The 144,179-nt window shown below is 43.9% G+C and overlaps 2 protein-coding genes across 5 annotated transcripts in view; one reads left to right on the top strand and one right to left on the bottom strand.

The window, feature by feature from the left end:
• RUFY1 (RUN and FYVE domain containing 1) overlaps positions 1 to 13,453 on the top strand; it is a 229,922-nt gene extending 216,469 nt beyond the window's left edge. For both annotated transcript variants that reach the window (XM_040344683.1, XM_040344684.1), the window contains exons 18-19: positions 10,051 to 10,128; positions 12,926 to 13,453. In XM_040344683.1, coding sequence (XP_040200617.1) covers positions 10,051 to 10,128; positions 12,926 to 13,069 — 222 coding nt within the window. In that variant the 3' untranslated portion in view covers positions 13,070 to 13,453. The remainder of the gene's footprint in view (positions 1 to 10,050; positions 10,129 to 12,925) is intronic.
• Positions 13,454 to 41,570: 28,117 nt separating this feature from the next.
• SPDL1 (spindle apparatus coiled-coil protein 1) lies at positions 41,571 to 139,076 on the bottom strand. 3 transcript variants are annotated; one of them, XM_040344681.1, is made up of 12 exons: positions 138,962 to 139,040; positions 110,434 to 110,607; positions 107,698 to 107,874; positions 104,091 to 104,285; positions 93,456 to 93,605; positions 90,349 to 90,447; positions 85,059 to 85,169; positions 74,229 to 74,369; positions 67,812 to 67,912; positions 66,452 to 66,639; positions 58,990 to 59,323; positions 41,571 to 42,231 (listed from the first exon to the last, which is right to left on the bottom strand). In XM_040344681.1, exons 2-12 carry the CDS (start codon positions 110,593 to 110,595, stop codon positions 42,084 to 42,086), a joined length of 1,806 nt encoding a protein of 601 aa, XP_040200615.1. In that variant the 5' UTR covers positions 110,596 to 110,607; positions 138,962 to 139,040; the 3' UTR covers positions 41,571 to 42,083. The 3 variants fall into 3 exon arrangements, with proteins under 3 accessions (XP_040200615.1, XP_040200614.1, XP_040200616.1); XM_040344680.1 differs by having other exon boundaries at positions 41,572 to 42,231; positions 138,985 to 139,076; XM_040344682.1 differs by having other exon boundaries at positions 41,572 to 42,231; positions 67,812 to 67,909; positions 138,985 to 139,076.
• Between the last annotated feature and the right edge of the window lie 5,103 nt (positions 139,077 to 144,179).

Here is a 144,179-nt window from a genome sequence, read left to right as displayed (position 1 = left end):
ATAGAGCCCATATTGAATATTTTGATCCAAAACGTTTGAGCTATTCGACATTCCCACCAGATGTGTAAGTGAGTACCTGGAGATGTGCAGCCACGAAAACAAGTATCTGGATAAGTAGGGAGAAATTTTGCTATTTTTGCTGGAACCATATACCAGCGTGTTAAGACTTTGAAGTTCGTTTCCAGTGCATAGCAATTTGGGGATGAGTGCAAAGTGGTCAACCAAATATTATCCCAGTCCTCTTTGCAGAATATTTTATCCAAGTCCTGTGACCATTTATTAGTATATAAGGGTAAAGTATCTGTGAGAGGGGAATTAAGATGTTTATAAAGAAGTGAGATCAGACCTCTAGTATGAGGGTCGCTTTTGCAGATCCGTTCGAACTGTGATAATTGGTTGAGTATTGAAACCGTCTCAATGATTGGCGTATAGAAATTTTTAATCTGTAGATACCGAAAAAGTTCATTACTGGGTAAACCATGAATATCACACAGAGCAGGGAATGTAAGGATGTTATTAGTAGAAGCTATATCATACTGTATAGGCAAACTAATTTCTTAGTGGTCCAGGCTGCAAAGGATCGTGGAAACTTCCATGCAGGATAAAAAGCTGGGTGTCTAATAAATGATAGTAAGGGGTTATGTGAGGATTGTAATTTATGGGAATTCCTAAACTTGTCCCAGATGTTCATGGAATGCTTCGTAATAGGATTAGATATATGAGCTCTGTCGCGTGGGGATAACCATAGCAAATTGGCCACTGATATTGGATCTATGTCTATGGATTCTATTGTTGCATGGTACTTGGACAATTGTGCTATTTGCGCTGCATGATAATATGAAGTAAAGTTAGGAAGGCCTAGTCCACCTTTAGATTTATCGAGAAAAAGTGAAGCTTTGGAAATACGTGGTTTTGTATTACCCCATATAAAGGACATAACTCTTTGTTGAAGAAAATTCAAAAAATAAGATGGAATTTGGATGGGAAGTACCCTAAAAAGATAAAGGAATTTCGATAAAATAGACACTTTCACAGCATTAATTCTACCAAACCAAGATAGAGCAAGTGAAGACCAATTTTTCATTTAAACTTGTGACTTGTTTCAATAATTAACAGGTCTAAGATTGAGGGTGTGAGTTGGATACCCAAATATGGGATGTAGTGTGTGACCCAGTTGAATGGTAAGGATACTTGAGCTCTATGTAGTTCGGTTTGCGATAAGGATATGTTAAGTGCATTGGATTTAGAGTGGTTGATATATAGCCCTGAAATATGAGAGAATTTTCCTAAAATATCTAGTAGGTTTGGGGCTGAGACGTGGGGATGAGTTAGAAAATAAGTATATCGTCCGCAAAGAGACAGATTTTATGGTGATGACCACCTAATTCTAAACCTTTAATATTAGGGTTAGTCCTAATCAGTATTGCCAATGGTTCTATGAGAAGAGCGAAAATCAAAGGGGATAAGGGGCAACCCTGTCTTGTACCTTTTTTTATATCAATTGTAGATGATCTGTAGCCCATATACTTAATATACGCTTTCGGATTGTTGTATAAAGCAGAAATCCATAATAGAAAGTTATTTCCAAAACCCCATTGATACAGAGTCGAAAGCTTTACGCATATCTATAGATAAAAAACAAGTAGGAATATTTCTAGTTTTGGCTGCATGTGTTAGTAAAAGCGCTCTTCTGATATTGTCACCCGCCTGACGCTTGGGCATAAAACCCGTTTGGTCAGGGTGTATTAGTTTACCGATAATGATATTCAGTCTATTTGCCAAAATTTTAGCTAACAATTTGATATCCGGTTCAAAAGGAGTTGGTCCAAGAGGTGAGGTCAGAATGGGGTTTAGGAAGCATAGCCATGATGGATGTCAAAGATTGATTTCTAAATGAATATCCAGCTAGTAAAGAATTGAAGGCTCTGGTAAGAATAGGTGCTAACGTTTGTTGAAACTGTTTGAAATATAAAGCTAAAAAACAATCAGGGCCTGGTCTTTTGCGAGGCTTCAATGCTTTAATAGCAGTTTGAACCTCAAAGTAATAGGTTTCTCAAGGGAGTCAAGTTGATCCGGGAATACGAAAGGACGTAACGCACGTCGCCGTTCAAAAAACACGTCGGGGCGCCGTAATTTCGCGCAAAGCACGGCAGGAAATTTTCTAACGGAGCATGTGCAGAACGTTCGGCACGGGAACGCGCCTAATTTAAATGGTACACGCCCCATTTAAATTAGGCGGGCTTGCGCCGAACGCATTTACGTTACACCGCCGCAAGTTTACAGGCAAGTGCTTTGTGAATCAAGCACTTGCGCTGAAAACTTGCAGCGGTGTAACGTAAACGAGATACTTTACGCCGCAGCGCAGGTACCTGAATCTGGCCCAATGTGTGCAATTCCTACTAGTTGTGTTAACCTCCGCCATGTGTCAACCAATTTGTGTGTGGACAGTACATTTTGTAGAGATTGCCTATGGGTATTAGAGATGGGTGTGGACGGGGATTTGTCTAAGAAAGGAAAAACTGTTGTATTAGAGTCTCCGCACAGCACAACGATTCCAGCTTTATGTGTTTCCACCACCTGAAAGAGGTGTGATAGGAAGGCTACCGGGTATTTATTAGGGGCATAGTACAACACCAATGTGATTACAGTATCTGCAAGAAGACCAATAAGTAAAATATATCTGCCCTCGGGATCATTAATTTGCGAAGTAAGGGTAAATGGCATAGAACGGTGGAATCCAATAAGGGTTCCGCGTTGCTTGGTTGTGGCTGAAGCTACGTAAAATTGAGGATAGGAGGAAGATAAGAACTTTCATGAAGACAAATAATATGTGCCTTCTTAGCCGCGAAAGATCGCATTGCTTTGGTTTGTTTCTGGGGGATGTTAAAGCCTTGTACATTTAAGGATAAGATATTTATGGGGGCCATAACACGTCAGGAACAGTGTTCATAGACAAAGGGACAAAACCCAAGACTAAGGCCGGTGCCACCCCCAGGAGAGATAAAATATAGAGAGAGAAGAAGAAAGAAAAGGGGGAATTAAAATAAATAAATGGAAAACCCTTATATATTTATAAACAATTGCTACATAATAATATGCAAAAAGGGTGTAGGAACATCTCAGGAGAACAACAATTGTACCCCAAGAGGTTCCAACATCACCATCTGACTCCCGTCTAGTAATAGCAGGGGTCAGAGGGTGAGAGGAGGGCAACATGAGGTTCCTAGGGGCCAGTCAGCACCGGAGAACCTACAAACAGTACAATTAAACTTTAGGTAACAGCAACTATAAATATAGTAAAAACAGAGAGAAAAAAAAAATGGCTTAAAAAAGTAAAAATATGCTTTCACCAGCAACAGTTTAGTTATATAGTATGAGGGGAAGGAAAAATAAATAAATTAAATAAATAAAAAACAAAAAAACAAAGAAAAAAATAACTTATGAGTATAACTACTCCAAGAATGATGATAATATTAATAACGGTATTCATATCATGGCCTAAGTTATAAAAATACCTCATGAGTATAACTACTCCAAAAATGAGAATATTATTAACAGTATTCATATCATGGCCTGGGTTATTAAAAAAAACACACGCGCTCACACACATATATACGTGTGTGTGTATATGTGTGTGTGTGTATATATATATATATAATATATATACACACACACACATATACACACACACACACACACACACACACACACACACACACACACACACACACACACACATATATGTGTAAAAATAAATATATACAAATGTTTTAAACCAAGGGGAAGAACAAATGTCTCAGGTTATTAATCTTACAGATTGACATATAACCTTAAAGAAAAAAAAAAGGGAAAATTGATATTTAACCACTTGCTTACTGGGCACATAAACCCCCTTTGTTCCCAGGCGAAATTTCGGCTTCCGGCACTGCGTCGCTTTAACTGACATTTGCGCGGTCGTGCGACGTGGCTCCCAAACAAAATTGACGTCCTTTTTTCCCCACAAATAGAGCTTTATTTTGGTGGTATTTGATCACCTCTGCGGTTTTTATTTTTTGCGCTATAAACAAAAAAAGAGCGACAATTAAAAAAATAATATATTTTTTTTTTACTTGTTGCTATAATAAATATCCCAATTTTTTTTTTAAAAACTATTTTTTTTCTCAGTTAAGGCCGATACGTATTTTTCGACGTATTTTTGTAAAAAAAAAAAATCCCAATAAGCGACTGGTTTGCGCAAAAGTTATAGCGCCTACAAAATGGGGAACAGAATTATGATTTTTTTTATTATAATTTTTTTTACTAGTAATGGCGGCGATCTGCGATTTTTATTGGGACTGCGATATTGCGGCGGACGTATCGCACACTTTCGACACAAATTTGGGACCATTCACATTTATACAGCGATCATTGCTATAAAAATGCACTAATTACTGTATAAATGTGACTGGCAGGGAAGGGGTTAACACTAGGGGGTGAGGAAGGGGTTAAATGTGTAGCCTGGGTGTGTTCTAACTGTGTGGGGGGAGGGGGGTAACTGATGCTGTGTCTCTATGTACAAGAGACACAGATCGGTCTCCTCTCCTCTAACAGCACGTGGAGCTCTGTGTTTACACACAGAGCTCCACGTCCCTGCTGTTACCGGCTGTGTCACCGACGATCACGTGTACCCGGCGGACATCGCGGCTGCCAGGTACACGCATCGGCTCCCCAGCGATGCGGCGGCACAGTGTTTACCCGCTGCGTGCCCCCCAGAGGCGCGTGCGGGTAATGCTTTTAAAAAGACGTCCAAAGACGTCCAGTTGGCACCTGAGAGCCGCGCTGTTGACGTCTTTTGTCAATAGCGCGGGTCTCAAGTGGTTGAGTATACCAAATAACTGGAACAGTGTGTAAATATGATCTAGCTCATCTAGCTAGATAATTGTAGGGATTAACAAACCAGACAATGAAGTAAAGTCAGTCCATGGAGTCGACATTGGGTGGTGACAGGGTTTCAAAGCGTCCGCGTTTATGCAGATTCTGGCGTGCAGAGGCAGAGGACTTGATGGATCTTGTTGTAAAGGATGAACATAAGGCTGAATGCCTGTGAGGGTGATCTTTAGTTTCGAGTTGATCCAGAAGTCCCAAATCTATCAGAACTGTTTGCAATTCTTCTGAGGTACGACAAACATATTTTGTTTCTAGATGGGTGAAGCTTAGCGAAAACGGAAAAACCCCAATGATACATGATCTGATGACGCTGCAAATTTTCCAGGAAGGGTTTGAGTGACCGTCTTTTGGTTACTGTAAGTTGGGAGAGATCAGAAAATAGCTGATATGCATTGCCTTGGAAGGTTAAGGCAGAATTTCCTCTGGCTGCTGCAAGTAACTGTTCCTTTGTTCGATAATAATGAAACCTAACAATTATGTCCCTGGCGGGACCGTTGGGTCTACGTGGGGCTAAAGCCCTGTGTACCCTGTCCATTTCCAGCCTTTCAACTGGGGTGCCAGGCAGGAGTTCTTGAAAAGGTGCAAGCATAGTAGCCTGTAGGTCCAGTACATGTTCAGGTATTCCTCTAATTCTTAAAGTGGAACATCTGTCCATATTCTCCTGGTTCTCTAATCTGTTTTGCAAGATAAGCTTTTCCTCTTTTATATATTCCAATTCCTCCATATGCTGCTGAGTGTAAGTTTCCAGTTCATCTACCCTCACCTCTAATTCAGCGGTTCTCTGCCCAATCTCCCTAATCTCTTTAGTGAGTTTGTCAGTTATGTCATCTGAAGTCTGTTTCAATGCCTTCTGTAGCATCTTTTCAAACTGCTTAAAGCAGTTGTAAACCCGCATATACATTTTTTTTTAACCCTGCAAGGCAAAAGCCATAATGAGCTAGTATGCACCGCATATTAGCTCATTATGAAATACTTACCTCGTAACGAGGTAGGGAACTTACCTGGTCCACGCCGAGCCGAGTGTGTCTTCCGGGTATTGTCGCTCCAGCGCTGTGATTGGCTGGAGCAGCGATGACGTCACTCCCGCGCATGCGCGTGGGAGATTTCAATCCGGCATGGGTCGGCGGGGCCGGCCCTTCAGCCGAGAATCCCCCCTGCGCATGCGCCGCTGCAATCAGTGGCGCATTGCGAGGGGAATATTTCCTAAACCGTACAGGTTTAGGAGATATTCTTTATACCTACAGGTAAGCCTTATTATAGGCTTACCTGTAGGAAAAAGTAAAAAATGTGGGTTTACAACCACTTTAAGTATGCCATATTAAATGGTAGCTTGTGAATGTTCCTCCTCAGAGTCGGTCTCACCTCCACAGTGCTGTTCCTTTAAACTGTGTGGCAGAGAGGTGGTAGTGTGCTGGATCGTGAGGTGTTTGGCGGCCCCATTTTGGAAGAAAATGGCCTGGCCGGCATCTCCTTATGATTCCCAGCTTTTATTTTTAGTTTGGGGCCCCGCAGGACCATATTACCGGCTCAGATGTGTTCCTGGACGTAAGCAGCAGTATCGGGAATAGTTTCAGAAGCCGCTGTAGCTTTCAGTCCTCCGGTGTGACTAGCTAAGGAGCGGAGCTCTAAGAAAGCACGACTGCTCCCTCAGGCATCCGCACATGCGCCTCCCCCCAAGCACCTATTTTGTGCTACCTGGGTTTTTAATGTTAACAATTTCTAGATCATTATTTTATATTTTTTTATTGTAAGGGTATCCATTGTAAAGGATCATCTAAAAAATTGCTGGGGAAAGCAAGGACCGATAATGTAATACAGGTAGTGCAGAATTATTAGGCAAGTTGTATTTTTGAGGATTCATTTTATTATTGAACAACAACCATGTTCTCAATGAACCCAAAAAACTCATTAATATCAAAGCTGAATATTTTTGGAAGTAGTTTTTAGTTTGTTTTTAGAGTTGGCTATTTTAGGGGGATATCTGTGTGTGCAGGTGACTACTATTACTGTGCAGAATTATTAGGCAACTTAACAAAAAAAAAATATATACCCATTTCAATTATTTATTTTTAACAGTGAAACCAATATAACATCTCAACATTCACAAATATACATTTCTGACATTCAAAAACAAAACAAAAACAAATCAGTGACCAATATAGCTACCTTTCTTTGCAAGGACACTCAAAAGCCTGCCATCCATGGATTCTGTCAGTGTTTTGATCTGTTCACCATCAACATTGCGTGCAGCAGCAACCACAGCCTCCCAGACACTGTTCAGAGAGGTGTACTGTTTTCCCTCCTTGTAAATCTCACATTTGATGATGGACCACAGGTTCTCAATGGGGTTCAGATCAGGTGAACAAGGAGGCCATGTCATTAGTTTTTCTTCTTTTATACCCTTTCTTGCCAGCCACGCTGTGGAGTACTTGGACGCGTGTGATGGAGCATTGTCCTGCATGAAAATCATGTTTTTCTTGAAGGATGCAGACTTCTTCCTGTACCACTGCTTGAAGAAGGTGTCTTCCAGAAACTGGCAGTAGGACTGGGAGTTGAGCTTGACTCCATCCTCAACCCAAAAAGGCCCCACAAGCTCATCTTTGATGATACCAGCCCAAACCAGTACTCCACCTCCACCTTGCTGGCGTCTGAGTCGGACTGGAGCTCTCTGCCCTTTACCAATCCAGCCACGGGCCCATCAAGACTCACTCTCATTTCAGCAGTCCATAAAACCTTAGAAAAATCATTCTTGAGATATTTCTTTGCCCAGTCTTGACGTTTCAGCTTGTGTGTCTTGTTCAGTGGTCGTCGTCTTTCAGCCTTTCTTACCTTGGCCATGTCTCTGAGTATTGCACACCTTGTGCTTTTGGGCACTCCAGTGATGTTGCAGCTCTGAAATATGGCCAAACTGGTGGCAAGTGGCATCTTGGCAGCTGCACGCTTGACTTTTCTCAGTTCATGGGCAGTTATTTTGCGCCTTGGTTTTTCCACACGCTTCTTGCGACCCTGTTGACTATTTTGAATGAAACGCTTGATTGTTCGATGATCACGCTTCAGAAGTTTTGCAATTTTAAGAGTGCTGCATCCCTCTGCAAGATATCTCACTATTTTTGACTTTTCTGAGCCTGTCAAGTCCTTCTTTTGACCCATTTTGCCAAAGGAAAGGAAGTTGACTAATAATTATGCACACCTGATATAGGGTGTTGATGTCATTAGACCACACACCTTCTCAGGGATGTACATCACCTAATATGCTTAATTGGTAGTAGGCTTTCAAGCCTATACAGCTTGGAGTAAGACAACATGCATAAAGAGGATGATGTGGTCAAAATACTCATTTGCGTAATAATTCTGCACTCCCTGTAGTACCTTTGCAAGAATCACTTAGGGCTCATGTACACAGGGCAGTTGAAAACCTTTTCTGAACGCTGGAAACCGACCGTGAAAAACCTAAATTTTCCACATTTTACATACTGAGTTTATGCAAGTTTAGCAGCAGTTATGAGCGTTTGAGGTTAGAAGTTTTTTTTTTTTTTTTAGTTTTTTTTTTTTAAGGTAACCTCAGAAGACCCTCCCAAATGCCCACAATGCAAGTAGATTATGAACTATTTCAGCCATTCTGTGAAGACATAGAAAATTGTGTAAGAGGACCAGATTTCGTCGCTAGTGAACTGATCCATTGATGCAGGCAACAGCATGTAATGAAATTAGTTTTTTCTAAATTTTTATACAGTAAAACCTTGGTTTGAGAGCATAATTCGTTCCAGAAACATGCTTGTAATCCAAAGCACTTGTATATCATAGCATTTTTTTACAGGGTATAAAAGAGAAGAGAGGCGCCTCTAAGTGTAGCAATAAGTTGCTAAATGTTGTACCTTCATTAAATGTAACCATATTGCTACATTTAGAGGCTCCTCTCTTCTTTTTTATACTCAGTTGTGACATGACGCTACTTATATCAAGACATCGCTTGTATATCAAGGCAAATTTTATTAAAATATTTTGCTCGTCTTGCAAAACGCTCTCAAACCAAGTTACTCTCAAACCAAGGTTTTACTGTATGTTCAAAAATGATCAGAATGTTTTCCCCTTTAAAAACTCTTATAAACACAAACGCGCATAAACACAATTTACCGGGGTAACAAGAATTCGCCAATTGAAATGCCTGTGAACTATGGTCCTAAACTAGATTTTTATGCGTTCAAATAAATGCCTGTACACTCAACTGCCTCTAAATTGCTATAAATGACTGAGTGTACATGTACAAATAAGATAACATAGAGGAGATATGTTTTTCTGGAAATTTTTGTTATTCTGTCTCTCACTGTTAAAATAAACCTGCCATTAAAATTATAGACTGATCATTTCTTTGTCAGTGAGCAAATGTACAAAATCAGCAGGGGATCAAATAATTTTTTCCTCACTGTAAGGGATACTTACCATATACAGTAGACATGAACTCTCAAACTATAACGTAATGCTCAGTTATTATTAAAGGATCCCACTGGCCTTAGGCTTTCAAGAAGAATGTTTCCACTATGTGTGGCAAGATTTGCAGCAGCAGTTGAATGTTTTTGCTTTGACTTCTTTTGGACCAAAACTTAAGTTTGTGAAGGGTTAAACTTCTGTATATTGTAAAAAAAACAATGTCCAAATCATTTTTTTAGAGAGATATTTTCTAAATCCAGTCAACCAACCTTAAGTTGGTTGACTGGATTTAGAAAATATCTCTCTCTAAAAAAATGATTTGGACATTGGTCCATACACACATATATTTCTCTATCCACATACAGGTAAACCGGACAAATGGAGGAATCTCCCCTTCTGTCTGTTATATTCTCACACCTACCAGCTGACAATTTTCCACCCAGCTCCTTTGACAAAAGTTGACCTTTGTTGAGCCAGATGGTGCTGACAGGAATTGCCTGAAATGTGATCATCTATAGCAGACTTCAGCCTATCAATCAGAATCTACACTGCCCATCATAATAATAATAATAATAATAATAATAATAAAAAAAAAAAAAGGATAATATAATGATACCATAATTGAAGATAAACGTATTTGTTTACTAATTTGACAGTATTTGGCCATATCTGATTTGCAATCTTTTTATTTTTTAGGGTCATACATGGCTGAAGGATGATGAAGCATCAGGTTGTAAGCAATGTAAAAAAGAATTTTCCATTTCAAGACGAAAGGTGAATATTCAAAGCAAACGTAAAAACTGGTTTTGAATATTGTTCATAAAGATAAATGGCAATTTTATTCTCATCCTTTGAGGGACACAGGTCGTCTAAATAAAACTTTTGGAATCTTACTGCCTCCTACAGGAGGATGGAACCCTGGCAAACAAAAACTGGAAAAAATGGGGATTCACAATAGATACCCAGCCCCTCATTCTCGCTTTGCACAGCTACATGTCAAAGTTGTTCCTCAGTCTTGTCTTTTGTTCTTAACGTTACTGAATCAAACATTGCAGTGTGCACCAGGAAGGGATCCTTGTGCGTTTTTTTACTGGTTCTGGCTTCTTCATCAGTTTAGGCCAATATATATTCTTCTACATATTTTTGGTAACGAAAATCGCAATAAGTGTTTATTTCCAAACTAAAAAGATGTGTGGCATTTTTTTTTTTTTTTTTTTTACTAGTAATGGCGGTGAGCTGCCATTTATTTAGCGGTACTGTGACATTGCGGACACTTTTGACACATTTTTGGGACCATTGACATTTATAAGCGATCAGTGCTATAAAATTGCTCTGTTTACTTGTAAATGTCACTGGTAGGGAAAGGGTTAAAACTAGGTGATCAAGGGGTTAATTGTGTTCCCTCGTGAGTGTTTCTGTGGGGGGATGGGACTGACTGGGGGAGGAGACATACCGCTGTTCCTACTTACTAGGAACAAACGATCTGTCTCCTCTCCCCTGACTGAACAGGGATTTGTGTGTTTACACACACAAATTCATGTTCTGTCTCTCGTGCCCGCGGCTCTTAAAGGGGGACCCATAAGTCGTTTTTCCAAGGTATATCGGCGTAAGCTGGTTGGCAAGTGGTTAAGGACACTGGCGTTAACACAAGTTTCCAGTACTAAAATACTGCATCACTTTATAAAATAGCAAATGCGCTATTTTAGTTGTGTTTCTTAGTGAATTAAAAAAAAAAAAAAAAAAAGCTGTGTGGTATCCCGCATAATCGGATGCGATGAGATACTGCTTGGTGAATGGAGCCAAGTGTTCCCAGTCATAAAGTTGCCTGCTGTTCTGAGGTTTGAAAGTGAACCACTTCTAGGGAGCAGTTGACCTCTTCCTTTTTAAAGTATTTTCTTTTAATAACATTATTATTATTATACAGGATTTATATAGCGCCAACAGTTTGCGCAGCACTATACAACATGAGAGCAGACCGTACCAGTTACAATACAATTCAGTACAGGAGGCATCAGAGAGCCCTGCTCGTTAGAGCATGGCAACAATTAGTTCAAATGATTATCGTGGGTCACGTAATACACTAACAGCATGCAGCGAGCTACAGGAAGATGGTGGCATGCCTCGTGGCTTCCCAGTTTGGGGTTTTAAGGAGCAACACCACAGCTGTGCCATACTTATACAAGAAACAGGGAGGGGGAGGCGCCACTCTAAGTGTAGTATTAAAATAGAAACATTTAAGGCACAATAGTAAAAGCACTTACAGGATATAAGTGGAAGTCATGCTCATCAAGAGGTATACAGTCCTGGCAGCTCTATTGCGTCCCACTGGCTCCACACATGTTCCGGAATGTGGGTGGAAAGAGGCTGGATGGATGGCTGTGCTTCAGAAGAATCAGGAATCAGGAAGCTCTACGCTAACCAGCTTGAACCATGGAAGCAGAAATGATGTCACCAGCATGGGGTGGGAGGAAGGGATCAGGACTGTCTGTATAAGAAATAGGCTACGCGCTTGGAGCTCACCGCTCCTTCTACTTCCTGTAAGTGTTTTTAATCTTGTGCATTAAATGTTTCTACTTTAATACTACACTCAGAGTGGCGCCTCCCCCTCACTGTTTCATGTTTACAGAGTTTCTGAAAGACACTGTGAGGATGACTGCCTCTTTTTAAACCAACCTTTTGGTCCATTTTGTGATCATTTTAATGACTTTCCAAATAAATGTACATAAATGTACATTTCAAGGGCATTACCTCCTGGAGCGCTAGATCCCTAAATAACCATTTCTCTTACATGCCATACTTATACAGCCATCATTGATGAGTCATGTACTGTAATGTTGCCATTATATCGTAGCCTATATAGTGTGGACTCGATTGCAATGTTATATAATATCCAGACATCTGCAAAATAATTTTTGTTTGTTTGTGAAGCCCATTAGGGAACATCCTACAAGACTTGTCAAAAACCTCTGTTACTCTGGTACAGTTGATAATGTTATTACTATCCCATGTTTTGTGTTTTCGAAACCCTTAAAGAGGAAGTAAACCCTGGTGGGTTTTTCTTCTTCCCTGCAAAGTTAAAGGCATAATGTGCTAGTATACATCGCATACTAGCACATTATGTGACACTTACCTGCAAACGACGCCCTCTTCGTCCCCGCTGCAGGCCGCATCCATCTTCGCCTGTCTTCTTTCTGGGGCCGCGGACTCTGGCTGTGTGATTGGCCAGAGCGTTATGCGCCCGGGAGCTGTCGGTCACGGCCCCCGCTTCTGAAGAAATGGCACGGGCAGCCGTCCCTTCAGAGAGCATGCGCAGATGACATCATCAGCGCAGTATACAGTAAATATCTTCTAAACTACACACATTTAGGAGATAGTTACAGTACCTATAGGTAAGCCTTATTCTAGGCCTACCTATAGATACAACTTAAACAGGAAGGTTTAAAACCTCTTTAATAAATAAAAGCCACATGTCTAATTACACGAACACCTCAATACTTCATCCATTCTAAATTAGCCATTTAAGGATTGGGCGTATATTTGATTCATAAACATAGCTTTCTTTGTTTTGCAGCATCATTGTCGAAACTGTGGAGATATCTTTTGCAATACATGCTCAAGTAATGAACTTTCACTGCCATCATACCCGAAGCCTGTACGTGTGTGTGACATCTGCCATAACTTACTGCTGCAGAGATGTTCCTCAAATTGTTCTTGATCTCAAATTCTTTTTTTATGAAACTACAGAAGAAAAGGAAGTCTGTTTTCTACAAGTTCTTCTATTTACTTGTTAGAAATATTATCTAAATGTATATTTTTCTGGTACTGCCTTCATAAGAAAAATCAAATGCCATACTAGCAAGCAATCAATGACAAAGCCATTACAGCCTATTTTGTGTATGTCAATAATATAACTCTAATATCTCACATTTTCTGTACCTTGCGTTGCACAGTTTTGCAATGAGATTGAAACTAAACCTACATTTGTAACACGTGTCAAGAAATGTGCCTTTGTGGATTTTCAGCTTTTTAAAAATATGCAGATCATATTTGATATAATTCATCCTTTGATACCAGAAATAAAACAATATATATAAATTTCTTTTGTTGATGAGCCATCTTTTATTTACGTACTCCCCATTAACTTTTAAATGTAATCTCCTGTTTTCCTTTAAATGTGTAATACTGAAAAGTACACTTGCATGAGTTAAAGCAGAGTTCTACCCAAAAGTGGAACGTCCAATTTAAGGACTCCTGACCCCCTGACATTTGGCATGTAATTTTTTTTTTTTGGTGGGGGGGTACCTAGTTTTGAGACTCAGGGTGCCGAATGGAAGTTCTCTTCTCCCCTCCCTCCCTGCGATCTTCTGAGAGACGTCACAGGTCCCAGAAGATTGCCCGGACATTCAGAACATGCAGCATGACTCGTGCATGCTCAGTGCGCACCTGGCTCTGAAGCCTCAATCTGTCACAGCCGGGTGCCCACACTTGCAATGCCGGCGCCGTGGAGATGAAAGAAGCTAGGCTTCGGGCGGCCGCATCGCTGGGCCGTGGGACAGGCGCGTATCTGTTTATTAAATGTCAGCAGCTACACTTTTTGTAGCTGCTGACTTTTGATAAACACAAAAATGGGTGGAACTCCGCTCTAAAGATTCTTCAATAGGTAGAAAATGCACATTATTACGTTGTTATTGGTTGTATGTCAGCCAATCAAACAAAACTATTAGATTTACTTCTGTCTGAGGGAAAAGCTGAGATGAGAAGATCTTTTTTTCACCCTCAGCCTCCCTGTAGAGTTACAAGGCTTCCATCCTTAAAGGTAGTTCTAAAGGCATAATAGGATTTTTATAACAGCTTACCTGTAAAATTATTTTCTTGGAAGTACATCACAGGAAACAGAGCACTATAGTAATTGCTATATGGGTTATACTACGCCCACCTTCAGGTGATGGACACTGGCATAATCAAGACAGAATGTCCCCCCCTATATAACCCCTCCCATACAGGGAGTACCTCAGTTTTTGTAGCAAAGCAATATATATAAATATCCCAATAAGAGGGGCGGGACCTCTGTGTCCCTGTGATGTACTTCCAAGAAAAGCATTTTACAGGTAAGCCATTATTAAAATCCTATTTTCTTTATCGTACATCACAGGACATAGAGCACCATAGTAATTACTATATGGAATGTCCCAAAGCAATGCCATTCAAGGGGAGGGAAACACAAAAAAAATAAACCAGACCGCCGTTGGACGTGAGGACCTATCCTGCCCCCTGCAGAACACTATGCCCAAAGGCACCGTCCTCTTGCTGACCTACACCCACCTGGTAGAATTTTGTGAATGTATGCACTGATGACCATGTTGCAGGCCTGCAAACCTGAGCCATGGAGACTTGGTGTTGCACTGCCCAGGAAGCACTAACTGCTCTGGTAGAGTGCGCTCTAGGACAAAAAGGCGGAATCTTCCCCCTTAAATCATAAGCCTGACAAATCCATCTAGAAATGGTCGATTTTGATGCTGCCTGCCCTCTTCTGGGGCCTTCTGGCAACACAAAGTGTCAGTTTTCTGTATCTGGGCAGTTGCTTCCATATAGAAACTAACTGCCCTTACTACATCAAGGGAATGCAATAATTCTTCTGCAGAACACGGTTCTGGAAAAAATCAAGGTAGGGAACTATCTTGGTTCATATGAAAACTGGATACTACCTTAGGCAAAAAGGACAGGTGAGGACGCAACACCACCTTGTCCTTATGAACCACTAAGAATGGCTTTTTACAAGAAAAAGCTGCCAACTCAGAGACTTTTCTTGCGGAGGTTACCGCAACCAAAAAGGCCAATTTCTTTGTCACAAGGACCAATGGAGCATCACACATTGGCTCAAAAGGAGACTCCTGGAGGACCGACAAAACTAGATTCAAATCTCATGGACACAAAGATGATTTAATCTGCAGATTTATACACGTTACTCCTTGTATAAAAGCCCGAACCAATGAATGTGAAGCAAGAGGCCTTTGAAAAAGAACTGACACGGCCGAGACTTGACCCTTGATAGTACTCAAGGGTAGTTCTATTTCTTCTCCTAACTGTAGGAAAGCAAGAATTCTACTTATGACATATTTGCGAGGATGCCAACCCTTGTTTTCACACTAGGAAACATAGGCCTTCCAGACCCTATAGTAAATAGCCCTAGAGGCTGGCTTCCTTGCATTAATTAGGGTAGTTACCACTGAGCCTGAAAGTCCCTGTTTTTTAGAAACGAGGGCCTCAACAGCCAAGCCGTCAAATTTAGCGTTTGTAGGGCAGGATGGAACACTGGCCCTTGTGAAAGCAGATCCGGGCGGGACTGAAGAGTCCAAGGATCCCCTACTGCCATCCTCACGATCTCTGGATACCAGTATCTCCTGGGCCATGCCGGAGCAACTAGGATTAACAGCTTCTGTTCTCCTTTGATCCTGTGTAGAAGACGCAGAAGCAACTGGACTGGAGGGAACACATAAATCAGTGAAAACTGATCCCAAAGAGTTACTAAGAAATTTGTCCCGCAAACGAGCGGATCCTTTGTTCTTGACACAAAGCTGTACAACATTTTGCTGAACCTGGATGCCAACAGGTCCATGTCCGGGGTACCCCACTTCTGACACATGGCCAGAAAGACGTCGGGATGCAGAGACCACTCACCTGGGAGAAATTGCTGGCAACTTAGGAAATCCACCTGCCAATTTTTCACTCCCGGAATGAACACCACAGACAGGCAAGGCACATGCCCTTCTGCCCAAGCCAGAATATGATTTACCTCTTTCTGGGCAATGTGACTTTTGGTGCCGCCTTGATGATTGATATAGACTACTACCGTGGCATTGTCGGATTGATTCCTGACAGGCCGACCAAGCCTTTAGTGCCAGACGTGCTGCCCGAATTTTTAGAATATTGATGGGCAAGGTCTTCTTGGATTTCCCTGGGTAGTGTTTACTTCCAGGACTGCCCCCAGCCCAAGAGGCTGGCATTGGTCGTCACTACCCTCCAGGTAACTGGTATGAAAGGTTTCCCCTTCTGCAAATTCTTGAGACTTTGGCACACGCTTGGAGACAAGCACATTGGACAATCCAAATCCTGTCTTTTCCTGCTCCAAGCAGATAGGATGCTTTCTTGCAACAGCCTTGAATGGATATAGGGATCGAACGAGGCTACCATCTTCCCTAACAACCTCATGCAAAGGCGGAGGGACTCTTCTTTGTCCTGATCGCGTGAACCAGTTCTCTTATAGCGCAGACTTTTGCCTGGGGTAAGAACACCTTCTTGCGGGTTGTGTCTATAACCAGACCCAAATGCTCCAGCCTCTTTACTGGCCGTAAGGGCAACTTTTCTAGGTTGAGAATCCAACCCAGATGTTCCAGATACTTGACCGTGCTGATGATACTCTGGTTTAGCCCTGCTATGGACTGATGCATCAGCAGAAGGTCGTCCAGGTATGCCACTTCCGCTATACCCTGGGCCCTTAACCTTGCCAAAAGTGGAGCCAGGACCTTTGTAGCAGAACTTTTAAATGAAGGGCGCCTACTCCTTTTCTTCACTGGAAGACGGGCACTTTTTCCACCTGAGATTTTCTGGATGTACTTAGCTAGGTCATCCCCAAATAACCATTCCCAATGAAAGGGAAACCCAGTCAGCAGCTTCTTACAACTCTGCTGACCAATGCTAAGGCCATAGCACCCTCTGTGTACTAACATGAGGGCAAGGCGAGACGTCTGATGAATAGAATCTTTAATAGCATCAACCACAAAACAAAGGGCCCCAGGCAGCTCTGCTAGGTTCGGGACCTCTTCCCCCTTTGACGACCTGCTTCACCTTGTCTTTAAGGGATTGACAGACGCCAATTGCTGCGACCGCAGGCTGAGCAACAGCACAAGCCATAGAAAATGAGGCTTTAAGCAACGACTCCAGCCTCTTATCCACAGGATCCTTTTATTCAGGCAAGAGACAACAGCACCTACTGCTGGTACCTTCCATTTCTTGGTGAATTTCTCCTCCATAGGATAAAGTTGCGAAAACCTTTTAGGAGGAATATATAGCCGGATTCAGAAAGCACTTACACCGACGTATCTTCTGATACACCGCGTAAGTGCACGGATGCACCGTCGTATCTATGCGCCTAATTCTTAATAGAAGATACGCCTGAATTTTGGCCTCATCCGACCGACGTAAGTCTCCTACGCCGTCGTATCTTGGGCGCATATTTATGCTGGCAGCAAGGGGCGCTTCCATTGATTTACGCGTCGAATATGCAAATGACCGAGATACACCGATTCACAAACGTACTTGCGCCCGTCGCTGTAATCTACGCCGTTTACGTAAGGCATACGTCCGGCATATAGTTATTCCACCTAAAGCAGGTGTAAGTCATGTTAGGGTATGGACGACGGAACAGCCGTCGTATTTTACGTCGTTTTACGTAAGTCGTACGTGAATGGGGCTGGGCGTAGGTTACGTTCACGTCGTAGGCATTGAGCCGGCGTATCTTGGGGAGTAAATTCAACGTCATTCTGAGCATGTGCGCGCATGTGCCGTTCGTTCGGCCCTTCATTTACATGGGGTCACGCTTCATTTTAATAGATCACGCCCACTACCTCCCTACTTTGAATTAGGCGGGCTTACGCCGGCCAATTTATGTTACGCTGGCGCAACGTAGAGGGCGAGTGCTTTATGAATACTGTTCTTGCCTCTCAAAGTTACGTCGGCGTAGCGCATATGAGATGCGCTACACCGGCACAAAGATGCGCCGCTCTACCTGAATCCGGCTACTAATGCCTGTCTGGATGATCCCAGTCAGCATAAATAAGCTGCTCCAGCAACGGGTGCATAGGGAAAGCGTGTAAACCCTAAGGAGGCTTTAGAGAACCCAAGGAGGAAAAGGGAACTTCAGCCGTCTCTGCTAGGGGTAGTTTATATCCAAAACGCACCATCTCAGTAAATGATTAAATTAACAATCTTTGAGACTGCGAAGCTAAGAAAGGGCTCCTCTGGGATTGAGTCCTCAAATGAGGAACCATCCTCTTGCCCTTCTAACGAGTCCCCTAAGGGCACATCCGAATCCCCTGCCCACTCTTGATCTGCAGATGACAGACCCGATACAGGGGAAGGGGACCTGTATTGTTTCTTCCCAGCCTGGGAGGAGGACACGAACAGGCTAGCCATCTTCCCCTCTAAACCAGCCAAAGCCATAGCCAAGTCATCTTTAGTGCAGAAGGGCGGAAGCCGCCTGGAAAAGAAGCCCTGCAGAGGATAACCTCATCATCTACAAGGCAATAACAACACGATATCATAAAGAAATCTTCAAAGCCAAGAAACATCATTTTTCTATGGCGATTAACAGCGCCCTAAAAAGCCCCCGCGAACTCTTCAAGATGGTCACCCAGACCATGAATCCAGGATGTCCCCAACTCAGACACACAAGAGTTCTGTAATGAACTATCGGATTTCTTCATCAACAAAATTGAAAGAATCCGGGAAAGCATCTTGCAAAACAATACCCCCCCTCAACCCCACCGTCAATCAACCACAAAACACCCACAGAAACGCTCTACAATCAACAAAGTTCACTCTGGAACCGATCTCCATCGATACCACAAAAAATATCATTGGTGCTTTGCGCAACAGCACATCGCCCAATGATATCATCCCCACCAAACTGCTGAAGAAATGTGCCGACATCCTGGCACCACCCATCACACAGCTTATAAACCAGTCATTTAAGGAAGGCACAGTGCCATCCCTGTTGAAAGAGGGCACAATCCAGCCCATCTTGAAAAAACCTAACCTGGATCCCAAGGACCCAACTCACCGCCGTCCTATAACAGGCCTAAATGTTCTCTCCAAGATAATGGAGAAAGTAGTGGTACAACAGCTGCAACAGCATTTAGATACCCACAATCTACTGGATCCATTACAATCAGGCTTCCGTCCCGGACACGGGACAGAAACGGCCTTACTCAAAATATGGGACGATGCCCTCGAGGCCGCAGACGAAGGAGAATCTTGTCTCCTGGTTCTGCTGGACCTAAGAGCAGCCATTGACACGGTAGACCACAAACTGTTACTGATGCGACTAGCCAAGGTAGCAGAAGTCGCAGAAGGTGATTTACCACCTTTCTTGAAAACCGATCACAAACAGTTAAATTGGGTTCTTTCACGTCGGAAAAGCGCACGGTGTCATGTGGAGTCCCCCAAGGATCCCCCCTGTCACCGGTGCTTTTCAACATCTATCTTCGCCCTCTCTTTGATATTATCAGTAGCCAAGAACTACTCTGATGCCGCGTACACACCATCACTTTATGTGATGAAAAAAAATGACGTTTTTAAAAACGTCACTTTAATTGACTGTGGGGGAAAACGTCGTTTTATGTCTTGTAAAAAACGACCAAAAAAAATTGAAGCATGCTTCAATTTTATGTGTCGTTTTTCAAAAGTGCACTTTTTACTTCACAGAAATTGACCGTGTGTAGCAAAAAACGTCGTTTTCTAAGACGTTTTTTCATCCACGCATGCCCAGAAGCTACTTATGAAGCAAGCTTCAATGGAAAAACGTGGTGAACGTAACCTTACTTTGCAAGAACATTGTGAGAAAAACGATGGTGTGTAGGCAACTTCGTCTTTGAAAATTGAAGTTTCAAAAACGTCATTTTTTACTTCACAGAAAGTGTCGTTTTTTTTCATCACATAAAGTGATGGTGTGTATGCGGCATATCACTCTTATGCAGACGATACGCAACTGTATTTTCGCATCTGCAACAAAAAGGATCATCATCCCAGTTTAGAGAAATGTCTCTCTTTGATAGAAAACTGGATGACAAAGAGTTATCTTAAACTCAACAGTTCAAAAACAGAACTCCTTATGTTTCACGCCAGCCGAAAGAGTCAACTGGCAACAACCTGGACACCCCCGCCCATTCTGGGCCAAATCATCACCCCTAGCTCCAAAGTCAAAAGTCTCGGGGTCATCTTCGACACCTTCATGACAATGGACGCACAAATATGGTCAGTAGTCAGCGGAGCGCACCATCTGTTGCGCCTACTACGCAGACTTATTCCATTTATCCCCAAAGAAGACGTAGCAGTCCTGGTGGGAACAATCGTGAATTCCAGACTGGACTATGCTAACGCCCTGTACCTCCGACTCCCAAAGTACCAAATCTCCCGTCTGCAAGTCGTTCAGAATACGGCCGCCAGACTGGTGACTGGGAAAAAAAAATGGGAATCAATCTCACCTTCGTTGAGAACCCTTCACTGTCTGCCAGTAAAAGACAGAATTGCATTTAAAGCACTCTGCCTGACACATAAGTGCATCCATGGGAAGGCTCCGCAATATCTTTGCGACAAGATAGAACCTCACAATTCGAATCGCGTTCTGCGATCCACCGACCAAAATCTGGTCAGGGTACCAAAAAACAAATACAAGTCCAAAGGAGAAAGAAGGTTTGCTTTTCAGGGTCCTAGACTATGGAACGCTTTACCAACCAGCATTCGGTTGGAGGAAAACCACCTGACTTTCAGAAGACAGATCAAAACTCTGCTCTTTTGATGTCATGCGACACGAACAACTAGCGCCCAGAAGCGATTCAGTTTGCATGCGCCACGCTTTATAAGTTTTTCATTCATTCATTCATTCATTTAGTGACATATGCAGAGGCTGGAATGTTGGAGGTAGCAACAATGCCTGACAAGTCTGAGGGCTCAGCTTGGTCAGCCGTTTCAGGTCTTTCAGGGGAGGCTGATACTGTGAAGGCGCGACTAGGATTCCCAGGTCCTGACCGTGGTGCCTTTGCGCCCCTTCTCCCTGTTTTTGTTCCTCTCTTACGGGAATACATATTCATAAGCACAAAGCAGAGGTGCTGTCACCATGCATCGATTGCTGAGCTCAGTCTTGGCAATGGTTAATATGCCGCCATCAATGCTACAGCAGATGCTGAGTAGATGGGTCTTGAGTATGCCTGTACCCACACTCAGCGCTTATATGCCCTTGGATCAGTGTCTGTGTCCCAACCGTCAGCCACCATCTACATATACAGGCTGAGCTTTTTTTTAAATAAGGAAGCTGCAGGTCCGTGCCTGCGCCGTGAGGACACGTGCACGCCGGCAGCGCTGAGACCTGCCCCCCCCCCCAGTGATGTCCCCTCTGTTCAAGTGCATGAAAGGAGGGAGCTCTTGCGCGATCCACAACGGGAGACTCGGGGGGAAAAGGGAAAGCGGCAGAAGGGTCCCCAACTTTTGCGTGCCGTGGGCGGGATGGGCGCTGTCCGCCTCGCCGTGGGGGCTCGAGGGGCGGACCCAGGGCCCTGACAGGTGGAGTGCCCAAATCGCCCCCCCCAACAGGTGGCTGACTATACAGGAGAGAGAAAGGCTGGTATTCCTCCACAAGCGCTGCTGACACATTCCAAACAGGTAAGCATAAGATGTTAACATCAGTTATGTTTACTTACACCCTCTGGTGGTAAAAAAACAGGCAGGACACCATCTACTCAAAAAGAAGTGCATAGGAAGAAACCCAGGATCTTCTTAACTTACCCTTTTTGCCACAGGATACTGCTGGAGTATCACAGCGACCCAATCTTCACCCATCACAGTGGGTTGGTGTCATGCCAGACCGTCAAGGACGGGGTCCCCTCTGTATGTAGGGTCCACTGCCTTGGACCTGTATAGTGCCCTGCCAGAGCAAACCTGTGGTATAGCAATGTTACCAAGGCGCCGGATCCCAGGGCCCAGCTCTCCTAAGAGAAACGTTACAGGCAAAACCTCGTTCTTCCGTACAGAGGCTTAAGTACCATCCACTTTTGCCTTTGTTTTTTAGGCTTTTTGAATGGATCCAATAACGTAGCCCCCTGACCCATCCAGGCCATCTATGGAACATAACACTCTAAATGTGACCAACACCTTTAGACACCGGCGAAAAAAACTGAGGTACTCCCTGTATGGAAGGGGTTATATAGGGGGGAACTTCATGTCTTGATTATGCCAGTGTCCATCACCTGAAGATGGTCGTAAAGCCCATATAGTAATTACTATAGTGCTCTGTGTGTCCCGTGATGTACAATAAAGATTTTTTTTTTTTTTTACCCGAATGCATTCTTTGCATTAAGGTAAAAAAAAAACTCCATGATCGACTCCCCCCAGCCCTCCCTTAAATACTTACCTAGCTCCTCTTTCGATCAAGCCATTGGCTCCTGCTGCTATCAATCAAATCCTGTGAGGAGGGGGCTGGGACACACCACTGTGAGTGTGTGTGTGTCTATAGACGCACGCAGCCCGCCTTGGAAGTGCAATCCTTTACTTAAAGTGCCGGCGAATGCGCGCATTGGTCCTGCACACGTACATAAACAGTGATTGCACCACACGTGAGGTATCGTGGGAACATCAGCTTCAAATCAATAATTCTAGCACAAGCCCTCCTCTGGAACTCTAAACTGGTAACCTGTAAAGACATTTATAGGTACCATAGTTTGGTACCATTCCACAGGCTTCTGCAATTTTAAAGAATGACATGTTAGGTATCGATTGGTATGGGTATTATATTGTGTTTGCATGCATTTAAAACTTATTAAAGTGTATTTTTTCCTAAATATTTGTGTTTAAAAAACTGGTGCGTAAATATTGTGTATATTCTCTTGGACCTCTCCTTAAAAAACAATGTTTTGGGATTCCAAGTAATTTTCTAGCAATAACATTTTTACATGTAGGAGAGAAGTGTCGAAATAGGCTTGGGAAGCAAGTGGTTAAACTAGATGAAATAGTGTATTTTTTTTTTCAACCTATGTTACAGGACCTACTTAAAACAGAGGGGTAGGTATCTATAGGACAAGTGAGGTAATGCCCCTTTACATTTTTGCACATCAGAAAAGCGCTTACTGATGCAGAAAAGATGTCAAAATTGCCTCGAAACTCACCAAAAGGAATGCAAAAAAAAAGCTTTTTAATGCTGGAACCAATTTGACATTGCAATCCATGGTAAAATGTCTCCAAAAAGGGAAAAAAAATTTGGGTAGATGTGCCCCTTTAACCACTTCAATACAGGGCATTTTCACCCCCTTCCTGCCCAGACCAGTTTTCAGCGCCGTTGCACTTTGAATGACAATTGTGCGGTCATACAACACTGTACCCAAATGAAATCTATGTTTTCTCCCCCCACAATTAAAAAAAAAATAATAATTTTCCTCAGTTTAGACCGATACGTATTCATCTACATATTTTTGGTAAAAAAAAAAAAACGCAATAAGCGTATATTGATTGGTTTGCGCAAAAGTTATAGCGTCTACAAAATAGGGGATAGATTTATGGCATTTTTATTTATTATTATTTTTTTTTTTTACTAGTAATGGCGGCAATCTGCGATTTTTATTGTGACCGTGATATTGCGGCGGACACATCGCACACTTTTGACACGTCTTTGGGACCATTCACACTTATACAGCGATTAGTGCTATAAAACTGCACTGATTACTGTGTAAATGTGACTGGCAGGGAAGGGGTTAACACCAGGGGGCGCTGAAGGGGTTAATATGTTACCTAAGGTGTGTTCTAACTGTAGGGGGAGGGGGACTCACAAGGGGAGGAGACCGATCTGTGTTCCTCTGTACTGGGAACACACATCGGTCTCCTCACCTCTGACAGGAGGTGGATCTGTGTGTTTACACACACAGATCCACACTCCTGCCGTGATTGCTGGCAATCGCGGGTGCCCGGCGGACGCGCCCCTGGTCGTGCGGCGGCGCACCCCCTAGCAGCCGTGTTGCAAAGGACGTCATGACGTCCACTCTGATAGAGACAGTTCCTGCCGACGTCATATTACTATGGCTCGGTAGATAACTGTTTACATTTTTGCAAGACGTCCAATGTGCTTAACCACTCGCCGAATGCTGCGCGCAGATATACGCCGGCAGAATGGCAGCGGTTTGCAAATGGGCGTACCTGTACATCCCCCTTTAAGAAGCCGTGCGGCAGTTGCCGCACTCTCCATGACTGTGCCCGCGGGCCCGGCAAATGCGATGTTTGCCGGCGGCCCATGATCGTGTCACAGAGAGGCAGAACGGGGAACTGCAAACAAGGCATTTCCCTGTTCTGCCTAGTGACAGGACAGTGATCTACTGCTCCCTTTCATCGGAAGCAGTGATCACTGTCGTGTCAATTGTAGCCCAGCCCCCCACAGTTAGAATCACTCCCTAGGTCACACTAAACCCCTTCCTCGCTCCCTAGTGGTTAATCCCTTCCCTGCCAGTGTCATTTACACAGTAATCGGTGCATTTTTATAGCACTTATCGCTGTATGGCCATCTTTATACAAATACATAGAAAGGACTGGACAGAAACACTCAGCTGTTAAGCCCTGTTCAAATCTCTGCATAGCGGAAACTTGCATTCCCTCATGCATTTTTTAGCGAGGGGGAGGCGTTTTGGAGCATTTTCATCACACATAGGGCAGCCCATCCACCTGAATGGTCTGCCCTACACAAAGCAATCACCCCAAAGAAGCTTCAGAGCTTTTTTTTTTAGAGCGGAGCTTACTACATTTTTTACTGCAGTTTTTGGTGCAACGCATTTTTTAAATGCAAGGAAACGCACAGATGTGAATGAAGCCTCATTATTCTAGTGTTATGGCTCTAATTTCACTTTCAGGCCCCATTCACATCTTGCATAGTGGGATCGCACATTTTGTGGCTCATTTTCCTGTGATTTCAATGGGCTGTGCTATATGTGGTTTATGGGACATTTTGGCGTTTTGTGGGTTACGTGTTTTTTACTGTGCGTTTTGCAGCATTTGCCCCTCTTTTTTTCACATAGCAAAATGTGTATTTGCTTCTGTGTTTGGTGTGTGGTTATCAATTAATAGCACTGAAAGCACAACTAGTCATTTGGTATAAAGATGGCCATACCCTATACAATCTGATTGTACAATCTCCTTTAGATTTATCAAAATGTTATAAAATGAGGGAACGCCTATCTAGCCAATCACTCTATATTCAATCAGGCAGGCCCTTGCGCTACATAATTGATGGCAGATCTAAAGGAGATTGTACAATCAGATTATATAGTGTATGGCCACCTTTAAACACCTAAAATTACTAGTTGCGCTTTCAGTGCTATTGTTAAGGCACACAAAACACAGAAGCAAACACACATTTTGCCATGTGAAAAAAACAAACAAGTGGAAAATGCTGCAAATTACACAATAAAAAACACACAACCCACAAAGCTCCAAAATGTCCCATTAACCACATATAGTGCTGCCAATTGGAATCAACAGGCTGCCCTATGCGTGTCACAGGAAAAGCGAGCCACAAAATGTGCGATCCCACTATGCTAGATGTGAAAGAGGCCTGAAAGTGAAATTGGTGCGTTAACACAAGAATAATGAGGCTCCATTCACATGTGCCTTTCCTTGCATTTCAGAAATGCGCTACACCAAAAATTGCAGTAAAAAATGAAGCTCCGCTCTAAAAAAGTTCTGAAGCTTCTTTGGGGGCGATTGCTGTGTGAAGGGTGAAGAACAAAAGGGTGCGCCTACTAAGTGCAGTATGTTAATAATAACAACGATTTATTGATATAATCAGCCGAATGGCTACTCACTACTGTCATGAGAGTAGCCATTCGGCTGATTATATTAATAAATCGTTATTATTAACATACTGCACTTAGTAGGCGCACCTCTTTGTTCTTTATCCTGTTTCCTAAAGTCTGCGTCACTCTCAAGGGAGCTGCCAACAGTGCTTTTTTTTTATTTCTTCTATTTTTATATGGATTTGATGTTGTATACCGAGACACTTTACTACACTATACCTTGTGTATATTATCATTACTTTTAAACAAATTTTTAATTATCTTCTGTATATCTTGATGTTTTACCATGTTTGTACCCACCTTTGCGCCATCTCCCTCTTTTTGCTGTGTGTAGGTTGGCCCATTTAAGTGGATGGGCTGCCCTATGTGTGATGAGTAAAAATTCTCCAAAACACCTCCCCCTCCTCGCTAAAAAAAAAATGCATGTGGGAATGCAAGTTCCTGTTATGCAGAGATGTAAATGGAGCTTGACAGCTGAGTGTTTGTGTCCATTCCTTCCTATGTACTTGTGTAAAGATGGCCATACACTATGTAATCTGATTGTATATTTAGTGTGAAGGGTGATCACTAATTGATTGCATTTCATTTAAAAAACGTGCAGCTGGGAATGGGAGGGTGGATGATGCAGGATGTGTGCTAATGAGATCAGCTGGTCAACTCCTTCCTGTGTCATGACCTAAAGTCTGTTCAGGAAGTAAGACAGAAGCAATAGATATGTTTGGAAACAGGGATAGAGGAAAGTAATGTGTCTGCAAATTTTATGGAAAGCTTTGATATTGTTGCAAAAAAAGTACATGAATGCTTTATTGGTACATAGGGGAGATAGATTTTATTAAAAAAAAAGAAAAAAAGGTGAACTGATCCTTTAAGTTCTTGCAATCAAATTTTATATCCATCATGCAATGGTGGACTTTGAAACAGTGTCCCTTGCAGGGTCCAGAGAACAGGACAAAGAAGGATTTTGTCTGTTTTATTGAAACAGTAGCCCTGAGAGATACCCCAATGGCTCTGACTATGTCCAGGCAATGTAGAAAGATAACCTTAAAGCGGTGGTTCACCCTAAAAAACAAGTTTCTACCATGAAATCCAGCATACTAGCGTGAGCTACAGTATGCCTTTATTTAATTTTTTTGCGCTGTACTCACAGTTTAATCCCGTAGTTAAGTTTCAGACTCCCCGCGGGGAATGGGCGTTCCTATGCAGAGGGGAACATGATTGACGGCCGGCTATGGCGCGTCACGCTTTCCGAAAATAGCTGGAGTAGGACTCGGCTCTTCACGGCGCTATATGGCGCCTGCGCACAGACTAGGAGCTGACTGCGCAGGCGCCGTGAAGAGCCAAGTCCTATTTCGGCTATTTTCGGGAAGCGTGACGCGCCATAGCCGGCCGTCAATCATGTTCCCCTCTGCATAGGAACGCCTACTCCTCGCGGGGAGTCTGAAACTTAACTACGGGATTAAACTGTGAGTATGGCGCAAAAAATAAAATAAAGGCATACTGTAGCTCGCGCTGGATGGCATGGTAGAATTTTTTTTTTTTAGGGTGAACCCCCGCTTTAAGATACTTAGAAAAAGGGCATAAAGTGAGGGTCAGCAACCTATCGATCGTGATCTACTCTTAGATCACGGGCAGCCAATGGGTAGAGTGCAAACACATCTCTGCTTTGCTGATCCTTCTCCTCTACCTCCACCACTCGCAGCTTCACTGCAGAGTGGAGAGTGAGAGGCAGCACATTATTGGACAGAGAGCATGAGTTGCCTCAGTTAACCAGCAGGTGATTGGTTGCTAGCACAGGTGGTCCTAGCAACAATTTAACAGCTTGTTAATCTGAAAAGTTAACTGTACTGCCTCCTGCTCGCCACTATGCAGTCCACCCTCTGTAAGGTAGGAGAATGCTACCTACACACTGTGGTGTATTTGTCAAGGGGGAAAATGACACTACTGTGGAGGGGGGGATGTGAGAGGGTGGATCACTATATTGTTTCCCTGTATGGAAATTTTGGACTATGATCCTTTTTATATTTGCTTTGATTACATATATTCATTTATGGACACAATTTAAAGTGTTACTAAACCCACAACAGTAAAATCTGTCTGTACATGCAGTAAAGCATGCTTGTATTTTAAATTCAATTTTAATATATATATTATCCACCTTTAGGTAATACTGAATTTTCTCTACAGTTGTCAATATTTGACAGCGTATAAATATATATATATATTTATATTATTTAAATATGATAAAGATCATCCCTATTTTGAACACTAGGGGGGGGGTCCTGATCATGGAAATATTGGTATCCCTCTAGATATTGTAATGAGGTAAAATTAGGTGTACATTGAGGTGATGCATGATCGTATCACTAGAGGTCACCCGATGATGCCATCTTTGTACTTTATTTTTGTGATTTAATATAATGTGTGTGTAAACATATATATATATATATATATATATATATACACACACACACACACACTTCAATTAGGATGTTGTGCATCCGTTTTATAAAAAATACTTTTAAATCTGATTATAACATTTGGCATTAGATCGCTCCATGGACCTTTTAACCATGCTGGTCGTTGTGATCGCCTGGCGAGCTTTATGGAGTGGATGGGGCCTTGTTCATCCTGTCTCTTTACCATTTTGGTATTCTGAGACAGTGAGATTTGTGGAGTCTATGGGAATTAGATCAGTTTACTCGTCGTTACTGTCGGTTTTTCCCTTAAAAATGGTGGACGCCGTTGTTACCATCCGTGGCTCAGACTGAGGCATGGTTTTGTTTATAAATTGCAGTCAGCACACCGCCCATGCCCCAGAACATCATATTGTGATGAAACGTGCCGACATCCACGCGTCATTTGTTACCCTGGAAAGACGGGCGTTTGCGTCAGCCGGCCAGACAAATCTGCTCTATATCATCCATTTTGATGCAAGTGCAATATGTTTTATTTGATAAACGATAAGTTTGGTTTACACTATGGAGAGTCTCTCTCCTTTTGGATTCCTAATCACGGTGCCCGAGTGATGAACCTCTACCCAGTGGAAAGTTTTGCTTATATGGTTTCCTCTGCACAGTGAAAGTCCATCCTGTCTGAGTAAAAAAAAAAAGTAAATACTGCGCTTCCCTAAAAGTATCTATAGTGGGCAGCCAACACAACAAAAGGATAATTGTAACAAACTGAATAAATAAAAGTGCAGCGCCAATCACAGGAACTCTTATGACCAGAGTTCTAAAATATAGCAAAAACCAATCCAAACGTCTGAGTGCCAACTCTCTGACATGTGAGGGAAAAGGCCCTGGCTGGGCATTAGCCACAAGCGATACAGCTTGGGTAGGCGTGACATTTATGTGGTGGTGGACACTCACTCGTTGTCAGTGTGATCCGATACATCACGAGAAGGATTTACACTCATTGACTATTTTGTACTTCCCAATCTTATGGTGAATAAGAGGAATACTGTCTTTCTGAATTTTTTTTCTCCATGGACTTATACAGTATAAGTGATTTATCATTATGTATAGCCTATTCATCATGGGTTCTATACAGTGGAAATAAAAAGTTTACACACCCCTGTTAAAATGTCAGGTTTCTGTGATGTAAAAAAATTAGACAAAGATAAATCATTTCAGAACGTTTTCCACCTTTAATGTGACCTATAAACCAGGGGTGTCCAAACTTTTTTCAAAGAGGGCAAGATTTGATGAAGTGAACATGCGTGAGGGCCGACTTTTTTGCCTGACATTCTTTGAACCATTAAAATTCGGTCCAAGTGTGTTCCTCTGAGCAACTAAAACACGGCCCAACAAGAATTCTCTTGCCTTTGTGGCTGTGTGTGGTGAAGAGATGAGCTCTGTGTGTTATTTGGATTCACTGTATATATTTCTTTTGTGGCCCCCAACGAATCCCAGAGCACTGCTCAGGACTAAGGATGAGCTTGGGCGTGTTATTTGGATATACCGTATTTATCGGCGTATAACACTCACAGGCTTACCATTACCATGAATGCAGCCTCACCATTGCAACCAATGCAGCCTTACCATTGCAACCAATGCAGCCTCACATGTGCAAAAATGCAGCCTTACCATTGCCATACGTGCAGCCTGATCGATGCCCATCAGCAGCCTCAGAGGGAGGGGGCGGGACGAGTGCCAACAGATTACAAACAGGAGATTCTCTTCATGTAATCTGACGGCGCTCATCCTGCCCCCTCCAAGGCAGCGCTGATAAATACGGTATATATATTTTGTGGCCCTGGGGGGCAACAAACAATAAATATATTCAAATCCCCAGGGGGGCCATATTAAATCAACAGGGGGGACGCATTTGGCCCGTGGGCCGGACTTTGGACATGCCTGCTATAAACTGTACAACTCAGTGGAACAACAAACTGAAATCTTTTAAGTGGAGGTATAAAAATAATAATGGTTGCATAAGTGTGCACACCCTTAAGGACTGCCTCCTGCACATATACGTCGGCAGAATGGCACGGCTGGGCACATGTACGTACAGGTACGTCCTGTACTAGTACCCAGTCACAGGCCGGCGCGCGCGCCCACGACCCGGTCCGAAGCTCCGTGACCGCAAGCCCCGCGATCGGTCCCCGGAGCAGAAGAACAGGGAGAGCCGTGTGTAAACACGGCTTCCCCGTTCTTCCCTGTGGCGGCAGCATCGATCGTGTCATCCCTTTTATAGGGGGACACAATCGATGACATCACACTTATAGCCACACCCCCCTACAGTTGTAAACACACTTCAGGGAACACATAAACCCGCCAGCGCCCCCTAGTGGTTAACTCCCAAACTGCAATTGTCATTTTCACAATAAACAATGCATTTAAAATGCATTTTTTACTGTGAAAATGACAATGGTCCCAAAAATGTGTCAAAATTGTCCGAAGTGTCCGCCATAATGTCGCAGTCACGAAAAAAATCGCTGATCACCGCCATTAGTAGTAAAAAAAATTATAAAAATGCAATAAAACTATCCCCTATTTTGTAAACGCTATAAATTTTGCGCAAACCAACCGATAAACCCTTATTGCGATTTTTTTACCAAAAATAGGTAGAAGAATACGTATCGGCCTAAACTGAGGAAAAAAAGGATTTTTGTACTCACCGTAAAATCCATTTCTCTGAGTTCATAGACGGACACAGCCTTCATTGACCTTAGGGTTATGCTTCTTCCTACCAGGAGATTTAGGCAGAATTCTACAGCACTTAAGGTGTTAAAAACTTTCCTTCATGCTGCTCCTCCCAGGGGGCGTGGCTCCCCCAGGCATAACCCACACCCTGCTTTAGCAGCCTCAGTTCGTAACAAGCAGTACAAACAAAGGAGGGGTGGGTGCTGTGTCCGTCTATGAACTCAGAGAAATGGATTTTACGGTGAGTACAAAAATCCTTTTTTCTCTTTCGTTCATAGACGGACACAGCCTTCATTGACCTTAGGGACGTCCCCAAGCAGTGTCAAAAAAATTCGAGGGGTGGGAAAAATAACACAGCAAAAACAGGTTACACCCCAAACAAAAACCGGAGTTACTCAACGGAGGAACTCCAACCTTAAACTGCCGCCTGTAACACCCTGCGGCCAATGGAGGGATCCGAAGATGCACTCACATCCACCATATAAAACTTTGAAAAAGCGTGGACCGACGACCAGGTCGCAGCCTTACACACCAGTAACACAGAGGCTTGGTGTCGGAAAGCCCAAGAGGCCCCGATCGCCCTGGTCGAATGCGCCATGACCCGAAAGGGGGGCGCCCGCCCTTCAGGGCATAGGCCTGAAGCACAATCCGTCGGATCCACCTGGAAATGGTGGCCGACGAAACTGCCAGGCCCTTACTGGGACCGGACACAGACACGAACAGCGAGTCCGACATCCGGAACGGAGCTGTCGCCGACAAGTAAACTCGAAGGGCCCGAACCACATCCAAAGAATGTAAAGTGGCCTCCTTCGGGTTCTTCGGCTGAGGACACAAGGATGGAAGAACAATGTCCACATCCAAGTGAAAAGCCGAAACGACCTTAGGGAGAAAAACGGCTGCGGCCGCAGCACCACCTCATCCTTACGGATGACCAAGCAGGGAGCCTTGCAAGACAAGGCCACCAGAACAGACAGACACCCGTCTGATCGAGGTAATTGCTACCAGAAATAAAATCACCTTTTGTGACAATAAAACAAAAAACCTCCCGAATGTCCTCAAAGGGAGCATCCCGAAGCACTGAAAGGACTAAATTCAAGTCCCATGGAGGTAATGGAGGGCGCACCGGAGGGGCCACCTGCCAGACCCCCTGACCCAACGCACGCACCCAGGAGTGCTATGCCAAGGGTCGCTGCAAGTAAAAAACAGCCAGAGCAGAAATCTGGCTCCTAACCGTACGTAAGGCGAGAGCCTGAACCACTCCCTGCTGCAAAGACAGCAGAATCCTGTACACAACGCATGTACGAGAGTGCCAGTTCATCTCCCCACACACAGAGAAGTAGGCCTTCCATGTATGAGGAAAAAAACCTACGTGAGGTAGACCTCTGTGCAGGCAGCACGGTAGAGACCACCGAGCCCAATAGGCCTCGGTCCTTAAGCCCCTGGCTCTCAACAGCCACGCCGCTAAGGCCGGTGGCTGTGAAACAGGGTGGAAGATTGGACCCTGTAACAGAAAATCAATTCCCAGGGGAAGACGCTAGGGGGCGTCTGCCAGCAGACGCACCTGGTCCACGTACCAGAAGCGACGCGGCCAATCTGGGGCAATCAGGACCGATAGAATCCCTACAGCTTCTACTCTGCGCAGCAGGCGAGGAAGAAGCTTCCGAGGAGGGAAGGTGTAAAGTAGGCGACAGCGACCCCAAGGAGCCACCAACGCGCCTGACGCGTCCGCCCACGGGTCCTTAAACCTGGCCACGAACCGTGGCACCTACCGATATAGAGACGGGACGCTAGAAGGTCCACGTCCGGAGTGCCCCACTTTCGGCACAGACCCCGAAACACCTGCGGGTGGAGAGACCACTCTCCTTGGCCCAGTGCAGTGCGACTTAGGTAGTCGGCTAGCCAATTCCGTATTCCCGGAATGTACCCGGCCGATAGAGCCGGAATGGACCCTTCGGCCCACCGAAAGGATGCGCGCGACCCCCGTCGCTGCAACAGAACTCCGTGTGCCTCCCTGATGATCAACCTACGCCACGGACGTGGTGTTATCGGACAGGATCCTGACCGGTCGGCCCTGTAGATCCAGGGACCACCTGGTAAGGCAAAGCTTGATTGCTCGGAGCTCCAGAACGTTGATCAGTAGGCAGGACTCCACCTGAGTCCAGTGCCCCTGGGCTGACTGGGTGCCCCAAGCGCCCCTCCCCAACCGGAGAGGCTGGCATCCGTCGTGACCACTGTCCAGTGGCCTGCAGAAAAATGACTTTCCGGCCCGAAGCACCGGAAACGCCAGCCACCATACCAGGGGAGACATGATCAGATGACTCAACTGAATCTGGTAATCCAGAGATGACGGAAGCTAGTCCCATCGTGACAGCAGTTCCCTCCGTAGTACCCTGGCGTGGAATTGGGCATACGGAACCGCCTCGAAAGAGGCTACCAACTGACCCAGAACCTTCCTGCAGAATCGCAGAGATGACCGCTTCTGGGTCGGCAACTGCTGCACAGCAGATAGCAGAGTCTGAAGTTTTTCCGCTAGGAGAAAAACACTCCCGCCCCGGAGGAAACCAGGACCAGTCTCAGGTATCCCTGAGACGGAATCAACCCTGATTTCAGGACAATCCAGAAACCAGCCGAACACTCGGAGAGCCTGACACGTGATAGACACGGCTCCACCAATGCAGAGCTCGAAGAAGCTCGTAGGAGAATGTCGTCCAGACATCCCATGATAACAAACCCCCGCTGTCACAGCCGGGCCAGTATCGGTACGAGCACCTTGGCGAAAACCCGCCGAATGGGAAGGACACCATTGAAAATGGTCCCCCCCGACCGCAAAGCACAGAATCTCTGGTGGTTTGAGGATATGCAGGTACACGTTCATGACATCCAAGGATGCCAGAAAAACCTGACAAAACAAAACGAGGGACTTGAGGCCCAGGATCGACCGGGCCCCATCCTCCATGGGGACACAAACGGAATGGAGTAAAACCCCGAGACCGTTCCAACGAGGGAACTGGCACAATCACTCCCCTGACCAGAAGATCCTGGACAGCCCCTGACGGAGTCAACCGGCGAACCGGAGGAGGCCAGAAGCCGGAGGGAAAAAACCTGTTTTGCAGACAAGAGAGAAACTCAATCTTGTACCCCAAGGAAAACACTTTGCAATGCGAAGCCAGTCTCCCACCCGAGACACGGGCGGGAGCAGACCTTCAGGCGGAAGCAGGTATGTCCGCAGACTTGTTAGGCATGCGGTATCCGGTGCGCTGCTACCCCGCAGCGGGGATTCAAGCACCATGTAGACCTACCCCCACCGCACAGGGCGAGCGAAAAAACGCTCGGAGGTAGGCAAGGAGGGTCCTTGCACAGGGCGAGGTCCCTAGCCCTTCCCAAACCGTGGGAACAGCATGCGCTTACCACCTGTGGCATCCTCAATGATGCCAGTCAGGGAAGACCCAAAAGGACCGTTCACCCTTAACGGTGATCACCAAGGCCACCTTAGAGGTCCTTCTTCCAGCTCCTGCAGCAGGAGCTTCGCCCTTTTAGTCGGGGCCTGCCAGGGCCCCGGCCAGAGCCGGCCTCACCGCCGAACCCACCACCGTGAATAGGGAGCGGGCCACGGCCTCCACTCTCCTATCAGCGGGATCCTGAAATGCAGGAGCCCCTTCCACAGGCAATGTGGTGGCCTTGCGCAGTCTGGACACAGGGGGTCCACTGGCGGAGGAGAGACCTACTTTATTTTTTTATTTTTTTATTTTTTTTTAAAGCCCCCCTCAAGGGGGTAACGGGTTGCAAAGTTTTTTTGACAAACTTTTTGCGGTGCATCCCATTCCTTGTATAACATATAGTCCAAATAAGGAACACAAGGAAACACTTCAGCGATGCGTGGTAGTCTGCTGGTACTGACACGGAGGTGTCTCCGCCACATCCTCAATTTTTAGAGCCTCACGCACCGCAGAAACAAGAGCTCCAACAAATTCTTGCCAGCAACTGACTGCAGCAGAGTCATCCTCACTATCCATAAGGGTTAAAACCCGCTGCCTCTGACATAACAGAACCAGAAAAAAACAGCGATTCTGTGTCATCCCCAGAAGCAGGCTTCAGGGAGGGGGCGCTTTTTTACCCCCCATCCGGGCACTAGCTGCTTCAAACCTGGCAAGAAACCCAGGACAGCCAACATAACAGATGTGGCAGGGGGAGGGGCGTTAAGGGTTAACTCAGGCATAGCTTGAGTTCCATAGTGTCAGCGCTGAGTCACCCACCCTGCAAGGCAGGACAAAAAAAACCCACTGGTCACCTCCTTGCTGCTATTGCAGAGCATGGGGGCCCCCGGTATTCACCACCCCACCCAGCTGCAGAGGGAGCTGAAAAACCTCAGGTGTGCTCTGATGTGCTGACTGTGATGTGTATTCACCTCATGGAAGATTCACAGCACTAAAACTGTAACAGCACTAAAACTGACCAGAGGCTGTGCCGAGTCATCTCAGGGAAGAATCACATCGTTACCAAGGAGATTTCCAAGACGGCCGCTGTCTGAGGTAAAAATTACCTCATAGAACACAGCAGCACTGACTGCTTTGTTACCTCAGAAAAGAATCACAGCGTTACCAAGGAGATTTCCAAGACGGCCGCTGTCTGAGGTAAAAATTACCTCATAGAACACAGCAGCACTGACTGCTTTGTCTGTTACCTCAGAAAAGAATCACAGCGTTACCAAGGAGATTTCCAAGACGGCCGCTGTCTGAGGTAAAAATTACCTCATAGAACACAGCAGCCCTGACTGCTTTGTCTGTTACCTCAGAAAAGAATCACAGCGTTACCAAGGAGATTTCCAAGACGGCCACTGTCTGAGGTAAAAATTACCTCATAGAACACAGCAGCACACAGCAGCACCCCCCAGAGTAACAACACAGTCCCCCTAACAACACACGGGCCCCGGTGGTAACAAAGAAAACCCAGGAGGCCCCCCTTCACAGCCACTACCCAGTCAGGGGAAGGAGGGAGAGGAAGGGGAGAGAGGAAAGCAGGGCGGACCCTCAGTCGACCTCCCCAGGGAAACCACCAGCCAGACCACTTACCTGAGTAAGGGGCCACTACTTACCTGTCCTGCGACTACCCGGCTGGAGGTATCCCAGACAGAACCAACGTCCGTAAACGGCATGGCTGTCGGCCAGACACACTGTGACAAAGCCATAGAGACCGGTCATATGTGTGCCCTAGAACCAAAGTTCCCCGGCCGCCCCTGGAGCAATGGGGCCTGTCGTGGACGTCCCAAAGCTGAGCTGAGGGCCGGCACATGCTCGAAGGCCGAACATGGGGGGACTACAAGGGTCGAGGACCCAGCCTGTCACCCAGTCGGCTGTTGATAGAAGAATCGCAGGATTCAAAAATGCAGGAACAAAATAATAAAAAAAGCGAGAAAAAAAATCGCCAGAAAAAAACTCCAGAGTCCAGGAACTCCAGAGATAGCCTTGACCTCCTGTCGTTAGGCAGAAAACAAACTGAGGCTGCTAAAGCAGGGTGTGGGTTATGCCTGGGGGAGCCACGCCCCCTGGGAGGAGCAGCATGAAGGAAAGTTTTTAACACCTTAAGTGCTGTAGAATTCTGCCTAAATCTCCTGGTAGGAAGAAGCATAACCCTAAGGTCAATGAAGGCTGTGTCCGTCTATGAACGAAAGAGAAAAAAATGTTTTTTTTATATATTTTTGGGGGATATTTATTATAGCAAAAAGTAAAAAATATTGCATTTTTTTCAAAATTGTCGCTCTATTTTTGTTTATAGCGCAAAAAATATAAACCGCAGAGGTGATCAAATACCACCAAAAGAAAGCTCTATTTGTGGGGAAAAAAAGGATGCCAATTTTGTTTGGGAGCCACGTCGCACGACCGCGCAATTGTCAGTTAAAGCGACACAGTGCCGAATCGCAAAAAGGGGCAAGGTCCTTTAGCTGCATTTTGGTGCGGGTCTTAGGTGGTTAAACTAATACTTTGTTGAAGCACCTTTTGATTTTATTACAGCACTCAGTCTTTTGGGGTATGAGTCTGCATGGCACATCTTGACTTGGCAATATTTGCCCAATGTTCTTTGCAAAAACACTCCAAATCTGTCAGATTGCAAGGGCATCTACTGTGCACAGCCCTCCTCAGAACACCCGACAGATTTTCAATCGGATTCAGGTCTGGGCTCTGGCTGGGCCATTCCAAAACTTTAATCATCTTCTGGCGAAGCCATTGGTTTGTTGATTTGGATGTATGCTTTGGGTTGTTGTCATGCTGAAAGATGAAGTTCCGCTTCATGTTCAGCTTTCTAGCAGAAGCCTGAAGGTTTTGTGCCAATATTGACTGGTATTTAGAACTGTTCAAAATTCCCTCTACCTTAACCAAGGCCGCTGTTCCAGCTGAAGCAAAAACAGCCCCAAAGCATGAGGCTGCCACCACCATGCTTCGCTGTGGGTATGGAGTCCTTTTGGTTATGTGCAGTGTTTTGCACCAAACAAATCTTTTGGAATTATGGCCAAAAAGTTCATGCGCAACCCGGTCCGATGCTCCATGATCGAGCCCGTGGACTCAATTGCCGCAGGTGTCCCGCAATCGTGTCACAGGAGCTGAAGAACGAGGAGAGGCGTGTGTAAACAAACCTTCCCGTTCTTCTCTGTGGCTTGTCACTGATCGTCTGTCCCGTTATAGGGAACGACGATCAGTGACATCACACATCCAGCCACGCCCCCCTACAGTAAGACTCACTCCCTTAGGGCACACTTAACCCCTTAGAGCCCCCTAGTGGTTAACCCCATCACTGCCATCGTAATTTTCACAGTAATCCGTGCATTTTTATAGCACTTTTCGCCATGACAATGGTGTCAAAAGTGTCCGATGTGTCCACCATAAAGTCGCTGATGGCCGCCATTACTAGTAAAAAAAAAAAAAATATTAATAAAAATGCCATAAAACTATCCCCTATTTTGTAAACGCTATAACTTTTGTGCAAACCAATCAAACGCTTATTGCGATTTTTGTTACCAAAAATATGTAGAAGAATACGTATCGGCCTAAACTGAGGAAAAAAATGTTTTTATATATTTTTGGGGGATATTTATTACAGCAAAAAGTTAAAAATATTGAATTTTTTTCAAAATGTACGCTCTATTTTTGTTTATAGCGCAAAAAATAAAAACCGCACAGGTGATCAAATACCACCAAAAGAAAGCTCTATAATAAAAGGACGCCAATTTTGTTTGGGAACCACGTCACACGACTGCGCAATTGTCAGTTAAAGCAACGCATTGCCGAATCGCAAAAAGGGGCCAGGTCCTTTACCTGGATAATGGTCCGGGTCTTAAGTGGTTAATTCTGAACAAAGCTACATCCCGTTATAAGAGGGTGTGCACACTTATGCAACCACATTATTTTAGGTTTTGTATTTTTACTTCTCTCTCTCTCTCTCCCCCCCCCCCGAAAGATAAGGCTTTGTTTTTCAACAAAGTTATACAGTTTATAGGTCACATTAAAAAGGTGGAAAAAGTTCTGAAATGATTCATCTTGTTCTTTTTTTTGTTTTACATCACAGAAACCTGGCATTTTACCAGGGGTGTGTAGACTTTTTATACCAACTGTATGTCATAAGGAATCGGTTTCCTACTTTTAGATATTAGAGCACAACTCTTTTAACCATTTCAATACCGCACATCGTCATATGACGTCCACAAAGGGGATCTCCCATCCCGGGTGGACGTCATATGACGTCCTGGACTTTGTGCGGTGATATCTGAATGATGCCTGCAGCTAGAGGCATCATTCAGATATCATTGTGTTCTGGCGCCGATCCTGCGCACCATAAGAACGATCATAGCAGCGGTTACACCGCTTGATCGTTCTTATAGGCAGCGGGAGGGGACATCCGGTGCTTCCCCCGGGCTCTCCCAGGCCATCGGGGGCCCGGAGAAAGGATCGCCCTGCGCCGGATAGGAAGCATAGAGATGACTGGTGACCAGATGGTCACCAGTCATCTCTATGACCGTCGGAGGCCCGGGCGCGATGTGATGACGTCACGCCCGGGTACCCGGAAGTAAACAAAGCCGCAATTGCGGCTAGTAAGCATGAGATCAGTGACATTTTTTTCACAATCTCATGCTTTCCAGCCTGGAGGAGAGATGTGGGGTCTTATTGACCCCGCATCTCTCCTTAAAGAGGACCTGTCACACACTATTCCTATTACAAGGGATGTTTACATTCCTTATAATAGGAATAAAAGTGATAAAAAAAAAATAAGCTTGCGCTCAGAAGCGAACGTACACGCAAGTCCCGCCCATGTATGTAAACGTCGTTCAAACCACATATGTGAGAGCGTGTGCAACAATTTTAGCACTAGACCTCCTCTAACTCTAAACTGGTAACCTGTAAAAAATTTCAAATCGTCGCCTATGGAGATTTTTCAGTAACAACGTTTGGCGCCATTCCATGAATGTGCGCAGTTTTAAAGCATGACATGTTAGGTATCTATTTACTTGCCGTAACATCATCTTTCATATTTTACCGAAAAATTTTGTTATTTTTTAATTCATGAAACCCATTTTCCCCCCAAAAAAGGCATTTCAAAAATTATTGCGCAAATACCGTGCAAGATAAAAAGTTGCAATGACCACCATTTTATTCCCTAGGGTGTCTGCTAAAAAAAATCATTTATATATATTATAATTATATATATATATATATATATATATATATATATATATATATATATATATATATATATAATTATGTTTGGGGGTTCTGAGTAATTTTCCAGCAAAAGAATGATGATTTGTACATGTAGGAGAGAAGTGCCAGAATAGGCCCGGTATGGAGGTGGGAATAAAAGCCCTGTATTGAAGGGGTTAAATATACAGTCTCTGAATATCCCACAGCAGAATCTGCAGCTATTTAGGTAATACTATTATACAGCGCAGTCCCCCCCCCCCCCATTTTATTACTACCCGATTCCCATGATTGTATTAACTTTCAGCAGGAAAAAATCCCTGATCAAAGTCCATAAGTAAATTTAGGGGAGCCGTCCACAGAGGACTAATACAGAGATTGGTAGTGAGAACCTTCATTTGCCTTAAAGGAGTTGTAAAGGAAACAATTTTTTTTGCTGAAATGACTGTTTACAGGGTATAGAGACATCATAGTTAACAGATTCCTTTTAAAAACGATTAAAAATAGATAAAAAAAAACAATCATATAATGTACCTGTAGTTTCAGTTTTGTTTTTGCATGTTATCCTGCCTCTGTGCTGTACAGAGCCATGGAGCAGTGATGGTTTGGAAAACAAAAAACTAGAATCTCCCAGTACTGTGGTCCTCAGGAAACAGACAACCAGGAAGTGTCCAGAACAGAGAGGAATTACAGCAACATCGGAGCAAAAACGAACAATGAGGACATGAAACCAGGACTGCAGTAAGGTAAAGGAAGCCATTTAGCTAAAAAAAAAAAAAAAAAAAATTCCTTTAGTGACCCTTTAAGAAACAGTAATGCGTTGGCCAGGAAATACAGTAATGTTACTGTTGCCTTGCACCATGCTTCTGAGCTGCAGTCACCTGCTGAGCCTGTGTGCTTTACTGTAACGGAATTGTGCAAAAGCCACTTATCTATGTAGGGTGGATTAGCAACAAATACTTAAATAATGACAAATCTGAATTTTAGGTTGCCAAGTTTAAAGATATGAAAGACCCGAATGAGTTTTAAAGAAAAAGTTTTGGATTTTAATCCTTCATTCACTAAATTCCTTCCTTCATCAGTTTGAATATAGGATTTAGTGCAGTTCAGATTTTATTGTAATTTGTTGATGCTTTCTAAGGGACATTTTACCACCAGATGCTGAAGAGTAGCACTGCAAAGTTTACACAGAATACTGTTAAAGATTTTATAAAGGAATTTTTTTTTTATCTCAATAGCTTCCTTTACCTTAATGCAGTGCTGTTTTCATGTCCTCATTGTTCGTTTTTGCTCTCAAGTTGCTGTAATTCTTCTCTGATCTCCACACTTCCTGGTTGTCTGTTTCCTGATGACCACTGTACTGGGAGCTTTCTCTCTGTGGTCACTAATCAAGGAGGTGTGATTACTGTGTGTCTAAAACCCCTCAGCACCAGTTTCATTTTCCAAACCATCACTGCCCTGTATTGGCTCTGTGGCTCTGTACATCACAGAAGCAGGAAACATGCAAAAACGAAACTAGAAAATGCAGGTACATTATACAATTGATTTTTATCTATTTTTAATCACTTTTAAAAGGAATCAGTTAACTATTATGTCTCTATACCCTGTAAACAGTCATTTCAGCAAAAAAAATGTTTCCTTTACAACTCCTTTAAGTTACAAGGCAAGCCAAAATAATAGACAGAAGCGCATCATCCAAATTGTATTTTATTAATCTATTATCTACATTATTTTAATATTTTTTTTTTTTTATAAAGAACAAAAAAAAAACTTTTTTTATCAAAAGATAAACCAATCCTTTACAAATTAAACCAAACTTATTCTTAAATACATGAAATTACTAAAAGTTCCAACAACGTAAATGTACAACACATAAGGGAAAAATTTGCTAAAGTTCACACATAAATATTTATACAAGTTGACACAAAACATTATCAGGATAAGAGAACTTATGGATAGAATATAATTTTTTTGTATTTAAAATTACCAAATGTGACATTTGGATGTATGTCGGAACATTTTCACAAAAATACTGTCTAGATGTGTTCCATACAAACTGAAGTTTGTCTGAATCTGATAAATACTTTTAAAATGACAATAGTCTTCCATGGAATTACTAAATAGTTAGCTAGTTGTCTGCTGAAAAAATATGCAGTTTAACCCTTGGAATAAAAAAACATTTAGTTAGCATTTCATTTTAAAGTGAATAAAACTTGGGTGGTTGTTTTCCTACAGAAACAATTGGCAATTGATATTTACAGACACAAAAGTTATACAATAACTGTACACACAATATTATATTATTGCTGAGGACACTGTGTTGCTGCACCAGGCTTTGAAGACACATGTAGAATAGGAGTCGCTGTATGTCTGGATTTTCTCTCACACTTTCTGAAGTCTTTCTCCTCAGCCTTTGTTGGTTCAAACCTTGATTCTTCAGAAGCTGACCTACAGGTAAACAGTCATGCTAATTTCAAAGTGGTTGTCGAATAAATGTGAATCTTAGGATAGCATTTGTTTCTAGAGTGCATAAAGTAACTACTATTTAAGCTTTTCTTAAGGGGTTAAAAACCTTTTTTTTTAGCTATAGAGAAGGGTTTTGTATTAACACATTGTAAATGCCATTTGTGTCCACTGTATTTCATGTTCCTATACAGATTCTCTTCCCTTCCCAGACAAAAGGTAATGGAAAATAGCTCACATGGGGAGATAGAAGAGGTGAATGCCCCCTCTTGGACTTCTTGCCAGTATTTACATCTGACAGGTTTGTGGCTCTGCTGGAGACACTTGGGAGTGAGAGAGGAGAGAGTAGCTAAACCCACCCCCTGCCTTCTGCTGCCCATTCACAACCTTTGTATTTTGTGAAGGAGTTCATACAATACAAAGGCTTCTGTGATTGGCAAATGAAACAGAAGCAGTAGTGCATAGCACCTACAGTGACTCTACTGTTGAAGATGCAGAGACCAGAAGGCTAGCGGCTTGCTCCGCGAACTACAGAAAAAGCGGTCTTCTGGGAGTGCAATAAACCAGTCAGGTGTAAATAGAGATAAGCTCAGGAGAAGTCTTGCACCTTGCTGGACTTAACACATAGGGCCAGATTCAGAGAGACAGGCGCATCTTTAGTTAGGCGTAGCGTATCTCATATGCGCTACGCCGACGTAACATTGAGAGGCAAGTACTGTATTCACAAAGCACTTGCTCCCATATGTGCGCCAGTGTAATGTAAATGGGCTGGCGTAAGCCCGCGTAATTCAAAGTAGGCAGGTAGTGGGCGTGTTGTATTAAAATGAATCGTGACCCCATGTAAATGCATGGCCGTACGAACGGCGAATGCGCCCGCATGCTCAGAAATCACGTCGCATATACTCCCCAACGACGGCGCAATGCGTACGAGGTGAACGTCACTTACGCCCAGCCCCATTCACGAACGACTTACGTAAATGAAGTAAAATCCGACGGCACTTTCGACGTCCATACCCTAAACGACTTACCCCTGCTTTTTGGTGGTTTAACTTTACGCCGGAAAAACGCCTTACGTAAATGACGTAGATTACAGCGGAGGGCGCAAGTACGTTTGTGAATCGGCGTATCTAGCTCATTTACATATTCAAGGCGTAAATCAACGGAAGCGCCCCTTGCGGCCAGCGTAAATATGCACCCAAGATACGACGGCGTAGGAGACTTACGTCGGTCGTATCTTGGCAAAATTCAGGCGTATCTAGTTACCTGAATACCGCGCATAGATACGACGGCGCACATTTGGACTTACAACGGCGTATCAGTAGATACGTCGGCGTAAGTCTCTCTGAATCTGGCCCATAGTGTGCTTTCACTTTTTACAAAAGGAGCTGAATTCCTGGAGTTAAGCTTTAAGGCTCGGTTCACACCTGCGAATTGGATGAGAGACTTATACCGCATCCAATTTGCAGAACATTTTAAAATCTATTTGTTTGAATGAATCTGGTTCACTCATGTGCGTTGCATTCGCAGTCCGCATTGTCCAAAAAAATTGTGCGTTTCTAGGCATTGCGGTGTGAATTGCAGGCACATAATCTGATTTGCAGATACGTTGCGTTCTGAACACAAATCCTCTTCCCCTCCTCACTACACCTTCCAACTCTCCCAGGTCAGCTGATCCACAGCTACAATGGAGAGGAACCACTGAACAGCTGCTTTTTCTCTTCGCAGAGAAACTGGAGCTGGAATTCGCACCGGACTAGTGTGAACCCAGCCTAAATCTTCCTTACTACACTAGAAAATGTGTTGTTTTTTAGCTCCCTTTGGGAGATTTCTCTTGACTTCTGGTTTTTGTTTAGAAAGAAAAGAAGAAATAATCAGCTTTGGAAACAAATAGCAATAAACAGCTGACAAAAAGTTCTAACCATTCATCCAAAATGAAAAAATGTTTTGGCAGTAGGGCTTTAAGCTTATCATTCAGGATATGGAGAGCCATGCTTTACCTTTTCACTATCAACAGCGGGAGGATGAAGGCACATTACCAGTGCAGTGTGTAAGTCACAGGTTGGTCTTAAAGTGGTTGTATACCCGCCAACACTTTTTTTTTTAAACACCTGTAAGTCAAAAGGCATAATGAGCTAGTATGCACCGCATACTAGCTCATTACGAAACACCTCAGAACGAGGCATCGGTATCTCACCTGGTCCACGCCGAGTGAGTTGACATGTTGCCTCTGCGTGTCTTCCGTGTATCGCGGCTCCAGCGCTGTGAGTGGCTGGAGCCGTGATGTCGTCACTCCTGTGCATGCGCGCGGGAGGTTTCTTTCCGGCAAGGTCCGCCGTCTGCCAGGCTTTCTGCCGAGAATCCCCTGTGCGCATGCGCCGCTGAAGTCAGCGGCTCATTGCAAGGGGAATATCTCCTAAACTGTACAGGTTTAGGAGTTTTTTTTTTACCTACAGGTAAGGTATATATAAAATCCTAAGGAATACATAAGTGTAGCGCTTGAAATGATATGGTGAGTATCAAAATACCATATGGTGTGTGATGAAATAAAACACATGAAACATTAATAAATGTGAAACACAAAACAAAATATATGCGAGTCCCTTAAAGTGAAGGAAACGGTGCCAACCTGGCAAAACGTCTATTGCACCTAATGTGATATCAAATGAAATATGAAGTCCAATAAGATGATTGGATATATATAGCGAAAATCGTCGTCATCAACAAATCCTTCAGGTGAGTAAAAAAAAAAGTTTGTGACTTAATAACGTGACAGTCCCACCACCGATAAAAGTGCAGGCTTACCGGAACTGATTGACCACTGATGGCGTATGCCAAAAGAGATCGATCAAGGCTTTATGTGACAGATGTCAAGGCAATCTTTGGCAGGAAGCGTGGGCCCAGTAGGTTGCAGTATCTATGGATGGAGTAGGTCCCCAGGAACAAGCCGGAAGCTGTGCTGGTGCTGGACTCCCAAGACCAATGTACTCAGTGTAATGGTAATGCGTAAAGAAAAGAAAAAAGAAGGGGGGTGGCCACATAGCGTAACTCCGTATGATAAAAAATATGTATTTATTCACAGCTGACAAACTTACATTTGGCTGGAAGTAAAAGAGCTCTTGCATGTAAATAGGGCGACAGTGGAGTCCTCCCTAATCCTGCTCACTTGTTTTGAGCCAGTGAAAAGCAATAAGGCAAAGCTTAACATTCAGGCATAAGCAAAAACAAAGCAATGCAACCTGCACAAGTAGCTGCTCATGTAATAAAGGCCTTATTAGAACACTTCACAGCATAGTGGAGGTCTTGTCTTCTCGGGCTATTGCTACTTTTCGGGTACCCCAATTATTAGTAATGTCCATGAGGTCCAATTATTCATATAATGTTTATAAAGCAAGAAGCTGGGACTTCCTTAGTGACCCGTCTTAAAAACAGTAACAGCTTAACAGAATTGGAGAATTTTCTAATTGTACCTATCAAAGTGATAGTAGAGTAGACCAGCATTTGCCCTATAGAGGGCAAGGATGCAGAATCTAAGATGCCACATAGCATTCACCAGTGCACCTGCAAAGGTTGATGAGCTTTCCTGCAAATTGCTTCCAGGTTGCAACTCTCAGATACAACCTGTGCTGGTTATCTATAGATAGATGAGATTGTAGCAAAACAAGCAAAACCCCCCCCCCCCCGCAAAAAAAAAAACAACCCACCAAAATCTGGATAGGTGGAAAACAGATTGTTAACAAATATCATACCAAAAAAGAGAGAGGTCACTGGAACAGGAGCCTGGGAAAAGAATCTTGCAGAAGTCTTTGCTCAGGCAATTCCCAGTTGCATTGAGAAGAGTCAGGGATCTCAGTCACCAATTCAGAGAGACTCTGATTAGGTGGCGCACCTGAATCTGATGATTCAGAGACAAAGATTTGTACCACTCGGACAGTATTTCCCTCTGGAAAACACGAATGTGGAACTGGGCATACGGTACCACCTCGAAGGAGGCTACCCACAGGCCCAGGATTTGCATGCAAACGGAGAGAAGACCAATTGTGTGATGCCAATACCTTCACCGCAGACTGAAGAGTCTGCAATTTCTCCAGGGGAAGAAAGACCTTCGCCACGAGGAGTCTGGAACAACCCTAGGTACTCCAAAGCTGAGTCAGAACCAGGACCGACTCCAAATGTTTAAGACCCACCCGAATTCTCGGAGGGTCTGAAAAGCTACAGACACATGCACCAATTTTGAGTTAGAAGGTCGTCTAAGTAGCCCACGATGGCAAAGCCTCGCTGTCCCAACAAGGTTAGGATAAGTGTGAGCTCCTTGGTGCCGACGCTAGATCAAAAAGAAGGGCCACAACTGACAGTGGGCCTCCCCAATCGCGAAGCACAGAAACCTCTGCGACTTGCGCAAAATGTCCAAGGACGCTAGAGAGTCCCCCGGATGGAGTGCAGCTACCACCGAAGGAACCCTATCTAGTACTCCGAAGAGACCACCTCGCAGACCCGCTGGTTGGAGAGCAGGTAGGTTTACCGAGTTGTGAACCTGAAAAGCTGACCCCCCCCCACCTCAGAGACGGGCAGGGGAAGCTACAGACATTGGCGGGTTTGGGTGCCGGCGCAATCGGCTTACGCACCCAGGGACGTTTTAGTCCCCCAGCTGAGCCAGAATCAAGTCGACGCATGCTTGGAAGCATTGAACTTCGTTTTTTTCAGCACGTCGTGTTTTACGTCACCGTGTTCTGACACAATCGTTTTTTTAAATGATGGTGTGTACGCACGACGGACCATCAGTCAGCTTCATAGGTTAACCTAGGACAACGGTCCTTCAGACCGTTGTCCTCTGGTTAACCTATTGTGTGTACAAGGCCTTAGTCTACAAGCTGAGGTCTGCAGGCGTGGACCATAAGGTTTGTTCTTGGGTTAAAAACTGGTTACAGGGGCGTGTCCAACGGGTAGTAATAAGCATTGTGTATTCAGACTGGTCTGGAGTGGTAAGTGGGGTGCCCCAGGGTTCTGTCTTGTGACCAATTCTATTCAATTTAATCATAAATGATATAGGAGGATGGAATAAATAGCTCAGTCTCAGTTTTGTGGACGACACAAAATTAAGCAGGGCAATAACTTCACATCAAGATATAGATATTTTACAGCAAGACCTAAAAATGTATGAAGTGGGCAACTACATGGCAAATGAGGTTTAATGTGGAGAAATGTAAAGTAATGCACTTGGGGGCAAAAAACAAATGCAAACTACTTACTGGGGGGGGGAGAACCGATGGGGGAATCAAGGATGGAGAAAGATCTGGGGGTCCCAGTAGATGACAGATTGAGCAATAGCATGCAATGTCAAGCTGCAGCTACTAAAGTCGGCAGAATATCAGCATGCATAAAAAAAAAATATATATATATATGTGTGTGTATATGTATATGTATATGTATATATATATATATATATATATATATATATATATATATATATATATATATATATATATATATATATATATATATATATATATATATATATATATATATATATATATATATATATATATATATATATATATATATATATATATATAAAAATAAATAAAGGGTCATCAGGCCTCAGAAGGGATGTGCTGGAACTGGAGAGAGTACAAACAAGGGCAACAAAACTAATAAGGGGATTGGGAGGACCTAAATTATGAGGAAAGACTGCAAACACTACATTTATTCTCACTGGAGAAAAGACACTTGAGAGGAGATATGATAGCCATTTACAAATACCTCGAAAGCGATCCCAGCATAGAAAAAAAATATTTAGTCTCAAGGAGGTTAAGAGGACACAGGGCCACACAATGGGATTGGAGGAGAGGCAGTTTAAACGTAACCGCCAGCTGTCTGCCGCCTGTAGATATACGTCGGCAGAATGGCACGGCTGCACAAAGCAACGTATGGGTACGTTGCTTTGAATTTGCCACCCGGCGGCGTGCGGGCCCCTGCTGCGAGCTCTGTGAACGTGCCCACAGACTCAATGTCTGTAGTAAAAAAATAAAATAAAAAATAAATAAATATGTATAAAAATGACATAAATCTATCCCCTATTTTGTAGACGCTATAACTTTTGCGCAAACCAATCAATATATGATTATTGCGATTTTATTTACCAAAAATATGTAGGAGAATACATATCGGCCTAAACTGAGAAAGAAATTAGCTTTTTTTATACATTTTTTGGGGATATTTATTATAGCAAAAAATATAGCTTTTTTTTTAAAAATAGACACTCTTTTTGTTTATAGCGCAAAAAATAAATGATCAAATAGCACCAAAAGAAAGCTCTATTTGTGGGAAAAAAAGGATGTCAATTTTGTTTGGGAGCCATGTGGCCGGTAACCACTTAACCCCCGGACCATATTGCTGGTCAATGACCAGAGCACTTTTTGCGGTTCGGCACTGCGTCGCTTTAACTGACAATTGCGCAGTCGTGCGACGTGGCTCCCAAACAAAATTGGCGTCCTTTTTTCCCCACAAATACAGCTTTCTTTTGGTGGTATTTGATCACCTCTGTGGTTTAGTTTTTGCGCTATAAACAAAAATTCATATTTTTTACTTTTTGCTATAATAAATATCCCCCAAAAATATATTAAAAAAAAAAAAAAATTTCCTCAGTTTAGGCCGATACGCATTCTTCGAAAAAAAAAAAAATCGCAATAAGCGTTTATTGATTGGTTTGTGCAAAAGTTATAGCGTTTACAAAATAGGGGGTATTTTAATGGCATTTTTATTAATATTTTTTTTTACTAGTAATGGCGGCGATCAGCGATTTTTTTTCAGTACTGCGACATTATGGCGGACACTTTTGACACATTTTTGGGACCATTGGCATTTTTATAGCGATCAGTGCTATAAAAATGCATTGGATTACTATAAAAATGCCACTGGCAGTGAAGGGGTTAACACTAGGGGGCGGGGAAGAGGTTAAGTATGTTGCAACTGTAGGGGGGTGGACTGATATGGGGAAATTACTGATCTTCTGTTCATACATGTATGAACAGAGGATCAGCATTTCTCCCCCTGACAGGACCGGAAGCTGTGTGTTTACACACACAGCTCCCGGTCCTCGGTCTGTAACGAGCGATCGCGTGTGCCCGGCGGCGATCGCGCCCACCGGGCACGGGAGTCGGGGGTGAGCGCGCATGCGCTCCTAGTGGCCTGCGCGAGAGCCGCCGTATAGCTACGGGCTCTCCCGCAGAGCAGAAGACCTGCCGCCATAAAACGACAGCGGCTGGTCGGCAACTAGTTAACCGCTTCAGCCTCGGGCCATTTTGGTGGTCAAAGACCGGGCCACTTTTTGCGATTCAACACTGCGTCGCTTTAACTGACAATTGCGTGGCCGTGCGATGTGGCTCCCAAACAAAATTGACGTCCTTTTTTTCCCACAAATAGAGCTTTCTTTTGGTGGTATTTGATCACCTCTGCGATTTAAATTTTTTGCGCTATAAACAAAAAAAAAGCGTCAATTTTGAAAAAAGGTCAATATTTTTTACTATAATAAATATCCCCCAAAATTATATTATATATATATATATATATATAAAAAATGTCCCACAGTTTAGGCCAATACGTATTCTTCTACATATTGTTGGTAAAAAAAAAAAAAAAAAAAAAACGCAATAAGCGTTTGACTGGTTTGAGCAAAAGTTTTAGTTTCTACTAAATAGGGGACCGTTTTATGGCATTTTATTTTGTATACTAGTTATGGCGGAGATCAGCAATTTTTATTGTAACTGCGCCATTATGACGGACACATCGGACACTTTTGACACCATTTTGGGACCATTGTCATAGCGATCAGTGCTATAAAAATGCACCGATTACAGGCACTTGGGTTAACCACTAGGTGGCGCTGCAGGGGTTAAGTGTTCCCTAGGGTGTGATTCTTACTGTTAGGGGGCGTGGCTACATGTGACGTCACTGATGACCGTTCACGGGGAACGGTCATCAGTGACAGTGTCACTAGGCAGAATAGGGGAATGCTTGGTTTACAAAGGCATTCCCCCGTTCTGCCCTTGCCGACCGCAATCGCGGGCCTCCCGGAAACATTGAGTTCCTGGGACCCGCAGCCACACTTGCGAGGCATGTGGCGGGCGGCAGATTTAAAGGGATGTACCTGTACGCGCCATGTTGTCTATGTATTTAATCGTGCAACGGTTGGCAAGTGATTAAAGCGACGCAGTGTCGAATCGCAAAAAATGACCCGGTCATTGGGCAGCCAAATCCTAAAGTGGTTAAACTGCGCAGGAGGTTTTTCACTGTCGGGGCAATAAGGATGTGAAACTCTTCCACAATTGGTGGTGACTGCGGGGAGTATTGATAGTTTTAAGAGACTCTTAGATGTGCATCTTAGGCCCCGTACAGACGACCGAACATGTCTGCTGAAACTGGTCCACGGACCAGTTTCAGCAGACATGTTCGGTCGGCTGTACAGCCGAGCGGACAGGATTCCAGCGTACATTTGCCCGCCGGGCCTTTTTCGAGCGGGCAAATATTTCTAAACATGTTTAGAAACATGCCCGCTGGAATCCTGTCCGTCGGACATGTTCGGTCGTCTGTACAGACTTACCGTACATGTCTGAGCGGCCACCATCCCTCGCATGCGTCGAATGACTTCGACGCATGCGTGGAAGCATTGAACAGCCAGGGCCGCGCACGTCGCCGCGTATCGAGTACGCGCGGATTCCTGTATGATGGTGTGTACAGCCATCATACAGAAATCCCCGGGCAGACATGTACGCTGAAAACGGTCCGGGGGGATTTTATTGTGGGTTGATCCTTTGCTGTTAGCAGGGTCTATTGTTGCTGGCTGCAGGGGATCTGGCTTTTCTTGATAGCATTACCAAATTCCATACAAATTACTTTAAAAAATGATACTTGGTTCTGTATTGTCTGAAAGGGGCGGTACTGGGAGATGGGTATGAGGATGGAACCAAGGGACGGTGCGCGGAGGTAGGTAGGGGGCGGAGAAGGGGGTAGACTCGGAAAGGGGGGGGGGGGGGGGAGTTCCTGCACCTATTGTCTGAGAAAAAAAGCCCTGCATACAGGAATATGGGAAATAAAGACACCGACACCTACACAGGTTGAACTGAATGGACTATGATCTTAAGCAGGAACTGAAGTGGTTAGCACAATTTGAAAATCCAAAATACCTCTCATTGCTTTAGATTTCTTCTAGAGGATACAGGATTTTAAATTGTAAATTCAGATTCTGTGTTGTTGTGTAAAGTGATAACATATGAATGCTAGTTGAAAGCCATTATGAATGCCATTTGCTCTGAATGAGTACTATTTTGCTCTTTGTTTGGACTACAAACCACAGTCCACTGTAAGAAGTCGGGAAGCAGACAAAAAAAAAAAAAAAAAAAATAGGGCTATGGGAATTGGTAGAGAATAAACATCACACACATATACTGAACTGCATGATGAACCCGTCTCTCTATAACCTTATCAACTGTAACAAAAATATCACATATTAGATTTGGCATGTGTGGCAGTATTTATTCTAAATTAGCAAAAGTGTGACTATTCCTAAAATAGACAGGTTTGGGAATATTATAAACAATGCTGAAGAAGTGTTTTAGAAGGCAGCATGACAGAGTAGTATGTGCAGGACAGAATTACAGTGTATGACAGCAGACAGTGCTAAAGAGGTATGAACTGGGAAGTATCTGTAGGTTAGAAATGCTGGAGGGTACAATGGCGAGTGCAGTCTGACAATGGGCAGATCAGGTATGAAAGACATGGGTGGGTGGGGGATGGATTGGAAAACCTTGGAGGGCAGTGTAGCATAGGAGACATTTTTATTACTTGGTGACAAAAAGGATTCCTCGATTACGAATCTAACGTTAAACCCCCCGACGACAATCAAAACCACTTTGGGAAAAATCTCCCCAATCTGTACCCGAGCTAGCTTAATGCACTGGCCACCAAGCACTTGCAGGTTCGCTGTGATTGGTGAACTCCTGCCATGCATTATTAGAGTAACAGCTTAAATGCGCTGCTCAGCTGCCTTTCTTGGGAGCATGGCATATCTGCCATTGCAGTTAGGAGAGGCATAGCAATGGGCCATATAGTGGTGGAAGTCCCAGGCACCCAGGTGCAGACATTGAGGTCATCAGTAGCAAAAGCAACTTTGGAGAGGCAGTGTTGTGAGTAGAGGTTTGTATTAAGCAAGGAATACCTTACATGTGGCTGTATTTCCAGTTCTAGTAAGCTTGCAGTTGCACTATGGTTACATTTCTACCGATTGCTTTCCCTTGTATTCTTTTAGTAACTATCCCCTCATTTTAAGAGACAATCTAATGGTATTTTTGGTACTTAAACTTTAGTATTTTACTTCTTAAAGCGGAGGTTCACGCATAGAGAACACATTTTCCCTTAGATGTATGCTCGTTTTCTCTAGGGGAATCGGCTAGTTTTAAAATATGAGCAGTACTTACCGTTTACGAGATGCATCTTCTCCGTTGCTTCCGGGTATGGGCTGCGGGACTGGGCGTTCCTTCTTGATTGACAGTCTTCCGAGAGGCTTCCGACGGTCGCATCCATCGCGTCACGATTTTCCGAAAGAAGCCGAACGTCGGTGCGCAGGCGCAGTATAGAGCCGCACCGACGTTCAGCTTCTTTTGGCTACTAGTGACGCGATGGATGCGACCGTCGGAAGCCTCTCGGAAGACTGTCAATCAAGAAGGAACGCCCGCTCCCGAAGACCCATACCCGGAAGCGACGGAGAAGATGCATCTCGAAAACGGGTAAGTACGGATCATATTTTAAAACAAATAGCCGATTCCCCTAGACAAAACGAGCAGGAAGCTAAGGGGAAAAGAGGAAAAAAAACACAAATGGGTGAACTCCCGCTTTAATGAATAATATCTGCTAGCCACTTTTTTTTTATCCAACACATTAAAAAAGATGCACAATAAAAATTCATAACATTGCACACATTGCCCTTGTTTCACATATATCATCCATAGAGTGTACATTTAACAGAATGTACCGTATTTATCGGCATATAACACGCACCCTAACTTTAAGACGGAAGTTTCAGGGTAAAAACTTCCCACAGCCCCCTGCGTATAACACACAATCACAGTTTACAGTCTATTTTCAGGGTAAAAAAGTGAGTGTTATACGCCAATAAATACAGTAATTCTAAAGCAGGTACAGATATTTTAGACAATACAAAGAGAATGTGAGACAGCACAAGGAGCCAATCAGATGTGCTGCATGCACATATGCAGACAAAGAAACATGCTGACAGGAGTATAAAGCAGTATAAGCAGATGCGTGTTGCTCCTTCAGTAACCAATCACAGGCTTATGGCAGGGAGGTGATTAAAAACAGTTTGGTCACAAAACCTAAAATATGAAGATTTTAACAAACCTTGCAGCATTGTGTGGCATGGCTGGGCAAATCTCAGAGCTGGACAGGCAGAAGGCAGAAATACAAATCCTTTGGCATGTCAAAGAGGCTTCCATACATGTATTCCAACTATGCTTTCCAACCTCCCCCAAAACAAAAAAACAACAAAAATACAAAGTGTCTGAGCTAGGGCTAAATTCCAAGCATTTCTGAATAGTAAAGCTCCAAAAATTCCTGGCGGTGTTGATACTTGCCTGCCCCCTACATCCAAAATGGACCAAAAGCAAAAATCGGTCAAAGATAGACAGATCAGACAGGCATTGACACCACCAGAAATGTTAAAGGGTTAGCAATTCAGAATGGCTCTGGATAAGGGTACCATGTTTGTGGATTCTACAGGCATGTGCTAGCATCTTATTTAGTTGCCTACTTGTCACATTTGCAGGGGATGCTCCAAGAATGGGAGGAGGACTTTAACCACCTCATGGTCAGAGCAAGTATTGCACAGTATACAGTGTCCATATGATATTTTGGAGAACACTGTGACCCCTGCACCAGGTTCCTTATGTCCCAACCTTGAGAGCATTAGAGATATATATATATATATATATTGTACCGATACTGGTATCGGTACCGATACTGAGCATTTTCCACGTTTTGTCATGTTACAATCAAAAACGTAGATGTATTTTAATTGGGATTGTATGCGATAGTCCAACACATAGGGACACATATTTGCAAAGTGAAAGGACAATTTGTATTCAGCCCCCTTTAATCTGATACCCCCAACTAAAATATAGTGGAATCAATTGCATTTAGAAGTTGCCTAATTAGTAAAGCGAATCCACCTGTGTGTAATTTAATCTAAGTATACATAACAGCTGTTCTGTGAAGCCCTCAGAGGTTTGTAAAGCCTCATACACACGATCGGACTTCCAACCAACTTTTCCGTAGATTTTGGTCCGAAGGGCATTGGCCGTGAACTTGTTCTGCATACACACGGCACAGCATTTTCAGCCAACATTCACAAAATCACATGTTTTCCAGCTCTTTACCGCCACCCTTTGGGCAACTTCTGCTATTGTTGTCTGATGTTTAACATTGGTTCTGAGCATGCGTGTTTGTACTTTGTATTTTTAGTTGGTGAGCCAACTTTTTTAGTTGTTAATTCAGCCAATAATTGTCTGATGGAGAATACACATGGTCGGATTATCCGACACAATATGTCCATCAGACAATTATGGCCATATAGTTGGATCGTGTGTACGAGGCTTTAGAGAACCTTAGTGAACAAACAGCAGCATGAAGGCCAAGGCACCAGACACACCAGACAGGTCAGGAATAAAGCAAAATGAAGGAAAAAACGTTCTGGACAGCCGCACTCCAAAAATAAATTGCTTTTTATTGTAAAATAAAAAAAACACACAAAAAGCATTCCACAGCAGACGGGGTAAAAATCTGACACGTTTCACACCAAACGTTAGTGCTTATTCGTAGCTATGAATAAGCACTAACGTTTGGTGTGAAACACGTCAGTTTTTTACCCCATCTGCTGTGGCATGCTTTTTGTGTGTATTTTTTTTGATTTTACAATAAAAGCAATTTATTTTTGGAGTGTGGCTGTGCAGAACGTTTTTCCTTCATTTTGCATCATTCCATGCATTGCCAGCACCCTTGGCTTTGGATCAGGTGAGGAGACTTTGATTAGTATCTTAGAGCGGAGATTCCTCTTTTTCATTTAGGTCAGGAATAAAGTTGTGGAGAAGTTTAAAGTAGGGTTAGGCTATAAAAAAAATTCCCAAGCTTTGAACATCTCATGGAACACTGTTCAATCCATCATCCGAAAACAAAAAGAGTATGGCACAACTGCAAACCTACCAAGACATGACCGTCCACCTAAACTGACAGGCCGGGCAAGGAGAGCATTAAAATCAGAGAAGCAGTCAAGAGGCCTATGGAAAGAGATCGATCCACAGCTCAAGTGGGAGAATCTGTCCACAGGACAACTATTAGTTATGCACTCCACAAATCTGACCTTTATAGAAGAGTGGCAAGAAGAAATCCATTGTTGAAAGAAAGCCATAAGAAGTCCCATTTGCAGTTTGCGAGAAGCCATGTGGGGGACACAGTAAACATGTGGAAGAAGGTGCTCTGGTCAGAAGAGAACCAAATAAAAAATGTTTTGCCTAAAAGCAAATTGCATTGTGTGGCGAAAAACGAACGCCCTGTAAACACGACCGGTTTTCCTGACATGCCAAAACCCAACGTTCCCCCACCCCCGACGTGTTTCCTCTCAAGCCTGCCTTGCATACACACGTTCAGTAAAAAAAAAAAACGCTCGACCAAAGTGCGGTGACGTCCAACACATACAACGGCACTATAAAACGGACGTTCCATTCAATGGCGCCAACCTTTGGGCTGCTTTTGTTGATCCTCGTGTTAGTAAAAGTTTGGTGAGAAACGATTCGCGCTTTTCAGTCTTCGTTCAACGTGACAAATGTGCCATCTCCATTACCAACGCTAGTTTTACCAGAACGAGCGCTCCCGTCTCATACTTGATTCTGAGCATGCACTCCCCCCCCCTTTGGAAACGCATACACACAAGCGGTTTTCGCGTCAAGAAAAAGACTGGCGGGAAACTGCTGTGGAGCATACACATGACCGGTTTTCCCAACCAATGTAAAAAATGGCAGTTTTCTCGTCGGGAAAACCGGTCGTGTGTACGAGGCATAACACTGCACATCACCCTGAACACACCATCCCCATCATGAAACATGGTGGTGGCAGCATCATGTTGTGGGGATGCTTTTCTTCAGCAGGGACAGGGAAGCAGGTCAGAGCTGATGGGAAGATAGATAGAGCCAAATAAAGGGCAATCTTAGAAGAAAACCTGTTAAGAGTCTGCAAAAGACTTGACTGGGGTGGAGGTTCGCCTTCCAGAAGGACAATGACCCTAAACATACAGCCAGAGCTACAATGGAATGGTTTAGATCAGAGGCCTCCAAACTTTGGCCCGAGGGCCGGATGCGGCCCTTTGCTTGCCCTTTATCCGGCCCTTGGGGCACTATCCCTTCCACTGATACCAGACACTATTCTGCCAACTGACAACAATAAAGCACCATTTCTCCCACTGACACCTCTAATGGAGCACTATTCCTCCCTATGATACCAATGATGGGGCACTATTGTTCCCATTAATGCCAGATGTTTACTCCACTGATGCCAGGAAAATTTCCACTCCCACTGGCCAAAGTCCAGCCCTCCTAGAGTCTGAAGGACAATAAACCGGCCCTTTGTTTAGAATGTTTGGAGACCCCTGGTTTAGATCAAAGCATATTCATGTGTTAGAATGCCCCAGTCCAGACCTCAATCCAACTGAGAATCTGTGGCAAGGCTTGAAAATAGCTGTTCACAGAGACTCTTCATCCAATCTAAAAGAGCTTCAGCTATTTTCCAAAGAATGGGCAAAAATGTCACTCTCTAGATGTGCAAAGCGGTTAGAGACATACCCAAAAAGACTTGCAGCTGTAATTGCAGCGAAAGGTGGTTCTACAAAGTATTGACTCAGGAGGACTGAATAAAAATGCACGCCACACTTTTCATATACATTTGTTAAAAAAAAAAAAAATCTGAAAACCATTTAGCAATTTCAGTCCACTTCACAATAATGTGCCAGTTTGTGTTGGTCTATCACATAAAATCTCAATACATTTAAGTTTTTGGTTGTAACATGACCAAATGTGGAAAATTCCAAGGGGTATGAATACTTTAACAAGGCACTGTATCTGTCTCAAGTCAAATTTTAAACCTGAAGAATTATATTGTACCACCATACATCAAAAAACAGCAAAGTGGCGGACAGTTACTGTATTTGCCCGTGCCGATTATAAATGACACTAGAAAAATCAAGTGACTGCTGTGCCTGTGAACTGAGCGATCCTTGGATAGCTTGGGTCACATACACGGTGTACAGAGCCAATTTGACGGTCTCTGTACCTTGGAAACACTGTATTTGGTTTGTCCAACAGTGCAGAGTTTACATCTGTGAGCCCCTCACGGCAGAGGAAACAGGAACTAATGAATGGCTAAGAGCTTCTTCCTGTGTGTCACTCTGATTTATTTTCACCTTATTACTAGAGTCTGATGTTTTTCTCATTTTATGGATAGGTTAAAAGCAGCTGCAATCGCTCTATGCTTTACTGGCCAGTGACGCAAGTGAGAAGAATGTCAGGTCTGAGGAAATAAATGAATGCATGTCGGAAAGGTGTACGATAAAAGCTAAAAGGAAATTGAGCCTTTTATTTAAAAAAAAAATTAAATAGGAACATGGCTGGCATTATGAATTATACAACTTTAAAAACACTTGCAAGGAAGTAAAATACATTTGCTGACATATAAAAAAAAAAAAAAAAAAAAATGATTTGTATTCCTGTTCAGCCACTTTTGTGATTAATGCCAGACAACAAAGCAGGGGGTGACACCACTGTCACCATTTTAGTTAAGGAACACCTTCCAGCCCACAGGCCGCTGACTTGGCGATATCCAAGCAGAACTCACCAGTAAGCCATCACATATACAGAATGAAGTTCTTATGTTAAATGTGAAACATAAAATGTCACACTTGTGCCAATATAGTACACTACTTCATTCTTTTTTTTAGTTAAATCAAACTAAGAATTTAAATGTTAAAGCCCAATTGAAGTCTCGCACCTTTTTATCCTAAAAGTCTTGTACCCTTGTATGTTCTGATTTGTAACCAATTTCTGCTTGGAAATATCGTAACATACCCTTTTCTCTCAGTGAAAATGCTGTTTCTACTCCAGTACTCTAGGCTGGCAATGCCGAGTAACAAACACCCCCCATATCCCAAACTTATATTACAAAGGAAGAGAGTGATAATGTTACTCAATGCTGAAAGATTTGGGTCTAACCCTGGTACCTATTCAACTGCATAGTTATATTTAGATACCCAACATAACTGTTGTAACATAGAAATGGAGGGAAGACTATGAAAATGAAGGTTGTCAGTACAATGTTTATCCAACTACACACATTATCTAGATCTGTGACTTCATTTGGGTTTTAAATTAATACTGAACATCAAGTGCAAAACGAAGATACATATATAACACAATCACAAAGATCAAATTAAAATACATATTTTTTTTAAGTTAATGATTTTAGTTTCTTTTAAAAGGACGAAAAAGTCTTGGACAGCGGAATGCAGGAAACAAACACCATGCAAAGCTCAAGAAAAACAGGAAGAGGCGGAAAATGTAGCTCACAAAGCGGAATAAAAAAGAAGATCTAGGTCTTTCTTGAATGCAGCGTTCAAGAACCGAAGAACACACTGACCTGGCTTGGGAGATTAACGTGCCGTCTGTTTCACTTACAGCTTGGATACATTTACTATCTTCCACTATTCTGACTCTTCTCCGTTGTGGAACACTAGTGGATTTGTCTGGACTTGTTGACACTGAAGCTGCATCTTGGTTAACACAAAGTGACTGTGGAATGGGACAAGCATCAGTCTGCATTGAGAGTGTTGCATTTTCTTTTTCTTGATTTGTGTCAGGCGGTATATCAGTAGTGCTGGGGAGATCACAGTTTAGACTATCTGTAGTTTTAGGTATGTCATCAGCTGGAAGCTGTTCTCTTCTTCGTTTTTGTGTCCGCAATTTAATCATTTCTATAGCAGTGCACAAAAGGGAAAAATAATGCTAGTTATTTACTACAAATAAGACACTTGCAGGCCACATATTCCCAATCTAATTAACCTGCTTTCCCCTTGCAAAATGTCCTTTTCCCTCCTATTTATTTCAGTTTTACATTTTTCTGGTTGTCATTGGTAATCTACATACCAAAGAACACATGTCAAATACAATTTCTACTAGCCTAACCTTGCCTACCAGCTGAACACTGCTGAGATTTCACAGCGGAGGCAGACTCACAAAAAAGAAAAGAAAAATACAGATACAGAATCCCATTCATAAACAATTAAAGTGGTTGTATACCCATTCCTATGACTTATGTAAATAGACAATTGCAGGTTTTAAAACGAGTTGCGCTATATGAAAATCTCCTTACCGCTTGCCTTTCATGTATTCTGTATATTTTTCACCTCTGATGTCACCCGCGCATGCTCCTTATTTCCTATTTTTCCAGCAAGCAAAGACCCTGCCGGAAAAATAGAGGGTCTATGCCGGGGCTGCTTCATTTCTGAGCGTCGACGTCAGCCCCGACATCACACGAGACTTCATTGTACTTTTGTAATGTGAAGAGTATCGTGGACACCTTGGATAGCTCCATTACTGCGCATGCGCAGGATAAGGGGCAGTAATAGATACTGCGGGCAGAAGTAAAATGGAATACGGAACCCGGAAGACCACAGTTCCTATGGCGGCGGTTCTCAACCTGGGGGTCGGGACCCCCTCGGGGGTCAAATGATGATTTACCAGGGGGGTCACCAAATCCTGGGCTGTTCCTGAAGCCTGTATCACTCTCCCAGCATTTTTGGAGCCACCCAGCAGGGCTATCCCTGGAGCATGTGGCCACCCATCTGGGCTGTTCCTGGAGTCTGCAGCTGCCCACTCAGCCTCTTCGCAAGCGCCCATTCAGTTTACGGCGTTGCTGGGGGGCAAAGACTAGAGGTCAGCTGACTGGTGAGGAATGTGAAGTGGGAGGGGCTGGAGGAGACCCTGTCTCCTGATTTCGGCATAGGTGTCACTGCTACGAGACACCACAGAGCTGGAGACACAGTGAAGCCGGAGACATTGAGTGACACTACCTGCGATTATAGTTGCCATTACAAGGACTCAGGGAGCGCTAAATGTCTGTGGGTTAGGGGCTTAAATTACTTGTCTTGCCTTGGGTGCTGACAACCTGCGCTACGAAAATAATTTTACTGTTAGGGGTCCCCACAACTTGTGAAATTTTATCAAGGGGTCACGGCCCTAGAAGGTTGAGAACCACTGGTTTAGAACATAAAAAAGGAAAAAAAAACAGTAAGAACGATTTTTGGGCATAATCTTAGTGTCCATTTGATTGAAAACAACAATATTCTTTAATTAAGGCATCTTTTAGAGCGTTTTCTACCGCTTTAAAGGTCTGTCGAAATTATGGCAAATTACCTTTATAAGTTAAATGTATGAAAACATTTAAAACAAATTGGCCCCACATGTTTTGATAGCTACCAAACTATTTAGAATATCACTATACATTTGTTTGCATTATCTGTAACTGGCTATATGGATAGCACGCAGATTACAGACATTACTTCTTTTGGGTAAGTATTTAAAGGGTTTGGACAGAGTGAATAACTAGTCACTCATATCAACGGTTTGTTATAGAGTACCTTAATGAATATTTTTTTTATTATACATACGATTTTGTTTCTATTGGAGTTTTGTGAAAAGTGGTGATCTGTAAATCCCCTTAAGAAGCCAATCCTGGCAAAACATGTTGGGATCAAACTCCAGGCTTTGATCATCTATATTTTGGACACCAGTGATTGATGATATATGTGTACATTCATAATGTATTTTTATTGAACCCATCTTTTAACTTTATGTGCATAAACTTCATTTGTTTTATATATAAAGTGGTTTTCTAGGACTTGTGGCACTGCTATAATCCCACACAATACGTTGCTCTATATATAAAACAAATTATATTCTTCCATTTTCCATGGTGAAACAGGTTTAAAGACAACATCCTATTTCCACACCTGACCTTATGTTTTGTTGTGGATGCCATTTTTTTTTTCTGTAATAAACAAATCTCAAAATCAGCAGAAAGAAGATTTATATCTTACAAGCAGCTTTTAAACTTAAATCTATCCTGATAGACACTTATCATAATGATTTTAAAGCATTCACTTTCTCGTTTCAATTTAAAAACAAACTAAAAGGCCCTAAATGTTGTAGGGATCATGCATTGTATAGACATTGGGCATCCATTCTTGCTACTGTGAACAGAGTATTCCAAATAGACATCCCTTCTGACGCCAGAAGTTTTAGATTATATTATACTGGATGCCTTTACTAAGGAATCTGTTTCCAGGGCCTTGTTTCAGGCATGCAAAGCTATCCTTCGCCACCCCAAGATACAAACGAGTCATCTATCAGCACTGCAGATACCCTGCTGAAATTTGAGAGGGGTTGGGGGTAGTTGGCTACAAGGGCTGGCTCCAGAAGATTTGGTTATTGATGGGATACTCAAGTAGGATGTCTTTGTCTGTTAAATGTTGGTTACTATTATTCTGACTTTGGAGTATGATATTATGCTACACCTGTATTGTAATTGCTGTTCTTGGCCACTAGGTGGGGCTGTATGGTCTCTTTAGAGAACTGATGTCTGAACGTAGTTTTATGCTGTTGGTAGCTGTAATCGATCGCCTGTTCCTATACATCACAACTTTGTATTGAACTGTGAGCATTTCTGGAATCTGTATGCTTGACTATTCGAATAAAAAAAAGGAAAAAAAAAAGGAATAAGCTAAAAAAAGGAGAGCTGCCACGGATAACCTAGAATGAGAACTAAAATTCTAGGTTCTCCGGTTGGCATGCTGGTCAGAACAGAAATCTTTTAATATTTTCCAGTGCACTGATCCAGAATGTGTATGAAGTAAGCAAAATTATAGGATCAACATGACAGACTGGAAAATGATATTGAAGCCAGTGTAATTTTTTCTTGCCTTACATGTCCATCTTGAGTACAAACACCAACAACTTTAGCACAGTCTGGCAAGATTGGAGAGTATAAATCCTAAAGACCTGCCATTGAACTGCCATAACAAAAAAAAAAAATATAGGATTTTTAGAACAGCTTACCTGTAAAATCCTTTTATTGGAGTACATCACAGGACACAGAGCACTATAGTATATGCTATATGGGTTATACGCCCACCTTTAGGTGATGGACACTGGCATAATCAAGACAGGAAGTCCCCTCCCTATATAACCCCTCCCATACAAGTACCTCAGTTTTGTAGCAAAGCAATATATATCCCAATAAGAGGGGCGGGAGCTCTGTGTCCCGTGATGTACTTCCAAGAAAAGGATTTTACAGGCAAGCCTTTATAAAAATCATATTTTCTTTATCGTATATCACGGGACACAGCACTATAGTAATTACTATATGGGATGTCCCAAAGCAATTCCATCTGAACGGGGAGGGAGACGCACAAAATAAGCAAACATCCGTCAGACGTGAAAACCTATACTGCTGCCTGCAAAACACTGCGCCCAAGGCGGCATCCTCTTGCTGACCTACATCCACCTTTAGAAACTTGTGAATGTATGCACCGATGACCATGTTGCGGTTTTGCAAATCTGAGCCACAGAGGCTTGGTGATGCACTGCCCAAGCAGCAGACTGCCCTGAGCAATAACCTGAAGAATCCACCCTCCTCTCACGGGGTCACTAACGCATCTGACCCGAGAGAGAGGATCCCTTGTTCTTGACACAAAGCTGTCCAAATTCTTGTTGCATCTGGATGCCAACAGATCTTCATCCAGGGTCCCCATCTCTGGCATATGGCCAGAAAAACATTGGGACATAGGGACCATACTCCCGGAAACACCTACTGGTGGGATGAAGACTGCGGATAGGCAAGGAACACAATCCTCTGCCCAAGCCAGAATATGGTTCACATCCCTCTGGGCCGCGTGACTTCTGGTGCCCCCTTGGTGACCGATATAGGCCACTGCTGTGGCATAGTCTGACTGTATCCCGACAGAACAATTCCGTAACCCAAAATGTCCAGGCCATTAAGCCAAACGTATTGCCTGAATCTCTAGAATGTTGATGGGCAATGTTTTCTCAGACTCTGACCATTTCCCTTGGACAGTGGTCTCTCCTAGGACTGCTCCCCAGCCTATAGGCTGGCATTCGTTGATACCGCCGTCCAGGTAACCGGAATGAAGTATTTACCTCTTTGTAAATTCTTGGTTATCGAGCACCAACTGAGACTGGCGCACTTTTGGGACCAGATTCATTGGGTAATCCAAAACTTGGGGTTTCTTGTTTCCAAGCAGACAGAATACTGTATTGTAACAGTCTTGAATGGGCATAGGGAATTGCTTTGAATGAAGACACCATCTTCCCTAGCAGCCTCATGCAAAGGCGAATGGAAGGACCCTTCCTTGCCCTGACCACCTGGACCAGCTCTCATAGTGTTGACTTTTGCCTTGGGCAAAAACACCATTTACTGTGCTGTAACTATGACCAGGCCCAAATACTCCAAACTTTTTACTGGTTGTAAGGATGATTTCTCCAGGTCGAGAATCCAACCTAGTTGTTCCAGATAGCTGACCGGTTCTGGACACCCCCTGGTTTACCCGTGCTACCGACTGGTCCTTCCAGTAGCAGGTCGTCTAGGTATGCTGTTACTGCTATACCCTGGCTCCTTAGTCTTCCTAGTACTGGGGCCAAAACTTTTGTAAATACCCGGGGAGCGGTGGCTAATCAGAAGGGCAAGGCCATGAACGGAAAGTGGCGCTGTTCCACCGCAAAATGCAGAAACATCTGATGAGCAGGGAAAATTGGCACATGTAGATATGCATCTTGATGTCTATTGATGCTAGAACTTCTCCTCCCCGTATGGTGGATACGAATGACCGGATTGACTCCACGCGGAAAGAGCGGATGTTTAGGCAGCGATTCAGATCTTTGAGATCTACAAAAGAGTCTGACATCTCCAATCGGTTTCGGTACCGTGAAGAGGATTTGAACAACCAGACACCCTGCTCTTTTGAGGGGGTCTCCGATTTCCTGAAACATCAAATCGTTCCAGTGCCAGAAATAAAGACCTTCTTTTCATTAGGTCTTTGGGGAGTAGCCTAGGGCTACCACAGAGATGACCATCCATCAAGGATCTCTTGTTGCCAAGCCCTTGAAAACCACAGAAGTCTTGGAATTTTGCTTTGTAGGCTTCTGCCCTCAGGCACCTCTGCAGTCCTATGCAAACGCATAGGAAAATAGTTCCAGAGAAAAACAAGTACACGCGTATACAGCTTTAAAATGTATGCAGCATGCGTTAAAGCAATATGCCTCTATGGAAGCGTGCGTTTATGGTTTTTGTACGAGACCGTACCAATATGCTTTTAGGCAAAATATGAAAGTGTGTGCTGTACGCATGCATTCATGTAGCATGTGTGCCATGGAACCAGCATCTTTGAAAAGCAAGCATGCGTTTATGAAACGTGTTATGCAATATTATGCAACACACATCTATGCAGACATGTATTCCTATGCGATCCTGAGGAATCATGTATATTTAAGGAAACATGTTTTAACATGCCTCATTATGCAACCATGCATCTTTAGGCGATGTGATCGAGCGCCTTTATGTAATTAAGCACCTTTATGCGATCAAGCCTTTCTGCATGATCATGAGACTAAAAACAGTCATCTTCAGAAACCGTGTGCATCAGCAACTGTGCGATCTAGCAGCAACTGTGTATTTCAGCATCTGTGCTTTTTTAGCAACTGTGCGATCTAGCAGAAACTGTGTAATTCTGCATCTGTGCATATTAGCAAACATGCATTAAGCAATAAATCTGCAAGCATGCATATTATGCTGTTCCTGCCCACAAGCAGATAATGACACTTTTAAAGTGAACTGATAAACATCCAGGGGTGTATCTACTACTTACAGTTGTACATGCCCCTTGGATAGGCAGAAAATATGCAGCAAGTAATCAGGACTTGTCTTCACCCATTCCCAAGCCAGTACTCACACTCACAGCCCACTGTTCTGTCTCCAAGGCCTATCCGACCTGTCAGCACATGGTAAATGGCTGTCCTGCCTACAATAAATAATAAACTAGACCTCGAGCAAACCTGCACCCTCTAGTGGCTAGGGAAAGAAAAGCAGCAGCCTGCATAAGTAAGAGCACAAGCATGATAGAACAGCACACTGCTCCCAGTGGGTTGGTGTCATGCCAGACCTTCAAAGACGGGGTCCCCTCTGAACATAGGGCCTGCTGCCTTGAACCTTGTATAGCGCCCTGCCAGAGCAAACCTGTGGTATAGCAGTGTGACCTTGGCGCTGGATCCCAGGGCCCAGCTCTCCTAAGAGAAGCGTTACAGGCAAAACCTTGTTCTTCCGTACCGAGGCTCGGGTACCATCCACTTTTGTCTTTGTTTGTAGACTTTTTGAATGGATTCGATAGCGTAGCTTTCTGACCCTGACTAGGCCATCTATGGAGCCCTTTTTAGCACGCTATCAACCATGACCAACACCTTCGACACTGGCAAAAAAATTGAGGTACTCCCTGTATGGGAGGGATTCTATATGGAGGGGACTTACTGAAGGTGGGCGTATAACCCATATAGTAATTACTATAGTGCTCTGTGTCCCGTGATATACGATAAAGAAAAACTGCTTCCTTATGTTATTGTGGCTTGCTCTCGCCTACACCCTACTACTGCTCCAGTACCATTAGTAAAGTAGGAGAAATTATAACAATAAAAGCTGGCCCACATTTGCATATTAACACCATTGGAATCTAAGGCTTCTGGAGCACTCTGCTGAGTCTTCACCTTATTTCTGGTTATTTTTTAAGCATCTAATAAGCCCTCAATACTTGGACACCCTGTTATGCAAACTCAACTTATGCAAACTCAACCAGCTACCATAGTCATCAATTGTGGGTGGCCCCCATCTGGCTTTACTACTGGTTACCGATGCTGCCACTGCAGGGATAGACAATGGAGCACTGGAGGTTGGAGGACCAAATATAGAAAGTTATTGTAAGCCACAAAAAATACAACTATACAGCCTGATACAGAGTTAACAGACTAATATTTAGTACCATCGGGCTCATATTTCATTTTCAGTTCATCCAAGCCGACACGTAGTTTCATGTTTTCACTCTTGGATAGCTTAAGATGCCTATCATTTGTAAACAGCTTCCGTTCAAGTTCTAAAACGCGTTGGCTTTCTGCTAATGCTTTCATCCTTTGAAGGGATAATTCATCCTTCGACTTCTCCATCTCTTTACTGTAATAAAAAAAAAAAAAAAAAAAAAAAAAAAGATTTGAACTAATCCGACTTATTTACTGTCAAGTTACATTTCATTCACATTCATGCAGTAATTAAAGCGATATTAAATCTTTGGATTAAAATAATAAACATGTTATTATGCTCTGTGCTCATCTTGAGTCCCCGGGCGGCACTTCTGGCCCCTCCCTCCTGCCAAATTCCCCCAGAGCAAGGAGTGGTCTGTGCCCACCCAGGACCACCAGGATGCCAGAATGGACCACCAGGGATGGCCACCCCACTGGACCACCAAGTATGCCACTCAGACCACAAGGGAAATGCCAATATGTGCCCAGGCAGCTGCCAACCAATGCCCATCCACAATGCCTGCCAGTGCCAGAAGGGAAACAAAAAGAAAAAAAAAATCTAAAATTTTCTGTCTTTTTATTTATTTATTTAGCAAAAATAAAAACTGCAGAGGTGATCAAATACCACCAAAAGAAAGCTTTTTTTGTGAGAACAAAACGATAAAAATTCTGTTTGGGTACAGTGTAGCATGACCGCGCAATTGTCATTTAAACGGCAACAGCGCTGAAAACTGAAAATGGGCTTGGGCAGGAAGGGGGGTAAGTGCCTGGTATTGAAGTGGTTAAAGTGGTAGTAGACTTTTTTTTTTTTTTAATTGCCAACAGGCAGGGTATTTATGACAAAAGAGACCCAAATCGGTCTCCGTCATAAATGCTTCCGCCTGACTGTCATGTACACTACTCATTCACCAAAACAAAGTAGTGTAGTGTTAAAAAAAAAAAAAAAAAAGACAGTAGGCAGTTTTTGAAAATTCCTTTATTAAAAGAATATAAAACAGAAATGTCCCCCTGCTGTAGATACATCATCAATCACAAAGCTGCCTGCTCCTTAACAACCAGTAACCTTCATGGTGGTTAAGCATGCTGGCAGCCTCCCACTCCTTAAAGCGGAGTCGTCACACCCCCCCCCCCCAGCATTAAAAAATAAATAAAAAAGTCAGCAACTACACATACTGTAGCTGCTGACTTTTAATATTAAGACACTTACCTGTCCTGAAATTCAAAAACAGGTACCCGCCCCACCCCCAAGAGAAAGATGACAAAAAAAATTCTGTCAATTTTGTCAACTGGATTCCAAGTAGGAATTCAAACACTTTAAAAGAATACCTGCACTGCTCAAGTTTCATTTTCAGCAAGTCCACATAATAGACATCATTCTGGAGGACAACCTGTGTATTGATGTTTGCTGTATTTTCACAATTTTGCTGCTAAAGAAAGAAAATATTAGAAACAAATGCACACTTAGTATGTGAAAAAGCTTCAAAACACAAGTTTGACACATTTTTGCAGCATTTAAATGATTGTAATGCAACTGTGTGAGAATGTAACATGTTTAGTTTACAATGACTGCATATAGGCACATTGGAAAATGTCAGACAATTTTGTATTTTACAGTGCTTATTGAAAGGAACAAAGAATGTATACAAACTGCCTGCAAAACACGCAACACACAAAGAAACCCCCTGGAAGGGAACCAGAACCCTAAACTGTCACTTGTAAAACCTTACAGCTAAAACATGGACAATGGCCACACCCCATCTTAAAGCTTGGAAAAGATAGACAGATGACCAGGTAGCAGTGCAGCCGAGACACTGATGCCCAATGCTGAAAGGAAGGAGCCTGACCCCTAAAGGCATAGGCTTGAACAGAAATCTGTCCAATCCAACGCAAAATGGTGGCAGAAGAAGCTGAAAACCCAGTACGTTAGCCAGCACAAAACACAAAGAGGAAGTTCAAAATATTTGTGAAAATAGGCCATAACACACAGATAAGGGGATTTTTATATACAGCTTACCTGTAAAATCCTTTTCTTGGAGTACATCACGGGACACAGAGCGGCATAGTCATTACCATACGGGTTATAGAGTCTACCTTCAGGTGATGGACACTGGCAATTTCAAACAGGAAGTCCCCTCCCTATATAACCCCCTCCCATAGTGGGAGTACCTCTGTTTAGTAGCAAGCAGTATGCATCCCAAAATCTTCCCCATAAGAGGGGCGGGAGCTCTGTGTCCCGTGATGTACTCCAAGAAAAGGATTTTACAGGTAAGCTGTATATAAAAATCCCCTTTTCTTTATCGTACATCACGGGACACAGAGCGGCATAGTAATAACTATACGGGATGTCCGAAAGCAATGCTTTAATGAGGGGAGGGAGACATCTCCATCAAGATGACTTAACTTAGGAAATACATTTGAATCATAATTAAATCCAAATTAAATCAAAAATGTAATTAAATCAAGGGTGCCCCAGATCCTGAGGATCTAAAATCGCAGCACCGCCTTCCCAAAGGCTGCATCGGCACTCCTTCCAACGTCCAATTGGTAAAACTTTGCGAACGTATGGACCGACGACCAGGTAGCCGCCCTGCAAACCTGAGCCATAGAGATCTGGTGGTGGGCTGCCCAGGAGGCACCTATAGCCCTAGTAGAATGGGCCATTATTGACAAAGAAGGGGGCAAACCCTTCAAGCCGTAGGCATGACTGATTAATTGTTTAATCCATCTAGCGTTTGGTCTTTCAAATCTTTTCTGTAGCCTTAATGTAGGCCTTCATGGCCCTGACAATATCCAAGGTATGCAGCAAGCCTTCCTTTCTTGAAGTGGGTCTTGGAAAGAAGGATAGTAGGATCAAATCCTGGTTTAAGTAAAAACTGAACACAACCTTTGGCAGAAAAGACGGATGCGGACGGAGAACCACCCTGTCTTTATGCAGAATGAGGTATGGTTCTCTACAAGACAAGGCCGCCAGCTCTGACACTCTTCTAGCAGAGGCCATAGCAACCAAAAATACTAACTTTCTAGTTAGTAATACTAACGGAACCTCAGCCAGAGGCTCATAGGGCTGCTTTTGTAGAGCCGACAACACAAGATTTAAGTGCCATGGACAAAGAGGTGACTTGATAGGGGGATTAATGCACAAGACCCCCTGCAAGAAAGTCTTAACTAGAGAGTGAGTGGCCAAAGGCCTCTGAAACCACACTGACAAGGCTGAAATCTGTCCCTTGATAGTGCTTAATGCCAAGTTTTTGTCCACTCCCAGCTGTAGAAAACGTAACACTCTGTCAATGGTGTACTTGCGGGGGTGCCACCTTTGGGACTCACCAGACTACATATGCCCTCCAAACCCTGTAATAAATTACCATTTTTTTTACCACTTTCTAACCTTAATCAGGGTAGAAATTACCTGGCTAGACAGGCCTCTACCCCTGAGAATCAGGGATTCAGCCGCCAAGCCGTCAAATTTAGATGCCGTAAGGCAGGGTGGAGGAACGGGCCTTGCGAGAGTAGGTCTGGACAAATCGGAAGGGTCCAGGGCTCCCCCACTGACATTCTCACGATCAGTGAGTACCATGACCTCTGGGGCCACGCTGGGGCTACCAGAATAACTGGTCTGTTCTCTACCCTGATCCTGCGCAGCAGGCAGGGCAGCAATTGTAACGGGGGAAAGGCATATAGTAGACTGAACTGATGCCAAGGGCAAACCAATGCATCAGTTCCACAGGCCAACGGATCCCTTGTCCGGGACATGAACTTGTTCAGCTTCTTGTTGAACCTCGATGCCATGATGTCTACATCCGGAAATCCCAACCTCTGGCAAATTCCTTGAAAGACCTGGGGATGGAGAGACCATTCCCCTGGCACCAGCTGCTGACGACTTAAGAAGTCCGCCTGTAAGTTGTCCACTCCGGGAATAAAAATTGCAGAGATGCATGGCACATGTGCCTCTGCCCACAGAAAAATTAAGTTCACCTCCCTTTGGGCGGCTTGACTCCTCGTGCCCCCTTGGTGGTTTATATATGCCACCGCTGTGGCATTGTCGGACTGCACTCTCACCGGAGACCCTTGTAGCCTGGATGTCCATGCCTTCAAGGCTAACCGTGCAGCTCTGATCTCCAAGACATTGATGGGCAAAAGTTTCTCTGACTCTGCCCAAGTCCCCTGCTGAGTCTGCCCGTCCAAGACCGCTCCCTAGCCTTTAGGCTGGCATCCGTGGTCACCATCTTCCAGATGATGGGGCTGAAAGACTTTCCCTTCAGTAGATTCTGAGGGTTTAGCCACCAGGAGAGACTTTGACAGACCTTTGAAGAGAGGGTCAAAGGAAGATCCAGGGCTTGTGGCTTTTTGTTCCAAGCCGACAGAATGGCTGCCTGTAGGACTCGAGTGTGAACCTGAGCATATGGTACTGCCTCGAAAGTGGCCACCAGCTTGCCCAGTAATCGCATACACAAGCGAATGGTTGGTTCTCTTTTGCTCAGAACCAACTGGATTAACTCTCTGATACCTTTGACCTTCGCTAAAGGTAGGAACACTCTGCTGTTCCGTGTCTAGCAGCATGCCGAGGTATTCCAACCGTTTTGTGGGTTGCAAGGCCGATTTCTCTTGGTTTAGAACCCAGCCGAATACCTCGAGGTACTGAACCGTGAGGGCTACTGCTCAATTTAGGCTGGAGGCAGAGTGATCTATGATAAGGAGGTCGTCCAAGTAAGCTAGGATCGAAATTTCTTGGGTCCTTAGATTGGCTAAGATGGGAGCCAAGACCTTCGTAAACACCCGGGGGGCTGTTGCTAGCCCGAAGGGGCGAGCTACAACTTGGTAGTGGCGTTCTGCGATTGCAAAGCGCAAGAACCTTTGATGCGTCTGAAAAATTGGTACATGTAGGAATGCGTCCTTTATGTCTATTGAGGCCAGATAATCGTCCTGCTGCAAGGAAGCGGCTGCTGACCGTACGGATTCCATCCGAAAGGAGCGAACCTTCAGGTAGGAATTTAGACCCTTTAGATCCAGGATCGGTCTGACATCGCCGTTGGGCTTTGATATGATAAATAGATTGGAGTAAAAGCCTAGTCCGCGCTCCTGGGCTGGCACCACTATGATTACCCCCTGGTACAAAAGGCGATCCAAAGCTGCCAACAGAGACGTTTTTGTTACCAGATCTTTTGGAACTCTTGACTCCTGAAAATGAGGAAGGGGAAACTCCAAAAATTCTATTTTGTAGCCTGTGGCCACCGAGGAAAGGACCCACTTGTCGGGGATATTGGCTTCCCAAACTTCTACAAAGAATCGAAGCCTCCCCCCCACCCGATTGAGTGGGGGCGCCCCTTCATAAAGCTGATTTGGGGGCTGGTTTTGCTGGCTTGCAAGACCATGGTCTCTTGCCACCTGAGGCCTGTCCTTGCGACTTATTACCAAAGTTTGATCGTGCAGGAGGCCGTCGATACTGCCTGGAGGCCGAGGGCCCTGGGGCTGGAGACAGCTGCCGCTTAAACGTGGGGCCCCGAGATTTCTTTTTGACCGGCAAAAAGAGTACTCTTGCCACTTGATATTGTCTGTATGTATTTATCCAGATCCTCTCCAAAAAGTCTTCCTCCGTGAAAGGGGAAACCCGCTAAGAGCTTTTTACATGGAGTCTCGGCCGACCAATTCTTTAGCCACAAGAGCCTTCGCATGTGCACTAAGAACAGTGAAAATGGGAAGCCTGCTGGATGGAATCTTTTATAGCATCCACCGCAAAACACAGGGCTCTGGGGAGGTCGGCTAATTCTCGTGCCTGCTGCGCCGGAATGTCCTTCAACATCTGTTTTGTCTGGTCTTTTAACGCTTAACAAACGCCAATAGCAGCCACTGCCGGCTCCACAACTGCTCCAGCCGTAGTAAAGGAAGCTTTCAAAAGAGTTTCTAACCGTTTATCAACCGGGTCTTTGAACATTTGTATGTTCTCTACCGCGCAAGTCAAGGATTTATTCATGCAGGAGATGGCTGCGTCCACAGCCGTGAGCGCCCATTTCTTTGAAAATTTCTCTTCCATAGGGTAGAGGACAGAAAACCTCTTAGGAGGCAGGAATATTCTGTCAGGCCGTACCCAATCCTGAAAGATCAGATCCTCCAAAAGAGGATGGACCGGAAACAGCGCATTACTTAGTGGTGCTTTTAAGGAGCCCAAAGAAGACACTGCAGGGACTTGAGGCCCTGGTAAAGGCAGCTTAAATGCTGAACAGCCATGTCTGTTAAGGACTTGATCCACAGACTCTCCGCTTGGGAGGCTGAGAACGGTTCTTCTATGGTGGATTCCTCAATCTTTGAACCTTCTAGGTTCTGTTTCATTTGATCCTCCTTAGATTCGTATTCCTCATGGGAGAGAGGAATTTATTAAAACATGCTAGGATGCTAGGATGACAGATCAGCAAGACTCCAGGGCATGACGTCAGACAGCGGTCACCCACCACAGTGCCACCCATCCAGAAAAGGATGCTGGGCCACATCACATCCACCCCGAGCTCAGGCACGGAGTGCAGACAGAAGATATAGCAGAAAGGGGCAAATTAACAAAGGTAAAATAGCAGGCGCACAGCCTACCCCAGATCTGCTAATCAGAGAAAAGGGTGCTAGGCTACAGCTCCCAGCTCAGATACAGAGCACAGGCAAAATAAACGTCAGGAAAGGGCAACTGCCCCAAGGCAAAATGGCATCTACCGTGTAGACTGCAAAGTCGCACCTTAAATGTAGGAGCAGCCTGATCGCGTGGTGCGTGCACATGCAGAATGGTCCATAAGAAAAAAATAAAATAAAACACTGGTCAAGTAAGGCCCAGAGGACATCCTGCACACAAAACGGTATTGGAAAAAGACACATTTAAAAAATAGGCTAGATCCAATTTCTGCACTGCATGTCCCCAAAGCCTCGGGGTCTTTTTACCAACTAGGGAAGAGGGGAGAAGTGCGCACATGTCAACAGTGCTGCCCAAGGCACCCCAGAGCTGAAACCAAGGGGCCGCTCGCCTGTCTGGGGACATGGGCAGGACTACCTGGGATATGTGTCCTAGTAGAATGAGCCATTAAACAGCACATGCACTCACACAGCAGCACTGTGTCCCCTGTTACAAGGTTCAGCAGACACACTGGACACAGAGGGGTTGATTTAGTTAAACTGGAAAATGTAAATGTGATGTAGCTGTGCATGGTAGCCAGTTTCTAACTTCAACTTGGTCAATTAAGCTTTGACAAAAAAAAAACATGGAAGGCAATTGGTTTCTTTGCAGAGCTGCACCAGATTTTTCCCTCTCTAGTTTTATTAAGTGAACCCCAGGGAGACTAGGAAAGCAAGATACCCAAAACCTCACCTACCCACCCCCAAAAGATATTAGGGGGGGTATGCCAATTTACCCCCAAAAACAGGGGTCTTCCCTGTGACAGGACACCTCTCAGCCAAAGCCAGGGCACTGTCTGCCTGGGGGAACACCGACATCCAGCCTGTAGCCGATTGCTCATATGTGCTCCCCATGAGGAAACACTTACAGGCTTGCTCACTGTCCACATCCAGCTGTCACAGCCGACCTACAGTAGTGGTGACTACTGGATCTACTGTATGCAAAAATCTATGTACATTAATTGTAAAAACGTCTAGCAGTATATATGGCTGAAAACCTCAACAAATCTTGCACAACAAGCTAAAAAGTATGACTCCAACACACATTTAAAACAAATGAGTAAAAAAATTATAATTTATGAATTATTAAGAAACAACCTGACTTTTTTCCAGTTGCCGCACTTTTACAAGGAGTTTTTCCATTTCACTGTTCTTTTGTTCAACCATTGATTGCAATCTCTCCATCTGGTCAGGGTCCATCTGGGATCCCTTCAGCTGTAACAATGTTGCAATCTGCACCTATTAGACAAGGAATATAAAACAAACACAATTAAAATAAAATACAAAAACACTATAAGGCCCCTTGCACACGGACGTCATAATTTACCGATATTATACTCCGGAGCTTTCTGACAAAGTTAAAAAAAACTGTGTGCAAAGACCTTGTGTAAACATGTGTAAATGTATGCAAGCGCATACATGAGTAAAAGCCTCTTCTAGCTCCCAGAGTCTTTGCATATTTTATAATATTATTTAAATTGATTGATGCCCATTCCTTGCATGTTGCCACTTCCTGCTCTTGGGAGTGTTCTAGAGGGAGGTGGGTGGAATTTTACTTTTTACTGTTACCATCCCTCACCCCCATGGTTGTCAGTGTCCACGCGCCCTTCCTGGTGGTCAGTGTCTGTGCACCTCCCCGTCCCCCCTTGGTGACAGTGTCTGCGCATATTGACATATTGTCCATGAGCCACCCCCAACCTCCTTGGTGGTCAGTGTCCATGCGCCACCCCAACGTCCTCCTTGGTGGTCAGTGTCCATGCGCCACCCCAACCTCCTCCTTGGTGGTCAGTGTCCATGCGCCACCCCAACCTCCTCCTTGGTGGTCAGTGTCCATGCGCCACCCCAACCTCCTTGGTGGTCAGTGTCCATGCGCCTCCCTGTCCCCCCTTGGTGACTCAGTTGACCTCCGCTTGACATTTTTTTTAGCAAAGTCTTCACAGTATAGGTCCTCTCTGATCGGGTGTTCAGATAAACATCCCTGTGCAACTTGACTTTAAGGGTCTGTTAGTGCAGATGTGCCCTATCCATAGGAACCCCCAGAACAGAATATTTAAAGGTCTGTTCACCCAAAAGTTTAAATTTTGTTCTAGATGGAGCATGATGGCCTCGCTCACATTGAGATCTCTCTGCCATAATTTGCTACTCTGGATCTGGATATGCGTTATCGGCATGAGGTATCTTCAGCAGAAAGCTAGGGTGTACCACCTGCCAACAATCCAGGGAGATCAAAGGCCCACCAGCAATGGTCTACAACTGCCACATAGAATCTGAGGTGTAAAAACCTCATGCCAATTAAGAAAAGCCAGTTCCCATGGCAGTGTCCCTAAGAGAGACAATGTAAGCTAAGGTAACACTCAAGATCGTCCAGTGTTACCTCCTCTGTCTCAGGGAGAACTCTCACTCATTTCCAGAGGTGAGGGCACAGTAACACCGAAGATGGAATCCAACAGAGTCTAAACAAGGAGACATGCTTAAAGTGGGTTACCTCAATGTAGAGGAAGTGATCTGATCAATCAGGTGGAGGCCCCAGATCAGTTTCAATGAGAATTTGGGCACATTTGGCCAGAAACTCCTGAGGAGAACCCAGATGACTAAGAACCCAGTGCCTAAAAGGTCAACATTTCAAGCTAGCCATTCATGTGCAGTCCAGAATTGTCTCTTCAAAGACAGACTAAAGTAGAACTAAAGGCAAAACTTTTTTTTTAGTTTTGGATAGAGTGGAGAGGGATTAGAACACCTGTCAGTTTTTATTGCTGTCTGTGTCCCTGCTAAGGAGAGTCACGCTCTTTATTTGTCCTATTTATCATCATCATTAAAAAGTGTAAAAGAAAAAAAGCCCACATTTTGGATTGTCCCCAGAAAAAGTAAGAGGGGAAATCTTCCAATGGGGACACCAGTTCTTTTGACCTGGAGGCCCCCAATGGATTATCTTCATTTGCAGGGATTTCCCTACTTATGTTTGTCTACGAGACAGGTAGTGAAGGGAAAGCTCTGCAATGAGACACAGATGGCTAACAAAAAATCTGGCAGGGGTTATAACCCTCCCTTGCTATAGCCAAAAGGAAAAAAAGTTCTACTTTAAAGAAAGTTGAATATTGCAAGTGGAAAAAAAAAGAGATTTTTAATACAGCTTACCTGTAAAATCTTTTTCTTGGAGTACATCACGGGACACAGAGCGGCATATTCATTACTATATGGGTTATATGGAGTACCTTCAGGTGATGGACACTGGCAATCTCAAAAACAGGAAGTGCCCCTCCCTATATAACCCCCTCCCATAGGAGGAGTACCTCAGTTTTGTAGCAAGCAGTATGCCTCCCAAAATGGTCCCCAAAAGAGGGGTGGGAGCTCTGTGTCCCGTGATGTACTCCAAGAAAAAGATTTTACAGGTAAGCTGTATTAAAAATCTCTTTTTCTTTATCGTACATCACGGGACACAGAGCGGCATATTCATTACTATATGGGATGTCCCAAAGCAATGCTTACAATGAGGGGAGGGAGAACATCTTCCCAAGACAAAAGGATTTAATTTAGAGATATACTCAAATCATAATAAATCCAACTTAGTTGAGAAAAAATAATTTTTAAATTTTAAATTTTAACTCAAAAGGGAGCCCCCGGAATCCGAGGGTCTCAAACTGCAGCCTGCAGCACTGCCTGCCCAAAGGCTGTATCAGTATTCCTTCTTACGTCCAACTGGTAGAATTTTGTAAACGTGTGGACAGAAGACCAGGTTGCCGCCTTGCAAACTTGAGCCATAGAGATCTGGTGGTGTGCTGCCCAGGAGGCGCCCATGGCCCTAGTAGAATGAGCCTTTAATGATAACGGAGGAGGCAACCCTTTCAAGCCGTAGGCCTGAGTGATTAACTGTTTAATCCACCTCGAGATGGTGGATTTTGCAGCTGCCTGCCCCTTCTTGGGCCCATCCGGTAAAATGAACAACACATCTGTTTTCCGGATCTTCTCTGTAGCTTTAAGATAGGCCTTCATGGCCCTGACAATATCCAAGGTATGCAGCAACCCTTCCTTTCTGGAAGTAGGTTTAGGAAAGAAGGATGGTAATACCAAATCCTGGTTTAGATGAAAACTGGATATAACCTTTGGTAGGAAGGAAGGATGAGGGCGGAGAACGACCCTGTCCTTATGCAAAATAAGATATGGTTCCTTACAGGATAAGGCTGCCAGTTCCGATACTCTTCTGGCGGAAACTATGGCGACCAAAAATACTAACTTCCTTGTCAGTAAAACCAAAGGAATTTCAGCCAACGGCTCAAAAGGTTGTTTCTGTAAACTTGACAGAACAAGATTTAAATCCCACGGACAAAGCAGGGATTTAACTGGAGGATTAATACGTAAGACCCCCTGCATGAAGGTCTTAACCAGCGAGTGGGTGGCCAGCGGCCGCTGAAACCACACTGACAAAGCTGAAATCTGTCCCTTGATAGTGCTTAATGCCAGTCCTTTATCCACTCCTAGCTGGAGAAAACTCAATACTCTATCGATGGTAAACTTACGAGAAAGCCATAGCTTGGACTCACACCAGCCTACATAGGCCTTCCAGACCCTGTAATAAATCACCCTAGAGACCGGTTTCCTGGCTCTGATTAGGGTAGAGATTACCTTCTGAGACAGACCTCTACCCCTGAGAATCAGGGATTCAGCTTCCAGGCCGTCAAATTTAGATGCCGTAAGGCAGGGTGGAGGATCGGACCTTGCGATAGCAGGTCTGGCCGTAGAGGAAGAGTCCAAGGGTCTCCCACTACCATCTTTAGGATTAGTGAATACCATGCCCTTCTGGGCCATGATGGAGCTACCAGGATGACTGGTATGTGCTCCACCCTGATCCTGCGCAGCAGGCGGGGTAGTAACTGGAGCGGGGGAAAAGCATAAAGAAGTTTGAACTGATGCCAAGGGCAAACCAGCGCATCGGTTCCACAGGCCATCGGATCCCTTGAGCGGGATATGAACCTGTCTAGCTTGTTGTTGAGTCTTGATGCCATGACGTCCACGTCCGGCACTCCCCATCTCTGGCAGAGTGTCTGAAAGACCTGTGGATGTAGAGACCATTCCCCCGGCAACAGAGTCTGGCGACTTAAAAAGTCCGCCTGAAGGTTGTCCACTCCTGGAATGAATATTGCCGATATGCAGGGCACATGAGCTTCTGCCCATAGGAGAATCAAGCTCACCTCTCTCTGAGCGGCTTGACTCTTGGTTCCCCCTTGGTGATTTATGTATGCCACTGCCGTGGCATTGTCCGATTGAATTCTCACCGGGAACCCCTGCAACTTGGACGTCCAAGCCCTGAGGGCTAGTCGAGCAGCTCTGAGCTCCAAGATGTTGATGGGCAACTGCTTCTCTGGCTTTGCCCAAGTGTCTTGGCGAGTGCAACCATCCAAAATTGCTCCCCAGCCTGTCAGGCTGGCGTCTGTGGTTACTATCTTCCAAGCCACTGGGCTGAAAGACTTCCCCTTCAGTAGATTCTGAGGGTCTAACCACCAACACAGACTTTGTCGGACTCTTGATGAGAGCGGCAAAGGGATATCCAAGGCCTGTGGCCTCCTGCTCCATGCTGACAGGATGGCTGCCTGCAGGATGCGAGTGTGGCTCTGGGCGTACGGTACTGCCTCGAATGTGGCCACCATCTTGCCTAGTAACCGCATACATAGGCGAACAGTTGGTTCCTTCTTGCTTAGAACCAGTAGGATTAATTCCTTGATGGCTTTGACTTTTATCAGAGGCAGAAACACCCTCTGTTGTTCTGTGTCTAATCTCATGCCGAGATATTCCAACTGCCTTGTGGGCTGGAATGCTGATTTTTCTCGATTTAGGACCCAGCCGAACCTCTCGAGGTACTGAACTGTGAGGGCCACTGCTCGTTCCAAGCCAGGAGACGAGTGATCTATGACTAGGAGGTCGTCCAGGTATGCTAGGATCGTGACCCCTTGGATCCTTAGATTGGCTAGGATTGGAGCTAGGACCTTCGTAAACACCCGGGGGGCCGTAGCCAACCCGAAGGGAAGCGCCACGAATTGGAAATGACGTAGAGCCACCGAGAAGCGTAGAAATCTTTGATGTGGCTGGTAAACTGGAACATGAAGGTAAGCCTCCTTTATGTCTATGGATGCCATAAAATCGTCCTTCTGAAGTGCGGCAACTGCTGACCGCACGGATTCCAACCGAAATGAGCGGACCTTTAGGTATGCATTCACCATTTTTAAGTCCAAAATTGGCCTGACATCGCCATTGGGCTTTGGGATGATGAATAGGTTGGAGTAGAAACCTAGCCCCTGTTCTTGGACTGGTACCTCTACTATTACCTCCTGAGAGAGTAGATGATTCAATGCCGCTATTAATGCGGCTCCCTTCTTCGGATCGTTTGGTACTCTTGACTCCTGAAAATGAGGAGGAAACTTTAGGAAGTCTAGTTTGTAGCCTGTAGCCACGGAAGACCGTACCCATCTGTCGGGAATGCTGGCCTCCCAAACCTCTGCAAAGAGACGCAGTCTTCCCCCCACCTTCGAGGGTGGGGGCGCCCCTTCATAAGGCCGGCTTGGGGGCTGGCTTTGCTGGCTTGCGAAACCACTGCTTCTTGCCTGCGACGGCCTGTCCCTGCGACTTGTTAAAATTTGATCTTGCAGGAGGCCGTCGATACTGTTTGGTATTGGAAGGCCCCTGCCCAGGGGAGTACTGTTGTTTAAACGCAGGCCCCCGAAACTTCTTCTTGGTGGGCAAAAGAGTACTTTTTCCGCTTGAAATGGTCTGGATGTATTTGTCCAGGTCTTCTCCGAAGAGTCGTCCTCCATGGAAGGGGAACCCTACCAGGAGCTTCTTGCATGGGGGCTCTGCCTCCCAGCTCTTTAACCATAAGAGTCTTCTCATATGGATAAGGGATAACGATAAACGTGACGCTTGCTGGATAGAATCCTTAATCGCATCTACCGTAAAGCGTATGGCCCTAGGGACGTCCGAAAATTCTTCTGCCTGCTGGGCAGGAATAAGTTTAAGCATCTGCTTAGCTTGATCCGATAATGCTTGTGCAACCCCAATTGCAGCCACAGCTGGCTGCACTACTGCCCTTGCAGTAGTGAAGGAAGTTTTAAGTAGCGTTTCCAAGCGTTTATCAACCGGATCCTTGAACACCTGTATGTTTTCTACAGGGCATGTTAAAGATTTGTTAACACATGAGATGGCCGCGTCTACAGCCGGGGCTGCCCATCTCTTGGAAAATTTCTCTTCCATAGGATATAAGGCAGAGAATCTTTTTGGTGGTACAAAGATTCTATCTGGCTTGGCCCAATCTTGGAACATAACTTCCTCTAGTAGAGGATGGATCGGAAAAAACCGCATTGGTTTGAGGCGCTCTTAGTGAGCCCAAAGCTGAGACCGTTGATACTTGGAGATCTGGTACTGGCAAGTTGAACGTCCTATGGACCAAGTCTGTTGTTAAAACTTGAACCCACCAGCTCTCCCTTTGGGAGGCTGCGCCAGACTCCTCCGTACCCGGATCCTCGATCCCTGAACCTACTTGGTTCTTGTCCAAGAGGTCTTCCAATTCCCCTGCGTAAGGGACCTCCTCATCTGAGGGTTCACGCTCGGGCGACGGAGATCTATTCAGTTTTTTGCCCCGCATAGCCTTGGCTATCATTTTTTCCATTCTTTTTTCCATCTCCTTTAGAGAGGTGGACAGTACCTCGTCCGTGACCACCCTAGGGTTGGACTGACCCGTGCCAGCTCCAGCCCCAGATCTCGATGGTCCCACCCAGGCTCCCTCTGGGGAAAGTAGCGGTATGACTTTGTCCGAGATCTCAGACCCTCTGGGGGAATCCCCACCTCTTGTACCCTCTGAACCAGATGCCATGGTACAATACCGAGGTACGCCCGCTACTTAACGGTGTTCGGGAAAATAAATAGTTGTTGCCCAAAAACCTTTCTGGGGAAAAAAATGCCTTCCTTATTAATTTGGTTTGTTTTTTTGTTTTTTTTTTAAACCAAAGAAAGAAAAACCATTCTGTCCCCCTTTAGTAGTATTTGCCAAAAAAAAAAACTGCTGAAAAAGAAACCCTATCTCTAGGGTAAAAGACAGTCTTTTTGAAGACTGTAATACTCTTCTTTGGCCACTGTGTGTCCTCGGCGCCCCACTCTGCCGCTCTGGTCCTTCCTCTCTCAGTTCCAACACTTCACTGAGCTGGGAACTTTTTGGAAGGGCCGCCCCTTCCTTTTACCTACAGGCCCGCCCTTCCCCTGTCAGAAAACGGCGCGAAATTGCGCCCATATCACGGGGACGCGCGCGCCCGCCCGCAGAGGGGGGGGGGGGACCACACGAGGAGGTCAGAGGCTGATCCTGCCGTCCAGGCCAGGATCCACAGAGCGGCATTTTTTCCTGCAGCAACCGCCTGGACCTCTCTGAGCAGGCTTGCAGGTAGGAGCATTCACTCCCTTTTACATAAGAAACCTCAGTAGATTCCCAGGGGCTTCTCTTAGAGAGAATAGTCACTATACACACAGGCCCTTTTTCAATGCTTTCTAGCACCAGTTGCAATACTACCAGGGAGGTCACGATTATGGGGAATATATACATACAGAGTCATCCCATCCTAAGATATGTGACTCACCTTGCCAGATGCAGCGCATAAACCATAGGCATGTCCCACTGTGACCTTCCCCCAGAAAAAACCTGCTGCGAACCAAGTTCCGCAAGTTTCCCCTTCACTTACCTGCTCCATGCCGCAGGACTTTGCACAGCAAGAGGTCCAATCTTCCCCATCTCCGTGGGGCGTCTAGACCTTCAGGCCCTGGGTTCCTATGAAGGATCCACTGTCCTGGGCCCATATAGCACCCTGGCAACAGAAACATTAGGCCCCCAAAGGTTTCTAAGTTCTGGGCCCAGAGTCCAGCTCTCTGTGACAGAAAGCATTATGGGCTATACCCCAATGGTTTGGGGTCCGGTTACTGACCACTTTAGCACTGAGGCCTTTGGACAGAACCGGTTAGCCCACCTTAATCCCAAGGATGTGGAGGCAAGCTAAACCATGACCAACACCTAAGACACTGGCGTAAAAACTGAGGTACTCCTCCTATGGGAGGGGGTTATATAGGGAGGGGCACTTCCTGTTTTTGAGATTGCCAGTGTCCATCACCTGAAGGTACTCCATATAACCCATATAGTAATGAATATGCCGCTCTGTGTCCCGTGATGTACGATAAAGAAAATTACTTTTTAGGCACCAATTACATAAAAGGTAAACCATTTTTATTATAAATTGAATACAAAAATATAATAAAAAACAAAACAAAAAAGAAACAAAATTAAAAACTGCAGTGTAAATTCAGTGACACATAAAACCTTCCAAAATTGGTCATAGATGTCAAGACGCGTCGCAATGAGCATGTTTTAATGGACTATGAAGTAAGACTTTTTAGCTCTACATGTTTCGCCAAAATCGCTTCTTCAGGCGCTAGCATAAATTCTGAGGAGAGCGGGGAAATCAACAAAATTGCATTTATTGATGTCCCCTCTCTCCTCAGAATTTACGCTAGCTCCTGCTATTTTTGTATTTAATTTATAATAAAAATGTTTACCTTTATGTAATTGGTGCCTAAAAAGTAAATTTTTTTCACTTGCAATATTTAACTAATGATTGGGTGCAGCACTGCGTCACTGTAGGCACCCACAGTTCCATCCTGTGTTGGCACTTTAAGAACTTTTAGATTCCTACTTTAAGGCAGGCTGATCAAGATAGCTCAAATAACAATGTTGTGAGGTATTTTAATTTAAAGTTAATGGAAACAAATCCAAGAAAAAGATGGATAAAGATTGCAAAAAAAAAAAATTTAAATATAGGCTAGTGCTGATGAATATCCATCCTTACGAAACACTAGCAAAAAAACTGAGGCATGCTGGGTAGGAGGAGGGGGGTTATACTTGGACTGGATTACAATTTTTTACCAGAGTTCAAATCCTCCTGTAGACTGCATTATAACCCGACTGTATCTGAATTTCTGAGTCCATCAGTGGACATTATTGGAAGGTTTTTACAGTAAAACCTTGGTTTGCGAGCAGAATTCGCTCCAGAAACATGCTTGTAATCCTAAGCACTTGTATATCAAAGCATTTTTTTTACAGGGTCTAAGTGTAGCAATAAATTGCTAAATGTTGTACCTTCATTAAATCTAACAATATTGCTACACTTAGAGGCTCCCCTCTTCTTGTTTATACTCAGTTGTGACATGACGCTACTTATATCAAGACATCGCTTGTATATGAAGGCAAAATGTATTAAAACATTTTGCTTGTCTTGCAAAATGCTCTCAAACCAAGGTTTTACAGTATATTGAATATTTTCAAATTTTATTTTTTTTCTTCAGGGGAGTCCAGGATCAGGTCAGAGGGTTGTGAGCTAGCCCCTCCCTCCATGCAATGCTGTAGAAACAGATCACTTATAAGTGGATCAGCTCCGCCCTGTTTAAAGATGGCATGTAAAGTTTATATAAAAAAACAGAAGTAGAAAAATGTAAGCGTCACATCATTAATGCTTGCCATACACTATGAATTTTAGCCAGCTCTTGATGACCTGTGCTCTGGAATCTTGACCCTAAATGGACAGGGTCCTAAATGCCGTTATCATCCCCCCTCCCCCCAGTATGGCATCCAGTCCTGTCCAGCCGCAGCTTGCTATAGACTTTGACAAGCTGACTGGATACTGTACCTGTCTCTCCCGGGCGCACTAAAGTGCCAGGATGGACGCACTGCAGCTGAATGGCCCTGTGTGCAAGGGGCCTAAATAACTGGTTAAAAATAAATATTTCCTAGGTGGGCCTTCAGAATTATAAAAGAATGAATGCTCATCTTCTTTCAAAAATTGTTGCTGGTTCCTGATACAAAAACACACACACACACACACACACACACACACACACACACACACCTATCGTTTTGTGCAGTCCTAATACAAACTTCTTAAAAAAAAAAAAAAAACGTATACCAAAAGAAACATGGCGCTGCCACTGCTGCCTTTAGAAAATGTTGGTTTCCTGGTTATCGTGGCTTAATTCTTTCTGAGTCACGGTTGTGTAATAATCATTCAGATCAGGAATTCAGACTCAATGCCAACTCCAATTGCAGCATGTTTTTTCCAAGGCAATTCCTCAGTATGTATTGAATTCAGAGGATTTGCATTATTGATAAAAAAAACATTTTCAGAAGGTTCATGTTGACAGCCTCCAGATTTTTTTTTTATTTATTGCATGGACCCTTAAAATATAAAGTTCTAAGTATAACTTAATGTAACCTTGTTATTATAGGCCCAAATGTAGAAACTCTGCCACGTTGCTGATCCTCAGCAGCTGCAGTTTTCAACCGTTCTAGTATCGCATATACCTGATCCCCTGCTGCATGCTGTGGTTCCTCCTGCTGGCTTGGACACCCTGTAGTGATATAGGAGCAGGTGGAAGGAAAAAAAAAAAAAAAAAAAATGTATGCAGAAGGTGCAGCAGGTATTCACAAAACTGATCACATTAAATACCTAGAGTTAGTGTCAGCAATGTGGCAGAGTTCAACATGGGCTGACAGAAAAGCAAGTATACAGGCTAGATTTCTTTTACTTACAACCATCTAATGACTGGGTCAGTTACGCTCATCATTCACCTTACAATACAATAACACAACTTCCTTTAGGCAACAACTATAGTATATAGCTCCAGCTATTCAAAGAATTATAGTATTCAATCAAATAGGACCTTGCAATACTAAGTAAATCTAAAAGTCAATGTATCATGTGTAATCATCTTGTACAATCAGACTATGATGTAAAGCCTGATTAGAAATTTTACAATCAGACCAAATTGTAAGCCTCCTTAAGAGGCCTTTGTACAATCAGACTGCTTTACGTGGAGTCGTGGACAGCTCAACATTTGTAGCTAAACTTATACCTTCATGCGATGCATTTGCTGCCTGGAAAAAGAATGTTGTTTCTGAAGGGATTCATACTGAACTTTCATACTAATCAACTGACGTTCCATTTCTGCTCTATGATCTTCAACCTGAAAGAGAGAGGAAGACAGAGGGGGGAAAAAAAAAAGAAGGAAGAACATGAATATTAGCTCATTACATATGCAAGCTTTAATGCAGTGTAGTAGCCCTGCATTTAAAAATAAAGAATAGGTATTGTCAATAGTTTTCCCATATTCCTACTGGCCCATTACTATGATGGGCTGCCTCACTGGCCAACAAGAATGCTTGGGAGGGGGCAGGCAAGGAAGCTCTATCACTTTAAGACGTGCCAAAGCTTTGCTGGTTTAGAACAGTCTGGGTATTCAGGTGTGTATGGGGTGTTTAGACCTGCTGGCACCTTTGTATATTTAAAGTGACAGGGACATTTTAAAGATAGTTTGACAAGACTAAGCCTATCCAGGTCAACACACACTATATTACCAAAAGTACTGGGACACCTGCCTTTACACGCACATGAACTGTAATGGCATCCCAGTCTTAGTCTGTAGGGTTCAGTATTGAGTTTGCAGCAATAACATCTTTAACTCTTCTGGGAAGGCTGTCCACAAGGTGTAGGACTGTGTCTATGGGATTGTTTGACCATTCTTCCAGAAGCGCATTTGTGAGGTCTGGCACTGATGTGAATGAGAAGGCCTGGTTTGCAGTCGCTGCTCCAATTCATCCCAAAGGTGTTTTATTGGGTGGAGGTCAGGACTCTCTGCTGGCCAGTCAAGTTTCTCCACCTCAAACTCGCTCATCCGTGTCTTTATGGAGCTTGCTTTTGTGCACGTTGTAAGACTCCAAGTCCCCTCTGGCACTCACACTCAAACTCAAAAAATGTTTCTAAAGTAATTTATTTTTATTTTATTAATATAATAAAGAGGTTATACTTACTTGCTCGGTGCAATGGTATTGCACAGAGAGGCCCAATACTCCTCTTTTGGAGTCCCCCACGGGCGCTCCTACTCTTCTCTGTCGCTTTCTATGGGGGCAGACGTGCAGGCTTGATCTTAAGCCAGGCTGTGTGATCTATTGACACACACAGCGTAGCTTAGACTTGACCTTAAACCCCCCAGCTCCCTCCTCCTCACAGCATTGGATTAACAGCAGGAGCAAATGGCTCCTACCGATCAGTACCTGTGAGTAGAGGGAGAGGGGAGAGAAGAGATGCAGCCATGCACAGCACTAGATCAATTGGGAACTCAGGTAAGTATGTAGGGAGATGGGGGGGAGCAAACCATGTCTTAAAACCGGTTTACCTTAAAAGCAGGGAATGCTGGTCAAAACCAGGTGTCCGCTCCCACTTCCTCCCAAAAAAAGTCACCAAGGATGGACAAACTATAAGATATCTGCCCGTTCATGAACAGCTTTTAACCACTTAAGCCCCGGACCAATATGCAGCCTAAAGACCCAAGGTGTTTTTACAGTTCGGGACTGCGTCGCTTTAACAGACAATTGCGCGGTCGTGCGACGTGGCTCCCAAACAAAATTGGCGTCCTTTTTTCCCCACAAATAGAGCTTTCTTTTGGTGGTATTTGATCACATCTGCGGTTTTTAGTTTTTGCGCTATAAACAAAAATAGAGCGACAATTTTGAAAAAAAAGCAATATTTTTTACTTTTTGCTGTAATAAATATCCCCCAAAAACATATATAAAAACATTTTTTTTCCTCAGTTTAGGCCGATACGTATTCTTCTACCTATTTTTAGTAAAAAAAAATCGCAATAAGCGTTTATCGATTGGTTTGCGCAAAATTTATAGTGTTTACAAAATAGGGGATAGTTTTATTGCATTTTTATTTTTTATTTTTTTTTTACTACTAATGGCGGCGATCAGCAATTTTTTTCGTGACTGCGACATTATGGCGGACACTTCGGACAATTTTGACACATTTTTGGGACCATTGTCATTTTCACAGCAAAAAATGCATTTAAATTGCATTCTTTATTGTGAAAATGACAGTTGCAGTTTGGGAGTTAACCACAGGTGGCGCTGTAGGAGTTAGGGTGCACCTAGTATGTGTTTACAACTGTTTGGGGGTGTGGCTGTAGGAATGACGTCATCGATCGTGTCTTCCCTATAAAGGGAATGACGCGATCGATGCGCCGCCATAGTGAAGGACGGGGAAGCCGTGTTTACACACGGCTCTCCTCGTTCTTCAGCTCCGGGGAGCGATCGCGACGGAGCGGCTATAAACAAATAGCCGCGCCGTGGTCCCGGATCGCTCCCCGAGCGGACCCGACCTCCGCATGTAGCGGGGGGGGTCCCGATCGGACCCCCCACCCGCTAATAGGCGAGGACGTACGTGTACGCCCATGTGCCTGTACGTGCCATATTGTGGACGTATATGTACATGCGGGGGTCGGGAACTGGTTAAAGTTGGTCATGAGAGAAACAGATGGCTGAAAAAAAAAAAAAGTATGCAGAGGAGAACCTGTTATTTTACTAACCTTAATATTTGTTCAGGTTGGGTATTCAAAAAGCAGTGAAGAGAATGTGTCAGCATAACAGTTTTAGTTAACAGGAGAAGATTTAGCAGTGATGATCACTGTATTTCTCCCAAAGCAGGAATATTTAAAAGAAAAAAAACAGGACAGACATTCACAGAACTAATGCCGCGTACAGACGGTCGTTTTTTGTGATGAAAAAAAAACGAAGTTTTGAATCATGAAATAAAACAACGTTTTTGAAACTTAATTTTCAAAAAAGACGTTGCCTACACACCATCGTTTTTTCAAAATGCTCTAGCAAAACGCGGTTACGTTCAGCACTCTTTTCCATTGAAGCTAGCTTCATAACTTGCTTCTGAGCATGCGCGGGTTTAAAAACGTCGTTTTGCCCACACACTATCATTTTTATTGACACAAAAAACAACGTTTTGAAAAACGACACAAAAAATTCGAGCATGTTCAAATTTTTTTTTTTGTCGTTTTTTAGAAGACATAAAACGATGTTTTCCCCACACACGGTCATTTTAAATGACATTTTCAAAAACGTCGTTTTTTTTTTCATCACAAAAAATGACCGTCTGTACGCGGCATAAGATTTAGGGGGTTTTATTGCAGACGACTTCTCCTTAAAATGAAAGCTTTTGTCTGTTATGCAAATCCAGTGGCTCCAATATTGAGTCACTGGCCTTTAGCAACAATGAATTCTTAAACAAGAACGTAAATCAGGGTTCAAGCTTCACAAACTGCATGCTTGCCTTGAGTTTTTGACAGAAACATGCATTTTTAATAGAAAGTCAATAATGCCAGCATTGTTTTCTGTTAAAGCGCTCTAGATAAATACAGCAGGTTTAAAAAAAAACTATTATACCTATTAATTGTTACACAGTTATTAAGTGCAACGAACTTTAAAAAAATGTACATTTTTGCTATGTAATAGGAACATTTAGAAATGTTAAAGTGTTTAAAACTATATCATTGGCCTCCTAAAATAATCCCTACATAACCACCAATTAAAGCGGGTACCTACCCCCCATCCCCTTTGTCAGCAGATTCCTGGGACAGGACGCTGCAGGACTATCCACAAAAATGCAGCACAGCTCGTGCATGTGCATTGGAAGGCCAGTTGGCTTCCCAAGGTAAACATGCCAGCACAGGGAACACGAAGACTGGCAAAAAAACTATCCATTTCCCACGTTTTCATGCATAGGACATGGAACCAAGGCTAAGCAACTCAACTTTACAAAAAAACATAGGAACTGGAGTGCAGAAAAATGGCAGCAGGTCCTCTGGACTGACGAGTTAGAATTTTAAATAATTTGGCTGTAGCAGGAGGCAGTTTTTTCACCAAAGGGCTAAAAGCTGTACAATAATGTGCCTGCAGGAAACAGGGAAGCATGATGGAGGTTCCTTGCAAGTTTGGGGCTGCATTTCTGCAACTGGAGTTGGAGATTTGGCCAGGTTTAATAGTGTCTTCAATGTTGAGAACTACAGTCAATTAGTTATGTATCATGCCTTACTATGAGGGAGGCGTGTGAGTGGCCCCAAATGTATGCAGCAGGATAAGACCCCAAACATACAGCCAATGTCATTAAGAATCATCTTTAGCAAAAAGGAGAACAAAGGAGTCCTGGAAATTATGGTTTGGCGTCCACAGAGCCCTGATCTCAACGTGAGCCTGTCAGGGATTACATGAAGAGGCAGAAGGATTTGAGGCAGCCTACATCCACAGAAGATATGTGGCTAGTTCTACAAGGTGTTGGAACAACCTACCTGCCGAGTGCCTTTAAAAACTTTGTGCAAATGTACCTAGAAGAATTGATGCAGTTTTAAAAAGGCCATCTGCTTCCTCTCCCCTCCGGTGCCACATTTGGTACCTTCCAGGGGGAGGGGGGGGTGGAACGGGTACCACTTGACAGGTACCCTTTCCTACGGAGCTGTCCCTTGGAAGTTCGACCCACCTCCACCATCCCCGGACGCTGGGCGAGTTAGAAAGCACCGCAAGCTTTGTGCATGCGCAGTAGGGTACCAGCGGTGAAGCCAAAAGGCTTCACCGACGGTTTCCCATACCATGAATGGCGGTGGCAGCACCCGAGAGCATTTTCGAAAATCGGCTCGGGTGCCAATATCGTGGGAACCCTGGGACAGGTAAGTGTCCTAATGTTAAAAGTCAGCAGCTACAGTTTTTGTACCCGACGACTTTTCATTTTTTAGTGGGGGGTGAAACTCCTCTTTGATGTTCAAAGTTGGGTCACAGGTGCACATTGAACTCCGAAGTCTAACATTCTCATTAGCCAGGCGATTCACCGCACTATCCACCTGTTACCCAAAGCAGCTTTGGTTATCTCTGCATCATCTATATTTTCTTTTAAGTGGCACAAAGCAGGAGAAGCAGGGTTCTGCTTTCCGATAGTGGGGGCAGTGCACTTGGTAACTAGACTAATGACTAGTAGCTCCAAGCCTGGTAATTCATAAAAATAACCATTTCCAGACAGCACAAAATGGTAATTACAACCCTATAGGACCAATGATGACATTAAGGATTAGGATGAGAGAGATAGGGTGTTGGTATATTTGGCTGATGCGGAGCATGAGAACTGTATATATCAGATCAAAACCACATTTTTACTGACTTTACTGACTAAATATCACTTTTTATCCAGTCTGTGAACATATTTTTCTCTAATTAATGGATGACATATTAAATTGGCATAAATACAAGGGAGAAAAGTTAATTCAATACATTTTTATTCTACAAAAGCATGACAATTAATTTGCATACCTCAGCAAACAGCGAATTGCCTTTACTATTAGGATCTTGGGCCTGTTGTAATGCTTGGTCAAGCTGAACCTGCAGTTCTCGTTTTTCTTCATGTGATTTCTGTTAAAATTTCAAAAGAAGCAAGACTAAATTGCAGTAAGTGACGTTAAAAAATAATACATTTGTGGTCTTTTCTATATAAATAAGAATAAAAAAATCACTTTGAAAACATCTCAGCATTCACATAGCGTTTGTTACCCCAAAACTTAATTTTCCTGATATGTGCCCTCTGTACCATGTACTTGTATGAAAAAGTATCCTGTTCTTTGTATTGCTTCCTTTATGTGAAATCCCTGGTGTTCCTGCCAGTCCCTCTGCTTTCCTATTAAAAACTGACCACACTAAGCAGGAGAATACACTGTGGTCAGTACTTTAGCTATGCTGGGAACTCAGCCTGCTCTTTGCTAATGATCAGACTTGTCCTGACATGCTGCACAGCCATTCACTGGGAAGCTGCTGTGCTTCTGCTTCTCCTCCCCCAGCTTTTATGCAGCTGAGAACAGAGGGAATGTGATCACAAAAAATAAAAATAAAAATAGGTATTTATAAATGTTTAAAATCTTTACAAAAATGTTTTGCCTTTAATTTCTATTTTAAACTCAATGTGTTGTTTTACAAGGTGATCATTTACAATCACTTTAAAGTTATGAATAACACCTATGTTTGTAAAATGTCAGTTGTTATCCATTGCTTTTCAGGCCTCATGCACACTGGACGTTTTTACAGCTGCAGTTTTTTGCTTCAGCCGTTTATTTTTTATAGCCAGTAAACTCTCCAGCATGTTATCCTATATGTCCATGCACACATAGGCTTTTATTAGCGTTTTTAGGCAAGGGTGTTTTCTGGCTGAAAAAAACCCCCCAAACCTAGTGGGTTTGAAGAGGAGTTTTTCAGCTGTAGAAATGCTCCAACATTGAACAAAACAGCTATTCTGCGTTTATGAACCATAAACTTTTGTGGGAGTATAGTCTTGCTAAAAAACGTGAATGTAAAAATGCAGCAAAAAGTGTTTTTAATGCAACATTCTACAGCATTTTTATAACATCCAGTGTGCATGAGGCCTCACAGGGAAAATTCAACATTTCTGAACATTTAAGCCTAAAGGCCCATACACACAAATCGGATATTCCGACAATAATGGTGTGATGATGTGTTTTGTCGGATAATCTGACAGTCTGTATTGCTCCGTCGGACATTTGTTGTAGGAATTTCCGACAACAAATGTTGGATGGCCATGCTCTCAAATTGTCTGACACCAAATGTGTTCCGTCGGATTATCCGATTGTGTGTTCGTGCTCAGCAGGGATCAGCGGAGAGATCCCCCTGCTGAGCGGGCAGATCGGCTGGTGGACTTCACTAGCGTGAAAGGGGCTTAACATTGGCTGCGCCTCATAGAAGCAGGGGTGTGTATACGCCGGGAAAACCGCTACGTAAACGTTGTAACACTGCGTCGGGCCCGCGTACATTCGTGAATTGGCGTATCTCTCTGATTTACATATTTCTCAACGTAAATCGGCGAGAACGCCCCCCGCGGCCATTTTTAAATTGCAGTTAAGATCCGACGCTGTAACACAGTTACACCTGTCGGATCTTAGGCATATCTATGCGTAACTGATTCTATGAATCAGTCGCAAAGATACGACAGGCCTAAGTCAGAGATACGACGGTGTATCAGGAGATACACCGTCGTATCTCTTTGCGAATCTGGCCCTATCTGTGCATTTATGAGTGCAAAATGTGAAAAACACTAAACGAGTATGATGCGCTAATTTTTCACTGGCATGCCAGTTGACAAGTGCTTTTAAAAATGGTACTTGATATGGAAAAAGGTTTCTGACCCCTGACCTATAATAAACAGAGTTCTGTCCCTACAACATTGTGTCCGTCCTGCAGCTCACTCTCTGCAGTAGCCGATTCACTGACTATACTATCAGGCTGCATTCACACCAATGCCGCGTACACATGGTTGTTTTTCGGCATGAAAAAAGACAACGTTTTTAAAAACATTTAAAATCATCGTGTGTGGGCTTCACATCGTTTTTCGGCTTCTGAAAAACGACAACAACAAAAAATTCGAACATGCTGCATTTTTTAAAATGTTGTTTTTCGGGTTGTAAAAAATTATCGTGTGTGGGCTAAAACAACGTTTTAAACCCGCGCATGCCCAGAAGCGAGTTATGAGACGGGAGCGCTCGTTCTGGTAAAAAAGTACATTCATCACGCTGTTACCAACAAGGAATCAGCTAAAAGCAGCCCAAAGGCGAATAGAACTTCCCCTTTAGAGTGCCGTCGTACGTCACCGCGCTTTGTTCATCATTTTTCAAAAACGATGGTGTGTGGGCAACATCGTTTTTAATGATGAAGTTGGAAAAACATAGTTTTTTGGACATGCTGAAAAACAACGTTTTTTTTTTTCATGCCGAAAAACGACTGTTTACGCGGCATAACGTTTTGTGAATGCTTGCAAATTCCTGAGATTTTTCTTGCATTTACGAAATGCCCAAAAATATGTTGCACTTGCAGAGCCATTTATTGTTATCGGCACCCAAACGCAGCATAACAGATACAAGTTTTTCACTGGAAACCACAACAGACAAGGCAACGCAATGCTGTAATTTTCAGTAAAATCAAAGAAACCGGTCAAACTGGAGATGTTTCAACAACATTTTTTGTACTTGGTGAGATATTTCCAAAGGATTAATCACTTCTAAAGAGATGCAGACCCTGCACGTTCCTCATTAGAACACTGCAAGCACAGTTATTATAATGTGTATTACAGGCAGGATCAGCAGGTGAAAATAAAGGATAAGGGCCAGTTCACACCAGATGTGCTTTTTTCCTGCACTAAAAATGCATGCACAGTGTTTTCCATGTATTCCAATGGTTCCAATTCATACCATGCAGTCAGTTTCCGGGGGCAGAAACTGACTGCATGGTGTGAACTAGAGCCTTTGGAATACATGGAAAACACTGTGCATGCATTTTGTGCAGAAAAAAAGCACATGGAACTGAACGGAACTGCTTCTGGTGTGAACTGGCCTTAAAAGTATATATAAAAGATGTTTTACCTCTAAAGCTTTGAAGTAGTTAACTGCTTCTTTTTCTCGCTCTTCTTTTTCCACTTGAAGACGTTCAACCTGACGACTTCGATTTTCATTAGCCAGAATAAGTTGTTCCGTTTTGTACTGCAGTTCAGTCAATTCTTCTTGCAAATGTGCCTGCCAGTGCAAACAAAAACCGAATACTTTCAACCGTTTATGTATGCCACTGAAATTATCCCTAGTACGAAGGTGAAAAAAAAAAAAAAGGATTTTTAACTTGCCTATTAAAAAATTCTTGGAGTACAGTACAGGACACAGGTCTTGGCCAAGGTTTCTATGTTATCACCTTGAGATAAGGACACTGGTAAAGCAACTTGTTAGGACAGTCTAGTTTTTTTTAGCATGTAAATCAGAAAAAAAGCCCTCCAGAGGGGAGGGTGTACGGTGACCTGTATTATACTCCAAATAAAAGGATTTCACAGGAAAAAAAAACCCACACACTCTCAAAAGCGGTGTTCCACCCAAAATAATAAAAATATTAAACCAGCAGCTGCTGGCTTTTAATAAATGAACACTTACCTGTCCTGGAGTCTAGCGATAATCGGCACCCGCAGCTGATGATTCCATCAGCTGTCAGTGCTACCACCGCCATTTTGGGTATAGGGTACCCAGCAGTGTAGCCCTTCGGTTACACTTTTTTCCACTTTTGGGTGGAACGCCGCTTTAAAGTGATTGCAAAAGATTTTTTTTTTTTTTTTAAATAACATGTTATACTTACCTCCTCTGTGAAAATCCTCCTTTTCTGGGGTCCCCCGGCGGCTCTCCTGGCTCCTCCTCCGCATTGAGTGTCCCCAAGGAGAGCCGCATTCCATGGGGGCACTCGTGACGGCGCACTCCCGAGTCCTGCTGCTGCGTCCATTGACACAGACAGTAGGACTTGGCCCCGTCTCCCGTGTCACTGGATCTGGATTGACAGCAGCAGGAGCCCCTGCTGCTATCAATCTATCCAATGAGGACCTGAGACACCGGCTGAAGCTGCTGGGCTCCTTCTCGTCGCTGTAAAGATCTAATTCTGGTAAGGGGGGGGGGCTCTGGCGGGGAGCTGCACTACAAAAAGATTTTCCACCTTAATGCGTAAAGGTGAAAAACCTTGAGACTCCTTTAATCGTACGGTACAGGACAGTCTTGATCTTAGGACATTCCCAAGCAATACAACCGAGGGGAGGGCAACACAGCAATCAATTCAAACAGTCCAGAACATGGGAATCTGGTTTCCCAACTCAAAGAGCAGCTTGATGCACCTTACTGCCAAAAGCTGGTCTCAGAAGAGGCCTGAACCTAGTAAAACGTCACAAATGTGTGAACAGAAGACAGAGACACCTTTTGAACCTTATTAGTGACATTCCCATTTCCACTCTCTCACAAGGTTGCGTTTCTGTTCCTGTTACCCATGTGAGACGAGGGAACAGGAAGACTAATACCAAAGAGCCATTTCTGGTCTTAAAACAAGGAAACGGTGGTGTTGAGGACCAGAACTTCCTTCCTAGGGTAGTTTTGGCTTGTCACTTCAACCAGGACATCATTCTTCAACATAGAAAAGAGCTGTAACAGCACTGGTGAACAGAGGGAACCACAACTGCGGTTAGCAAGGATTTCAATGCGCTTCCTAATGTGAGAATTCAGTATTGGGCCCCAGGCGTCACTTCACACAAACAGGAGTTTGGTGGTTCTCTACATCATATCACTTATACATATATGGATGTATTATGCCACTAAAGGAGATGGTATGAAATACCATCAACCCTTAGCATAGAAAAGTTAGAGCGAACATGTTTAATAATTTAGAGCGATTTGTACGTATGTCAAGCTTGTAGGAGTTGTAGTGACAACTAGTAGTTGCGTATGAGATGCAATATAGCTCAGGCAATAGTAGTTGCATATAAGAAGAAATATAGCTTAGGCAATTATAGCTGCATATGAGAGGCAAATATAGCTCAGGTAATTTGAAGGTAGGTGGCCCTTTAAGGTATTCCTTAGCAAACAGTCCTTAGTACAATAATATCTCCCAAATAGTATGTTGATATCCACAAGGCATAATAATAGCAATATTATCAGATGGAACACAAGCAGCAGATTTTCCTATGGCACTATAAGTGACACAATATCTACTTATCCGTTTGCAGGTTTCAGTGTAGTAGCAGGGATTCCGTGGTGTAAGGTGTTCAGCAAGGAAGGCCTCAAGGTTGTCCCCAGCAATGGCTCCCTGTTGCAGTAGATGTAACAGCACTAAAGTAGTAGTTGCAGGCTGGAGCGGTGTTGCAGCATGGGGAGCGATGGCGCCAATATCAGCAGCGTGGCCGAGCTACGGCGGACAATAATAGAACAATGTTTCTACTGCCTCTGAATGCCTTTATAGGCAGAAAGACAGCTGCAGTGCATCAGCACTGAATTCAAGAGAACCGCCGTGGATAGCGGCGCACTTCCGCGTTCCAAGCTGGAACGCACGCGGCGCCGGGCGATAACGCCATTGCGCGAGCGCCGTATGCGTTCCAGCATGGAACGCATAATGGCGCTGAAAGCGCCTGTTATTACAAGTAACAGGCGGCGCGAGGAGCTCCTGTTACAAGAGCAAAGGAAGGTGCATGTCCTGATGCATGAATGTTTAAAAAAAATGTATTTAAAACAAAAAAGTGGTGTATACAGAAAATACTACGTATATAAAATATCATATCACATCACTTGATTGAACAGTATTAAAATGATGCCCATACAACCAGGATGTTCAGCTGACGCGTTGAGGATTTTCCTCTTGACCAGAGCCTTTGAAAACCAGGTCTGATCTGCATGTTAAAATGTAGAGGGCTGGATGAGTGGCATAGCACTAGAGTGGTGTAGCCTGGAAGATTCTCCTCAGATTTCCCTCAGCTGTAGGAATGTTCATATATAAAAAGAATATACATGTGACAATTAAATAGAGGATTTCTAGATTGGTCCTCTTTCCATTAAAGTCCCAATATGTTAGCCAAGTGCTTGTAAAAACGATCAATGCTTCTCCCATAAGATGTTAAAACACAATGTGATTTCACCACTTCAGTGATATTCCTGTCACCGTTAAAAATGGCCACTTACCAGATCTCATTTAATAAATGCCTTTGGTTCATTCCCAGGATAACCACTCCTCTTATACGTTATTCCACCAACTGCCAGGTGCCTTGGATATAGTAGTGTGGTCTCTTATTTTCCTACAAAGGCTCACAGGAGAAAGAGTGCCCCTCATGGTGTAGTATATAAAAAAAATATATTGTTTTTTAAAAAAATAAAAGTAGGTATTGCACTTACATTTAGTTGTGCCCGTATGCCGGCACCAAGCTTCTCCAGCCGTGTATGCAAAACATGTGAAGGACAAAAGCCGTTCCTCTCGATCAGTGCGTGGTTCCGTAGATGTAAGCAGCCTTTACACGTTTCGCAAGGTATATTGCGTCCTCAGGAAGCTCTAGAAAACGAGTGACCTCTTGGTCCAGGAAACCTAATGGTTAATGCTGATGATACGGCATTACCATGAAGTACTTCCACAATCCGTCACACGTGTCTCAGTGTGCAGCAGCGCACCTCTGCCCCTCCGAGCACCCAGATTGCGATCGGTTACGCCGCTGAGTGCCACACGGTTGCAACACCACAGAGGAGCCTGCACAGCTCCACCAAGGGTTTCTGTCAGGATAGCCTAGTACTAGGCTTGCACATCCAGCCACGGGTCAGAATATGGGAGAGAGGCCGCATCACCCTCCTTTGCCCTTTCCTATATAGTACTTAGAACTTACCCTAGTCGGCCTAAGCAGTGGGGCATGCATGATCAACTACATATTAACACCACCACGAAAATACTACCACCTTTACTAAAGGCCCTCCACACAAGCACAGGAGAGAGAATTATTTTCTGTCCATCATTGTTCAACCCCTCTGACTCTGGGTCATCAAATCTCAGTTCATTGCCTGAATGTAGTTAGTGTCGGAGTTTAGTTGACTTCATAGTCACTGCACCTAGTAGAAAGATTTTTTTTTTTTGCCATGATGACCCTTAAAAAAAAAAGAAGGAAGAAGGAGAAACGGCTTCTCATTCCACCATTTTTCGATGGTTCAGACATTATTTAAGGTTAAAGATCAGGTTCCACACTTTTCTACTCTACCTAAATACATTTAAGCTTTTCGGCATGTGCTGCGGTTTCCCTGATTTGCAAGGCTGCCATCTGTTGAGATATTTCTTTGGGATGTTTTGAAGCATCCCAGGTGGAAAGGAGGCCCTATGCCTCAGAACAACCTATCCTTGTGTAACACCAGAAAGTGCTCCTGAAAAGAAAAAAAGGCCACTCACACAAGAGCTAGCCAACAGAAAATGTTCTCTCTCTCTCTCTCTTAAATTTGTGTGTATGTGTGTATAACAATATCATTATCATAAGTGCTCACCAAGTTACAAAATATAGGATTACTTGCAAACTACAGCATCATAGGGAAAAGACGGATCAACATCCAGTGATGAGGATGTCAGCATCATCAATCAGGTCGGCATCGGATCACATCCCAGGCGGTGCGGTCATCAACCAATAATTAGCTAAAATACCAAATGCATATACTTAGTTTAAAAAATTCTTTACATCATATATGCAAGAATGTGAGGCCAATTACGCATAATTGTATATAGCAATATTTATCAATCAGTGGGTGATGAATTTTGAAGTAGGGTTATATGGGGTACAGCGGGAAAGAAACCCCAAACATTACACATTATAATATCTATCTACCCACACACACACATACATACACATATATATATATATATATATATATATATATATATAATATATATAATATATATATATATATATATATATATATAAAATATATATATATATATATATATATATATATATATATATATATATATATATATATATATATATATACACACATACACACACACACACATATACATATACATTATATATATATATATATATACATATACATATATACATATATATATACACACACACACACACACACACACACACACACACACACACATACATACATACATACATACATACATATACATTTTATATTGGTATCAGTGCCACCCCAACCATGCGTAAGGAAAATGTATATATCCAAAAAAACTCCGGCCATAAAGTTAGGTTATATGTGTTTCCAGGATGCACATTTGGCCCATGACATCATCCAAACAAGCCCAACATATCAGACAAATGGAAAGGGCCGTTCCTGTTAGGGCCACAGTATGAACTGCACAAAGCCATCCTATATAATACAACCCAGAAGTTTGCGCTAAATGTCCAAGCATGGTTATATAAACATGGCCAAACCCATGGCTACTTACCCAAATAGGGCAAAAGTGGTCCACCTAATAATGCATCGATTTAGGGTGCAGACACCTGCCAGACGCAAAGAAAAAAACTCAATAGCCTGCTTCTCCCATTAGGTATGGCCGTCACTTCCGCCTTTATGTACATAATCCCACCGAAAATGACTGAGCCAAGCGCGGCTCACCGATGTCACTTCCGGCACAGGTAGGAGCTCATGTGCGCCGACTCCAATAATGTCGGAAACCTCAATGGAAGGTGGCGCGCACAGAGCCTCCTGCCTGCCAAAGGAGATACGGCAGACAGAGAGGAGAAAACGGCCTCCTCGTCCAGCAGGGGCACCCAAACACCACATCACATAACCACACCAGGCAAAGGCCAAACCACCCCCCATGACACCGTAGGCTGCAAAAAAAAAAAAACACAACAGTAATACAAATACACGACTCTCAAAAGAAACAAAAAATAATAATTACATTTACAATATCTTTTTCCAACAATTTAGGAATTTCCCATATTGTCCCATATTGTCCTATACATAATGCAGCAAAAGCAGCCCCTGCGAGTCCCTCTGAGACGTTTCACCTCTACAGAAATGGTTTCAAGGAAAGTGCTGTATTCATTCCTGGTGGCCTGGTTGCGTTTTGGGGTATATTCCTATCCTGCGGGGCTGAATCGTACAGGACCTCGCTTTAGATTGACAGGATCTGACTGGGACCTGTTCGGCACCACAACCTATAGGGGTGAATTGCACAATTCCACATCTTATTTTTATCTTTATTTTTGCATTTTCAGTCAGCACTTGAAGCCAAGACCTGGCTACCAAACACAGGCAATTAGATTCATTAAGCTGCACCAACACTGTACTAGCACTTGAGGTTACATGACCTTTGCATCCACTACTTCTTTATCACTTTCACCAGAGCACAATACTTAACGCCTATTGGGAGGGCTGGTGTTATCAGAGTAACCCACTCACTTCTAAAGAGGCTTGTTCCCTGGATTTTATTATAGGAGGACCGATCCCATCAACACAGTGCGGATCATTAATAGGGTATACCACTTGAGTGCAGCCACTGTTCTGGCCTGACTGGAAGGCACTTCACAGGAAGCTTGTCCACCATACAAGCCTACCAATACCGTGGTTACCCGACATTATTATTGCCACCCATTGGCAAGGTTAATAGCTAAAATAAAAGGCGTGTGGGGGTGGTGGCGCTGTCTCTGCTGGAGGCTGTAAGTACCGGAAAATTAGTACATATTTGACTTTTATCAGACCCAATGAAGCTAGTAGTTGATGGGTCTAGGTATGTAGTGAAATAAATAAAAGTGCCTAAATAAAGTGCTCAAAGGAGGACTGAAAAACGGGAATGTGTACCACAATTGGTATATAGTAAATGTGACTAGCAGTCACAAGTGAAGCAATGTAATTGTGAATCCATTAATGAGTGATGTAAAACACACAAAAAAGAAATATAGCAATATGGTGCAATAAACAGCAGCCTCACCGCTGACGGTCAGGGCCGGTAGTGCAAGAATGAGGCAGGATATAAATAAATAAATAAATAAATACAGAAATTCCAAATAAACAGTCCAATGTGAAAAAATACATAAAGGTTATGTATATAAAAAAAATAAAATACATAAAAGGTTATGTATATAAAAAATTAATAGTCCATTCGAATTAAATCAGAAAATATATATATAAAAAATATATATATATATATATATATATATATATATATATATATATATATATATATATATATATATATATAAAGTATAAAAATTATATAGTTCGTGACCAAGTGCATCCAATCAAAGGTTAATAGCTTCCCACTGGGACTGCTTACCCAGTCTCACACATCATTGGACTCTATCTCTCCTTACATCTACGCTCCACGGACAGCGCCAACACCCCTTTACTTGCCACATCCAAATAGGTTATATGTGTCTCCAGGATGCCCAACATATATACATTGTCCTTACGCATGTTTGGGGTGGCACTGATAGATAAAATGTCCCAAATAATATCCATCCATCCATACATACATTTGGGCTTCCTTTCCCGCTCTACCCCATATAACCCTACTTCAATAATAATCCCCCTTCCCTTGTCCCTTTCCCTCTCCATGAATACCAACTAATTGATACATATTGCTATATACAATTTTGTGCATTTGACCTCATATGCTTGCATATATGACGATTTAAAGAATTTTGCATCGGAGTAGAATTATTGGTTAATGACCATAATAATAAAAAAAAAAAAATTATATATATCACACACACACACACACACACACACACACTAAAAATTGAATGATACTAATGTTATTTCTATGATGTTTTTTGTAATCTGGATTAACGATTTAGATGGATGTAGAGTTGCCCAGAAGAAGCAGTCTTTGATTCTGCAAAACACATTAGCGTACTACATGCACAAGCATATTTCAAGTATTTATGGATTGAGTATCAATTGTGGCCAAGGTTCCATATTGCCTGATGTTCAATGTGAAAAATATTTTGTGCTTTTCGTAATTAATTCATATTTTTATGATAAACTGTATGTGCTTACCTTAATGACAGTGACATATCCGTTAAAGTCCTATCAACTTATGGGAGAGTTGTGTCCTCCCATTTTTTTCTTAATTTATAAGGGCATATCCCTAATAGGTTCTAGGGAGTCCTCTGAAGGCCTGAGAGAAGCTGGTTAAGGTCCCACGGTGTCAACGGGGATCATACAAGAGAATAAAATATACACAACATCTGCACAAGGACCCCAAAACAAAAATGAATGTCCTTTAATTGCGTCCAAGGCCAGATGATGATCTAGACTGATTCGGCCTTCCTAGGGTGGAATTTCCTAGCTTCACATCACATGAAGCAGGCCATCCAGGTGCGGTGTTAAACTTTGAAAGAAATCGACTTCTTAGCTTTGAAGAGAACAAAGGTTGACCAAATCTGAAAGGCCCCGATCCCTCAGGGCCATGATGTTAAAGCCAGGAATCGAGAAGCAGGGAAATGAACAGGTCCCTGGGACAGAGCATCTGGACAATCCAAGAGGGTCCATGGAGAGTCTGACAGGAGTCGGAGTATGTTCAAATATCACATCCTTCTAGGCCAATCCAGGACAATAAGGATCATGGATCAGACAAGGAAGAAGCTGTAGAGGTGGGAAGGCATGGAACAGATTAAAACTGACTCCATGGAGTCACCAGAGCATTAACTGTGAAGGCCCAGGAGTCTCTTGGCCTTGCAACAAACTTGTCCAGTTTATGGTTAAACCTAAACAATAGCAGATCCATGTGCGGTGTCCCCAATTTGTGACAAAGAGCTTAGAACACCTCAGGGTGAAGAGACCAGTCCCCTAAATCCAGATGCTGAGGAAGTCTGCCTGCCAAGTTTCCTCCCCTGGGATGTCTACGGTTGATAGAGCAGGAATGTGAAGTTCTGTCCAAGACATAAATTTGGTACTCTGCATTTTGAGCACGCATGAGATCTACAGTCTGAGCCAGAAAGGCAAGCCGAAACTGGCACATCCTTAAAAGGTTGCCACCATCAGACCCAGAACCCTCATGCAGGAGTGGATTGAGAAACAGTTATGCAATCAAAGGGTTGAACAGTAGTCTAGAGAGGGACAGAAGTTTGTTCTGAGGCAGAAGGATTCTGGACAGGGATGTGTCCAATTATTAGGCCCAGATACTCCAAGCAAGGAGCTGGTTCCAGCAATAACTTCTGGAACCTGAGGATTGGGCTGGTCCTTTAACAGAAGTTGTCCAGGTAACCTACAATGTGGATACCCTAAACTTGAAAAACAGCACGAACCAAGGTAAGCACCTTGGCGAAGATCTTGAAGATCCAGGGCAGTGTGAAAAGGTCAAAAGGGAAGGACACCAATTTGGCAGTGGTTTGAGCTCACTGTAAACCTCAAACAGGCCTTGCATGAGGCAGGAAAATGGGGATGTGTAGATTGGAGTATTTGATTTTAATATTATTCTAAAATTATAGAATTCTCTGAAACACATACACACACACAAACACAAAATGTCAACCAACCTGAGCTTCTTCTATGGGTCACAGGAGTGTAATTAGTTTTGTGACCCGTTTTCAGCAGAGAGCGGGCTGAAGTCCACTCTCTGACGTCACAGGAATCAGTGCAGAAATTGCATCATAGCGAAAACAAAGTCTGGATCTGCCAGGTGCCTGGACTGATACCCATCTCAGCGAGCCGAGGCAGAGAGGAGAGCTGCTGATTAACAGTCAGCAGCTCTCTGCTCAGGGAGCTGTGAGAACCAAGCCATCAGCAGTGTTCTCAGTGCAGAGGTGGCAGGCACCTAGGCAAGTATGATTTCTATAAAGAAAAACAAAACAAAAACCACATACTTCTTGTTTAATTTGAAGGTTACCTTCTATATGTCTTTGTCAAGGACAGAGAAGCCATTTTGCTCAGCACACATTTCTATTTTGAAACTTTCTTTCAGCATGTTGGGAGGAGTTTTGCATTTTTTTTTTTTTTTTTTTTTTAGAAAAACACATATGCAAGAGAGGGCTTTCCCTTTATATTTAGTACGACTATACTTGGAAAATGCATTACATGTTCACATATAAAAGAAACACTGAATATAAAAAGCCTTAAAAAAGGTTTCCAAGCACTTATTCAAGGTTTTTTTTTGTAGGCAAACAATTTTTGGATCCATAACATGCATGGATCATTTTTTCCCCAGGAACCCCTCCTCAATAGAATATTGCTGAACATAGTGTTTGAATGAAGTTGAATTGTTTCCAGGGTTAGACCAGTCACCATATAACACCAGCTTTAACCAGTGGGTAATAAACAGTGAGGAAGGGACAGGACAGAAATTGTACACCGTCCTAGTAGAGAATGCATCCTCTGAAATCAGATTCTGTGGAAGACGCCTCATCTTAGTGTTAAACTTCCCATACATTTACAGACATGCCGCAGGTCTCTAAGGGACCCAACAGACCATGTGGGGGGGGTTGAGCGTTATGCAAAATTGCTCTATGTGCAGATATGCGGTGTGCTTTTGGCAGGTCTTACAGACCCGTAGAATTCGTGATATGTGCGCAGATACATCACAGAGCTTAGGTCATCTTTGCTAAGACAAGGGTGCTGGAAGTATTTAAAAAAAAAAAAAAAAAAAAAAAAGCGCTTTTTTTTTCCCCCACACCACCACACAAGAAAAAGACAATTTTTTTATTTTTATTTTAGTCCACACTACAATTATAGTAAAATATATGAATGATATATGACTGATAAACTGCTCACCTTGGCACTTTCTAGTTCATGCATCTCAACCTGAATTGTAAGCATTTCGGAAGACATTGTTTCATGACCGCGTTCAGACATCATTCGAAGTTCTTCAGATTTATTAGCCAACATCTCAGCCTGATGGCCTAACTTTTGATGTAACTGTTTCTCACTCAGTCTTGCTTCATCCAATTCAGCTTTCAGCTTCTCCATCTTTTTATAACAGAAAAGTTTTTATTTATTTTTTAAATCACCAAATAAAATATATAAAATATGCTCAAATTCCGATAAAATAGAAAAATATTAGATAAGAATATTCAAAGTACTATTAATTGATTTCTATTAGATTGTAAGCTCTTCTGAGCAGGGCCCTCTTAATCCTCTTGTATTTTATTGTATTATAACTGTATTGTCTCCCTTTTAATATTGTAAAGCGCTGCATAAACTGTTGCCGCTATATAAATCCTGTATAATAATAATCATTTCTAGGAAACTGGATAACGTCTGTTTGCATCCCTTCTATAACACAAATGCCATTCTGCATGCTCCCATCTACATATAAAACCCCTGCACAAAGGGGCAAAGGATAAATGTAAAATTACTCTTTTTTTTTTAACTTGAACAGATGCAAAGTTTTCTTATGCCCTGTACACACGATCGGTTCGTCCGATGAAAACGGTCCATCAGTCCGTTTTTCATCAGACGAACCGATCGTGTGTGCAGGGCATTATACTGGAACATCCATGGTTTGTGTTCTTCTTCATCTATGTCTCACTCCACACACATACATTAATTTCTTTCCCAGCAAAACAGTAGTATTGCCCTCATACTTAGGAGTAATTATTACAAAGCACAGCAGAAACTGTTCCAATTTAGACAGTCTCTGGCTTAAAAAAAAACTTATATGAAATCATCAGAAGCCAAAACTTCATCGGATTTTTTTTTAATTTTTTTTTTAACAAAGCAATTAGCAAAAAAAACAAGCAAAGATGGAGAAACCACCACTAGTAATAATTCTATGCAAAGAACTTTAATATTCTTTTAAAGGTCTATTAATCCACACTCCCAGAGAACTTCAGGCCACAAAAATAGGACATGTTGCCGCTTAAAAGCGGTAGTAAAGCCTGCCGTGTGATTTTTACCTACAGGAAAGCCTTATGTAGGTAAAATGAATATCCCCCAAACATGCAGCGTTTAGGAGATAGTCACACTAGATGCTGCCCGTGACATCACCGACGCATGCGCTCTAAAGGTCCGACATGTCATGCCAGAGTTGAGGTCAAGAGTGACATTATTGCGGCCCAGGCCACTCATGCAGCCAAATCCTTTGAACCGAGAAGGAAGACTGGGAAAAGAGATGAGCCCCGTCAGCGGTGACAATAAGCCGTTGGAGGGTTCCAGGGTATTTCATAATGCGCTATTATGTGAAACATACTAGCACATTATGCCGTTGCCTTACGTTTTTCTTTTTTTTACTTCTGTGATTTACAACCTTTTAAAGTGGATGTAAACACTCACATATACCCAGTGAAGTGAACAGCCTCATATGATACACAGGGATGAAACAAATCTCCCCACATAAGTTTTACATGTATACAGTAGCTGCCGTCTTCAGCTTTATATATTCTTTAGAAAGTTCAGATCGTGTTACAGATTTTCTCTTCCTGTTCAGCACTGAAGTGAAGCCTGGGCATACAGCCAATTGGAGGAAAGGCACACACCCCCTCTCCTCATAGGTAGAGACTTTCAGATCTGGTCGTTGAATAGTTCAGCACTCTGCTAATCTATTTACAGTGCCTTGCAAAAGTATTCACCTGGAATTTACATGGATTGTTTGAAAATTTGCATCATTTAAAATTTACAGAATATGCCCACAACTTAGAAGAGGTTTTGTTTTTTATTGTGAAGCAAACAAAAGGACAAAATAACAGAAAAAGTCAATGTGCATAACTATTCAACCCCCTAAAGTCAATACTTTGTAGAGCCACCTTTTGCGGCTATCACAGCCCCAAGTCGATTTGGATAAGTCTCTATGAGCTTGTCACATCTTACCACTGGGATTGTTGCCCATTCCTCCTTGAAAAACTGCCCCAGCTCCTTCAAGTTGGATGGTTTGCGCTTGTGAACAGCAATCTTTAAATCTGACCACAGATTTTTTTATTGGATTGAGGTCTGGGCTTTGACAAGGCCATTCCAACACATTTACACGTTTCCCCTTAAACCACTCAACTGTTGCTTTAGCAGTGTGTTTGAGGTCATTGTCTCGCTGGAAGGTGAACCTCCGTTCTAGCCTCAAATCACACACAGAGTGGTACAGGTTTTGCTCAATATCCCTGTATTTAGCACTATCCATCTTTCCCTCAACTCTGACCAGTTTCCCAGTCCCGACTGCTGAAAAACATCCCCACAGCATGATGCTGCAACCACCATGTTTCACTGTGGGGATGCTGTTCTTTGGTTGATTTGTTAAGTGTAACGCCAGACATAGCGTTTTCTTTGATGGCCAAAAAGTAAAAATTTTGTCTCATCAGACCAGAGCACCCGCCTCTATACCATGCATTTTGGGAGTCTCCCACATACCTTTTCGCAAACTCAAAAACGTGCCATTTTGTTTTTTGCTGAAAGTAATGGCTTTCTTCTGGCCACTCTGCCATAAAGCCCAACTCTATGGAGTGTACGGCTTATTTTCGTTTTATGTACAGATACTCCAGTCTCTGCTGTGGAACTCTGCAGCTCCTCTAGGGTTACCTTAGGTCTCTGTGCTGCCGGATTAATGCCTTCCTTGCCCAGTCCATGAGTTTTGCTGTGCGTACGTCTCTTAGTAGGTTTGCTGTTGTGCCATATTATTTCCATTTGGTTATGATAGATTTGATGGTGCTCCTAGGGATCAAAGACTTGGATTTTTTTTTTATAACCAACCCTGACTTGTGCTTAACAACATTGTCCCTTACTTGTTTGGAGAGTTCCTTGGTCTTCATGGCAGTGTTTGGTTAGTGGTGCCTCTTACTTAAGTGTTGCAGCCTCTGGGGCCTTTCAAAAAAGGTGTGTATATGTAATGACAGATTATGTGACTCTTAGATTGCACACAGGTGGACATCATTTCACCAATTATGTGACTTCTGAATTGGTTGCACCAGAGCTTTTTATGGGCTTCATAACAAAGGGGGTGAATACATACGCACATGCCAATTATTTTTTTATTTCTGAAAAATAGTTTTATGTATATAATTTTTCTAATTGTCACCAACTTGGACTATTGTGTTCTGATCAATCACATTCAGATTAAAAAAAACATTGAACTAAAAGGCTGCATTGTAACAAAATAGGTAAAAAGCCAAGGGGGTGAATACTTTTGCAAGGCACTATATAGCATTCTCCCAAACACAAATTTCAGCCTGCTTTTATCTCAGTTGACGGAGAACTTGTCAGAAGTTATCAGGCTGATAACAGACGAACGGAGCAGGAGACAGCTATGGGACATAGTGCTTTGAAGAAAAATAAGAAAAAAAACACTACAGATATACGTACCCTGCTCAAATTTCATGAAATCGGGTTTACATCCACTTTAATGGAAACATTTAAATGAAAAAAAAAAGGGTTTACAAAAAACTAAAAGTTGTCATACCTTATCTTTTAGTCCACAAACTTCCCGATTATGTGTCCTCTCCATTTGTTCCTGCAGTTGTTCAAGGCAAACCTTCTGTTGTTGTTTTATGTTTTCACACTCCACGGTTAGGCTTTCCAGAATCTGATTTTTAAGCTCAACTTCCCGACTTAGAGAATATTTCTCTTGTTCCAAATTCTGTAATGAAAGGCAAAAATAATATATTTTTTTTTTACAGTATAAAATATATAGTTAGGCTGGGTTCACACTGTGTGCGGATGCGACACACAGCAGGGGTCCGGTGCGTCCCTGTTCTCCGTTTCAGGAATGATTTAGGCCTGAATTTTTGCCTGAATTCGGACCTGAAACTGAGCCAGTGATGCACAAGGACCCCTGTGCAATCCGCTCTGCAGCCGCACCAGAGATGTGTGAACTAGGTCCCTTGAGAGCCGGTTACTCTCCTAGCATGCAAATTGGATGCGAAGAAAGACGCATCCAATTAGCATCAGTGTGATGTACATCAGAAATTACAAGTCTCTGTAAAAGGTTGCTAGGATGAAAATTCAGTGGATAGAATATCAAAAGTTATTACCGTATATACTCGAGTACAAGTCAAGTTTTTCAGCACTTTTTTTGTGCTGAAAATGCCCCCCTCGGCTTATACTCAAGTCACCTTTTTGTGCCTGATCTCCCGGATTTTGGGGACCCCGGTACTGGCCGGCCATAGGTCCCCTGGACCCCAAACTTGGCACACATATAGCCCCACTCTTCCTCTACAAGTGTGTTGTCCAGGGGACCTACGGCCTGGGTAGTACCGATTTTTCAAAGTCCGGCACCCCTTCCAGAGACTTTCATGTTAAGTGGTAATTTCTCTGGTAACTTTAAGGACCCGGTACTGGCTGGCCGTAAGTACCCTGGACCCATAACTTGGCACACATGTAGCCCCAGTTCTCCTCTATAAGTGTGCAAAGCTCGCTGTCTGGAAGACCTACGGCCGGGGAGCACCGATTTTTCAAAGCCAGGCACCCCTTCTTTATACTCCCATGTTAAAAGTAAGTCTAGTCATGGACACAGTGAGGCATGGGCACAGTGAGGCACAGTAATCACCCGTGGACCGGCACTGACCCCTCCAAGGACCCAGGAAGTCCCCAAGACTACTGGGGCGCCGACAGGGATCGTGGGCGTGGCGATCGCGGAGCTCCAGCCACCTGAAAGGACATGCTGTGGCTTCGGCCTAATCATGTGGAGCGGTGGCCATCTTGCTCCCCCCAGAAGCTGTGCCGACGCTGCCTCTGGCTGCTACACCCACCCCAAGACCGGCTCTCCTCCTGCACTGCCACTGAGGACATCCAGCCTCCGACCACCCCCCATACACACAAGCAATGGAAGATTTGGGTCACTCCATTTCACTGATAGACTGGCAAAAATGCTTAATTCTCACTCACAAAATATCCTTAGCCTCCAAGGCTCAAGAAAAAGGATTCAAGTTGTCAACCCATTGGTACAGATGCCCCTCGACTTTGCACTGGATAAACCTTGCGCTCCCAGATACCTGCTGGCGTTTGTCATCCAAGGGAACCTTACTCCACATTTGGTGGGAATGCCCCCCTGTGCGGAGGTTCTGGCAAAAGATCCTCGACTGGTACTGCAGACTCACAGGGACCTCTGTTACACCCTCTCCTGAGGTAGTTTTGCCATCTATGCTCCCTGGACCGATTAAAATCGTTCAAAAAAGACGTTCTGCGTCACTTCCTGGTGGCAGCTAAAAACAGTTCTGCCCAGACACTGGAAATTGAGGAGCATGCCTTTCCTGGGGGATTGGGCAATTGAAGTGGACCAAATCAATAGCCTGGAACGAATGTTGTCGCAGGAAACGGGTAAGGAAGAGAAATTCTCCAAGACCTGGACCTCATGGTCTATGTTACGATCCTCGGAATTTATTACATGGGTTACAGAGGACCCCACCGACGCAACTGTGTGACCAGAGTGGAATCTACATTCCTTACTATCTTGACCCCTCAATTCCCACTATCCTTTTTCCCCCCTTTATATGTTGCAGTGTTACACGATTACCCAAATCATAATCTCTAGTCTCATCAGACCGGAATTGTTGCGCACAGCCCCTCAGAGAAAATATGCTTAACACAGGCAAAAAAGCCCTAGCTTATTTGTAATAAGTGGACACCACTCGTTGAGTGTATAGTGGTGCTCACCTACCCCTAACTCAGATTAGACGATATAGCTATACAGGCTTATATACTAAATCAATCGAAGCTCACAAATTATCTAAACCATGAGACGGTATAACAGTATTGCAATGATGTATATTTCTATTTTGTGTTAATGAATGACATATTTGTCTACTGTACACTTTCTTTCTCAATAAAAATAAGAAAATAAAAGGGGGGGGGGGGGGGGTGGAATGAGAATTATAATGAAAACCTTTCTGATGGTATGACTACTTAAGTTGCTGAGAAAGCGCTTGTAAATCTAAAGTATCATTATATACTGTACTTGATGTTTTAATGAGTGTTCCTATGTAACTTGCAGCATTGTTTAATAAAAACTAATTGAAAAGAAATACCATATAAATGCTTTTTAGCACTGTCAGCAATACAAAAATGTTGGGCAAGATTATATTCACTCAAAGAGGAAACTGGCAACAAAAATCACATTACCATGTAGAGAGGGTTATTTCACCATTATCAGCTGTGGAAATTGTCAATCAGGTGGACTTATATTAGAACGGTTATTTACCTCAATGACGAGAGTCATTTCATTGCGTTGATCTTCTAATTGATTTTGAAGATCACTCTGACTTTCCAGTAGCTTAAGGCCATATTGTGCCGCCTTATTCCGCTCCTCCTCCGCTTCTTTTAACTGGCGCTGGAGTTTTAGTACAATGTCAGATTGGGCCATAGTGCCTGAATCCTAGGACACATGGAGAGAAAAAAAAAAAAAAAAGATTTTGTACATTAAAAAACACAAATACAAAATCATTTTACTACTAAATATCTAATCGAACAAGGCAGATGCACACAAGGAACTGCATATAATAAATATATAAAAACACACACACACACACACACACACAGGCTGCAAATCACACTCACACCAATAAAAATATAGGTTTGTTCCACCTCTGTATAATGGAAACTGGAGTATCACCAAAACAAAAAAAATAAAAATAAATGCATGTTCAACTTTTTTTGGAACTGATGCACACTGGAACTGACTGCACTGGTGTGAAATATTCCATTGGAAACCATATAATTTACTATTCATGCATTTTTAATGCAGAAAAAATGCACTGGACTGCATGTGGTGTAAACCAGCCCTTAGTTTGGATAACTATAACGTATTTAGGGCATACCAACTCAACTACAAAGTGAAGTAGAAAAATCACACCCACCTTTGATAAGTTGGAAAGGTTCATCCACTGACAACTTAAAAAGGAGACGTTTAGCTTTTTAGAATTTTTTTTTTTTTAAATATAGATGCACACATTTAAAAAAAAAAAAAAAAAGGGAAAAGCTGTGTGGGTGCCGTTTTTTTCACTGCGGGAGCAGGGAGAAGATCCCCCACTCGCTGTCACACTGAGGGAAGGATGGGGGTGGGGGGGGGGGGGGGAGAGGCGGCAAGGGCTGGAATGTGTTAAACCCTAAATACAGAGTTAGGGCCGAAACAACTAATTAATTTCATAATCGATTACTATTTTCATAATCAGTTAATCGGCCAGTTACATAATGGGGATAAAAAAATAAAAAAATAAAAAAGTATATCCCTTTATAGTACATAAAGAGCAACTATTGTAATACCACACAGAAAAAGGGCACCAACTTGGATACTTTATACCAAGTGTGTCTGCTGCTATGACCATTACAGCAGATTACTTTGTAATCTTTCTAAAGACTAAAATCCAGTTTAAGGGCTAACCTGCCATCTGCTGCAATATGGCTTATATAGTAGCAAAATGCAGGTTAGAAATCTAAACTAAACAGAATTTTATATATATATATATATATATATATAAATTGTGTGCGTGAGAAGATAAAACAACCCAATCTGCTCTCCCATGAGCATGAACATGTTTCAGATTAGATGTCCTCTGTATTGAGAAAACATGGCTGGTAAAATGGACACACATTTTTCTCCATTTCTGAAAACTGAAAAATACTTTACATTAAATATTGCCCAAATACAAAATTTAAAAATGTAGGGTACTTCCTGTAAACTATATGCTGAAGTGAAACTTCAGATTAAAAATTATATGGGGTTAATTTACTAAAGGCAAGTATACTGTGCACTACAAGTGCTGTTGCTCTGGATCTTAGTAAAGGAGGGGGAAAAGCTCTGCTGATTTCAACAATCCAATCATGTGCAAGCAAAAGAAGTCCATTTTTTTTTTTTTTTTACTTGCATGTGATTGGTAATTCTTTGCAAAGTGAAGCTTTAGGCCCCATGCACACTGGGCTTAAAAAATGTCTGTTCTTTTTGGAGTAAAAAACGTCCATATAGAGCATTTTTTGTACAAAGTTTAGATTCTCCAATCAGAAACGCAAATGAGGTTTTTTTTTCCTGCCTCTAAACGTTGTTCTCAAAAATATGCCTGTAAACGTCCTAATGTGTATGGACACAGTTGCTTCTACAGGCAGAACACAACTCCTGTAGAAGCAATGTTTTTTATTCCAGTGTGCATGGAGCCTTACTTCATTTACTAAGCTTTTGCAGTGCACAGTATATTTGCCTTTAGTAAATTAACCTCCCAGTATAGAAAAGGGTTAGGTTAGAACCTGCCAGTTCTTGTTGAGAAAACACGTTTCTAAACCTTCCCTACTAAACTAAAACCAAGCGCGTTTTCCTGGTGCCTCCATGGCAGCATACTTGTGATAGAGCTCCGCCTCGACTCCTCCTTCAGGACTAGTGAATAGAATTAAAGGCGTAGCCCCTCCCCCAACATTCTCCTTTTTTTCCTCATACCTTCTTGTGCTGGTGAAGAGTAGATGTATGTCCATACCTCTGCAGTCAGCAGCGTCCGCCGGGTTTAGCCTTTCCCGTGCGCAGTCCCTGTTCTTGGGCTGCTCTTAGCGCTAATAAGTCTGGGAACCCCTCTGTGGATCTGTTGGGGTCATTTCGCAGAGTTTCCTCACAGGAACGCAAACTGCCAAAAGCATTGATGAATGACATGCGAGCCGCAGAAGGATCAGCTTCGCTACCCCAGGCCAGTCATTTTTTTCTCTTTTTTCCCTTTCGTTTTATCATGTTAGTTAGCCATTGTGTTTGCTTTTATCTCCCCTGCTTTCTTCTGTGCTCAGATACCAGTGCTTCCCAGAGTTTGTGTACTCCTTGTGGTAGAGACTTTTCAAAGTCAACAGAGTGACTCGTTGTTAGAGTTCAACTAACAAAAGGACTATAAACCTATAATAACATAGGGAGGTTATCTCAAAGGGATGGGGATCTGATAAGCTTAGAGAGAGTGTCTCTCTCTCTCTCTCTCTCCCTGGTTTATGTTATAGTTGTAAATATTAGAATAATACAAGTTTCTTCTCTGTATCAATAAATGTAATACTTTTCTCTTTTTCACCGCGCTATTCTTTGTTTTAATTTTTATATAGACAAAAAGGTGTTTATAGCTTATTTTAATTATTTACGTGCGATATTAATATTTCTGATTATTAATTATGTACGTGCGTTAATAATTTTTCTATGACAAAATGGTGCCCCGTGTAGTGAGGAGGGTTTAAAGTTTGGATAGATATGATTTATTGTATGGTAGACAGAACTGGTTTAGGTCTATTTTGTTTTAACCTGTCTGAATACCTAACAAACTTACTCTTCAGAACTTAAGTTTTTTTTGTCTATGCAAATGTGTTGATTAGACTGATTTTGAATAATGTAGATATATATAGAATGAAATTGCAACAGGGAGCAGTGCGGATATTTTTTTCTGACCGCTAGGTGGGGCTTCCGTCGAATTCCGCATCGAGTATGCAAATTAGCTAGATACGCGAATTCCCGAACATACGCCGGGCGGACGTAGTAAAGTTACGTCATTTGCGTAAGTCGTCCGTGAATGGGGCTGCTCGTCATTTACGTTTACGTTGAAACCAATGACGTCCTTGCGGCGTACTTTGGAACAATGCACACTGGGAAATTCCACGGACGGCGCATGCGCCGTTCGGCAAAAACGCCAATCACATCGGGTCACAGTAGATTTACAAAAAACACGCCCCCTGATCCAAATTTGAATTAGGCGGGCTTGCGCCGGCTGATTTGAGCTACACCGCCGCAACTTACGGAGCTAGTGCTTTGAGAATACAGCGCTTGCCCGTCTGGGTTGCAGAGGCGTAGCGTAGAGCGGATACGCTACACCCGCACAAATTTACACTGCTGACTTTGAATCTGGCCCTGTGTGCCTCTTTGCAGTTGACCCTTTGAATGAGATTAGGCCAATCTTTGTGAGTGAAACACACCTATGCTTTTGTAAATAAACAGTGGGGCGATGGCGCCGCTATAATGATTAATATTCAATAAGGTGTGGGTGTAGTGGTTATTAAACCTATGTGACTCAGTTGGTGAACCTCCACCAATAGTTGGTGTCCAAGAAACCTCCACGTTAGTAGGAGAAATAGATGAATGAATAAAGTCAGGACCCTGTGCAGGCCAGCAAAGAGAAGTGACTTGTGATAAAAAAAACATTTAAAATTAGAAATAAAGCAGTTCAAATGAATATCCAGGTTGAGGCCTCTAGGAACTAGAGACCCCAACCTGTGTATCCAACGGGTCTCATTTTGTGAGACCTGGATCTTCTTGTTGCCCCCGCCAGTGGTCTTTAATAATGTCAACCCCATAGAACGTGAGGCAAGATGGATCCTTATGATGTTTTTCCTCAAAATGTCTAGAGAGACTATGTTTTGGGAATCCATTACGTATGTTTTGGATGTGCTCACGTGTTCTTACACGTAAGGGTCTGGTGATACGGCCCACATACTGGAGTCGGCAGCGGCACTCTATGACGTAGGTCACATGGGTGCTATTACAAGTAATACGTTATTTTATCTGGAATTCTCTATTGGGTACATGGGACTTGAATGTTGTTTTTCTCCAAGGCTGGGGTTTATTTGTTTTGCACGGTGGGCATCTCTGGCATCCGTGGAGTCCTTCAGGGTCTGGACAGGTGTTCGATTCCCTGGGGGGATCGAGTGCATTGTGGACGGGGTGTGTTCGTGGTGTTGGTGCTCTGCGGTGGGTGAGTCTGGGTCGTGATGGCAATACCGCTACTAAAGTTCTGTGCTCTTTCAAAATGGGCCAATACTTTTTGAAGATCTTTTCCAATTGTTGGTATTGGTTGCTGTATACTGTGATAAAGGCCAGATCCATGGTAGGTGCTTAATGAAGCTTTTTCTTGTTGAGCAAAGCTTCCCTATCCATCTCACAAATGTTAATTTTCAGTTGTTGTCAGCACCTATGCTTTTGGGCTGCGTTTCCACTGGTGCAACTCCAATGTGGCCTGATTCAGGGTGCGATTTGGAAATGCAGCTTTAGTGCGACTGTGGTGTGGCTTTGAATGCGTTTTTTTTTATCCAGAAGTCGCATCAAAATGGTGCAGGTACCTTTATCGGTCGCTGCAGCATTGAGCCACATAGATTGGAATGGGTGCTATTGAAATCAATGGGCTGCGAGTTGTAATGCGACTTTGGGTCCAAAGTCGCATGGCAAATCGCATCAGTGGAAACGGAGACTAAAATCACACTGAATTATCTGGATGTATGTGAATCTATTCCTCTGTTTAAACAAATAACTGGGGATTGTAAGCGGTGTAATTGAATCTGGAAACACTGGCTATATTGTAACTAAAAAAATCATAGTGTAATTAGGGGTTCGTCAGTTAAAATTGCCTCCTGTAGTACAAGCCATCATAGGGTCTAATCATGCTTAACGCTTGGGAAGCCCTGTGGTACAGTAAGCATTTCTTTTAGAATACTTTGGAAAGTCTACGGGGAGGTTGAACCATTTGGTTTGGAAAATCTCCGGGCTAATTTTTTGAAGGACTATAATCAGTACATAGATTGTTCTGGCAAGTAGTGAAAAAAAAATAAAAATATCGGTAAAGGTGGACGGGGGAGGTACCCGCCGACCCAATCATGTCAAAGTGTAGCTAGCTTTGGGATAAGCACCCTCTAAGGGTTGCGGAACAGCTCAAAGTCCTTCGTCCATAGAGGATGGGAAATCAAATCGCTTTGGAAAGGAAGTCGAACTGTGGGGAACCTTACCACTTGACTCCGAGGGAAGAAATGATAGATAAATATGGACCTTGGGCTGTGAAATATATAAATGATGGGAATCGCTAGACTGGAAACGGTATTTTTAAGAGAAATGCGAGATGCTTGGAGGGCAGGAATGGTAGGATATCAGAACTGATGAGGTGAGTATTTTTAATAGGGAATCCACATCCCCAGAGGAGTGATGATGAACAGAGTTTATGGGTAAGTAGGATGTAGAACATGTGGATCTGTGTGAGGTCTTGAGGTCATATTTGACCTAGATAAATGTGTTGTGCGGAAATGTGTGAGATCCATGGATTGTGAGGTTATGTGTGATGGCATGAGGATTTGTTTTGTGTTGGTTAAGGTTTAAAACTTGGGAATGGTGTTCTATAGTTCAGAGCAACCACGCCCCCCTCTCTTTCCCTGACACAAGTCAAACTGAGAGTGTGCGACGTGTGTTCTCAGCTGCTGACTCAGTGCTGACAGCCCGAATGACCCCCCCTTCTATTTTGTGAGGGTGTGTGAACAGCTGTATTGTCATGCAAATTGAGTGAGCCGAGTGAATGGTAAAACGAAAGTAAGATGCTATATATATATATATTGTAACGTTCGGGGCTATAGCTCGGTGGGATTAAGTGCACAAACCGTTCGACCTGAACATAAAAAGGCTTTTATTCATAGGTCAACAAAAAATAAGGCTTTTCTCAGCACACAAGGAAAACTATAAACAAAAAGTCCGCTTAGCTTCAGCATTAAATAAAGTCTGCTTATCTTCAGCACCAAAAAGTAAGTCAAAAACAAAACACATACAGTTCGTTGGTAGCCGGGTCTTCACCCCCTGTATTCCAAAAGTCCTCACTGTATTGTGAACAGCAGCTATCAGACTCCCAGCTTGTCCTCACAGGTGCAATCTCCACACTCCTTCACCCACCTCCACCATCACTTCCTGTTTAAATGGGTGGTTCTTTGGGAGTGTTAACACCTTGTGTGCTGGCTCTTCAGTGTTTAGGAGTGGAGGCTCTTTCCCACCCAAATAGCACTTTAGAGCCTCCAGAATTCCAGGCCCCAAATTACTCTATCAAAACAGATAGAACTGCGAGCCAGTCCTCTCTGGATTAATTCTTACCTGGAATCCTTCACCCACTTTGGGTGACCCCCTGAACACTCTTCCCGCTATTTAAAGGGACCATAGCCCAAATAGTGGTGCTGTATAGCACCCGTCCAGGACCCAACCCTGGCGTCCTGTACATATCCCCCCCCTCTGCCTCAACGCGGAGGTGTTGGAGGCACCAGTAGACACCATACAATGGACACGGGAGAGGGCATCGGCATTCTGATGTTGTCTCCCGGGTCTGTGCTCTACCACAAAATTGAACTCCTGGAGAGAAAGGAACCACCTTGTTACCCTGGCATTGGTGTGCTTGTTTTGTCTCATCCACGTAAGGGGAGCGTGGTCTGACACCAAGCGAAACTTCCTACCCAGGAGGAAATATCGTAGGGAGTCTAAAGCCCACTTGATGGCCAGACACTCCCGTTCCACCACTGCGTAGTTTCTCTCAGCTGATGTCAGCTTCCTGCTAAGAAAAACCACGGGGTGCTCCTCTCCATTGATTTCCTGAGACAGGACCGCTCCCAACCCTTCACTGGAAGCATCTGTCTGCACTACAAAATCTTTTTTAAAATCTGGAGCTACAAGCACCGGATCTTGGCACAAAGCTGTCTTAAGCTTTTGAAAAGCTGTCTCGGCCTCGGCGTTCCACTTTATCATCACTGACTTTCTACCTTTGGTCAAGTCAGTCAGCGGTGCAGCAATAGTGGCGAAGTTGGGGACAAACCTCCTATAATAGCCAACTATGCCCAAAAACGCTCCGACCTGCTTCTTGGTTACGGGACGGGGCCAGTCCTGTATAGCCTCCACCTTATTCATTTGGGGCTTCACCAGCCCTCTACCCACAATATACCCTAGGTATTTTGCTTCCTCCATCCCAATGGCACACTTCTCTGGATTGATGGTGAATCCTGCTCTTCTCAAGGAGTCTACGACTGCCTGAACCCGGGGAAGGTGGGACTCCCAATCAGTGCTGAAGATGACTATGTCATCTAGATAGACCGAAGCGTACCGTTGGTGTGAACGCAGAGTTTTGTCCATGGCCCTTTGGAATGTGGCGGGGGCTGAGTGTAGACCAAACGGCATCCTTTTATATTGGAAGTGGCCTTCCGGGGTAGAGAAGGCCGTTTTCTCCCTGGCTTCCTTAGTCAGGGGGATCTGCCAGTACCCTTTTGTGAGGTCCAGCGTGGTGATGTACCTGGCAGGACCTAACCTCTCAATCAGCTCATCTACCCGTGGCATGGGATATGCGTCAAACTTGGAGACTTCATTAAGTTTTCTGAAGTCGTTGCAGAAGCGGAGGGTGCCGTTGGGCTTGGGTACCAACACGATTGGACTTGACCACTCGCTCTGCGACTCTTCAATGACTCCAAGCTCGAACATTCTTTTAACCTCTTCTGACACTGCCACCCTATGAGCTTCTGGGATACGGTAAGGCCTTAATCGGATTTTTACATTCGGCTCGGTCACAATGTCATGCTCGATGACATTGGTGCGACCGGGCAACTCTGAAAACATATCCTTATTTCTTTGTAAAAATTCTTTTGTTTGCTGGGTTTGGGGCCCAGTCAGGGTAGCAGCAACCTGCACCAGGTCGATCCCTGCATGGTCCCCTGACTGTACCCCTACTACCGCGGACACTTGTTCTCTGTCTCTCCAGGGTTTCAATAAATTAACATGATAGATCTGGTATGGTTTTCTTTTTCCTGGCTGGTGTACCTTGTAGTCCACCTCACCGACTTTCTCTACCACCTCAAACGGGCCTTGCCACTTGGCCAAGTATTTACTCTCTACCGTGGGTATTAGAACAGCCACCCGGTCTCCTACTTGGAACTGTCTAATTTTAGCCGACCTGTTATACACTCTTCTTTGGGCATCCTGAGCCTTCTGCATGTGCTCCCTCACCAGCGGCATCACCTTAGCCACTCTCTCTCGCATTTGAGAGATATGCTCCACCACCGTTTTATGCGGTGAGGACTCACTTTCCCATGTCTCTTTTACCAGATCGAGTAATCCCCGGGGCCTTCGTCCATACACTAATTCAAATGGTGAGAAGCCCGTGGATGCTTGTGGAACCTCCCGGATAGCAAACAACAGAGCAGGGAGTAGCATATCCCAATCCTTACCATCTTTCTGGACTACTCTTTTCAACATGGACTTTAGGGTTTTATTAAACCTCTCAACCAGGCCATCGGTCTGAGGGTGATAGACAGACGTCCACAACTGCTTAATTTGGAACAGTTTGCACAAGTCCGCCATCACCTTTGACATAAAAGGGGTACCCTGATCCATCAGTATCTCTTTGGGGAACCCAGTTCGTGAGAACATTTGAAACAATTCCCTGGCAATGGCCTTAGAGGAGACTTTCCTCAAAGGGATGGCTTCTGGATACCTAGTTGCATAATCTAGGATTACCAATATGTATTGGTGCCCCCGGGCCGACTTTACCAGGGGTCCCACCAGATCCATAGCGATTCGCTCAAACGGGACCTCAATAATTGGCAAGGGTACCAGAGGATTTCTATAGTGGGACACTGGGGCGGTTAACTGGCAAATGGGACAAGACGCACAATACCTTTTAACCTCGGCTTTCAGCCTTGGCCAGTAAAACCGGTCGGTTATCCTGGCCTCTGTTTTCTCCGCCCCCAGGTGTCCTCCCAGTGCATCGTTGTGGGCCAGATCAAGGAGCATCCGTCTATACGGTTGGGGAACCAGCAACTGCTCTACAGTTTCCCCTCGGCTCTCAGCCACTCGATACACCAAGTCCCCCTTCAATGCAAAGTGAGGAAACCTCTGATCTGCGCCTGGCATTTGTGAGACCCCACCAATAACAGAAACCTGCTCTCGAGCATTGATCAATGTAGGGTCCTGTAATTGGGCGGTGCCGAACGCACCCCTGGATATATCCAGGTCTGGATGTACTGGCCTTGAGGATGCTTCCCCTTCCCCCTCCTCAACCTGGGAGAGCTCCTCATCATCCTCCCCCAGCATAACTTGCAATGGGAAGACTTCCCCCCCCTCAGAGATCAACTCGGTTTCTAGACCTGGGACAGGGGCATTATCCTCCATATTAGCATTCTCTGCAGTTTCATTATTGGTGACAGGTGTCTCCATATCGGAGTGGTATGTTGGGGAGGTTTCAGGTTCGGACCCCTCAGACCCTGTCCCTTCCAGGTCCAGTGTCCCCAGTTCTCCTGGCAGCCCCATCTGTACCTGGGTCCATAGTTCCAGAAATAGTGGACAGTCCCGCCCCACTATGATGTCATGAATTAAACTTTTTACCACCCCAACCTCCTGTGTAACTGAGGCATGGCCATAGGAAACAGTCACCGGGACCAAGGGGTACTCCTTGGTGTCCCCATGGATACACACTACCCGTAGTGTCTTGGTTACTGGCCCAAGCCTCCCAAGTACCCTGGCATGTACTAGTGTTACCATGCTACCGGAGTCCAGTAGAGCCCTGGCCGGAAGGTGGTTCACCCACACTTCACACTCAAACCGTCCTGCAGCCAGATCGAGATGAGTGGCACACACACTTTGCACATAGAAGGAGCTTCTCCGACCAATCCCGCAGTCCATAGGCTCCTCCTGCAGTGGGCATTGTGCCCGGGTATGCCCCCAGGACCGACATCGCCAACATTGTATGTCTCCCATCTTTGGTACAGGAACCGACCTCCGTGGTTCTAGGGCAGATGGTGTGAACCTGCGGACGCCAACATCTGGCAAGGCTTCTCTCCTCAGGTTGGTGGCTGGTCTGGGTGTCCTTGGCGTGGGTTCTCGACGCTTGGCAGGCCCAAGCAGGTCCTCCACCACGGTATACCGTTCAACCAGCTCGATCAGCTGGTCAGCATTAGTAGGGTTTCCATGGCTTACCCAGCGCTGTAGGTCATCTTGTAGGGACCGTAGGTACCGGTCCATCACCACTCGTTCCACCATTTGTGGACCTGACAACTTTTCTGGCTGCAGCCATTTTTTAACTAACTGAATTAGTTCATGCATCTGGGACCTGGGTGGTTGGTCCGATTTGTACCGCCAGCGATGCACCCTCTGAGCCCGGACAGCTGTGGTCACTCCCAGGCGGGCCAGGATTTCAGCTTTTAGACGTTCATAGTCTTTGATGTGCTCAGCTGGGAGGTCAAAATAGGCCTTTTGCGGGTCACAAGTGAGAAAAGGCGATATAATGCCGGCCCATTGGTCCCGGGGCCACGCTTCTCTCTCTGCTATCCTTTCAAAGGTGGTAAGAAAGGCTTCCACGTCATCGCTGGGTGTTAGTTTCTGCAAAAAATGGCTGGCTCTAACAGACACTGGGTTGCTAACGGCAACGACCGCTTGCGCTTGTCCCTGAGCCAGCTGCTGTACGGCCTCCTGCAAGGCAGCCACCTGTGCTTGAGTGGACTCCTGCTGGGCCGTAAACTGGGCGGATAGCAGCCGTGTATTTTCCTGCTGCGCAGCTATAGCCTGTGCCAGGGCCTGCTGCTGCTGAGCCATTGCTTCCTCATGGCGACGGTTTGACTCTGCCGACGCTTGCTGCTGGGCCACAGTGGCTTGTGCCAAAGCCTTAACGACCTCCTCCATGCCTTTGTCTGCTGTTTGTAACGCCTGGGCTGACTTCACCCAAGACATGCCATAAGTATACTGTCTCTTTAAATGTCAGTTTTTAAACGGTTTTTGCGCCTGCAAATGCACTTTGCCCGCATTCGACACCAGTTGTAACGTTCGGGGCTATAGCTCGGTGGGATTAAGTGCACAAACCGTTCGACCTGAACATAAAAAGGCTTTTATTCATAGGTCAACAAAAAATAAGGCTTTTCTCAGCACACAAGGAAAACTATAAACAAAAAGTCCGCTTAGCTTCAGCATTAAATAAAGTCTGCTTATCTTCAGCACCAAAAAGTAAGTCAAAAACAAAACACATACAGTTCGTTGGTAGCCGGTTCTTCACCCCCTGTATTCCAAAAGTCCTCACTGTATTGTGAACAGCAGCTATCAGACTCCCAGCTTGTCCTCACAGGTGCAATCTCCACACTCCTTCACCCACCTCCACCATCACTTCCTGTTTAAATGGGTGGTTCTCTGGGAGTGTTAACACCTTGTGTGCTGGCTCTTCAGTGTTTAGGAGTGGAGGCTCTTTCCCACCCAAATAGCACTTTAGAGCCTCCAGAATTCCAGGCCCCAAATTACTCTATCAAAACAGATAGAACTGCGAGCCAGTCCTCTCTGGATTAATTCTTACCTGGAATCCTTCACCCACTTTGGGTGACCCCCTGAACACTCTTCCCGCTATTTAAAGGGACCATAGCCCAAATAGTGGTGCTGTATAACACCCGTCCAGGACCCAACCCTGGCGTCCTGTATATATATATATATATATATATATATATATATATATATATATATATATATATATATGTGTGTATTTTTTTGTATTAATGGTAATCTTTGTTTCCATAGAAGAAACTTTTTGAAGTTTTCCAATGTACTCAGAATAGGCAAGTATGACTGTCTTGCAAGACAAAAGGGAAACTTATAAAAAATGTGTTTGTTTTAAAACTGCTCATTTTCAACCATGGTGAATACATTTTTTAGGGGGGAATTATTGGTATACCATAGAACGAAAATCCATATGGCATTAATATGTATTATAGTAATACATATTAATGAAACGTTGAGCTCAACAATTTTTGGTATTTTAAAAGAAAGTGCACGGTTTATGTAATATATAGTAATGAATATTTGTGTTTTATATGCTAATGTCTAGTTACAGATATATAACCATTGTTTTTTGTTTCCAGGTTAAGAAAAAATTGAATGTTTATTACTAACTTTTATTTTGTGTTTAATCCCTCAGAATCGATAACTGGGTTTTCAGGACTTCAGAATAAGAGGAAATCTTTATGTTGGTCAGTCGGTCGGGTTTCACAAGGTTTAGGTTTTCATGACCATTATCTAGTTAGAACGTCTAGTGATCAGTCCATGTTTTTGGACCACCTAGTGGGGGTTACATGTGCTGATCCACTGAATAGCAGAACCAACTAACTGAGGTCCGCATATTAGTTTTTATGAAAAATTTAGTAAAACTGCAAGGGATAATTGGCACTCTAACACATATATTAGGCTAAGTAGCGTTCAGGGGTACCACACTTAGTGGTAAAAGGGTCTTGGGGTAGTCTCCAGAGGTTGAAATGGATCGGCCATAGATCCGTGGCATATCTGTTTTCTTATTACCGAAGATCAGCCATGCTGACACATGTAGTTCCATAGATCTAATAGGTAAAAGCCTGATGCTACTTTGGCTAGACTTGTGTTTTAGGACTGCTTAAACTCCCCCCCGCTGTTAAGCCTGGCTGTACAAGGTTGCATTGCCTCAGGCTAAGGTATGCTAATGTCCCTAGCTATCTGTAGGTCCCCAAATGAAGTTCACAGCAGTTTCCTTTCGTGTCACCATGCGACACTTGTTTTTTTTTCTCTCCTAGAGTTTTTATTTTTGTCAGTTGTGGTGGCTAGTTGTTACCAAGTGCCTAATGAATAGCTGTGTGTGTCCAGGCACACTGGTCGGCTCGTGTATCCCCTACTGTTTAGTGATCCCGGCGCCTCAGTGCTACAAGGGAATTTTCTTAGTCTATTGGTCAGCACCCGCTGCCTTAAGCTGGACACACATTATGCAATTCTTTTTTTCCAGTTTCTTTTAGATTTACCGGCAGACATGCAGTACGAGGGCCTGCCTGGTGGCATACGAGTTGAAAGTGCATAGGTCTGGCCTCGTATCGTATAGTTTTAGGGTTGAGTCTGGAGAAAAGGCATGCAGGAAGATTGCATGGGGTGATACCAGCTCTTGGCTGTTCCAAGGGCCCTCACTTCCGATATATATATGTGGGCATGCAGTATTCTCCTCAGTTAATATCCATAGGTGTCCTTCCTGTCCTAGATTACTGGTGTACCTTAACTGGTGGTCGGTGACTTGCATGCCAAGAATATCAGTGCCCCAGGGTGGCACTAGACTCCTGTCTTTCATGGGAGTCCTATCTGAATGCTGAAGGCAGTTTGTTTTGTAGGGGTGAAGGATAACATAGTCTAATTACTGAATTGATAGAGGAGGGAGAAGGTGTGCAGCCTCTGAGGGATCGGGTGTACCTGGTGGCAGGTGGTTTTCAATCCGGGTATCCAGACTATTTCCCATAATAAAGAGAGGCTCAATGGCGACTGTCTTGGGAGTGGGAGATGGGTCATTGGGTCTATGCATAATAGGGTGTCTGTTGGCCAAACTAGAGGATGCCAGGTGATACATCAATGGGGTGAAAACGTCCTCGTAGAGGCAGTGTCTCAAGCTTAACAGTCCTAGAAAGAAGCTTTCGGTTACTGGACATGGGAGAGGTACACCTAGTTGATGTCTCACCTGAGAAGTTGAATCCCTGCACAAGTAATGCCAGTAACTACATACAAGAACATGCCCTGTTAAATAAAGAGAATACACGCGGGCTAACAGGGTACAGAGTGGTTGATAAGACTATTACCCTGTATGTGCTGAGTATACACTGAATCAAGTGATTGTTAAGTGACCAGTGGCTTTCTCCCAGAGATGTGCAGACACAGCATAAGGTTCACGCCGGACGCTTGTTTCTGAGGAGTAACCCAACAGAGGAGGGGTGTATTCAGCACTATATAGGGGGAATAGGAGCTGGGATGGGTGTTAGTAATAGAGTGGACAGCGGTCTCCTGAGGAACAGACCCGCAGCCATGGCTTCAGACAAGCACGGCTTTGTTGCTCAGAGAGATTGGTGACAGTTGTAACAACATGCAACAAAGTTACATGAAAACCCAGTTTAATATGGCTCACGATTTTATCGACCATGTTAAGAGGTTGGAAGAGAGTGTGATGGGGTATAGGACAAAAATATGTCATTGGCTCTGGCGTACATGCAGGGGCAGGCGGAGTTATTGACCAGTATCAGGCTGAGTGTACAAATCTCTGTATGATGGGCGGTAGCCTGAGGAGTTAGCATCACCACTCAGTAAGACTTTGACAAAACTCGTCGCTTACACTAATCCAAAATGATAGTCAAACGCCGGGATGGGCTGTACTGGTTTGGATTGTGAGAAATGAGGTGCTGTATGATCCCATATACGGAAGTGCAGACTCGGTCTGTAGATAGGTTGGCATCAATGAGCTTGCTGACTGGGGATTCTATCTTGGTGCATTTGGGGCTAAGTGACCCACATGTGATCAGAGGGTACGGAAGCTGAGAGCAGGTTGATATTTCCCCCTGTCAGAAGTGTGACCACGATGTCTTTTGCATTCCAGGTCAATACACGGTGGTGAAGGAGGAATTAAAAGATAGGTAGTTAAACTTTGGGCAACAGGATTTAAATAGTGCCAACAGTTTGTGCAAGGCGTGAATAAAAAGGCCCGGCTCAAGGGATTTATAAGCTAAGGGGAGGGGGTGGAACAAATATAATAACTGCTGGGAATTATCGGACATGGAGCTGGCTGAGAGAACATTTTAGGTGGAGGTGGGGTAGGCTTCCTGGGTAAAACATTTTTATTTATTTTTTTGTCAGTTTTAATTTTTATTTTTTCTCTAATTTTCTCCCTGAAGTGTGATGGTTATAATTTTTTGCTGTTAATTTTTTTGAAGTTTTTTTCATTGTTGTTGTTTTTCTTCCCTCTCATTCCATTCAGGTGAGAAAAGTTCCAAAAGGTTTGAACTTTTTCCACCTGAAGGGGGGAGTAGTGCATAGACCTGGAGGGAAAATAATAAATAATGCATTGTTTTTAATTGCCCTTTTGTTGGAGAATTTATTATTATTCTTTGGTTTGGGGAAGAGCCTTAAAAAATTTTTTTTTTAGTAAGAAGTACAGTCGGGTTTGACTAAATTCTAAAAAGTTTTTTGGCAACCATTGTTTAGCCGCTCCTTTTTAATATTTACATTTTTTATGTTTTTAACCCGACTTGTACATTGTTAAGTGACCATGATCATGTTCACCTGTTGATCACCAATAGGGCAGAAAAGTCTATTTTTATTAATTTTTTTGTTTTGTTCTTGTTTTTTTTTTAAGAGAGGACCCTAGAACTATATTTTTTCCTGTTGATCTAGGAATAAGCCTCTTCAATTTGTAATAATAAAGTGCGGTCAGGTTTACCCAAATTCTACAAATTTAAATCATCTCTCTCTCCTTATAATCTGTATACCTGACCAGCAAAAAATACCACCAATTACTAGTAGGAGAGAGGAGTCGTTTTTTATTTTTTTTTCTCGCTGTCAGCTAAAATTGACAGGGCAACTAGGTATTAAGTTTTTTTTGAAATACCGATTCAATGCTCTTTTAACAATCGAAAGTGGAATCTAAACTGGAGAGCTTGGTTGGAGCAGCATTAAATCTGTAGTTTTTATTTTATTTTTTGTTTTTTTTCTATTCTCCATATTCTTTTTCATTACTCACCTCTCTTCCTTTCCTCCTTTAATATTATGCTCTCTAAGTTTTTATTTTTTGGCTTCCATCATACATCTTCTCAGGATAATGTAACTAGAACTTCAGTCATATTTTGTTTTTAAGGCGCGTGAGCATGCCTGCCCGCCAGTGCAACATTGTACACCCATTTGAAGTATCCCTGGACATCCAGGTTTTCATGTCTTAAAGTAATTCTACCTCCCCTAGTCTACCTATGGCTTTATAGTCATAAAGGCCACCCCACGGCTCCTGTCCGACATTTCTCCAATAACTGTACACTGACATTCTCCTTTTGTATTCATACATGACTGTCTGGAGTCCCACCCAACCACCACCTGAAGAAACGACAACCAAGTCATCTTTTTTGAAGACAAACATGCCATGAATAAGACACTCCGAAACCCTTCTTCATCATGCTGAAAAAGTGCTGTCTCGCGGTCCGATCCAATGGGGACAATCAGAACACCATCTTTCCAAGATACAGGACTAAATATAAGGATCCCGCCATCAATGTTGGAATTCCACTCCTCCAATGCAGAGGGGCGATGAAACATTGCAGTACAGACACTCAGGGTTCGGATCGGAAGTCTCAAAGGCACCAGGACTGTCTCAAATCTACCTTGATGAGTTACGGCGAGTTCAAGAAAGGAAAAGGCCGCAGTGGTGGTGGGGGAAGGGTCGGGGCGTCTGGGCCGTTGTGGGTGAGTACCGGATCATTGAAGGAGGACATAAGTTCAAAAATGAACTTCGGGGGGAACTGTGGTAGAGACTTTTCAAAACCATATATATGAAGATGTATATGTCATTCTTTTATAAGGCTTTTCTTATTAATGAGACTGAGATGTCGTTGGTCGACTGTCCTGTTTTTCTTAGTCAACAGAGTGACTCGTTGTTAGAGTTCAACTAACAAAAGGACTATAAACCTATAATAACATAGGGAGGTTATCTCAAAGGGATGGGGATCTGATAAGCTTAGAGCGGGAAAAGTTAAATTTGAGGGGCATTCTTAGAGCGGGAAAAGTTACATCGGAAGGGTATATAGAGACAAGTCCTAGTTTGAGTAGAGGCAGACTGGATCATGAGCTGATTGGGAAAACTTGGTGAAGCACTCTGTAAATATATACTCTCTCTCTCTCTCTCTCTCTCATTGTTTGTATAATTGTGTGCCTGGGATATCATCTTGGTTTATGTTATAGTTGTAAATATTAGAATAATACAAGTTTCTTCTCTGTATCAATAAATGTAATACTTTTCTCTTTTTCGCAGCGCTATTCTTTGTTTTAATTTTTATATAGACAAAAAGGTGTTTATAGCTTATTTTAATTATTTACGTGCGATATTAATATTTCTCTGATTATTAATTATGTACGTGCGTTAATAATTTTTCTATGACATCCTGCAGATCTGTGTGTCTGCCAGGAGTATGCTCCCTGTCATGCTGGGCTCCCCTGTCAGAGTGGGGGTCTGGTCTGCGTCGGGGGGGGGGGGGGGCGCGGGTGCTGCAATATTCACTGGTCCCTTGTGTGTGGCGGGGATGTGCGGTACGGATCGGCATCCCCGCCGCCGCATCTAACAGCCGCAATTGAATGGGGTCCCGGCGCTCTGATGCAGGACTTCCTGTGTCACGGGCGCCGGGGCTTCTGCGCATGCGCGGGCGCATGCGCCGTGGCTGGATGGGACGCGGCGGCCATCTTGGTTGCTGGAAAGAGGGCTAGATTGCCTTTCCTTTCCAGTATGTGGCTGGGGGTGGACCCTGGGTTAACCCTCCCTTCCTGGTCCATATAAAGGGAGCCTGTGAGCAGGGATGTGGCTGCCAGAGTCATTTAAAAGCTACGCCCTGCTAGGTGCTTCAGCCCCAGCCCTGTGGTAGGTAAAAAAAAAAAAAATAAAAAAAAAAAAAAAAGGGGTAAAAAGTGACAGTGTATCTGCGCCTGTCTGTAAGTTACAGGCAGGTGCCTTTCCTACTGCTTTAATCCTTAGCCTCTCTATCTTTTCTCGCAGCATTCACCGCGTAACAAAGATCCTCACACTTCCATTAGGTATCGACCAACAATGCGCGAGTATAAAAAAAAAAAAGTGCGCTCACTGTTTCTAACATGAGTTCCTTACATCGTAGCCCTGCCCACTCCAAGAGGTCCAGAAAATCATCAAGACACCGTGACAATGACAGCCCAGCCCGCAGGTCTCATTCTTCACGACACCGGTCCCGCATCAAGTCGGAGGTCCCGGTCTCCACGTCATAGGTCAAGATCTAGGGGGACATGATCGGTCCCCATCCTCTAGAAGCTATAGAAAAAAGAAGAAGTGCTGGACATGCGGGGCTACGCCACTACCGGACAGGGTCGTTTGTAAGGACTGTTTTTCGGACTATGTGTCCAACCGCGAGCGAGAAAATCAACGCACAGTAGAACTGCTAGACAAAGCAATAAGGGACTCCTTCTCCAAGCTTTTGGCTTCGGCCCCTGCTCAGCCAGCCACGCAGATATCACAGGTTCAGGATGTGGAACCTAGTCTCCCGGGTCCCTCAGGAGTCAGTATGCCTCTACCTCCGGTTGATCAATCAGTCAGAGGCTCATCACCTGGAGGCGACTCAGAGTACTCTGCAGAGGAGTCAGAGCCTTCGGGCTTTAGCCTTTCCTTGGTAAACCCGTCTATCCAGGCAGTCAAGTTGGCAATCGCATGGAAGGAGGTAATAGATCCTCCCCAAGAGGCTACAAGCTACTTTCCTTTTCTCAAAAGGAAGCAGATTCTCTTCCCGCTGATGGGGGAGATTAGCCAAGTCATCCTGAATGAGTGGTCAAATCCTGATAAGAAGCTCTCATTGGCTCGATTCAGCAAATTGTATCCCTTACCAGAGTCTGGAACGCAGTCGCTAAATTCCATGCCAGTAGTGGATGCATCGGTGGTGCGACTCGCCAAAAAACGTAACCTTACCAATGGAGGATTCCGCTTCCTTCAAGGACCCCTTAGATAGGCGAATTGACTTGGAACTGAAGAGGAGCTACTTAGCTGCAGGCGCAGCATGCAAGCCAGCTATCGCCCTCACGTCAGTCTCTAATGCCATAAGGTCATGGACAGATACCATTGAGACTGCTCTGCGTCAGAACGTGCCCACGGAAGATTTAATCAAAGCCTTGGAAGAACTTAGGCTGTCGGCAGACTTTGTTGGAGTAGCAGCCATTGACACGATTAGGTGTTCGGCAAGATCCATGCTGCATTCGGTAATGGCGAAAAGAGCCTTATGGCTGAAACCTTAGACGGTGGACCTTTCCTCCAAACAAAACTGGTGCAAGATCCCGTTTGATGGAAAGGCTCTATTCGGAGACAAGATGGATAGGGTAATCTCCAGGCAGTCAGGAGGGATGTCTGGTATGCTTCCACAGGACAGAAGAATACGAAGATTCAGAGGCGGTCCCTCTAGATTCCGCCGTTCAGATCCAAGGGACTTTCGGCACCCGGGACAATTCAGAGACAGCAAAAGACCTTGGAAAGGTACTCCGCAATCCTTCTTGAGCAGGAAGATGAAAGCCCTTCCGGCTCCTCAGGAGCAGAAACAGTCTTTTTGACGCCAAATTATCCCAGGCACTCCCGGTGGGAGCCAGACTAAAACATTTTGCCCCAGTCTGGGCCACCCACTGCCAGGACCCCTGGGTTCTGTCCACAATTCGATGGGGGCACTTCTGGAATTTTTCTCAAACTCCACCTCGAAGCTCGTTCAAGAGGACAGAAATTCCATCCGCTCCACTGAAGGCTCAAGCTCTGGAAAATTTCCTAGTGTCACTCCAGCTTCAGGGAGCAGCTATTCCAGTTACCTCAGCGGAGCGATTCACAGGTTTCTACTCCACCTTATTTCTAGTCCCCAAAAGGACGGGCGGGTGGGGGCCTGTGATAGACCTGAAGAAGCTCAATCAGTATATTCACACCGAAAGCTTCAAGATGGAGTCCCTGCAGACGATAATTCAGGCAGTCCAGCCGTTAGATTGGATGATTTCAGTCGATCTCCAGGACGCATACCTACATGTTCCAATCCAGCCTGCGTTTCAGAAATACCTAAGGTTTGCGGTGGGTCAGACTCACCTACAATTTCAGGCCCTACCCTTCGGGTTGTGCACCTCTCCCAGGGTATTCACCAAGATTCTATTAGCCGCCCTGGCCCCCCTGAGGGAGAAGGGCTTGAGAATATATCACTATCTGGACGACATCCTACTCCTAGCATGCAGTCCGGGTCAGTTGGTATGTCATCGGGACATTCTTCTGCAGACACTAAGAGAGCCAGGGTGGTTGGTCAACTCAAGCAAAAGCCCACTTATGCCAATGCAGCAAATGATCTACCTGGGTGCAGAATTCGACACTCAGGAGGGGACAGTGTCATTGCCACCGCCAAAGATGGAGATTGTCATCCAGAAAATGACCAGGGTCCTCCAGAGCCCGTTTCTGACGGCCTCACAATGCCTGAGCCTCATTGGCACTATGTCTTTCTGCATTCCCATGGTCCCGTGGGCCCATTGGCACTTGAGGTTTTTCCAGACTGGTTTCTTGGCGCAGTGGAAGAAACATCGTCTGTCCCAGACGATCCTGCTGACAGGAGTGATGCGAAGGAGTCTTCACTGGTGGACAGTTCCAGAGAACCTCTCCAAGCCTCGTCACTTGGGATCCCTTCACTGGATCACAATTACGTCCGATGCAAGCGGACAGGGCTGGGGAGCCCATTGCGGGGAATCCAGAGTACAGGGGAGATGGTCAGGCTCCACCCAGGGCGTAGTATCCAACATCTTAGAGATGAGGGCAGCCTTTCTGGCACTGACTTCCTTGGCATCCCAAATCAAGGGCCAGAGGATTCTGCTTCGCCTAGACAACAGGGCAGCTGTCGCTTATCTACAGAGGCACGCGCAGCAGGACACTCCTCAAGGAGGTAGAGCCAATCATGCTCTGGGCAGAGAAGAACCTCCTGGACCTCCGAGCGATGTATCTGCCAGGCAGGTTGAACACGGAAGCAGACACATTGTCCAGGAACTTCGTGGACAACAACGGGTATTCCATCAGATTGACAGCTTTTGGGATCCCCCACAGGTAGACCTGTTCGCCTCCCCGAAGAAAACACCAAGCTGGACAGATTCTTCTCCCGGTTTCCGCATCTGCAAGCCGAAGCAGTGGATGCTCTGTCATGCCCCCGGAGGTTCACCACGGCATATGGTAAAGTAAAAAAATAAATTATAAAAATTTCATACGGATACATTGTTGCATGACTAATTGTCATTCAAAGTGTGACAGCGCTGAAAACTGGCCTGGGCAGGAAGAAGGTTAAAGTAACCAGTAGGCAAGTGGTAAAAAAAAAAAAAAAAAACTGGCTTCTAACTTTAGCTGGCTCCTAGATTCAAAGCAAATTTGTCAAGCTCTGCCTGTTCCATTAGGTGTTAAAAAAAATCATTAACATATAAAGTAGTACTGAACTTAACCCTTTCGCTGCCAGAGCCGTTTGTGTTTTTTGCACACGTTTAAAAAGTCATTTTAGGCCTGAAGATTACACAAAATCCACAAATATCTATCTGCTTTCAGAAAATATATAGGCTAGAGAATAAAATAGTGGTAGTTCCAATTTTTTTTTTTTTTTAATCTCACACAATATTACCACAAATGGTAGAAAAAATAAAAAACCAACGTGAATATTAGGACAAATGCAATAAATTACCCAAATTGTTGGTAAAATATAAAAGAGAAGGTTGCACCGAGGAAATAGATAGCCAACATGCCAAACCTTTAATTTGTGTGTGTGAGTGAGTGAGTATTGATGTCGGGGGTGTATGTGGCATGCCCCTTTCTTAAACAGCCCAATCATTGGCTGATGTTGGATAGCCACCCACCCGACATCACCACTGAATTTGCCAGCTCCTCTCTCTGCATTCAGTTACATGTCAGTTTCACATAGTTTCACTGCCAGTGCCATCCAGTGCCAACCGCCAATCAGTGCCACCTGCCAGTGCCAACCAATGCAATCTGTACTGAGGACATCAAGTGTGGGAGTGGGTGTGTTTATGAGACAAAAAATAAAAAAAAGGGGGCAAAAATATTGGCCGCAAAAAATCTGCATTTTATATCTGCTGCCCCGATTTGAAAATATCAGCATTGGCCAGAAAAACATGTCGGTCGACCTCTATCGCAATAAACATTTTCACGTGTAGGCGTCCCGATGCATGACTTTACATTAGTGTGTTTAGGGCCTCAGTGTGTGTAGGGGGGGAGGGGGGCGGGGATAAAAAGCAGCGCTGCTGCACAAATGCTCACCTGACAGGCAGGAGTCTGTCTCTGCCTCCAAATTACCATACAAATGGTGGACATGAACACAAAGCACATTCACTCTGCGTTCGTAAGAAGCATGCAAACACCAAAGAGAGGACATCCTCCTAAGGGTAACCCCCATAGTACGGGTATGGTAGGAAGGAGAGGTATAGGCAAAAAAAAAAAAAAACACAAGCAACCATCCTTGGAATCATCTGCCAAATTCATAGCAGGAGTCATGGCAGAACCAGACTGCATGGTGTATTTTTTCTGACCAGATCAAATCTGTTGCAATACTCCTGGGAAGATCCAGGTCCGCCTACTGCTTCATCCCCCACCCTGGTGTCTGTTGACACCAGGGTATACTCACAAACCCATCATATTGCAGTCCATTCAGGGGGGCCCTGCAGCATAGCAGGCTGCATTCTGTCCTGGCCTACACACCATAGATCACCTTCCTCAGCAGACATGCACCCCTCCCATCTGGAAGTAGTCAGACTCTAGATGCCCCTGCTTCAGCCTCCCTGATCCCCAGGCGCCGGCCTGCTCCAGCCATGCAGGTCTCCCTCCAAAAGATCTGGGGAAGCCAGCAGCCATCCATATCAATCAGTAGCAAACATCAGGAGCTCAGCCAGCAACCGAGGATATGGAGCTTGAACAAATGTGGATAATGTGTCCACTAGAGTCTAAGCACCCACGAGAATAGCGGTTTCTCCTTCGCCAGAGAAGGAACCTCAGGAAAAATTTTGAAAAAAAGTTTGTCATTTCCTTTTTCATGCTCTCTAGGAATCACACTGGAATCTGACAACAGGTATGTTGTGCGTCCCTGTTCTCTGGTTCGGGGACAAATCTCTGCCTGAATCCAGCCCTGAAACTGAGAGTCCATAGAGAGACGGTCACATTCTCCTGCTATGCAAATTGGATGTGGGGAAACCCACATCCAATTTACATAGGTATGAACCCAGCCTCAAAGAGTGTTGCAGCACTGGAGCTAGTGTCCAGGTAGTAGAGAACTTGAACTTTTAGGCTGCACATCTCTGCCGTAGGCGGCGCCCCTTTAGTTCTTTTTGTTCTACAGCGGGAGGATACAAGGTAGTAAGAGCCTTTTACAAAAGGAGAGACAATCACCCTGCACCCCAGCCACCTAGGAAAACCCAAATGAAGCCCCACCACCATTTTCTCCCTGAAAAGACAACCAGTGAGGATTCTGAGCTGGTGCTGTGAATCAGGCACCTCCACTGGAGCCGTGCATGGAGCTTACCAGGCCGAATACCAAAAAACATGGCCGCCAAGCAACTTCCTGCCAACTGTGCCGGAAGTGATGTCATTAGCCCCCACCCACAGTTCCAGAGACACCAGGATGCTGAACCGCATGGAAATGGCCATTCTGCAAGCATCAGGACACCACAAGCCTGCACTGTCCCCCGGAAGACTCGTGCAAGTCAAAATCCCACACTGCTAGTGTACCTGATCCTAAACAACCAGACTCTTATGGCGAGACGTGGTCCCCTGGAGTAAAATACATCTAGACTCCCTTGCAGGGCCGCCTGAACTACATGCCACCCCAGGTTCACTGCCCCAGTTTGGGGATACTGTAGCTGAGAGACCCCTGCCACCTAGCACGCAAGCCTGACAGGAGGAAACACATATGCTGAGGGTCTGGTTGCTATGCTTGTCTTTTTATAATGTAGATCATGCGTTTCCTGTGCTATGCAAGAGCAGCCTCTCTCTTGGTAAGCCGTCCTGGAAGATGACTTGGGGGGGGGGGGCAAACAAGAGGAACTTACCCTTTTGGGGGAATGTCAGACTTTGGGGTTCCAGTGTAAAACATCAGATGCAGAATGACTGCTGCAGTGAACCTTTGAATCGATGGGTCCGGTATAACACTGGGCACACAGCTGCTGAGGTGAATATCCAGAAAATCCTAGTGGTCTCTCCTGTCATAAAATGCTTCTCCTTGCCCAGCTTAGAATACATTTACAGCAATGGTCTATGCCAGTGATAGTGAACCTTGGCACCCCAGATGTTTTGAAACTACATTTCGCATTATTGCTCACCTACAATGTAGGGTGCATGAGCATCATGGGAAAGGTAGTTTCAAAACATGTGGGGTGCCAAGGTTCGCCATCACTGGTCTATGCCATGAGTAACATCACTGCCAGGCTATTTAGGGGTTCGAACCCAAAAGGAAGACCAGGATAAGATAGAGGCGCTCAGGACCACTGACAGTGCACTGCTTTAATACAGAAGAGTTGGGGAGATACATCTTACTTCCTCAACACACTATTCTAAACTGACATAGATCAGTATGTGCAGGGGTATGGCCACTAGGTAAATTAAATTAAAATACTGCCAACTATATACCTTTTTGGCTGATCTGTATACCACGGCCACGTAATAAACTGCAGGGTCTGCCCGATTGCGGAGTGTTCAGGTAGGAGGATATTTCCACTATAGCATGTGTCCTCATGAGGTTATGAAAGGTGGATCATCCATAAATTAAGATGTGACATACCACCAACTGTGTTCTTTTTTTTTTTTTTTTTTAGTAACTATGCATGGTGGAGGAGAGAGACTGGGCTGTCATTTAGGTTCTGTATACACACACCGAAATGTGTGATGTCGATACCATGTGACCTGAAAAGCTTAGCTCAACAAGGAAAATAGAGACCAAACTGAGCATGTGCAGCTTTACTACTCTGACTGTGTATTATCTGGCCTTGCCAAGAGAGACCGTGCAGGAGGGGGAGGATCGGTCCACACAGAATCAGAGCATTTTTACACAATACAGAGGATTAACTCCTTAAGTTCCACAAGCATGATATTCTGCATAGACAGACAGATTTTACTGTTGTGGGTTTAGTAACACTTTAATGGCTAAAGCTTCATAGCAGCACAGTTTGTTTTTATATCTATTGGCTCCCCTTAACGGCATAGGCAGGCAATATGCAGAGGTGAACCAACTAACCCTTTAAAGCAGAGTTCCACCCAAAAAATGGAACTTCCGCTTTTCGAAACCCCCCATCTGGTGTCACATTTGACACCTTTCAGAGGGGAAAAGGGAGCAGATACCTGTGTAATACAGGCATTTTGCTCCCACTTCCCGGCATAGATACCCGAGCCACCCGCGGGTATCTACACCCCCCCCTGTCTTCTGGGAAACACACAGGTCCCAGAAGACAGCAGGGACCAATGGCTTCACGCATGGGCAGTAGGGAACCAGGAAGGGAAGCCGCAAGGCAAGGTGCCAGTCCAGGCACTGCGTCATCACAACAAAAGTCTGGCTTCGCCAGGTGCCTGGACTGATGGCCATCTCAGCCTCTCACCGAGCAACTGAGACAGACGCTCCGGCTTCTCCACAACTTAGCGATCCAGTGAGCGTGGAGGAGAGCTGCTAATTGACATTCAGCAGCTCTCTGCTCGGGAGCTGTGAGAACTGAGCCATCGGTGATGTTCGGTCGCTCGGTTCTCAGTGCAAATGTGCCGATACTGCATCCACCTAGGCAAGTATGAATCTAAAAAAAAAAAATACTTCTTTTAAAGGATAGGTTTATCCTTTAGAACATGAGTGTCCAACCTGCGGCCCTCCAGCTGTTGTAGAACTACAGGACCCATGAGGCATTTTCAGGGGCGGACTGACCATTGAGTCACTCGGGCACTGTCCGAGGGCCCCATGCCACTAGGGGGCCCTATCAGGGTTGCCAGGCTCAGTAAAACCAGGGACAGTATGTAAAAATCTATGTTTTTTTTACATCTGTCCCTGAAATGTCCGAAACCAACATGCTTCTGATGTGAAAATCCCGAGATTTTAGCTGCTCCGCCTCTGCACTGCCTCCTGGCGTGGTGGCCATCTGTAAGCTCAGGGGCACCATAATCTTCTATTGCCCGGGGGCCCCATGAGTTGTCAGTCCGCCCCTGGGCATTTTAAAGCTGACAGTTGCAAGCATACCTCCCAGAGGCATGAAGGGGCTTGTAATTCTGCAACAGCTGAAGGGCCGCAGGTTGGACACCCATGCTTTAGAACATGTTACACACTACATACCGGTGTAATATGTTTCAGCACACTCCTTTCCCCAACTCCCTCTGTCCTGTGACAGTGGATGGGGGTATTTTTCCTGCAGCCACATTTAAAATTGTCATTTAGTTAACCGCTTGCCCACCGCCGCAGAATGGCACGGGCAGGCAGATTGGTGTACAGGTACATCCCTTTAAATCTGCAGCCCAGCGGGCGCACGCCTTGCAAGTGCGGAAAGCGGGTCTCGGGAACTCGATGTTCCCAGGAGTCCCGCGATTGCGGCCGGCAAGAGCAGAACACGGGAATGCCTTTGTAAACAGGGCATTCTCCTATTCTGCCTAGTGACACTGTCACTGATGACCATTCCCCGTGATCGGGAACGGTCATCAGTGATGTGTCACATGTAGCCACGCCCCCCTAACAGTAAGAATCACTTCCTAGGGAACACTTAACCCCTGCAGCGCTACCTAGTGGTTAACCCCTTCACTGCCATTTTTACAGCAATCAATAGAAGAATACGATCGGCCTAAACTGTGGAAAAAAAATATTTTTGGGGGACACGATTATATCAAAAAATATTGCATTTTTTTCAAAATTGTCGCTCTATTTTAGTTTAACCACTTAAGGACTGCCTCCTGCAGATATACATCGGCAGAATGGCACGGCTGGGCACAAGCACGTACCTGTACGTCCTCTTTAAGTGCCCAGCCGACCCGGTCCGAAGCTCTGTGACCGCGGGACCCAATCGCCGCTGGAGTCCCGCGATCGGTCCCCGGAGCTGAAGAACGGGGAGAGCTGTGTGTAAACACGGCTTCCCGGTTCTTCACAGTGGCAGCTTCATTGATCGTGTGTTCCCTGATATAGAGAAACACGATCAATGACGTCACACACCCAGCCCGCCCCCCTACAGTTAGAAACACATATGAGGTCACACATAACCTCTACAGCGCCCCCTAGTGGTTAACTCCTAAACTGCACTGTCATTTTAACAGTAAACAATGCATTTTTATAGCACTTTTTTTGTGTGAAAATGACAATGGTCCCAAAAATGTGTCAAAATTGTCCGATGTGTCCGCCATAATATCGCCGCCATTAGTAGTAAAAAAAAAAAAATAATAATAATAAAACTATCTCCTATATTGTAAACGCTATAAATTTTGCGCAAACCAATCGATAAACGCTTATTGCAATTTTTTTTACCAAAAATAGGTAGGAGAATACGTATCGCCCTAAACTGAGAAAAAATACTTTTTTATATCTTTTTTGGGGATATTTATTACAGCAAAAAGTAAAAAATATTGAATTTTTTTCAAAATTGTCAGTCTATTTTTGTTTATAGCGCAAAAAATAAAAACCGCAGAGGTGATCAAATACCACCAAAAGAAAGCTCTATTTGTGGGAAAAAAAGGACGCCAATTTTGTTTGGGAGCCATGTCGCACGACCGCGCAATTGTCAGTTAAAGCGACGCAATGCCGAATCGCAAAAACTGGCCAGGTCCTTTACCTGCATAAAGGTCCAGGTCTTAAGTGGTTAAAGCGCAAAAAATAAAAAACGCAGAGGTAATCAAATATCATGAAAAAAAAGCTCTATTTGTGGGAAAAATAAAAGGACGTCAATTTTGTTTGGGAGCCACGTCGCACGACCGCGCAATTGTCAGTTAAAGCGACGCAGTGCCGAATCGCAAAAAGTGGCCTGGTCTTTGACCACCAAAATGGCCCGGGGCTGAAGCGGTTAATGCAACCCTATTCTTTAAGCGGAGAGGACTCTGTGGGGGCATCGCAGGCTGCACATTGCAATGAGCAGGCTTTAAAATATATATTTAAAAATAAAAAAAAGGGTACATTTTGTGAGTGGAAGGGCTTGGGTATATGCATGCGGTGTAGAATGCAGTTTATTAAGCCACACCCAATATACAGCACAATGGTACCCCCATTTCCCATACAGGTAGCACTTTTTGTTGGTTGTTGTACCATCCCAGGGTCCCCTAAATTGTGACATGGGGGGCACACAGCTGATGACTGCCAAGCTCAGTATGTGCCTATGAGGGATGTGATCCATGTCCCTCACAACCACCACACATCCCACTGACTAACGGAAATGAAACCTAAACATACTATTTAAATAGCACGTGAATCACATCACAGCTTATCGTCGTCACAGAACTACACACATTTATAATGCCGAGAACTTTACCAGCTATTCCTCCTAAGATTCCCGTCACTTCTGCCCGTTTGCTTACAACTGCAGTTTAAATGAAATGTCAGAACATCATCTCGCGAGACGTCGCTTCGCTTACCAGGCGGGAACAGGATTGGCTGAGTGTGAAAGGGCGGGACCTACTCACTGCGCATGCTCGTGTGTGAGAAGCATAGATGGGAGATTTGCGGTGTAATAAAAAATAACCGCGTCACTTCCAGTGCGGCCCCCTCAGCGAACAGCTGTTGGCGCAGTGTTCCGTCAGATATGGCGGCCCGTCAGAATTGGTAACGGAAAAGCCATTTCGTCGCCGCCATCTTGCTACACCTCACACTCTACCATAGTAAAGATACACTGAGAAGGGGGTAAGCAGACATCTTGTTACACCCACCGGAGTTTTGCATTTTACACTTTTTCCATCTGACTGTTTACATTCTGACTTTTAAAAGCAGCGGCAAGCCTGCTAATCTCACAGACTTTCTAATCAGATGTTCGCTGCTTTTAAAATTCAACATGTAAACATATACACGGAGTTGTAAGTACTGTATATCACTATATCAACTCGGTTTACTGTTAAAAAAAAAGTATAAAATACACGTTTCTGGTGGGTGTAACAATATGTCCGCTTGCCCCCTTCTTAGTGTATCATTACTGTGGTGGAGTCCGGGGTGTAGCAAGATGGCGGCGACGAAACGTCACTTTCGTTACCAATCTGACGGAACAGCGGTTTTCAAGGTCCAATAAAATTGTAGACGAGCAGGGCGTGTCAGCAGGAGCAGTGCGTCCAGCCCCGCCCCCGCCACTAACATCTCCTAAGCTGCTCTGTAAAGGGGGGCGGGCCCCGTGCATTGCAGGGCTAGTGTCAGAGGAGCTCGGATAAATAGAGTACCAGTGGGAGGGGCCTACGTCTGTGCTTGGAAAGAGGGGCAGGTCCCGTGAATACCTGTGTCTGTGTACAATAAATGAATCCAGTTGCCCAAGAGCTTGCAATCTATAACAATGACCTAAAGCTTACTGTCTTGGTAATATAAGAAAGCCCATCAGAAGAGCGGTGTTTATTCTTATCTCTGTGTACTCTGTTCTTTTGAAAAGTGCGCTGTAGATAGAGTAGAGTAACTGTGCTCCCTGGGGATATGTTGATCGCCCATCCATGCGGCTAGAGAGCCCAGACGACCATAAGGCCCCTTTCACACTGGGGCGGGAGCAGCGTCTTCGGAAAAGCGCCGCCATCCTTAGCGGCGCTTTACCACCAATTTTGCGGCGCTATTCGGCCGCTAGCGGGGCGGTTTTACCCACGCTAGCGGCCAATAAAGGGTTTAAACCACCCTGTTTGTTGCCAACCTACCAGATTGAAATTTACTGGCATGACACCCGAAATTTACTGGTGCACCCCCGTTTTTACTAGGATTTCACAAAAGTTACAAAATTAAATTTTTAGGTGCAAATTACAGTATTTAGGCTACAAACCCCCCCCCCCCCTGAGGACAAGGACACCTTCTCCGTCACAAGGACAGGGACCCCTTCTCCCCCTGAGGACTCCCTTCTCTACTGGGGACAGAGTCCCCCCTTCTCCCCTAGGGACAGGAGCCCTCTTGGCCACTCACCCGGGGACAGGGACCCTCTTCTCCCCTGGAAACAGGAACCCTCTGGGCCACCTAGGGACCCCATCTTCCCTGGGGATCAGGACCCCACCTCCCTTAAGAACAGGAACCTGATCACCCTGTGTGTTATGTGCCCTGTGTGAGGGCCCTCCTGTGACAGCTCTTATCAGGACTTCACCCCACTGTGTGATCCCCCTACATGGATGTGCTCCCCCTACATGACTGACCCCACTGTGTGCTCCCCTTACACAGGGAACCCCTCTGTTTGCTCCCCCTACATGTCTGCATACTCTGACCACCACCTGTACCATTTCCACATCCTCTGACTTCCTCTTGTATCCTGTCCGCCATCCTCTGACCACCTCCTGTATCCTGTGCACATCTTCTGACCACCTCTTGTACCATGTCTGAAGTCTCTAACCATCTCTTGTATCCTGTCTGCAATCTCTGACTATCTCTTGTCTTTTATCGTGTCTGCAGTCTCTTAGGAGGAGTCTTGAGAGGAATCAAGAGTGAGAGAGTGCTGACGGGATTGGGATTACGGTAGGAGTCAGACATGGAGAAGAGACTATATAAAAAAAAAACAGAGCCACCAACCTGGAGCCGTCTTACTGAGCCCTTCATGGTGCACCCGGAGAGGAGGTCAGTGACAGCGCCGTCAGGCCAGTCTGAGGGGGGGGGGGTCACTGATGTAAGGGGGGGCGTAAATACAATTATGTAAGGGGACACTGATATAAAGGTTTCCCCTTATATCAGTACCCTTTACCTTACTGTATTCACTCTGTGGGAGGTGATTTCACCTTGAGATTGCAATCACATGACTGGCCAGGTTTCTCCTTTCCTTCTTTAAGGCCTCGTACACACGACCGTTTTCCTCGACAGAATCCATCAAGAAACTTGGTGGGAGAGCTTTTTTGCCGAGGAAAACGGTCGTGTGTATGTTTTTCATCAAGAAAACTGTCGAGGAACTCGACGAGGAAAAAAGAGAACAAGTTCTCTTTTTCCTCGACGGGAGTCTCAATTTCCTCGTCGTGTTCCTCGTCAGGCTGGTTTTCGACGAGAAACACGTTTGTGTGTATGCTAAGAAACCCACGCATGCTCAGAATAAAGTATGAGACGGGAGTGCACCTTCGGTAAAAGTAGCGTTTGTAATGGAGATAGCACATTTGTCATGCTGTAATGCCGCGTACACACCATCATAGTTACATAGTTACATAGTTAGTCAGGTTGAAAAAAGACACAAGTCCATCCAGTTCAACCACAAAAAACAAAAAAAAAAACAAAATAAAAAACACAAACAAAATAAAAAACATGTGATGAAAAAAAATTACGTTTTTAAAAACGTCACTTTAATTGACTGTGTGTGGGGGAAAACGTCGTTTTATGTCTTGTAAAAAACGACCAAAAAAAATTGAAGCATGCTTCAATTTTATGTGTCGTTTTTCAAAAGTGCACTTTTTACTTCACAGAAATTGACCGTGTGTAGCAAAAAACGTTGTTTTCTAAGACGTTTTTTCATCCACGCATGCCCAGAAGCTACTTATGAAGGGAGCTTCAATGGTAAAACGTGGTGGAACGTAACCTCACTTTGCAAGAACATTGTGAGAAAACGATGGTGAGTAGGCAACTTCGTCTTTGAAAATTGAAGTTTCAAAAACGTCATTTTTTACTTCACAGAAAGTGTCGTTTTTTTTCATAACATAAAGTGATGGTGTGTATGCGGCATAACAGTCTGAAAAGTGCAAATCGTCTCTTACCAAACTTTTACTTAACACACAGTAACATGAGATTAGCAAAAGCAGCCCCAACGGTTGTGCCAGTGGAATCGAACTTCCCCTGCCGTTGTATGTGTTGTACGTCACCGCGTTTGAGAACGAGGAGATTTGGTCTTGACAGTGTGTACGCAAAGAAAGCTTGTCAAGTTTCTCCACAAGCCTGAAAAAGAACTTGTTGAGGAAAACGATGTTTCATTTACAACGAGTTCCTCGGTTGCGTGTACGAGGCCTGAGAGATGCAGCGGGCAGAGCTGAGGTTCCTCTTCTGATGTCATGTCAGTCTGGAGGGGAGGAGGAGAGAGCCTGCTGGTCATGTGATCGCAATTTCAGCTCTTAAATTAGGTATTTACAGCATTTATATTTATAAATCATTCACAAAGGGGAACACTGCAATAGGAGGCAGTGCTCATGGTGTATACAGGTTAGTGTTACGAGAACAGCAGGAGGGGTGGTTCACACACACACAGACAGAGATGGGAGGGAGAGGAGGACACAGGACCCGAGAGGAGAGCAGATAGCAGGCTGCTGATGACAGAGGCACGTAAACTGACCACAGTGTCTGGTCTCAGCAGCCATGATACAGCGTCGTCAGTTTACAGAGGGGTGGGGAGAAACTGGCAGAATCAGCCAGGTTTTTTGGTGTTAAAGGGGGCCAAATGACACAGGACAACCACTGTGTCATATAACATGCTTTAACCCTTTCGCTCCTCCATTTTGTACACTCTTCACTTTTTTCCTTTTGCTTTTTTATTCTTTACTTATAGCTTTCAGAGTTTGTATAAGACCCCCCAAACCATTATTTTCTGAAAGCACATGATCAGTAGAATAAAAAGAAGATGCTACAATTTTTTTAGACCCCGCAGTTATTGCGCAAATGTTTATCAAAGAAATATATTTGCAAAAAACACACTAAAGCCATTATTAGCAGCTAAAAACACAGAACATTTTACAAAATTCCTACTAAATATAAAAGCTTAACTTGCTTCGAGTTAATAAATAAAAAATATTTGTAACATTTAGATTGCGCCTTTTTGCGAAATGGTGAAAATTGAACAGACGTAAAAGTGTAACTATCCAAATTTCTCTAAAAATCTAAAAGGTTTTAATATTTCCCTTACAGCTTTCAGAAATTGTGAAAGACCCCCAAATCCATATATTTTCTGAAAGCACATGACCTCTTTACTAAAAAGAAGGTGCCACTGATTTTTCAGACACCGCGGTATTTTGTGCAAATGTTTATCAAACCAATATATTCGCAAAAAATACACTAAAACCATTATTAGCAGATAAAAATACAGCTAATTTAAAAAAATTCCTGATAAATCCTTACTAAATGTAAAAGCTTAACCTGTATGGCATTAACAAATATTTGTAAATTGCGCCTTTTTGCAAAATGGTGAAAATCGAACGCACCCAAAAAATTCTCAAAAAATCTGGAGGTTTTCATTTTTCACTTACAGCTTTCAGAATTTGAAAATACCCCTCAAACTAGTCATTTTCTAAAAAGCACATCACCTGTAGAATAAAAAAAAGTGCTACAGATTTTTTGGGCCTTGCAATAATTGCGCAAATGTTCATCATATCTCTATTTTGACAAAAAATACACTAAAAATAGGATTTTTGTACTCACCGTAAAATCCTTTTCTCTGAAGTCCATGGACGGACACAGCTTCCTTATACTCTTGACTGTATGGTTATGTTCCGTCTATTAGGAGAGGACTAGGCAGACATGTTAATGGTTAAAAACATGTAAACTTTAGCAAAGCGGAAACAGCCCCACCCAGGGGGCGGTCCCTCTGGTCATAACCCCTCACAC

The sequence above is a fragment of the Rana temporaria genome, chromosome 3, assembly GCF_905171775.1.
Source record: "Rana temporaria chromosome 3, aRanTem1.1, whole genome shotgun sequence".
Lineage (NCBI taxonomy): Eukaryota > Metazoa > Chordata > Amphibia > Anura > Ranidae > Rana > Rana temporaria.
This window is presented reverse-complemented; position numbering and strand designations above follow the sequence as displayed.

What these genes read in the sequence shown, in the direction of transcription:
- SPDL1 (XM_040344680.1), bottom strand. Translation starts at nt 110,595, where the DNA reads ATGGCCCAATCTGACATTGTACTAAAACTCCAGCGCCAGTTAAAAGAA. An exon ending in TTTGTGGACTAAAAGATAAG is followed by an intron (nt 104,286 to 107,697) that starts GTATGACAACTT and finishes TGTTATAAAAAG; the next exon opens with ATGGAGAAGCTGAAAGCTGA. An exon ending in ATGAACTAGAAAGTGCCAAG is followed by an intron (nt 93,606 to 104,090) that starts GTGAGCAGTTTA and finishes TTGCACTGGCAG; the next exon opens with GCACATTTGCAAGAAGAATT.